Below are 134,452 nucleotides of genomic sequence, written 5' to 3' on the forward strand. Positions count from 1 at the left end.
AAGTTCGACTTGCATAGCAAATGGGTTTGTGTTCCTGTGATAGAACGGCGCCTATAGCGAAGTTGCTAGCATCTGTAGTCAATGAGAATGGTTTCTCGAAATTTGGATAAACTAGTATCGGATCGGACGTTATTAAAACTTTGAATTTTTCAAATGCTGACACATAGGTGGGATCTTTTATGTTTATGGTGGCGTTTTTCTTCAACTTTGTTGTCATGGGTTTTGCAATATTTGCGAAATTGGGTATAAATTTGCGATAAAATCTGCATAAACCTAGGAATGATTTGATTGCTTTTGGTGTCTTTGGTATTGTTGAATTCCCAACAATTGCCTTAATTTTGTTTGGATTTGGTTTTATACCTTGCGTGGTGATTACATGCCCGAGGAAATCAGTTTCCTTTTTCATGAATTCGCATTTGTCTAACTGTAATTTCAAATTTGCTTCCCGAAGTTTTGAGAAGACTTTCGAAATGGATGATATGTGCTCCTCCAATGAAGTGGAGTAGATAATAATATCATCTAAGTAAACTAGACAATCTTTGAAGATCAGATCTTCAAGTAGGTTATTCATACAGCGCTGGAAAGTCGCTGGAGCATTTTAAAGCCCAAAGGGCATACGAGTAAATTCGTAGTGACCATGCTTGGTTGAAAAGGCAGTTTTTGCAATTGAATCGCGATCCATTTGGATTTGATGGAAACCCTTTGCAAGATCGATCGTAGTGAAGTATTGGCATTTGCCTAACTTGTCTAGGATCTCATCCATATTTGGTATGGGGAATTTGTCGTCAATGGTTATTTCATTGAGGTTGCGGTAGTCAATGACTAACCGGAATTTTTGCTTTCCTGAAGCGTCCATTTTCTTTGGAACAATCCAAATGGGTGAACAATAAGGGGATTTTGATTTTTTAATTATGCCCTGCTCTATCATTTCGTTAATTTGTTTATTGACCTCTTGATCGTAAGCCTGTGGATACTTGTAGGGTCTTTTATATATTGGGTCTTCGTGTTTCGTTTGAATTGAATGCTTAATCGTACTGGTGAAAAACAAATTTTCACTTTCCCGGTACTGAATATCGCGAAATTCATGTAAAACTTTTTTTGTTTTTCTACCTCTTCTGTGTTAAGATGTTCAAGTCTGAACTCATTACACTCTTTTAATTCATCTTCGATTGCGAAGTTGAATGGCCTATCTTCGGTTAAAGGTGGATTTGCACAATTTTCTGTGTAAGTTTCTTCAGAATTTTCTTCTTCGTTTTGAAATGTAAATTTATATTCTCCTAATGTAACTGTGCCATTTTCGTAATCAATTTGGGATTTACTGGCTTTTAATTATTCTCTTCCTAATAGCATGTCATAATTTTCAGAGAAATTATGAATGTAAAATTTTTGTTTTATAGAGCAAAGTCTGCTGGGACTAAAAAGTACACTTTCTGATAATTCGGTAGTGCCATTAATTGTTTGAACATTGATTGGATTTTTATAAATTGGAAAACTGAAAATATTTTGTTTTAAAAGGTTTATTGAAGAACCTGTATCAATGATACATTTTAGGTTTACTTCATTCATTTTGATTTTTATGTATGGTGTGTTTGTTCTGCATTTAGTTCCGAGGCACTTTGATGAAAATTTTCACCTTGCTCCATTTTGAACTGGCCACTTTGTCTTTTTACCGGTGGGTTAGGCCCACGGCTTGTTGAGGTGTCCCTCGAATAGTTATAAGGGTTTTGGGTTTGAGCTTCTTTTAGTTTTTTATTGAATTCTTGGTGAAGGTTTTGATTATTCTGATTTGAATTTGAGTAATTGGTTTGTGGTTTTGAATTGGACGAATCATCTGAATGAGAATTGTTTGAATAGTTTGCGTAAGATTTATTTTGATTCCTACGACTATTGTTTTCACTTTTATGGTTATTCTGAGTCTCATAAGACTCATAAATGCCTTCTGTTTGAGCAACGGCTTTTAGCTTGCTTATTGAAGTTATATCATGCCTTGCTAAGGTCATGTATATCTTGTCTGGTAGTTTTCTAGTTATTACATTTTTTGTGGTTATTTTTAATGCATTTTTATAAATTATTGCTGTGCTAGCGTCAGTGTCTAGTGCTAACTTATTGCTAACAATATAGGATTTTCTCTCGAGCTCTTCTACAAACTTACGTAGGCTTCCATTCCAGTTGGTATTGTATAGTCTTCTTAGTAGCTCCTCATAAGGTGTCTGTGTCTTGAATTCCTCGATAAGGGACGATCTCAGCGACATCCAATTGTTGGATTGCGTAATCTGTGCAGTACGCAAGGCTTCTCCATCCAGTTGTCGTTCAATAGCACCGAAGATTACGCTGCTTTGGCGTACATCAGTTGTTGGGTATAGAGACAGAATAAAGTCTATTCTCTTTATAAATGCCGACAAATTTTCTGCTTCGTTATCAAACGCTGGCACGTGTTTGATTTGATTTAGACACTGGTTTAAGTGTGTTTCTGTTAGTTCGGTTGCCATTTTTGATTTGTTGTTAATTTACACACGTGGTTCGGGTTTTTGAGTTTTTTATTATGACGGATTTTTACAAGGTTTTTGTATTACCGTTTTAATAACGCACTCACACACGTAGATGATTTTCGCGGATACGTTTTGTATAGTTCACAACTAGGACGCGATTCACCCAGGACAATGTTAGAGTCCTTCTAGCGGTTCACGATTGCTTTGTTGATTCAGTAACTAGTACGACGTATCCTACCGACTGCGCCAATTATATGTTCGCGGTGCACGAACAGTAAAAAAAAAATAAAACACAAGGATTTATTTTTGTTTACTTAATAGACTACTTTATTTTTATTTATAAGCTCGCGGGCTACGCGTCTTAGGCGAGGAAAGTGTCTTTAAAAACTAAACTCACAATATGCTGAGCTTTAACATGAAAGTTCTTATTACGACTTAAAGCTAACATACGTGTGATGTTTGTGTTTGTGTTAGTGCAATAATGCTGAGTCCTCAGGTTGCAATGGAAATTTTTAATTGACTTTGGACTTTTTGAAAGTGGCATGATCGCCAATGTAATAGGATCTTTTGTTTGTGACAGTTGGTCCCGTCGCGACAAGTGTTTATGTTTATGATATGACTTGTGGGAAAGAATTTGGAAGATAGGGGAATAATTATGAGTACGAGAAATTATTCTGGTGGTGGATATATTACTATATATATATGTCAACTAACACACACTCCCAAACTAAGTTAAATTAAAAACTATACAGAGAACCCCCGCCAAATTCTTTTTTGATTCTAGTACACTGATTACAAATGCACACAATAAAAGATTCACAAAAAAGTTCGTGCTTTATTTAATTTCTCTAGCCAAAATATATATATTTCCGTCTGCTTTCTGTCGGTCTCGTTCACTATCCTGTGGCAAAGCCAAATTTCCACTATTGTTTGTGCTTTGCTCATCGGCTACTTTCTTTGCTGTGAATCTCTGAAGAGATTGCTGAAGAATAGTATGTTCGAAAGCCAAAAGGGTGCTGATAAAGACCTTCAAGCTCTCTTTCAATATACCAACCGCTCCAGCTCGTCGTCTGTCGTCCGTTTCGCCCGCTCCTTCTGGGTCCAAAGACGACAAGAAAAGGGCGACTCATGCAGCTCAGATTCGCATCAAAAGGGATCGTCCGTCTCCCTCTGCTTCTCCGTCTGCAAAAACCCCCATTGCTACGCGCCACAGCGAAGTTTCCGATCCGAAACCTCCAAATGCTGTGCATAATCAGGCAACCACATGGGCTGTCTAAGCAAAAATTACCAGAACCGTTATTATGGCTCTCAACAGTTTCACCGTCTGTGACAGACTAGTTCAAATCGAGAGTCGGGTCAGAGGACCTGCAGCCGAGGACGATAACGTACATACGTACGACATCTGCCGAGACCGCTTGTGCCACATGCGCTGAAGCACTGCAACGAGACGGTGACGATGAAGGCATAGAGGCCAAATACGATCACTGTTATGCAGTGTACGAGCGGTGTCACGCCCATGTGAAGGAGCAAATCACCCAAGTATCCGGGTCAGTCAGGAGTTACGCATCCGCGCCTCTTGTGAATTCCGGTGGCTGCCGGCTCCCTCCAATTAACACTGAAGTTTTCCACGGGGATTACTTGCGTTGGCCGACCTTTCTTGATCTGTTCATCTACATATGTCAACAAACCTGTTGAGAAACTTTTCCACCTGAATTCCAAGACTACAGACACAAACGACGGTTTTGCGTCGGCTTGGAGTGCTCTCTGTGAGCGCTCTGAAAACAAGCGCTTACTGATAACGAGACAGCTCAAAATACTCTTCAATCTGTCTACGGTTTCACAAGAGTCTGGGGCAGCGATTAAGGAGCTTCAGAGCACGATTCAGCGGTGCTTGACCGGTCTCGAGCACTCTAATATCTCCGTCTCCAGTCCATTCGCAGACTGCATCCTTGTGTTTCTGTTCTCGTCCAAGCTTCCCAAACTCACACTCTGGCTATGGGAGCAATCTTTGGTGGACAAGTCCAAGATTCCCGCATGGATTCGAGGCTATGAGAACGTAAATCTTTGTTGACAGCCAGACTGCAATAGGATCAGTGTCCTCAGATGTGGTCAAGTCCAAAGTTATCCTGGATAGCAGAAGAGCAGTAGAGTCGCTTAACGCATCCGCGGTCATACTTATCTACTGACCCCAGCCATCGGTGGCAACGAGATCGCAGATACTCTTGCCAAAGAGTGAGTAAAGCTTGATGTCGGTAATATGTGCAATGTGCCGATATCCCTGAGATTGAAATTGAAGTACGCTTTAGACTTCAGTGGGACGCGAGCTGACGCAATACCAACTCGTGCAAAACTGCAAGGCTGATGTGTGCTTCAATTAATTTAACCAAATTCGTTAAGCAGCTTACAAGGAAAGACTGCAGACCAATGCTCGGTATTTTAACTGCCCACTGTTTGTGGGCTGTCCATGCTCTAAAGATGGGCATCACGAACAGTGACCAGTGCAGGAAATGCAACGAGTCCGGAGTCAAGGAAACACTTGAGCATCTTCTTTGTAGATGTCCAGCGTTATCCTGGCTCCGTATGAAATACCTTGATTGGCCGTGTCATAACGAACTTCGTGATGTTTCTCAGTTACCACCTAGGATGCTGCTGGCTTTTGCCAAAAATACAACTATTCTGTGCGACTTCTGAGACGAAGACAACATCCACCGGTACAGCTACGGACCTCTACTGATCTATGCTTCGCCCCTAGTAGGGGCGGCCGGTCCAACCTAAACTAACCAATCGGATCTCACTTTGCAGATCCTCAAATGGTGATATTTTCGATATGTTTTTAATGCGGACATAACGAAATGTATCGTCAAATCCTTATGGACTCGAAGCACACACCGTTCCAAAGAATTCTGTTTCGCACGTCGGTCGGTGATATCGGCGACTTTGAGTTAAACACTTAGGTTCGGTGTTAACTGCGCTTTTCCTGGCCCATAAAGTCCTCCAGTAACTCGCTGAAGATATACGCTTGCAGTATCCACTCGCTAGACAAGTCATTTCCGACGGCATGTACATACGTGGACAACGTACTGGATCCGGACTCCAAGGTGGGTTCAGTTTCAAACAAGAGTGAAGATCCAGTACCACGGGTTCTATGATGCTTCAGAAAGGGCGTATGGAGCGGCTATCTATGTATGTATATCTATCAGAGTGACCACTTATCTCCTTACTGAGAAGACAAGAGTGGCTTCTGCCAAGTCTCTTTCAGTGCCCCGCTTGAAACTTTGCGGCGCAGTTCTATTGGCCTAGCTATTTTCGGTCCTCCTCCTAAAACTTCCAGCCGAGAAGTGCCAGACCTTCCTTTAGACTGATTCAACAAATCGTGCAAGTGGACATCTTTCGTGGCCAATTGTGTGGCCATATGTACGGCGATCATCCGCTGTCGAACGTCCAACTTCCGTCGAAAGGTACTACTGCAACTTTGATACCGCACCCCCGAACACTTGGAACAGTTCCGCAGCGTTACTCTTGCCGACGAGCGCTGGCTCGAGCCATCGATGGTGTTCCTGGTGCTCGGTACTGTATGTATCCTCACGTCATTCAACCTGGCATCCTGCCGAGCACCAACGGTTTGCCAATGTCCACATGGACCATAAATCCGTTGCAAAGATTTTTGGATTTTGTATGAGTGAAGGTTAGATATCGTTCTGATTAAAACCAATATGTTTTCCGACCCTCAATCTGCACAATTAGGCGAACCATTTAAACTACAAAATTAACGTCTGGTATATGTAGTAACATATTTCTACATCTTGTTAATATTATCGTGTGAATCTAGAAACCCATCTGATTCCATAGTAGCGTAATAACTGTTCGTCTTGGTAATATACGTATGCGTCTACATAACCTTACACTAAAAAATATATCCGGTGATTCTCCTACGCTGATCCCTTGGAAGTAATTCTTTTTATCTTGTAGCAGCAGCGGCAGATTACTCGGGTTCCTTAGAGACACTATATGCGTTATATCCTATGAGAGGATGCACCAAATTCTTAATTGCAGAAATATGTATGTTAAATATTGGGGTTAATTGGAGATCATTTACTTTCAGTATTTTAAAAAATTATTATTTAGCTGTTTATGCAGATAAAGTAGTAGAAGGTGTCCTGTGACAAGTTTGTGCGCAGTTTCTTGCGCCAAATTCTCACCGATGAGGTTGCTAGACAGGCCACTCAAAAGGGCACAAGTATATATATAGTATTCTTGGTCATAGTTGACTCCTGCTCATTACATACATTTTATGCCGTCACTAAATTTTAATATCTGTTGATGCCAGATGACTGCAGGTGTGACCACTCAGGCCAGCTGACAGTGTGGTCGCGATCGTAAGTTATCGATAGCGACAAAGCTGGTATACTGTGCGTGTGACCGTGTCATACGCGCAGACACACTGTTCTTGGTTTCCTCTGGAGATGGTCACCCTGTCCTTTTTAGTGCTTTTTCTATTCCGTTTTCTATCATATGTTTCAAATCGACACAAGCACATGCAATTGTATTCTTTTCAAGTGTAATAAATATAATTACAAAATCAAATCCTACAAATTACAAATCCAAAGTAAAAGTGTTATTAATTATTCTGACGACGCCCCCCTACACAATATCCTTCTATCCAATGGGTAGCGGGTTGAAAAATGCATCAGAGCCTCTCGCGTTACTATTACAGTTATATAATATTTTAGTAAGGCCTTTATTTTGCTTTATTTAATTATTAATTATTGCTTTAAATAATTTTTTAACAAAAGAGAACAGAAAAATCATCGGAAGCTAAACGTCAGAGTCTCGATGAGTCAGTTTAAAATATGCTGATTATGTAAATAATTGATGCTTGCTTGCTTTATTATAATTATTTTTAAACTTAGTATATTTTTATTTGTGATCGCTTTGCCGAAATTTGTTGTTTATTTTTTCGTCTGTGGAATAGCCGGTTTGACATCCACATACATTCCAATATCCAAGTTTAAATTCCCTTTATTTATTTTGTGCTGAAGACTACGAAACGAAATGTCTCCGTTAAAATTGTTGACGGTATGTTCTTTTTTACATATATGGAGTTGTGCGGATAAACACGATTTTGTTTATCTGGAAACAGCGCTTAAAATATTAATCAACGTGCTCCTAAATAAATTACTTTAACTTTTCATTTGAATGGATGTTAAATTAGAGAATAAGAGAGTATGGTATATGGGAACCCGATGTGTGAACTTTAATCAGTCGGCCGATTATATAAGAAAAGTAAATGGTTTAAATTTCTCTTTTCATTTATATTCAACTTTATTATGTAACAAATCCATATGAACTTTAAACTAACATTTCACTTATTAAATATAATGTTAACTTTCTATTTCACATTTTGTATGATAATTTGAAGTATACGACACACATACATACTTAATCATTTAACAACATACGTATGTTAGGAATTTAAGTGGTATATACTTATTTAAACAAGTTTCTTTTCGATTTAGACTACTATTATTAAGAAACGATATTTTTACAAGTAGATTGCCAATATAACTATAAATCAAATAGGCATTGAACCATGAATACTAATTGAATGTTGGTAAACGGCTCATTCACAATGTACGAGAACTTTTAAATAAAATAAGCATAGATAGATAATTTCACAAATTGTTGGTAAACTAATATAATTAACTAATTATCTCATCTATTCACGGTTTTTCGTTTTCCCAACACTGCCTGAACAAAGCGACTGTGTACTATGGTTACTATTATGTGAAATAATCCAAAAATACTTCATGCAGGGAGTCATTAATAGTCCAATTTAATTTTTTGGATATTTGTAGAAAAAGGGACCGCCTTTCCACTTTAGTAAATGGTAGATGGAAATCATCTAACATGTTAACATATTAAATATTTAATTAGGTTGTAATTTTCCAAATTCACCTCTACGAAACTGTTCTTTCTTTTTCTCGAAATACTAATAAAAAACTACTGGACTTACAAATTTAAACACTGCACTTTTAATCGATAACTTTTATTTTGAATAACTTTATTATTTTAAAAGTATGGTTATATAAAAAGAATTTTTGATTTGTTGTGGCGATGCTGAGCGATTAGTAGTACAGTCTTGCTTTAAATTGCCAGGAGTGTTAAAAGCAATATTGAAAATGTTTGATCGGTCTAAAAAAGTGTACTAATTCGCTACTTAAAAAATAATTTTAAAAATCAATTTGAAGTTGTATGTGGCCTTATGATGTCCATACACACATATATCTAAATATATATTCACTTCAAGTCAGTTCTGAAAATAGTGATATTTAGTCCGTTTTCTCAATTTCTTCTTATAAATTTTTAAACAGAAGAACCGAGCGAAAAAGAAAATCAATTCGCTTCATTAACTCTTTACAATCGGTATGCGTCCATTTAAAAATAAATTTGTTAAAAACGAAGCTGAAGAACAAGAGATATCAAGATTATTTTTAAATAACATATTCCTCTATTTGGCCAAAGTGTTATGACCGAATTGGTTTTTGCTACATTTTGTATTGTAAACAAAAGAGAAACTGATGATACGCAGGGTAGCTTTATCGCTTTACAAAATTTTGTTAAAGCTTATCGTTCTTTTAAAACCAAACTGCGTTTTTACTAGAGATTGAGGCCGGCACCAATTTTTTTTTTATTTGTAAAATAAATTTGGGTTGAATAGTAAATTGTTTTTAAAGATTCATAAAGTTAGGCGTTCAAGGTAAAAAATCGAAAAATTTAAGTTCGAAAATCATCAATCTTCGACATTACGACAGTGTGACTCATGGAAATGCTCAGTGTAAGCCATTTTGTGTTTCATTTCAGATAATTTAGTCATCAAATAGATGCAAATTATTTTGGACACACCGGAATTGTGTGAATTGGTAGGATTTACTTTTAAGCTAAGCGCTGAACTTAACGATTGCTTGGTGGACAGCATTTTGGAAAGATTGAAACCAAAACCAACAGTTATATTATAGTCGAGTGAACTCAACTGTGAGGTACCCGCTACACATTTTTAAGCAGAAAACAGCAAATGAGTGCGGTATTATTCTTAAAATGTACCTTATAAATATACCAAAAGAAATTGCAAAAAATACCGAGGGCTGCAATTGGTACATCGATACAGTATTACATTACATGACAACAGTAGCCGTTTTTCCATATATAACTTTTTATTGAATAACATATATGTATATATAACTTTTATATCAGGGATCATTATTGATCATTGTCGAACGTTCAAAAAATCGACTCTAGCTGCAAAACAAAGTTTACTTTCATTTATTTTTTTACTTGTGGTGCCGATCTGGGTGCAAAAATAACAAGTGATGACGAATAATTATCATAGTTCTATTCCTCATAGCTTCTGATATCTGGATATTCATACGGACAGACTGTTGACGCTGATCAAGAATATATATGTATATACTTTATGGGGTTAGAGATGTCTCCTTTTGTTACATACATTTCCCGTCTGGACAAAGTTATAATACCCTTCTACCCTAGGGGTAGACGCTCTAAAGACTTTTTTGGATATTTAAAAAAAAAAACTAATTTAGAAGAAAAATTAAATTGCTTTTAAACAATAACCATAGTTTCGATACTTTTTCCCACAGTAGTAATATACTTAAATGTATGTCATATACATATACACAATCATTGTTATGTGACATGCAGATATATGTACATACATACATATGTATTGAAAATTTTTATTTAATTTTTCGAAATGGTTTTCAGTACGGTTTTGAAAAAAAATATTGCACAGGAAACGATTTTTTTTTTAAACTTTTATACCAGTATAAATACATCTGTTTCATTTAATATTTACTTGAATTTCTTTCTGCTTAACATATTTTTAATATCCAATATATCTCGTACAAAGTGATCATATTTTGTTGAGTCAATTATATAATAATAAAAAATACTTGGTTTTACTGCAATAATAAATAAAATTTAATATGTTGTGCGCTTTTGGTTAAAAATTACATTGTTTCATAAATTCATGTGTATGTGTCTCTAGGCATGTTATTTTTTAATGTACGAAGTGACTTATGTTTTCGACTTTAAATTTAATAGCCATGTTCTGCATTGTGGTCATCTATTTGTATGCAAAATATGCATATTACAGTTTTTTACATAAATATTTGTAAATGTTAAGACATTATCTTGACGCTTGAGGCCGGACTTTTTCGTAAGAGTTTTTCATTTGTAATTTTTTTATTAACGGGTTGTCAAGATAAATCAACTACTTTTAATACCCGGTACCCTTCGAATACGATCAGTATTCTGAACACTAGCTGTTGTATTTATTTCTCAATTCTGATCGTAAAGTTAAGTAAAAATGTAAGTACTTTGAGAAGTTGATAAATACACTGCATAATATTATTATTATGTAATAATAATAGTTAACCTAATTAGAATCCGTTTCTTATCTATTATCTAATTTGGCAACAATTCTCTACAAATGGTCAATTATCTCTTAATTCTCTCTTGCTTTAAGTTTATTTAAGAAATAAAGTAATTATAAACTAATCCTAATAACGAATGAATAGTTAATTGACCTTTTAAGAAGACATATAACATATATATACATATATATGTTAAAATGTCAAATGTTCAAAAAGAATAGTTATTAAGATAAAGTAATCATTAATTATAAGTTAATATGCGAATAATAAATAATATGATTTAGGTAAGATGATCGACATTTAGTCTATGGAAAAATGGAGCTTACTATATTCGTATGAGTTATTTGTTCTCAATCACATCCCATTAAACTCCATTCAATTTTTAAGAGCTCGGTTGAAATATTGACAATAAAAGGCATCGAATGTGGAACACCCATTTTCAGGAAAAGCAAAACAGAGCAAAAGCGGAATTATTTCTGAAATCCATCGAATTATTGTATTTAAAGCAATCAATTTTTAATTTTTTTACATTCATATAGAATGTAATTATAATTTGCAAAAATCTAAAACAATAACAACTGTTAATAGTTTCTCAGCTACTGACGCTAATCAACAAATGTTTATTTTATGGAGTTACCCGCTACCCAGTGTCAAGTATAAACTTTGTGAAAAAGCTGAGAACTTGTATATCTTTTTAAGGACATTTTATTAAAATAGCTGAGTATTTCATATTTATGTGCGATAGAGACTTAGACGATATAGCCACATTCGTCAGTTTGTCCGCCCGTATGAACACCTATATCTTAGATACTATAAAAGATAGAGATATATTTCTCGCACATATGCATGTATAACAAGTGCCACGCCATCTATTATCCCGGCACTACAGTATTTATGATACCTGAAAATTCCGTTGCGATCGAATATAAATTGTAGAAGTTATTTAAGCAATAATTATGTTACGTGCTAATTTTAGGGTCATATTAAATATGTGGAGGTTGCGAAATATATAGAATTTCCACACGACAAAAAGTTTGCTCATTTGGGAAAAGCACATTAAAAAGACGATTTAAATTTGAAAAAAGTGAGTGATCAAATCTGTTATACATAAATTTATACATAAATTTCCGGTTATTAAAATACTACAAACCTAAGAATGTTAGCTTTATAAAAACTTGAATATTTTTCTACCTGATTTCATGCGTTTAATTGGGTACAGGGTATAGAAAGTTCGATTTATCTATAGAGATTTTTCTTTGCTGACGGTAAACTATTTGAATTATATAAATTAAACAGAATATAATTAGAGATTTCATAAACTAAATGGACTATTATTTTTATTATATACAGGATAAAACACAAATTATTTTCATGGAGTGGCTTAACATTTTACCGATATGTTTACATAACACTTCGAAGGGTCGGTCAAAAATGTATAGGTTTCTGTTACATACTATTAAGGGTAATTAATGTAATTTGTAATACTAACGAAGAATATTAAATTTTCATAATCTAAAATTAAACATAATGATTAAAATAATGATTAACTTGAATTGGTTTACAAATTATGTATTATATTTTTTAAGGGGCCAAGCTGAGTAATGCTTCAATACCAATACATCTGGCACTTTCACAATAGATTTTCTTGTTTGAAAAAATAAATTTTGTATGAAAACTGTAATGCTGGCGTTTGTGATTGATTGATTTGACACACAAGTACATTACGGTCAATTCGAAATTATATGCGCGGTTTTGGAATAAAAATGCTATTGGGGGGGTCTACAGCGGCCAGCAGAAGTTCCGGAAAACTCCAAATCCTTTTGTTCAATTATTGGAATTCGATCGTCATAAAGAGTTGGTGCTTGCAATATGATTCCAGCTGTACCAGCTACAACAGCCAACGTGAAAATCCATAGAAATAATCTATCCAACACCATTGCGACATATTTCCAATCTTCTTTAACCTGTAATGCAAATAAGTTGTGTTAAAAGACATAAATTTGTTTGTTCATTAAGTTTAAAATTCACTTTAGTAGAATCCTCTTGCATTTTAGTATGTTCGGCAATAAAGCGAACACAAAAACAGCTGCGATGAACTCGTGGAGGGCATTTTGAATGCGAAAATGCTGGATTATTTAAAATTGGGCTTCTTATTCCAGAATTTCCAATGTCTAAATCGGGAACCGCTGTTAAATCTTCAGAGCTCGAATGAGTAAGTTGCGGTAAAGGACCATGGACTTGACAGCTCCCACCAAAGGGTCCTGTGCTTGTTAGGCTACATTGCAGGATAAATAGATAAAGTTTTGGTTTTGATTTAAAACTTTAAAATGAAATGAATATGGGAGGAAAGTTATAAGAAATTAATAATTGAATAGGTTTATATCAAAATTTGCTGGACAGAAAATTTGTTTTCGAATTAAGTGTTTTATTTAAATTAGTAACACACATTAGTATTAAGAACATATTCATTTTTTTTCAGTATGTACAGCGGTATGACCTTTTTAAAGGAAATAGTTGAAAGAGACAGATATATAATTTTTTGACAGTACTTGTAATGTTTGCACGCAGATAAAGTTTTTCAAGAAAGAGTCGCGAATTTTAGTATAAACAATTAACAATTGAACATAGTATTCTAAATATTTTATTTCGATCGGTTAATTATGGTAGAAGCTATTTGAGAAAAACTTCTATATTGCAAATTAAACCTACAGCGGGTCATACCTGTATTGGCTGATAATCTAATTGTATGTACCAAAATTACACTTGTTATTCGATTTTGTCGATTTGGCGGGGGCGGAAGTGGGCGTGGCGCAAAAATGTTAAGCAAACTTGATCTGCCTGCAAACATAGTTAGTGTTGTCGAAAAATGTATATCTATCTCTTATAGACTCTGACATCTAGACGATGGACATGCCTATATTGCCTCGACTGTTGACCCTGATCAAGAATTGAAATACATTATAAGGTCGGAGTTATAATACACTTCTTACCTATTACCTATAATTTATTATAAATATATACATATTATATATATATATATACATTATATACATATATATATATATAGATCCCTAATATATATATATATATATATATATATGTATATATATATATATATATATATATATATATATATATATAGGGTAGAAGAGTTTAAAAGCTCAGTGACTTCAGGAAACAATAAGCAGAAAATGAGATCTTCAACCCCATAAAGTATACATTTTTTTCATCATCGACAACAGCCGAAAATATATAGCCATGTCTATCTGTCCGACCGTAAGTATGAACACCGTTCCCGATATATGGTATAATTATAACCGCTACCCATGTACCCTACAAGGGTATTATTACATTTTACCGGCAGGACTTCAGGAAACAATAAGCAGAAAATGAGATCTTCAACCCCATAAAGTATACATTTTTTTCATCATCGACAACAGCCGAAAATATATAGCCATGTCTATCTGTCCGACCGTAAGTATGAACACCGTTCCCGATATATGGTATAATTATAACCGCTACCCATGTACCCTACAAGGGTATTATTACATTGTACCGGCAGGAAATGTATGTAACAGGAAGAAGGAGGCATCTCCGACCCTATAAAGTATATATATTCTTGATCAGCATCAACAGCCGAGACGATCTAGCCATGTCCGTCTGCCCGTCCTTGTGTCTTTCCGTCTGTCGGTATGAACACCTAGATCTCAGAGACTATAAGAGATAGAGCTATATTTTATATTTTTTTTCGACAGCATTTGTTGTTTGCACGCAGATCAAGTTTGTTTTAAATTTTTGCCACACCCACTTCCGCAACCGTAAGTCAATAAAATCAAATAACAAGCGTAATTTTCATTGTATACAATAATAACTACAGTATTTATGATTTCTGAAAATTTGATTGCGATCAGGTAAAAATTGTGGAAGTTATTAAAGAAATACTTTTGTATAGGCAAAAACGCCTACTTAGTTGCTTTGGCTGACCATCTGATATATTGCGCCGTCTATGGTATCTTTAGAATGTGGTACTATATCGATACAACAAATATACCGTTTAGTATATTTTGAAAAAATACCGCAATATTTTGCTTTTATTCAAAATATGTAGCGAGTATCTCACAGTCAAGCAGACTCGACACTAGGAGTGAAGCCAAAAATTTTGAGGCCAAAATTTACTACCGCACTACCGCATCCGTTAATCAATAATAAATAAATATGCCTATTTGAGTTCCTTATTAGTATTCGTTTTTATTATTCATGAAAGTGACAAACGAAATGATAAATTAATACCGTCTCCAGACGACGTATATTCAATAATGGTTCTATTAGACTTAGGCGCTACAATCCCATGTGTAGGTAGTCAAACAGCTATTGATCGGAAAAATTGTTCCAAATTTAAAAAATCTTCAGGCGCTATTCAAACAGATTTATTTAATATCTGTGTCAATCTTTGAATATTTATTTCGAAAATTTTGTTATATGATAAGGGATAATAGCGTATACATCTCGTTACTCTTAACGTAGATGCTTGACATGCTATTCCAATGAAACAATGAAATTGCCTTGTTCCACCTGTTGTGGAAAGACAAGAGTCTGTGGAGCAGCAATTGTGTTTTGGTTTATTATTATTAAAATATTATAAATAGTTTGCTGCTGAAAAAAAAATTGTACCGTGTTGCTGATAGTCTCAAGGACGCAAAATACGAAACCCACACTAAAATTAAATGTTCGTTAGCTTTTTATTGAATTTATAAAGTAGCCCGTCTAGAGGCGGTCTTGAGACAATTCGTGAAAAAAATGTATAAGGTAAGTTTGAAAAGGAAACAACCTATACAATATCTAAGTACAAATAATTGCTTCAGTACACATGGAACGACGACAATTGAATAAGCTCAGCTCTTTCCGACGTAGAGATTGAAAAATTATTAAATTCTATTGATTTTGACATTGATATGGATGGAGAAGAATAATTGGAGGACGATTTGACTAATGAAGTGACTTTTTGGCTTTTGCTATAATTTCGAGATATATTGTGGAGCAGGTGACAACGTTGTTCAACTTTTGTTCGTTCCAAAAAAAAGTACGTTGACATAAATTGCCCAAATGTTATCCACGAATGCAACAGCCACATGGGAGGTGTCGGACAAAAGGACCCGGGCGCCCGCGACAAGTTGATGGAAAGGAAAATAAATGCACAGGGAGAAAAACTTTCCTACCGATTAATAATGTACGTTATGATATCGTCGATCATTTTCCAATGTTTTTATCACGCGCTGACAAAAAAACTTGTAAGCTTCGTGGTTGTACTTCCGAAACTCAAATTGTCGGCCGTAAATGTAATATAAACCTGTGCTTTTCCCAGAAAAAGACTTTTTCTATGATTTTCATCACAAATAAGTAAACGAACTTTTTGTACACAAATATTTGAAGCTTTGTGAATTTAAGTAGGTGGTTAGGTTAGGTGGAACCGGCTGCCCCTGTACGGGGCAAAGCATAGACCAGTGGCGGTCCGTAGCTGTACCGGTAGCGTATCTTCGTCTCAGAAGTCGCACAGTATGGATGCGTTTTTGGCAAAAGCCAGAAGCATCCTAGGAGGTAGCCGTGAAACGTCCCGAAGATCGTTGTGGCACGGCGAATTAAAGTATTTCAGCCGGAGTCGGGATAACGCTGGGCATCTACAGAGAAGATGCTCAAGTGTTTCCTTAACCTCGGGTTCGTTGCATTTCCTGCACTGATCACTGTTCGTGATGCCCAGCTTTACAGCATGGACAGCTGACAGACAGTGACCAGTTAAAATGCCTAGCATTAGCCTGCAGTCTTTCCTTGAAAGCTGCATGACGAATTTGGTTAAGTTTTTGTTAGTAGAGGCACACATCAGCCTTGCAGTTTTGCACGAGTTGGCATTACGCCAGCTCGCGTCCCACTGAAGTCTAGAGCGCACCTCAATTTCACTGCCTAGAGTTCGCAGGGATATCGGAACATTGCACATGTTACCGACATCGAGCCCCACTCCCTCTTTGGCGAGAGTGTCTGCGATCTCGTTGCCATCGATGCCCCGGTGGCTTGGGATCCAATAGATACGCACGACCGCAGATGCGTTCAGCGACTCTATTGCTCTTCTGCTGTCCAGGACAACTTTGGATTTGACCACATCAGAGTGCATTGATCTTATTGCTGCTTGGCTGTCAACAAAGATGTTAATAGAGGTGTGATTACGCTGAAAACCCCGAGCCAATTCGGCAGCCTTGCCAATGGCAAAAACTTCCGCCTGGAAGATGCTGCAATGGTCTGGGAGTTTATAGGATTGTTTGGAGACCGGGTCTGGGCAGTATATGGCCGCTCCGACACCATCATCCATCTTCGACCCGTCGGTGAAGAGGTTGAGGGCTTCAAGAATGCATAGCCCTTCCCGCCAGCACTCCGGTTCCAAGAATATTGTGTTAATATGGTCAGTACTGGTAAGGGGGATAGTATAGTCCAAGTCTCTACTAGTCTCCCTACCAATGGCGCTGTGACCATAGCCTAGAAGACCCAGATTGCCAGTTGCGGCAATCCGTAGGGACGATTTTGCGGCTATGGATTGCGCGTATAGGTTTAATGGTTCGACACCAGCTATTACCTCGAGGGCTTTAGTTGGCGTCGACCTGAGAGCGCCTGTGATACACAGTAGCGCTTGACGCTGTGTCTTTTCCATGATGGATAGGTACGTCCTTTTTTCCGTGGCCTGCCACGACACTATAACACCATAGGTGAGGATAGGGCGAACAACTGCGATGTACCGCATTAGATTAGGAGAGAGGCCCCAAGTGCAACTAAGCATCTTTTTCTCCATGTACAAGCCTCCGGTGGCCTTCTTTACCCTTTCTAACACATTGAGCTTCCATGACAGTTTGCTGTCCAGGACCACACCTTGGTATTTTACTGCTAGGCTCGGCTTTAGCATAGTGCAGCCTATTTTTGGGGGAGACCACGCAGGTACCTTATACCTCTTCGTGAAGAGGATAAGGTCCGTTTTGTCCGCGTTAATGCTGAGCCCGGCTGATTCGGCCCATGCTTTAACTTCCCGTAAAGTAAGTTCCATTACGGAACTAAGGGTGGTTGGGCACGTCCCAGTTATTAAAATGCTTATGTCGTCGGCATAGGCAATTAACTTGGGGGCCCGTCTAGTGAATTTTTGAAGTAGGCTATTTACGACCAAATTCCAAAGGAGGACCCCACCCTGGGGAGTGCCACCTCGCACTTCTTTTGTGATGGCCGCATCGCCCCACGTAGCCACCACCCGCCTGTCACAAAGAAGGCAGTTGACCCACCTGTGGATCGCTGGAGCCGTGTGTTAACTGAGGTAAGGCACTTCAAAATAGCGTCCGTAGTGACATTATTGAAGGCGCCTGAAATATCAAGAAATGCTCCCGAAGCATATTCTTTGTAATGGTCTGCTTTTTCGATGGAGGCCACTAGAGCATGGAGAGGTGTCTCAATGAACTTGCCCTTTGTGTACGCATGCTGATTTGGGGACAATAGATGCATTGAGTTGCTTCTGATGTGCAAATCAAGTAGCTTTTCCAACGTTTTTAGCAGGAAAGAGGTTAGGCTGATAGGCCTGAAGTCATTTGGGACCACATGACTGCATTTGCCTGCCTTGGGCAGGAAAATGACTTTCGAGGTCCTCCAAAGAGTGGGGATATGACCCCATGCGAGGCACGCCGAATAGATACCCGATAGCCACGGAACAATCGTGGGCTTGCTGGCTTGCAGCATTGCTGGCGAAAGTCCATCGAGACCGGGCGACCTGACCTTCGCAAAGGAGTCGATAGCCCAAATTATTTTGTTATCTGTAATTAGACCGGCAGGGGGTCTCATAACTGGGAGACTAGGAAAGAGCTGCCAGTCACTGTTCTCTATTCCAATACATCCCGGGAAATGAGTTGAGAGCAGTGCTTCAAGAGTTTCAGCACTACTCTCCGTCCACGCTCCATCGCCCGACTTGAGTAGACTAGGACTGGAAGCCTGCTTGGACAGCAGCTTCCTGAGTCTGGAGGTGTCTTTGATATTATCCAGTTCCGAGCAAAAGGTTCTCCATGAAGACCTTTTGGATGATCGGATCATCTTCTTGTACGACTTCAGGAGAGACCTATACTCGTCCCAGACATATTCGTTATCCGCCTTCTTAGCAAGTTGAAACATGCTAGTAAGCTTCCCACGTAGCGATGAGAGATCTGGGTTCCACCAGGGTGGCTTCGATCTTCTCGTCGGTCTTGAGAGCATACAAGATTCGCGAAACGCTGAAAGTAGTCCTGCTGAGAGGACATTGACAGTAGTTTCTAGGTCCTGTACCGAGTTGATGTTACCCGGCTGACCAAGAGACTTGGAAACAAGGCTAGAGAATTTCGCCCAGTTCGTGTTACGGGGATTTCTGAACGGCTGAACCGCAGGTACCCTGTTAAAAGGAATGGTGAATTGAATGTACTTGTGATCCGAGAAGGAGGGTCTATCCAGGACCCTCCACTCTTCTACATTGGTGCACTCAGTCGCAATCGTTAAGTCCAGCACATTACTAGAGGTGGGACCTACATAGGTAGATACCTCACCTCTGTTGGCTAGTCTAAGCTTATAGTTAAGGATAAAATTAAGAACTGACTCACCCCTGTCGTTAATGTCGGGACTTCCCCAGACGCTATGGTGGGCGTTGGCGTCCGTTCCGATTATAATATGGTTATTGGAGGAGCAGACCATGTCCAGCAGCCTCCGCAGCTCGTCGTGAATTTAAGCTGTGTTCGGTAGCATTCTCCATTGATAGTTTCACCCGATTTGAGCAGCTCATAATACAGCACACCCTTCTGATCCCACCAAATGGCTGTCCAGGACGTTCTGCGTCTTCCAAGTCAAAATCGCACACATAAATCCTGTAAACCACTTTTGGTACGTTAGCTCAGCTAGAGCATGTTCACCATAAACTTTCACTAAAATAAGATGGCTTTCGGCAGCAGTTTTCTTCATATTGAAGTAATGAAGAAGAACTCCCCGCAAAAACACTTTTCAAGGTCCAAACTTCGACATATTAAAGTGTATCAAAAATAATGTTGTTTACATTTGGTTTTTTCTGTTCATTGGCCATTCGACACAGCCACGAGCCCTTCCAGGCATCCGAACAGACTCCCTTGTCAACGGGAGTAGACCATGTCTGATCAACCTTCCGTGACCTTTTACAGCCATCTATGTCACCAATCCGAGATTGCCGGCGTTCGAGAAATTGTTCTCTTGAACTCAAAGACTGCAAGTGAGACCAACGAAATAATCGCGAAATTCCCACTCACGGACAATGGTTTCGCGCCGGCTTGGTGCGCGCTTTCGAGCGATTGAAGTATAAACGCTTGCTTGTCATCAGCCAACTTAAGATTCTGTTCAACCTGGCTACGGTTACTCAGGATTAAAGATTAAAGATATGCAAAACATCATTGAGAGATAATCGCTTTAGAGCACTCTGAATTTTCCACTTCGTCAAAGCTTCCAAAGCTTATCCTTTCCTTATGGGAGCAGTCTTTGGTAGCATTTCAGTTCTTGAGCACTTTTCTCAACGAACGCCATCGGACACTCGAAGCGATTGAACTCACAGAAGTCGATCACTGCTTGAAAAAAGATTAATTCTTTCAAAGCGCAAGTCATTAAGAAGGCAAGTCTTGTTACTTATGCTCAAAAGATAATTATCCTGTCCCTGTGTGTTTTTGATTTCTGCACACGTCGGTCAACGATCGAATGATCTATATCAAACAAAAAAGCCTCTGTTTGCTGCGAACGCGCATTATCCTTCCCGGAACGCCAGTGATTAATGTATGCCATCTACGTGTTGCATATACCACAGCATTAATCAACTCACGGTCTGAGACTACATTAATCTCTGAGTTACCAGATGCTAAGCAAGACACACGTGGACAGCTTTTTTGGCCAATCATGTGGCCAAAATAGTACAAGTCAGCGACTCTAAAAGTTCGACGCATGTGCGATCTGAGCACAATCCAACCGATCTCGCGAGCCGAGGTATCGCCTCACAAGATCTGGTGAGCGTTTAAGAGCGTACCACTCACTTGGCTAGGAAAAAAGCCATCCGTTATCCTTGCATGTTCCTGCATGTTCCGACTATTGGTCCGTTTACCCTACGTACATTCTTACATGGGGGAACGCCTTAAAAATGCCTCTGATTTTCTTCAAATTTTGGATTTCCAAATTAAATTAATTCAAATCCATTATCAACTCATTCACGATCTGCGAGATTAAGAAGATCAGGCTGCACACCCAAATGATGGGGAACCTGCCCACAGAACGAGCACTCTTCTTAACTTCTATTACATTGTGAAAGCCGTATCTTCACTTGATCTTTGTAATGAATATTTTGTACCACCGTGGTCGAATATTATCGGGACCCCAACATTTTTAATGTTTTTGTTAAAAATTTGTCTCATATCTATTAAAGTAGTCTTCCTCATATGCAACCCGCCTGTGGCAGAGACTTATTCAATTTGCGAAATATACATAAAATTCCTGTTCCTATATATGTACATAGGTCTCAATTAATTTTTTCAAGCAATCAAAGGAGACCTTGTACATAATCGCTTATGCAATGTATACTATACTCATACGCTCGTATCACTTTGGTTTCGTAAAAATTCGCCATCACTTTTATAATTTTTATTTTCAATGTCCGAACATTCCAAAAGTATATCTTGTATTTGTAAATTCAAATTGGCTCATTTTGTCCGATGTCCATTTGTAGTTTCTAAGGATACTTTTTTCTTCTTATTTATTACCAACCAGTCCACTTTGAATTCCAATAACAAAATAAATATTTATTTATCATAATAAATATTACTATGATCTAAATTGAACGTAAAAACTGTTTGATTTCAACGCACAACGAACTTTGCTTATACACTAAGCAGAAAAAGTCGGCGTACAAACTTAACGCGCAACTTTGATGTTAAATAAAAATAGTTGTATTGAAGATATTGGCTTCATTTTTTTTTTAAACTAACAACATATCTATTATGAAAAAATATAACCAGTCTTCAATTATTTCCATCAGCAACTTTTAATTAAAATCAAAAAACGAAAAATACACCTGTTTTCGAATCAGAAAAAGTCTGCGTACAAACTTAAATTATTTAAAAAAAAAGCCATTTATTGATAAAACATTACAAAAATTAGTACGGAAAGAATTGAATTAATAGATGCCTTCTTCTACCTGTTACATATATTTCCTGCCGGCACAAAGTTATAATACCCTTCTACCCTATGGATAGCGGGAATAATTAATTTTTGGTTCCAATCTATACAATAATCAAATAGTCACTCAAATTAAGTATTTCTGATCATGTGAGTTAAGTGTCATATTATCAATCGAAGATTTTCGTAATTCGATTGTTTAATCGATTTTTGCCACATCACAATCATAATTACAGTATTTTTCAATACTAAATAAAAATTACATTAGTTTTTGAAGAAATAATTGTATATGGTTGAAAAAGGTAGCTGCAGTCGGGTTTTAGTTGATCTATAGTGTATCTTAAATATAATAGTATATCAATATGCCAAATATATGCTTCGGTATATTTCAGTAGTTTTTTAGTATATAAATTTGGCATACTTTAAGAATACCGCTTTTGCTGAAAAAGAGTAGCGGGTGTCTCACAATCGAGCACACTCGACTGTAGTATGTACATATGTAGCTCAAAGAAAGACTTATGTAAGTCAATTGATGTACGAAAAATGAACTTCAGACAAAATTAATAATTTTTTATTAATAATGTAAGATATTATTTTTGCATTTCCCAAAGTAAAAAATTGTGATGGGATTCTTTAAGGTTATAGAATTCTTTCATTATTTTAAATACGATAACAATGGCTACATTGGATTCAAGTTAATAATAAAATTAACTACATATAAGTGAAAGTAATCAGCGGCATCTGTAAATCCATAAGTTACTCATTTACATACACCAACTAATACTTTGTACCTAATGACAATATTTGAGGTTTTAGTTAAATTAAGTACCTTTGTGTTGTCAATTCCTCTTTTGAAGGTGTGTGACTATATCCAGAACCCACCAGACGATCGATGTTGGTCGAAGAGTAATAAGGATAAAAACAGGCATGAGCATCCTTCAAAAGCAATTTACTGAAAATTAAAAATGGAAGATTTTAATATGCCTTACACAAATACACAAAGTCGGTGTGCGTGTGAGTACAGCACAAATATACCAAATTATTTTTCCTTCCCTACGTCATTAACTTAAGTACATACTCAAATACATATATTAACGCAGATGACAGCAGCAATGAATAGAAAGCTTTAGTTTCCAAATATTTTATATACATATGTAAATTCAATAAGATTTAAAATTCGTTACTATCATGCGTACACCGACATTCACTTTTGTTTTCGTTTTGGGACCAAACCCGAGATTTTCGTTTTGAGTTGCTCCGTTTTTAGTCATCGCTTTTGTATCGAAACGTTTTATTTCTTACTGCTGAAACAGCTGACTTGTGTTTCCTATGTACGTCCAATTTGCTGCGTGCATAGAACTCACATAAGTATAATATTATTCTGCATAGATGTTTTATGCTTTCCCCTGAAAGAAATAGATTTCGTTTTTCTCTTTTTCGCAGAAAAAAAACTTCGACAAATTTAATATCATCCTTTTCATTATATGTTACAAGTATTTGTAACTTGCTTCTTTGTTCCACCAAAATCGGTCGCTCACCAAAATCACGAAAATTGTTACCAACTGCAAAATTAGAATTCCAAATTCGACGTCAAAAAACCAATGTGCCGACTATTTTTTCATTTTCCAAATAATATCTGATTTAATGTAGAAAAAGGCATTTGCTTTTCATTTCGACAAGACAAACTTGCTCGTTTTGCAAATCGAAAGAAACTTGTGAAAATGAAAACGGGAGCACAAATTTTTTCTGTTTGTTTGTTTTGCGAAGTGAACTTGCCTAAGTTTAGTGTTTCTCATGAAAGTATAGGTTTGTAATAAAATGTTATATTTTTATTGTTTTATCAGGTATTTGGTATCATTTGATACCAAAATATGGTAAGTAATGTAATGTAGTCTTATATGATATAGTTATGGGACACGTTAGATTTTTGTTGGCTTTACGAATTTTCCTAGATGTAATTATAAAGCAACCACCAAAAAAAAAAAAGTTTGCCTACTTATGTCTTGACTAACTAGTCTATAGGTATAGATGAGTTTAGATTAATAAAAGAAAGAAATCAAAGATATCGGCTTGAAAGATAAGATTATTGAGAGATAAATTTTTAACTCTAATGAGTTTCGCTCTAATCGGCTCTTATTTGGAGTCAATTCGCGCAAGATGTATTCCAAAGAAGTCATATGCAACTGCTTTTCGTAGTTACGAATAACTTTAACTACATTGATAATAATTATTATTATTGAAAAAACAAAGGTACCAAAAAGTTAACAAAATAATGCTGAATTAAACGAAAGCAAATACATTTATAAAGCTGACCAACTACGTTTTCTTAGACACATATGTATGTATGTATTATCAAGTTATGGTATTGATGCAAATTCAGAGAAAATTTAGATTAATTAAACGTCTTATTACTACAGCTTAGAATTTTAACTGATAACAGATTTTAACATCATACCAGCACGGATTAAAAGGTGGATACTTCGACTTTGAGCTCAGAGCTCAAAGTCAATTATAAGATGGAGCGCATTTGTAACAAACCGTTTGAGGACAGCTTTTGAAAACGTAATCTGCTTACAGGGACCGAATGTTGCTCAGAGCAAATGGGGTGGGCTTTATTTATCAAAGAGGTCAGCAGAGAATTTATCGATATCTAAAACGGCGAAACCTGGGTCGGCTTACGAACAAACCTAAAGGTCGAAGATCATGGATGTTGTGGATCCCTTTCTGTACCCTCACTTCTTGTAAATCCTATTATGGGGTTTACACTTATGTTTATGACACGCAACTAAACTCAGGTGCCCATAAGGGGAATTTTAATACCTACATGTTCGGTAAAATTTTAAATTCAATACTATGTGTAAGATACATTATTTAACTACACAATTCAGATGGGAGATCACGAAACTATAATATCCCTTATTATTTACAGCAAATCACAACTATGTATAACAACTATAAATTGAGATATGTTGGGTATTTATATATGTAGATACTGTTGGCATTTAATAATTCATTGTTTGTTTTATATCGGCCAAGCATATATTTATTTTTAATCTGGTGTTCACAGTTTACTAGTTATGAGGCCTGAAGTCGTTTGATGTGGGTGTGTTTTTTCTGTTTATGCATTTTTATACCCGCTACCCATAGGGTAGAAGGGTATTATAACTTTGTGCCGGCAGGAAATGTATGTAACAGGTAGAAGGAGGCATCTCCGACCCTATAAAGTATATATATTCTTGATCAGCGTCAACAGCCGAGACGATATAGCCATGTCCGTCTGTCCGTCTGTGTGTCTGTCCGTCTGTCCGTATGAAACACTGGATCTCAGAGACTATAAGAGATAGAGCTATAATTTTTTTTCGACAGCATTTGTTATGTTTGCACGCAGATCAAGTTTGTTTCAAATTTTTGCCACGCCCACTTCCGCCCCCGCAAATCAAAAAAATCGAATAACAAGCGTAATTTTAAAGCAATTTTGGTATATACAATAATAACTATAGTATTTATGATTTCTGAAATTTTGGTTGCGATCAGATAAAAATTGTGGAAGTTATTAAAGAAATACTTTTGTATGGGCAGTAACGCCTACTTACTAGGGGTCTTAGTTGCTTTGGCTGACAATCTGGTATATTGTGCTGTCTATGGTATATTTTGAATACGGTACTATGTCGATATACCAAATATACCATTCGGTATATTTTTAGTATTTTTGCAGTATATTTGGTATATTTTGAGAAAATACCTCAAAATATATTTCTTTTATTCAAAATGGGTAGCGGGTATCTCACAGTCGAGTACACTCGACTGTAGCTTTCTTACTTGTTTAATAATGTCAAATGTCTAATGTAACTTAAAATTACTGAGATTGCAAATAGAAGCTACGCTACGTTATTCATTATATATTCAAAATCAAATCAAATCTATACATTAGTTAACTGTACAAGCTTATTAAGGAAACTCAAGACATCTAGAGCAGGCGATGAACACTTTTGTTCTTCGTCCAAAGAGGATCCGCACAATCGGACACTATGGGGCAACACTGGCAAGGGTTAGAGGCGATTCCGATTTTCTCTCCCTCTCTCTGTCGCTAAATCTTCACTACGTTTATGTTTCCATCATTAGCCTGCGGTACCCATTTTGGCGTAGGGGGTGTTGCTGCGATTCTATGCCACTTAGATTCCAAACGATGCAATGTAAGGCGATTCTTTATTCACTAACACATTGAATATAAGGCGTCTGGCAAGTTGTTGAAGCGCATTTACGCGTTTATAAAGCCTACGCTGCGCTAAACGTAGATGCAGACGATATGGATGCAGATGCTTAAGAAAATTCCTATTAAATTATATATAAACTTAACACATAAAGTACTATAAAATTATCAAAATAATTATTCTGGTGGCCGATGGAGTCGTTTTCCTAGATTAAATTTATTTTTCAGCTTTGGATCACTGATATTTTAATATTTATAAATTTTTCCGATCAAGTGATGTACTCGCACTTGGCATTGATATGGAAAAGGAAATTTTTTTTTGCCTTAGCTGTCTTGAACGCATACAGAGTTGATCCTTACAATTCGTTTAATTGGTATAATTTATTCTTATGAATGGTAATTAATGCCAAGGCTGCCAACTCGACTTACTACACTTAGTACACAAAACCAGATGCTTTTGTTTAGATATCAGCAAATAGAGAAAATTTGTAAATTTGAATTGCTGGTTAAATAGCTCCCAAACACATTGTTAATACCTTATCGTGATTTTGTGAAGGATCTCCTTCGATATGATATGTGAACGCATCATTCTTCATGTGGAGCATTTCTGATATGAAAATTATGGACGCCATGCCTTTAGGACAGATGGTGAAACGCGATATCTTCTAATAGATTTTCTCATTCTGGTATGAACTTTCATAACAGGAACACGCACAATCAATCCCACATAAATGCGACAGGCGATACTGAAGTTGGCAAGTCGACAAAGTACAAAATACTGTGGCAGCAGTATAACGGAATGTTAAGAGTTTTGCAAAAGCCTGCCAATGAAAGAGTAAAATCCGTGCAATGGATTTATCTATAAAATATGTTTCAGAGTAAACACGAACTTCACCATATCTCTAACTTTTACTACATTGCGAAAGCCGTATTTTTACTTGATGTATGAAATGAAATAGTACTATTGTGGTCAAATATTATCGGGATCGCAATATTTTTTATGTTGTTGTTAAAAATTTGTCTCATATTTGTTAAAACAACTCAAGAGACTTATTCATTTTACGAAATATGAAAAAAAATCCTGTTTCAAAATATAGTCAGTCAAAAGCATATTTTCCTATTATCACAAATTGCGGAAGGAATTATTTAACAAAAAAATATATTTTTATACCCGCTACCCATAGGGTAGAAGGGTATTACAACTTTGTGCCGACCCAGACGATCTAGCGATGGCAAAAACGCCTTCTTACTGGAGGTCTGAGTTGCTTTATCCGACAATCTAGTATATTGTACCGTCTATGGTATATTTTGAATGTGGTACCATATCGATATACCAAATATACCGCTCGGTATATTTTTAGTGTTTTTGTAGTATTTTCGGTATATTAAAAAAAAAAATGCAACAATATTTTGCCTTTATTCAAAATGGGTAGCGGGTATCTCACAGTCGAACACACTCGACTGTAACTTTCTTACTTGTTGGTATCAATCTTCATTTGATCATTCTAACCCACCGACCCAATAAACTAAATCGCTTAATTTCTGCTCACATAAACGATACTCCGATACTTTAATGTATGTGGATGTCCTTTCGGCTGTCCCACATACAAAGAAATACACCCGGGCTCCGGTTTTCATATTCACATTTCGTTTTTATTTTGAAACCGAAAACTAATAAAATGGTGCTTCCGTTTTCACTTTTAAAAGATTCTTTCGATTTGCAAAACGAGTAAGTTTGTCTTGCCGAAACGAAAAGTAAATGCATTTTTCTACATCAATTCGTATCTTTTTTGCAAAAAAAATAAGTTCACTAATTGGCTCATTGTCATTCTTTTAAGTAAACAACGCGAAAAAAGCCTTTCATGTGTCCAATTTCTTGCGTGGATAGAACTTATATTGCATAGATGATGATGCTTCCCCTGAACGAAATATATTTGCCATTTGTTTTTTTTTTCAAACATACTACTGTGGGCAAAAAATAGTAAAACTTTTTAATTTAAAATTCGCACGGAAATCCATTTGTAGAAATATTTTTTTTCTACGTTGACAAGACTGTCAGTAACATCTATTCCAAATATCACAGCAAAATAATCATTAGTGTTTAGTATATGCTTGTTTTTCTGAAGTGCAACAAGTTCATTCGGCGATTTTTACAATGAGTGAAATTATTCAACAAAGAAGTTCCATTAAATTTTATGTGCGGAATCAAATTTAGGGTGCCGAAACGTTCAGAATGTTGCAAAAGGCCTTCGGTAATTCTATCATGTAACAAAAAATGTTTATAAGTGGTACAAAGACTTCAAGAAGGGTCAAGAGAGAGCACGTCAAAGTCATTCAAAAATCAAGGTCATTGAAAAATCACAAGAGTTTTTATGATATTAAATATTTTCGCTTTATTCGCGAACAAAGAGTAGACCTAATTGTTGTGGTAAGACGACGAAAACGAAACGATAAAGACAAACGGCAAGAGTGATGACGCGCTGATAAGTTCTCAATTTCAACTGTCTTTATAATTCTATGCTAAGTTACATAAAGCCTAACTTAACTAGAGTGGCGAAGCGAGGCGAATTCGCTCAGAGAGCAAAACGAAAACTTTATTGCGCTCTCGCTTCGCCCTAATTCTAATAACTTCATTTGACAACTTCATTATCTTAACTAATTTACATCAAATGCGCCAACAGTCAAGATGACAGTTTTTTTCGATTTTCGTGGTGTTGTGCACTATGAATTCCTTCCATCCGGCCAAACTGTTAATAAGGAATATTATTTGAGCGTTATGCGTCTTTTGCGTGAAGCAATTCATTTAAAAAGACCAGAATTACGGGTCAACAACTGTTGATTTTTGCATCACGATAATGCACCGTCGCATACTGGCATTGATTCTTCGTGAGTTTTTTGGCAAAAATTCAGCCAATATCGTTCCACAACCACCTTATTAGCCTGATTTAGATCCGTGTGACTTCTGGCAAACTCAAACGACCGCTCCGGGAAAACCTTTTTGATTCAATTGAAGACATTAAACGAGAATCGCTATGCGCATTGAAGGCTATTCCGGAAATTGACTTTAACAACTATTTCGAGGATAGGGAAAAATGTTGGCGAAAGTATATTCTGACCAGGGGGGATTACTTTGAGGGGGACGAAATAGATTTGACAGAATAAATAAAAAATTTAAATATTATGAACAAAGTCTTACCATTTTTTGCCCACAGTAGTACATTTGATTTTGTGGGAAACAGCTGATTGTCGTTCCACAGATTTTTTTTTAAGTAAGTTTCAAATCTTTATTTGCAAAAAAAAAGACAAAAGGCAGGCATATTTCATTCAGGGGAAGCATAAATTATCTATTATCCTTATGTGAGTTCTATCCACGCAGGAGATTGGACATACGATGTTGACTTCTAACCAAAACACATGTCAGCTGTTTCAACAACAAAAAACGTTCCGATAGCAAAACGACGACCAAAAACTTGTGAGAACCCAAAACCCAAAAACGTAAATCTCGGTTTTGGTTCCAAAACGAAAACAAAACCGGAGCACGCCTGATTGATATCAGAAAAGCACTGATATCGGAAAAGCAGAATCCTACTATTGCTTGGTTGCAATCAGACATCTTCTATGGTGCCAAATATAAGCACTCAACTCACACCCAAAAATTTTTGTGTGCCGGTGCTACTCACGACTCGCAAGCAGAGTAAGATAAGTAAGATACACACACATTCAAAATCATATGGACATTAACCCTTAGACGACAGGACTACCTTCTATAATTGTATCATGCACTCGAGTGTTTTTCCCCCACCTCCTCTCTATATGCTTGTATGTACATACATATGTCGCTGCAGCTCGCGGATAGATTTAAGGACTATAAATGATTGTTTCAAATTAATACTTTGACAAATGGACAAATAAATAATAGGTGTATTTTCTTGAAATTAATTTATAAAACATATTTTCAGATTCTTTAAAAATTTTGATTCATGCTATTAATTATATAAAAATTACTTTAAAATGTACATTTTTTATTAATTATATACATATGTAATTACGTAAGTCATCATGCATACGCAATAACAAACCAAGCAATAGTTGAATAATTTAAATTGTATCGAAATAAATAGTTCTTAAGCGCACAAGCAAAAGACGTCGGCATTTCTTGCATCCTAACTTACATACACAAACATATACTTATGTATGTATGTACATATATTGTACATACATATGTGCGTGCCTGTCCACTCATAATTTGTCATCGAGTGCCTGTGCCCGAGTGCGTAAAAAGGCACAACGCAAATTGCCGTGTGTCCCTTTCTACCCTTTTTTTGGTACCAAAAAATTCTTGTGCTTTTTTGCACTCGCACATTAAGTATCGTGCCTTTTTTTTGACACTCTTACTTATAAATTCATGTGTTTTTAGATACCCATACTGATGAGTACAAATGTGTCAGAAAAGCACATGAATACCCGGTGCACCGGTTGCGGGCGCAGTTTTCTGGTTGCGATCGGATCAAAATTGTACAATTTATTTAATAAATAATTGTATATAGGAAACAAGTAAGAATGTTTCAGTCGAGTGTGCTCGACTGTGAGATACCCGCTACTCATTTTGAATAAAAGCAAAATATTGCGATATTTTTTCAAAATATACCAAAAATACAAATATACTAAAAATATACCAAACGGTATATTTGTTATATCGATATAGTACCACATTCAAAATGTACCATTGACGGCACGATATACCAGATTGTCGGCCAAAGCAACTAAGACACCTAGTAAGTAGGCGGTTTTGCCCATACAAAAGTATTTCTTTAATAACTTCCACAATTTTTATCTGATCGTAATCAAATTTTTAGAAATCATAATTACTACAATTATTGTACAACATTACAATTATTGTATATATCAGATGTAGCTTGAAAATTACGCTTGTTATTTGATTTTATTGATTTGCGGGGCGGAAGTGGGCGTGGCAAAAATTTGAAACAAAACTGATCTGCGTGCAAACATAACAAATGTTGTAGAAAATAAAACAATAGCTCTATCTCTTAACATATACCATAGTCTCTGAGATCTAGGTGTTCATACGGACAGACGGACATGGCTAGATCGTCTCGGCTGTTGATGCTGATCAAGAATATATATACTTTATAGGGTCGGAGATGCCTCCTTCTACCTGTTACATATATGTATTTCCTGCCAGCACAAAATTATAATACCCTTCTACATTCGAGTCTTCGATTCTTAATTTCTACTCTGTGGTATATTTTGAACGCAGTAATATATAGATATATAAAAAATAAATCTTTTGTTATATTTCAGTATATTAATTAGTTAAATTTTAAGAATAATACCGTATTGTGTTGCTTTTATTATATATGTATGAGTAGCAGGTATCAATCTATATTAAATTGTTGGCGCTAAGAATTCAGTTTTTGAACAGTTAAAAAAGGAATTAGACAAGTCGGCCAATACTTGAAGAATCTCGACACCTGCCAACTCACTGTTTGTGAATATTTAGAGTACGGCTTTTATTATGACAAGGAATATATAAAACGCAACGACTGTAACAATACTTACCTTGTTTCGAAGTTATATGTTGGTCTCTTAATAAATAGAAATTTGGGCAAGAAGTTTATGAAAACTCGTTTAACCCATGGTGCCATACGGTGTGTTTGAGGAGAACGGAAATGAACGTTGAGTACCACAACTGTAACGCAAATGCTAATGAAATGACACTTTAAGCATCCATTTAAATGTATAACGTATTATTATTCTTATATCTTACCTTATGGAAACCAATATCATAGCAAATATTAGATATTTTCCCAACAAGGGTACAACTAATGATGTTGGTGGAATAATTTCGACGACTAACAGAAAAAACACGTGAAGACTAATAAGAATTGAAATGGATAATGTAACCTGAAATGAAAGACAATTTAAGTTGAGATACTAGTTATTGATAAAAAATCTTTTTTCTTTGTACTGTAACATATGTACATATATACAATTCTCTGTCCTGACTGGTAACACACATTCATACATAAATAGTATGAAAAGAGTCGCAGTCGCTAAAAAATGATTTAAGCAGTCAGATGCTTGACTAATGATATCTTACATGAGAAGGAACACCAAAGGGTGCTTTGGCTGTTAACAAGAATGCTAGCGAATGGACTGCTAGAAAATCGCTGCAAAACATCGGATTTATTGCAGGTGCAAAAAAAAAACAAACCTGCATTATCCGACAAAAATGTTAAAGCGCGATTGAAATTTGCAAGGGGCACACAAAAATTGGACTGTTGACGATTGGAATCGAGTTGTCTGGTAAGACGAGTCAATTTTTAATTTAAATTTTTCAGTCTGACGGAAAGCAATACTGCTGGCGTAAGCCCGGAGAACGAATTCAGAGACACAATGTAAACCAAACTCCAAAACATGGTGGTGGAAATATTATGATCTGCGGATGCTTCACATGTTGGAATGTAGCCCTCTACACTTAATAGACGCTATTAATAGCCAAAGAAGCACCCTTTGGTGTTCCTTCTCATCTAAGACATCATTAGTCGAGCGTCTGACTGTTTAAATCAATTTTTAGCGACCTACGACTCTTTTCAACATCCCCCATACCGAAAATTTTTAGGAAATGGATTAGAAAAAATTTTTAAATTAGGGCAGTAGCCAGCACAAAGTCCCGAGAGTCGTATTCCTAAAGAAAAAATTTAAAATTTGAAAGAAAGCATTCCAGAACTAAAAAAGATAAAATAAATCAAAAAGTGCCAAAGTGCAAAATTAAGTTTATGCGGGTTTTTTATACCCGCTACCCATAGGGTAGAAGGGTATTATAACATTGTGCCGACAGGAAATGTATGTAACAGGTAGAAGAAGGCATCCCCGACCCTATAAAGTATATATATTCTTGATCAGCGTCAACAGCCGAGACGATCTAGCCATGTCCGTCTGTCCGTATGAACACCTAGATCTCAGAGACTATAAGAGATAGAGCTATATTTTATATTTTGTTTCGACAGCATTTGTTATGTTTGCACGCAGATCAAGTTTGTTTCAAATATTTGCCACGCCCCCTTTCGCCCCTGCAAATCAAAAAAATCGAATAACAAGCGTGAAGCTAGAGTTACGAATTTTGGTATATACAGTAATAACTATAGTAGTTATGATTCCTGAAAATTTGGTTGCGATCAGATAAAAAAAAGTTAATAAAGAAATACTTTGTATGGGCAAAAACGCCTACTAACTGGGGGTCTTAGTTACTTTGGCTGACAATCTGGTATATCGTGCCATCTATGGTATATTTTGAATGTGGCACTATATCGATATACCACATATACCATTTGGTATATTTTCAGTATTTTGGCAGTATATTCGGTATATTTTGAGAATTATACCGCAAAATATATTGCTTTTATTCAAAATGAGTAGCGGGTATCTCACAGTCGAGTACACTCGACTCTAACTTTCTTACTTGTTTCGTTTTTGATTTAAATCTCTTTGAACTCATCTGTATCATCATTGTTTTTGCTTAGAATTTATAAAGAATTCAATAATCAAAATAAAATAAAACAAAGATTTGGATTTTCTGGCGTGACTATGATTTTGTGGGTGACGAAAGTCTGCGTCGTGAACATACACTCAATTTTGTTCGCCACTGCGTATGTATGTATGTATTCCCGAACGGGACTCGAACTCGCACATCACAACATGTTGGGCTTGCACTCTACCACTAGAGATATCGCAGTGATTATGAAGCCGCTATTTAACTCTAAACATCTAAGACATGAGCAATTGCTGTCGTGTTCATCTTCGTTGCAAAACTACACATGCATGCACATACCAATAGAGGCGAACATGTAGATATGTATGATACATATACGCATAAATACAAAACATATGTATGTATGTTAATTTTTTTTATTTACATTTTTTATAATAAGTATGTATATTTTATGGGGTGTATATAGAAGGTTTTACATTTTTGGGGAATATTTACAAGGGAGTATTTACAGGGGAGTAAGGGTCAGCACTCGCTGGATGGCCTAAAGGCAGGTCAAGAGGGTGGTGTCTTTTTAGGCGTCTGACGTGGAGACTGTTGTCCAGCAGGTTAATTGCGAGCTGATTACAGTGGGTGCCAAGTCTTTGCACGTATTTGGATCTGAATTTGACAATCTCTGCAGATAACTTTGGCATTCGTAAGTCATTGTGAAGTGTGTGATTCCTGACGTAGAATGGGGCACTGGTGATCAGACGCAAGGTTTTGTTGTGGAATCTTTGTATGATGGAGTTCGATGCTGTTCCCCAAAGTTGGATCCCGTAGATCCAGACAGGTATGAGTATGGCCTCGTACAAAAGAACGTTGTTTTCAAGGCTCAGTTGAGATTTGTCTGGTTTTAGGGTGAGCTGCTTCCTCTTGGCTTGGATGTGTGTTGACCAAGTGAACCGTCTGTCCATGGTTAGGACAAGTTATTTGATTGCCTTTTCTGTTGGAAGGGTGTTGCCGTTTAGATGAACCTGAGGACATGTTTTAGGCCTTGTGGCAAACGTAATATGAGTAGATTTTGACTCATTGATCACGCTATTCCACCTTTTTAGCCAGGGTTCTAGTAGAGACAGCTGCGCTTGAAGGATGACTGAGGCTTCAGCATAGTCTTGAGATGTTGCCAAGAAGGCTGTGTCATCAGCGTAGGTGGCAATAGTGACGTCGTCTCTCTGCATGGTCGGAAGGTCAGCTGTGAAGAGCGTGTAGAGGACTGGCCCCAGAACGCTACCCTGAGGTACTCCGGCGTTGATTTGGTGAAGGTAGGACTTTAATGTCAGGTAGTACGGAGAAGGGAGCAGTAGTTTGAGTTTATGCAGGAGTCCTAGGTGCCATACTCTATCAAAAGCTTGTTTGACGTCCAATAAAGCTGCCGAACAGTATTTTCTTGAATCCATAGCTGTGAGTATGGTCTGAACTACTCTGTGGTATTGCTCAGGCGTTCCATGCTCGGGTCTAAATCCAAATTGGTGCTCTGGTACAATTGTCCATTCCTCAAGCACTGGTAAGAGTCTGGCTAAAAGTATTCTCTCGAATATTTTAGACAGGATTGCCAGCAAGCTGATGGGACGGTAGGAGGCAGGATCCTCAGGCTTCCCAGCTTTGGATATCATTATGATTTCCGCACACTTCCACTGAGACGGGAAGTGGTGAAGCCTAATGATACCGTTGTAGATGGCCGTGAGGTATGCAAGTGCGCGTGGTGGGAGGAACTTCAATGTTGCTGCGTCGATGCCATCGTAGCCAGAGAGGACAACATGACTTCCACTTCTGTAAGCCCATCATTTGCGTCATCTGAGCGAACTGAGTTTGCATTACCTGCATCATGGCTTGGATCTGAACTAATAGAGATTGCTCAGAGTCTTTAGTTCCGTGCTTGGGATCACATTTAGTATGGCTGGACGTGGTCTTACTTTGAAGTATGTCAGCATAGCTGACGTTGGCTTGTGTGAGCGAGGCGGTGGTGGTTTTGGTTGAGAGTGGGGGTCTCTGCAGCGTGCTGGGTGCTTGATGACTGGTTTTACCCTGGTCCCGAAGCTGCACTAGTGCTTTGTACATTTTGCATCCCTTGTATGATGCAGTATGGCTATCTCCACAGTGTACACAAGTTGGTGGAGCTTCGCGTGGTTTGACGCAGTCCGACGACTTGTGATTGCCACTACATTTAACACAGCGAATAGGCTTACTGCAATAGCCTTGCGTGTGACCAAATTCCTGGCACCTGCGGCATTGAGTGAGATCATTGAATTTCTTTGGAGGCTCAATTACTACTATTGCGTTGCACAAGCGTTTGATCTCGAAGATAGCTTTGTTGTTAATATCAGGTTCAAGATCTATGAAGAACATCGTTAGAGGGTCTTTAGTGGCTCTATTCTATTCGTTGACTATGTGTCGGACTGTGTGACCTGTCTGGGACAATACGTTCCAGATGTGATCTATGGGAGTGCTGTGGTGGAGGTTCCTTATGACAGCTCTGTAAGATCTTTCCTGTTTCAGTTGGTAAGTATGGAACTCAACATTTTTCTCCGTCAGTAGTTTAACTAAACTTCTGTAGTTCTGTAGCTTCACAATTCGCCATGATTCTAACCTAGCCTTCGCGACCTGCCTTGTATGTGTAGCCGTCACTTTATAGAAGGATGCCTGCATGTCTTCAATGCTTGTGACAGAGGTTATGAAGATAGGTGACGGGTTGAGGGGCTCACAGTAGGTTTGGGAGTGGGCTTGGAGGACGTGGAAGCGGCAGTTTGATCCATATCATCATCATCATTGGTGGCCAACAATGCAAAGCTGTTTGTGGTATTTGCATAAACCGTTGGGATTTTGGCCGATGTGTAGGTGGCTGGTTTTACGCTGGGACGAGCAGCTTAAGAAGTTAAGTCTTCTGAGTCAGATAACCAGATTGTAGATGACGAGTCTCGATGTTGCCTGACGAGTTTGGTTTTCTTGTTGGTGGGAGGAGACATTTCTTTGCGTTTTATTGCCTGCCAAGACACGTTGAGAGAGAATCGCCCTTCTCTGTCACTCATCACGCCGAGTGGTGAGACACTAACAGCTTGACGAGTGTTCGAACACGACTGAATAATTACAATTGATTTTATTTGCAAGTAAATAAGCAATTGTAAACAAACTCCAGATCGTTTGGTGAAACTGTACCAACCTTTCGCTACTGCTAGAGCCTCGCTTATCGTTGTGAAGCACCGCAATAAGCTGCCGCCACCGCAAGCAGTGGCTATAAATAGATTGTGTAAACGAAAGAAACACAACAGAAGGGATTGTAAAAATCACCTGCGGAGATCTGCTTAGCGCACGTCCGAATGCAACGAGCCGAGGGCTGAGTCTGATCATATTAGTTTGCAATTAATTTACCTCAAGCGTGCAGTGGAAGTGAAATGTTAGTTTAAAGTTCATATGGATGTGTTACTTAATAAAGTTTAATATTATATTATTTTTCTTATAAAATCGGCCAAGTAATTAAAGTTCACATCACTGATCAATCTAAGCAACCATATACTCTTTTATTCACTAATTAAACATTCATCCATATTATCAATATATTATTACCATATTAAGTGCTGTTCCCAAATGAGCGAAATCGCGTTTTTCCGCTCAACTCCATTTAAAACAAATAAGAAAGCTACAGTCGAGTGTGAGATACTTGCTACCCATTTTGAGTAAAAGCAAAACATTGCGCTAATATTCTCAAAATATGCCAAAACAATCAGGCATGCTCCGCGTTTCACTTTTGGTTTTCGTTTTGGGACCAAAACCGAGATTTTCGTTTTTAGGTGCTCCGGTTTTCACACGTTTTTGGTCATCGTTTTGTTATCGGAACGTTTCATTTTTTACTGCTGAAACAGCTGACTTGTGTTTTGGTCAAAAGTAAACAACGCGAAAAAATGTCTTTTGTATGTCCAGTTTCTTGCGTGGATAGAACTCTCATAAGGATTTTTGTATCCTGCATAGTTTATTCATGCTTCCCCTGAATGAAATATATTTGCCTTTTGTCTTTTTTGCAAAGATTTGAAACTTTCTTTAAAAAAATCAGTTGAACGGCAATCAGCTGTTTCCCAAAAAAAATGGGGATGCCACCTTTTTAATGGATTTCATTCCGGTTATTCCAACAATTTTTTTTTATACAATTTTAACACATAAGTAATTAAATTAAATAAATTAATTTTTAAAAAACATATTTTACCCAACTTCAAATGTATCGCCATCCGTTTGATTATACAAGTATTTTTAACTTGCTTTTTCATACCATCAAAAGTATGGCAGCTTAGGCGATAACTCATGGTGTCGGACTTATCGGTCGCTCACCAAAACGAAAATTGTTGTTGCCGACGGCAAAATTTTATTTCCAAATTTGAGGTGGGGTCAGAAATTAGTTAATTAATTAAAAATAATTACAAGCCTAAATGATCTTCTAGAAGTCTTAAAAGAACGACAATAAACCAATAAGTCAACTACTTTTTCCTTTTGCAAATATTTTGAAATTTAAAAAGCGTTGATATTTTTTCACAAATCGACAACAGATGCTTTGATTAGATTTGTCAAAGCGTTTTAAAAGCTCTACGATCAACTGATCATCAGTTGTGAACGGTCAAACACACGATATGATTTTGCAAAGAGCTCTAGAAAATTCTTTCTTTTTTCGCGAATTGATTTCGAGTTCCTCGGAAATTTACAATATTTAGTGCATTTGTTAGAAGTTTGGTTTTTTATTATATTCATGGTATGTATTTTCAAAAAAAATCAATGTTTGTGACCGGTCTATAAATAGACCGTAGTGGTAATTCATAAAACGTAGTGGTAATTCAGAGTATTAACAACTTGCCCCGATTAGCGTACACCTGTCTTTCGTGGAGTAGAACTTACCTGAATCAAGTGGATTCAGTCTAACTCTTTTATTAGCCGAAAGTGTGAATCAGTGGCGTCCAAAATGTGTAATATCAACTGCTATTACCTGCTAGCCTTCAAACTATGGTACTTTTTAGACACAGTGTTAGTACCAAAAAGGGATCTTTTTTTAGTATGACACTCAGAAGTCATCCCATCATTTTTTAGATAAAGTTTATATATGAAATATGTTAATTGAAGTTCAAATAAAATAAAAGTACAACAAAATTTTAAATTAAAAAAAAATTTTTTTATATTAAAAAAAAATAAAAAAAAAATTTTTAACTTAAAAAATTCTATGATACTGATCAGAGAAAGATCAGTGAAAAAAAACCGACTGAAGACATCTATTTTAGTTTAGAAGTTATTAATTAAATGCCACTAGCGGAACCAAATCGCCCACTGTGGAATCTTGTAAAAGTGAAAACGGGAGCACCAATTTTTTCGTTTTCGTTTTCAAAACGAAAACCGGAGCATGCGCGAATATATCATAAAATACTACAAAATATATATATATGTATTTGGTATTTGACGTGGTACTACATTCAAGATGTATATATTTTGCACTTTAATATACCGATTGTCAGCCAAGGCATAAACATAGAAAGTTTGCGTTTTTGCCCATACAAAATTATTTCTTTAACAATTATTTCTTCGACAATTTTTATCTGATCGCAATCAACTATGGAATCACATATACATAGTTATTATAGTACCAAAATTAATGACTTTAGCCTTAAAACTACGCTTGTTATTCGATTTCTGTCGATTTGCGAGGCGGAAGTGGGCGTGGCAAAGATTTGAAACAAACTTGATCTGCGTGCAAACATAACATATGCTGTCGAAAAAAGATTATAGCTCTATCTCTTATAGTCTCTGAGATCTAGGTGTTCATACGGACAGGCAGGTGTTCAGACGGACATTGCTAGATCGTCTCGGATGTTGATGCTGATTAAAAATATATATACTGTATAGGGTCGGAGATGCCTCCTTCTACCTGTTACATACATTTCATGCCGGCACAAAGTTACATACCTTCTACCCTATGGGTAGCGGGTATAAGAAAAAACAAAATATGTATGTATGTACTTCTCGATCGGGAATGGAACTCGTACATCACAAGATGTTGGGCTTGCAAACTATCAGCAGAGCTAACTGCAGTCTTTATGCAGGCGCCATTTAACTGCAAACATCTAAGACACGAACAATTGTTGTCGTCTTCATCTTAAAGACTTTCGTTGCGGCAAAACAAAATTGACGTGCACTAGCTACTTGACTGCGAGGCACCTGTATGTTGGAAAACTTAACATGCATACACATAACAATATAGACGATCATGTAGATACACAGAGGCATACATACAAACGAAAGCACAGCGCCACGAGGAGGATCAATGGGTCTGCAGAAGGGGAATAATGGTTCATTTATCAGCAATGGCAAGTGGACTACCGTCCTTCGTTAGTCAGATCAAGTCGACTCATAGGCAACATGTGCCCCACTAAAATTGTGGCCTCCTCGTGGTGTCCTCCGGGTGCTGGAGCGATGTAGTTTCGGCAGCAGCGAATATGAGCGGCGAAAGGGGCCATTGGGTTACCACCCCGATGGTCCTGAAAAACTGATGGTGCAAACTTAAATAACGAGTTCCCAGCGGTCGCGAATTCGCGCAATATGACGAAGGAATGCATAGAAACATTACATTCCTGCTCACCGATGTAGTATCTTTATTGACAGTCCCGGTGAGCACGTACTGGACAGACGAGACCAGGAGGTTTTTAGTGCGTAAGAATCGCACATAGCCATCTACAGGAGATAGATGGAATCTTTTTGAAGATTTTCCTGCCGGGGTGTAAACAAAAAAAAAACGGCGCCACGAAATACGCTCGTGCTCATCGTTCCGCACATGACTCAATTATATAGTATAATTAGACTGCTGGTCTTGGGTTAGACGCACTCAGTTTTCCACACAAATTTGTTTTATATTTATTTTAATGATTATTGAAAAAAGTTAATATGCAAAAACATTGGTTATTTAATAATACTTCAATTATAATATTTAAAATATTATAAAAATATAACATAAATTGTGTTTTCAAACATTTTCTTCAAGAACTTAAAATAAGAGACATTTATCTTTTCAATAGAATAGACGCACTTAGACATAATATTTCTTTTTTTAAGAGAAACTTATTTTTAACTTAAATTTGTAGTTGGTGTTAATATGTGAATTATTCGAATTAAAAAAAATAACATTTCAGTAATGAGTACTGTCTCTTTTGTTAGTAATAACTTCACATATTACTAATCGAGCGTTATGAATAGAAGCATTGCCTTGTTGAAAAATCCAAGGAATTGGTCCAAAGAGATAATTTAATTTTGGAAATACGGAGGACTCCAACAATGTTTTGAAGCGATCGCCATTCATCTTCTGATCGATACAAATCAAGTCAATTGTTCCATAAAACGTGATGGCTCCCCACACTATTACTCCACCTTCTCGGCTGTGGTGGCGACTTAAGTATAGCACATCTTTTCGCAAATCGTGATAAACCATCGGGGCCATCTAAATTAAAATGTTTTCCATCAGTAAAAACAACAGAACGCCAATCATAAAGCCCCGAGTGTCAGATTGAACATTCCATGTCAACTACTCTTTCGCGAATCGAAGCCGTTTTTCTTTGCGTATTGCATTCAGAGGAGGTTTTTTTTTTATTTTTAGACGCTTTAGGTGTTCTGCATTTCTGATTGAACAGTTGAAAAGCTTGCTTTTACTCCGGCTAATTCCTTAATCTTAGCTGCGGACTTAGTCGAATTTGATGCAATTCTAACAATTTTGCGTACTGCTCGTTCAGATAGTGTTCTTTTTTTCTTTTGAAGTTTTTTCCATATTACTCTGGATCTTTAAATAACTATCAACAGTCTTGGAGCTGCGATTTAACTTTTTGCCATTGTTTTGATTGGACAGTCCTTGCGAGTGAAAAGTCTTCCTTTTGACGTTCTAATAAGCTCATAACACCAGCTTTTCCCATTTTTACTTTAAATATAGCTCTAAAATAATTTATTTGTTTATTTTTAATATTTTCTCAATACAAAAAACTGCACTTGTTTACGCAAAACAAAAAATCTTAAGTGCGTCTGTTTCAATAACCAACCGAAAACACGCGTGATTGCCATAGACATTTCTGGAATTTTTTCGCAAATCAACCAGCTGTGAGCACATATTTTTCGAACAAGATTCGAACTCGAATAAGAAAAGTTTTTTGGACACTTAGAATAACCATTATTATAAATATAGCATTTTATTTAAAATAAAAGTTGGCGCGTCTAACCTAAGACCAGCAGTGTATATCTACAAATGTAATAATACATTGTATTATTGTATCATGGTGTGAAGTACGCTGCGCGCTGCTATTCGAACATCGAATTTCGAAATAAGCCGAAGAGGCTCTGGAGCTCAAATCGCAACGCTCGGCTCTTCTGGGGTCGCCATCATGCTGTTGCGAATGATACATCCATGTATTATAAGGTTAGTGCTAATATATTTATTAAAGTTCTGTTTATTTATGTTAGAAATAAATTTTTTGTGAAATAAATGTTAGATGTGTAATAATTGTTTAGTGTTAGTATAAACTTTTAGGTTACTTGTATTTTGTAAGGCGGAAATTTATTAGCACCATCTTTGTGTGGTGTAGCAACAACGCTAAAAGATTTTTAGCGATAGATGCATTGTAGTGAATGTCAAAGACAAGCCATTTTTTCATTCGTCATTTTTCGCTAGACACTGCACTATGGGGAAAAAGTCCCAAATTGCGGCATTTTTACAATTTTTGAAGATAGAAACATGAAACTTTGTACATATACCTAAAAAATAAAGATAGAATTTCGGATTTTTGTTTTTGTTTAATTGGACCACGACCTCCTTCCCACCTTACCATGAGGTTACAATTTTCGATTTTTTTTTCTAAAAACTTGTTTTAAATAATAATAATAAAATTGCACTAAATTTATTAAATTAATATATTTTTTAGCAAATTCGCATTTTGAATTTGGTTTGGATCCATGCAAATTTAAATAAAAAATTAGTTAGAGCCCAATAATATGTTTTGTGACTCCATACCTTGATGCCCAGTTAATAATTTATTTTTCACAAAGCTCTTCCTCCAACTCCAGGGAACTCTGGCCGAAAATTTCGAGTTCATTATCTTCGCCTTCTTCTACATGATTATCATTATTGTCTACACATGCCCATGTTATTGGAGGCTCAATATCAGGAGATTCCAAAAGAGCTATAACATCTCTTGGTTGACTTTTTTAATCTTTGACGTTCCTTTAGATTTATAGTTGAAAGCAGTGGATCAGAAGAATACAATGCTCTATTAAACACATCTGATATAGTATTCAGGTGGCTGTTTTTCCTTGCATAAGAAAACACATCGAGTTTGTACAATTTTTTGCGCTCTTCTGACGCATTTTCACGGAGAGCTCCTAGAGGAAGCACGGAGGTTTCCATAATTTGGTGCCAGTGTACCAGTACTTTAGGCAAACATTGGAGACATTGGATGCCACTTATAAGTATTAACGTATAAGTACATCAAGTACCTACTTTAAGTTTTGATAGACTAACCTCAAACTCACATTATGTAGCAATTAAAATTATATAAACACTTTTCAAAACGTAAGCTTCACAGCAGTTTGTTGGCGGTTGCTTTTGCTCCAAAAATCAAGCAACGTTGAAAAACATGACGTAAATACAACTGCAACATTGAGTTTTGCCGTAAATCGGGCAAAAATGTTAATCACTATTTGATTGTTAACAGTTTGGTTAATAAAATTCAGCTTTAATATTGCCTCAACCGGCCTAGACGCACTAGTTACACTCCACAGAAACACAAATACATTTGTTACCAGGGACCTAAAAACATACCAACAACACATTGCATGATTGCGACTTTTTGCCCATAGTGCATTGGTATTTTTATGTTTGTAAACAAATAGAGCATCTGACATAAAAGCTAAGATCTCCACATAGCTTAGAGCTTTTGTTAGGTCTCTCTCTATAAAGAACAGAATTTGATGTCCGATAAAAATTTTTTTTTACTGGCAGCATAATATTACTGCAAACTAGAAAACTTAAGTTTTGTGTGGGGATCCATTTACCTTTATATGGAGATAGTATACTGGCGTGCTAAGGTATTCAATTTTCGTTTTCGTTTTGGGACCAAAACCGAGATTTTCGTTTTTAGGTGCTCCGGTTTTCACAAGATTTTGGTCATCGTTTTGCTATCGTTTCATTTCATAAACCACGCACATAAATGATTTTCGTATGTCCAATTTCCTGCCCTTAAGTAATTAAAATAAACAAATTAATTTAAAAAAAAACATATTTTATCCAACTTCAACAAATTTAATGCCATCCGTTTAATTTTAGTATAAGTATTTTTAGCTTGCTTTTTCATTCCATAATTTTGTATAGGCAAAAACCTCTTCTTACTAGGGGTCTTAGTGGCTTTGGCTGACAATCTGGTATATTGTGCCGTCTATGGTATATTTTAAATGCGGTACTATATCGATATACCAAATATAACATTTGGTATATTTTTTTAATATTTTTGATATATTCTGAAAATAATACCGCAAAACTTTGGTTTTATTCAAAATGGGTAGTGGGTATCTTACAGTCGAGCACACTCGACTATAGCTTTCTTGTTTATGTGTATTATGTGATAGTTGCTCTTCTAATGTGGAACCCTGGAGCGTTTAGATGAGGAGGGTTAAGTGACGTGGAGCTTCTCTGAGGGATCCTGTGTTTTTAATTAAGTTGAACTTGCCTTTGCAGGATCATGGTAAGGTGGGCAACTGCACAAACAAGTGCACTGCAAAGGAGAAGTGCTAAGAGTCGAAGGTCCTTCCTCTAGTTTTTTTCTAACTCTCATGTTTATTTTTCTTGTATGTCCCTTCACCCTTTTCCCCATCGAAATTAGGTACACGCAAATAATAATAATGTAATTACTCTTTGAAAGCACGTAATGGAAATGATTTCTTATTGCCCACACACGACCAGGCAACAACATAGTATTACAAGTACACCAGCTTCTTTCAACGAACAAGCTTCGTTACCCATTCCAATGGGTTCAATTTGGGGAGACGATCAAAACTCAATAATAAGATGATGAGATTAATTTTGGTTGTTTGCGGAACAGTAAGGCGAATCCTTTGCCATCTTTCATGATGACATCACCACGTATGTATCTATGATTTGCATTCCAAAGGACGACTTTTGTCTCATTTGACAGTAGCATCATAATCGCTTACCCACATACTTCTTTTATTGCCCAGAATATAACCCATTTGCGTCAGTAATGAACATTCAACTTCAGAGAATAGAAGTGGAGGGCACTCAGCAGGTTTATTGATTGCTAGAACTGGGACGTTCAAGAGACGGACCTTTACAATGTCCGATAGAACCGATTTTTTTAATATACCGATATACCAAATACACTTTTTAGCCTATTTTTAGTGTATGAGCTAGTCAGGACAAAGAGATTTGTATTAAAGTTGAATACTTACCTTTTCTCCACTATCCGAAGGCAAGTAAAAAGTAAGAACTGTTAAAAATGAGATACCCATACATGGTATAATGATGTTCACGGTGTAGAAAAGTGTTTTTCTTCGCATGGTTATGTTAAAAGTTATGTCCAAGTAAGGCTCATCGCAACAAGTGTAAAACTTTTCATTCCTAGGAATATACCAAAAAAAAACTTTGTAAATTAGTATTCCTGAGAAAAAGTTAAAAGTTCGATAGAAATTTAAACTACTTCTGTACGCCAGTTCAAATACAAGAAGTTTTTAAAATGTTAAATACAATAGTTCAATCTGAGAAATGTATATTAAATATATTTTAAGGTCAGAAGATTACAGATATCTACGATTCGTATTTCTTAAGATTATTCTTGGAATATATCGTTTTATTCATCATCATTTCGCAAAAGAGTAACCTGGTTTGTGTATATAACTTTATAAAGCCTTAGAGAATAGCACAATTCTGATTCCGAACAATGTATGCATTTCCTTTATACCGCACTGTTTTGCTTTTATTCAAATACTTATGATAATAAATTTAAACAAAAATGTATATGAGAGATTTAAAATTTTTTATTTTATAACAAGTAAGAAAGCTACAGTCGAGTGTGCTCGACTCTGAGATACCCACTACCTATTTTGAGTAAAATCAAAATATTGCGGTAATATTCTCAAAATTTACCACAAAATATTAAAAAAATAATAACAATATAAATCGCATTAAAATAAAGATACAAAATGTGTATGTATTTCCGACCGGGACTCGAAACGGCACACCACAACATATAGGGCTTGGCTTGCACACTACCAGCAGAGCCATCGTGTCGTGCAGCCTCTATTAAACTCTAAACATCTAAGACACGAGCTATTGTTTCGTTGCAAAACTACACAAGCATACACACATAAATATAGGCGAGCATGTAGATACATAGACGCAAACATACAAACGAAAGCATCGCAGGCGTTTTTGCCCATACAAAAGTATTTCTTTAATAACTTCGAAAATTTTTGTCTAATCGCAACCAAATTTTCCGGATTCACAATTACTATAGTTGTTATTGTATATGCCAAAATACGCAGCTCTAACTTCTTACGCTTGTTATTCGTTTTGTATTGATTTGCGGGGACGGGAGTGGGCGTGGCGAAAAATTGAAACAAACTTGATCTGCGTGCAAACATAAAAAATGCTGTCGAATTATAGATCTATCCCTTATTGTCTCTGAGATCCAGTGTTTCATACGGACGGACGGACAGACGGACATGGCTAGATCGTCTCAGCTGTTGACGCTGATCAATAATATACACTTGGCCCTCGCTTAACACGGACTCTTTTAGCACGAACTCGGTCTTACACGGTTACAAATTTGCTCCTATCCCCCTTTTAACACGCTAAAAACCTCTTTTTTTCACGATTATACTTTACGATTATACTTTATTTATATACTTTACAGGGTTGGAGATGCTTCCTTCCACCTGTTACATACATTTCCTGCCGGCACAAAGTTATAATACCCTTCTCCCCTATGGGTAGCGGGTATAAAAATACAAAATGACTGCTTCTTAAAACATTTAATTTTACCCGATGAAGTGTATCCCTGCAACTGTAAAGTAATTGTGGACACATTTCTTTTAGATAAGGCAGTAACGCGATCCCTTGCAATGATTCGCAATCATTACGATTTCTATCTCTATGAAAAATATCAGTAACTCGTTATTGCTAAGGCTCTCCTATGCGGAAATTGGAACTAAATAGTAATAGTTTGGGATCTCTCTTCTTGCTGCTTATAAACAATCAGCTCGATTTCTACGATTATGTTTGTGGATCTTAAATTGTGGGTTGTATTGGACATTTTAGTTGATTTCAACAACATCCAAAACAACCGCAAGTAGCCAATCAGCTAGTATTCCAAAAATCTTCTACTGAACCCTCCCCGAGGGTGCTGGCTGGGTAGGACCTGTATTACCTCATTGTCATCGGCTATGCGCCGACGTTTCACGTACTGCCGATCCTAGCTGAGGGCTCTGCTCTTTATCTTTCGGGAATCTGTCTGTAGATAAGAAGCAGAATGAATGGTACGAGGTGTCTGGTGGTCAGACTGAAAATACTTTGGGGGGCTCCCAAGAATAAAATTAGCCAAAAAATTGTCTCGGAATGGACACAACTAAACATTCAACCCGGGCTAGGATGTCAGCCCAAACGTCGGTGGAACACGACCAGTGATCAGTTACCTCGGAAAACCAACTGAGCCCCCCTCCCAAAAGGCAATAAGGTCCAGACCGGTTCTACCAGTTCTGCCAACCGGAAGGTGGAGTCCACGGCAAGCAAGCGCCAACGGTCTGCTGAGAGTCCGAAGCAAGAGGCTCCAGTGAGAAAGAGGTTGCGAGCACCAACAAAAACACAGACAGTAACAGCAGAAGACATCGACAGAGAGTAACGGCATCTCACCGTTGCTTTTATTGACAGAGGGGACCCTAACGGGAGAATGTCTGCAGAGCGGTGGCGGTTGAGCCATAGCAAGCTGGTCGACGCATTGTTTGTTAAGATGGAGAGTGCCCCAGACAGCCCAATGCCTACTTTTGAAGGCATGGGCTGGATGAATGATCCTAACATGCAAGGACGACCCAAAGTTGCTTTGGTTGAAGACGGCCGTCCCTAAACTGGACGGCTTGTGGGAGGGGACCAAGCTGGACGTGGTGGATAGGAACAACATTCCGTCTATACCGAAGGTTAAGGTCCTGTTCCCTATAGTCGTGCAGGGCGAGCGAGCGCTTCAATTGCTTAGGAAGCAGAACCCGACCATTCCGACGAGTGATTGGTTCGAGCTAAAGATTGATCTACCTTTACCCAGTGGTGGGCAGCATGTGATCATTCGGATCTATAAGGAGGCCGAGGATCTCCTTTATAAGCCCAACGGCAACATATCGTGGGGCTTAGGGAGCGTGTACCTTCGCCTCAAAAAACGCCGTCCTAATGACAATGACACACACACATTGAGGTTTGGGGAGGTTGAGGCGGATCTCGGTCTTGAGAGCATGACCGACGCCACCCTGCTTGACTGACGAGACGGAGGAGGTGGGGGAGGAACTGTCCATGCACACGGGCCCCCCCCGCAAGTTTGCAACCCTCTAATGAGTGTGCTGCAACTCAACCTCCATAAGTATAAAACAGCTTCGGCGGAGCTACTTCTCGCCCTGGAGGAAGAGTTCTTGGTCCAAGAACCGTGGATATCATCGGGCAACACGGTAGCTGGGGTGAAGTCGACTAATTACAATTTATACGTCCCGACATTGGTAAGTAGATCGAAAACTGCCATCCTTGTAAGGAAGAGGCTAAAAGCTCATCTACTACCTAATTACAGCAATGACGATCTTACCGTGGTGGTGCTGGAGAGCCGTGAGGGATGTTTGCTGCTGGCATCCTGCTACATGGCCCATGACGTACCGGCTCCACCTGAAGAGCTGCGAAGATTGGTGGACAGGTCTGCTGCTCCAACAAACAATTAATAATCGGAACGGAAACCAACGCCCACCATAGCGTTTGGGGAAGTCCCGACATAAACGAAAGGGGCTAGTCACTTCTTGATTTAATCCTAAATTATAAGCTTAGATTAGCCAACGGAGGTGTGGAATCTATGTAGGTCCCAGCTCTCGTAACGTGCTGGACTTAACCATTGCAACTGACTGTACTAATGTAGGAGAGTGGAGAGTCCTGGATAGATCCTCCTTCTCCGATCATAGGTACATCCAGTTTACGATTCCATTAAACAGGGTATCTACGGCTGAGCCGATCAGAAATAACCGTAACACGAACTGGGTGAAATTCTCCAGTTTCGTTTCCAATTCTCTTGGTCCACCGAGCACTATCAACTCGGTACAGGACCTAGAAACATCTGTTAATGTCTTCTCAGAAGGGCTACATTCCGCGTTTCGCCAATCTTGTAGGCTCTCAAGACCGACGACAAGATCGAAGCCCCCCACGTGGAACCCAGATCTCTCATCGCTGCGGGGCACAGTAGGCGATTTGGTCCCGCTAGCGGCATTTAATTCAAATTTTCAAATTTAAAAATCCGTTAATATTTTTTCACATATCGATAGCAGATGCTTTGATTAGATTTTTAAAAGCTTTTTGAAAGCTCTACGATCAGCTGATCATCAGCTGTGATCGGTCAAACACACCATATGATTTCGCAAAGAGCTTTACAAAATTTTGCTTCCTTCCACCTGTTACATACATTTCCTGCCGGCACAAAGTTATAATACCCTTCTCCCCTATGGGTATAAAAATACAAAATGACTGCTTCTTAAAACATTTAATTTTACCCGATGAAGTGTATCCCTGCAACTGTAAAGTAATTGTGGACACATTTCTTTTAGATAAGGCAGTAACGCGATCCCTTGCAATGATTCGCAATCATTACGATTTCTATCTCTATGAAAAATATCAGTAACTCGTTATTGCTAAGGCTCTCCTATGCGGAAATTGGAACTAAATAGTAATAGTTTGGGATCTCTCTTCTTGCTGCTTATAAACAAGCAGCTCGATTTCTACGATTATGTTTGTGGATCTTAAATTGTGGGTTGTATTGGACATTTTAGTTGATTTCAACAACATCCAAAACAACCGCAAGTAGCCAATCAGCTAGTATTCCAAAAATCTTCTACTGAACCCTCCCCGAGGGTGCTGGCTGGGTAGGACCTGTATTACCTCATTGTCATCGGGTAGCAGATCTCCACTATGCGCCGACGTTTCACGTACTGCCGATCCTAGCTGAGGGCTCTGCTCTTTATCTTTAGGGAATCTGTCTGTAGATAAGAAGCAGAATGAATGGTACGAGGTGTCTGGTGGTCAGACTGAAAATACTTTGGGGGGCTCCCAAGAATAAAATTAGCCAAAAAATTGTCTCGGAATGGACACAACTAAACATTCAACCCGGGCTAGGATGTCAGCCCAAACGTCGGTGGAACACGACCAGTGATCAGTTACCTCGGAAAACCAACTGAGCCCCCTCCCAAAAGGCAATAAGGTCCAGACCGGTTCTACCAGTTCTGCCAACCCGAAGGTGGAGTCCACGGCAAGCAAGCGCCAACGGACTGCTGAGAGTCCCAAGCAAGAGGCTCCACTGAGAAAGAGGTTGCGAGCACCAACAAAAACACAGACAGTAACAGCAGAAGACATCGACAGAGAGTAACGGCATCTCACCGTTGCTTTTATTGACAGAGGGGACCCTAACGGGAAAATGTCTGCAGAGCGGTGGCGGTTGAGCCATAGCAAGCTGGTCGACGCATTGTTTGTTAAGATGGAGAGTGCCCCAGACAGCCCAATGCCTACTTTTGAAGGCATGGGCTGGATGAATGATCCTAACATGCAAGGACGACCCAAAGTTGCTTTGGTTGAAGACGGCCGTCCCTAAACTGGACGGCTTGTGGGAGGGGACCAAGCTGGACGTGGTGGATAGGAACAACATTCCGTCTATACCGAAGGTTAAGGTCCTGTTCCCTATAGTCGTGCAGGGCGAGCGAGCGCTTCAATTGCTTAGGAAGCAGAACCCGACCATTCCGACGAGTGATTGGTTCGAGCTAAAGATTGATCTACCTTTACCCAGTGGTGGGCAGCATGTGATCATTCGGATCTATAAGGAGGCCGAGGATCTCCTTTATAAGCCCAACGGCAACATATCGTGGGGCTTAGGGAGCGTGTACCTTCGCCTCAAAAAACGCCGCCCTAATGACAATGACACACACACATTGAGGTTTGGGGAGGTTGAGGCGGATCTCGGTCTTGAGAGCATGACCGACGCCACCCTGCTTGACTGAGACGGAGGAGGTGGGGGAGGAACTGTCCATGCACACGGGCCCCCCGCAAGTTTGCAACCCTCTAATGAGTGTGCTGCAACTCAACCTCCATAAGTCTAAAACAGCTTCGGCGGAGCTACTTCTCGCCCTGGAGGAAGAGTTCTTGGTCCAAGAACCGTGGATATCATCGGGCAACACGGTAGCTGGGGTGAAGTCGACTAATTACAATTTATACGTCCCGACATTGGTAAGTAGATCGAAAACTGCCATCCTTGTAAGGAAGAGGCTAAAAGCTCATCTACTACCTAATTACAGCAATGACGATCTTACCGTAGTGGTGCTGGAGAGCCGTGAGGGATGTTTGCTGCTGGCATCCTGCTACATGGCCCATGACGTACCGGCTCCACCTGAAGAGCTGCGAAGATTGGTGGACAGGTCTGCTGCTCCAACAAACAATTAATAATCGGAACGGAAACCAACGCCCACCATAGCGTTTGGGGAAGTCCCGACATAAACGAAAGGGGCTAGTCACTTCTTGATTTAATCCTAAATTATAAGCTTAGATTAGCCAACGGAGGTGTGGAATCTATGTAGGTCCCAGCTCTCGTAACGTGCTGGACTTAACCATTGCAACTGACTGTACTAATGTAGGAGAGTGGAGAGTCCTGGATAGATCCTCCTTCTCCGATCATAGGTACATCCAGTTTACGATTCCTTAAACAGGGTATCTACGGCTGAGCCGATCAGAAATAACCGTAAGACGAACTGGGTGAAATTCTCCAGTTTCGTTTCCAATTCTCTTGGTCCACCGAGCACTATCAACTCGGTACAGGACCTAGAAACATCTGTTAATGTCTTCTCAGAAGGGCTACATTCCGCGTTTCGCCAATCTTGTAGGCTCTCAAGACCGACGACAAGATCGAAGCCCCCCACGTGGAACCCATATCTCTCATCGCTGCGGGGCACAGTAGGCGATTTGGTCCCGCTAGCGGCATTTAATTCAAATTTTCAAATTTAAAAATCCGTTAATATTTTTTCACATATCGATAGCAGATGCTTTGATTAGATTTTTAAAAGCTTTTTGAAAGCTCTACGATCAGCTGATCATCAGCTGTGATCGGTCAAACATACCATATGATTTCGCAAAGAGCTTTACAAAATTTTTCTCTTTGCGCGCATGGAATTTGAGTTCCTCGGAAATTTACAATTTTTGGTGAATTTGTTAGAAGTTTGGTTTTTAATTATATTCAAGGTATGTATTTTCAAAAAAATCAATCAATCGGTCTATAAATGTGTAGCTCATAAAACGTAGTGGTAATTCAGTGTATTAACAACTAGCCCGGATTAGCGTACACCTGTCTTTCGTGGAGTAGAACTTAATTTATTCAACTTAATTCAGTCTAACTCCTTTATTAGCCGAAAGTGTGAATCAGTGGCGTCCAAAATGTGTAATATCAACTGCTATTAGCCTTGAAACTATGGTACTTTTTAGAAACAGTGTTAGTACCAAAAAGGGATCTTTTTTTAGTATTGCACTCAGAACTCATCCCATTTTTTTCCATCATCCCATCATTTTTTAGATAAAGTTTATATATGAAATATGTTAATTGAAGTTCAAATAAAATAAAAGTACAACAAAATTTTAAATTAAAAAAAAAAATTTTTTAAATTAAAAAAAAAAATTTTTTTAAAAAATTAAAAAAAAATTTTTTAACTTAAAAAATTCTATGATTTTTTTCTGATCAGTGAAAAAAAACCGACTGAAGATATCTATTTTAGTTTAGAAGTTATTAATTAAATGCCGCTAGCGGGACCAAATCGCCCACTGTGCGGGGTGAGCTTACTAGCATGTTTCAACTTGCTTAGAAGGCGCACAACGTCTATGGCTTGAACGAGTACAAAACTCTCCTGAAGTCCTACAAGAAGATGATCCGCTCATCTAAAAAGTCCTCATGGAGAACTTTTTGCTAGAACCTGGACAACATTAAAGACACCTCCAAACTGAGAAACGTGCTGTCCAAGCAGGCTTCTAGCCCCAGTCTGCTCAAGTCGGGAGATGGAGTGTGGACAGAGAGCAGTGCGGAAACTCTTGAAGCAATTCAATGCATCCGTTGTCCCCAAATCAACATGCGTACACAAAGGGGAAGTCCATTGAGACGGCTCACCATGCTCTAGTAGCCTGCATTGAAAAAGCAGACCACTTTAAAGCATATGCCTTGGGTGCTTTTCTAGATATTTCAGGTTTCAATAACGTCCCCACTGACGCTATTATGAAGGGCCTTACCTCAGTGAACACTTCTCCAGCATTCCACAGGTGGGACAACCGCCTTTTCAGTGACAGGGTGTGGTTCACTCGCCTCTCCATTGGAATCTGGTTGCGAACAGCCTACTTCAAAAATTCAATCCAAGTTAATTGCCTATGCCGATGACCTATGCATTTTGATAACTAGGAGATGCCCAACCACCCTCAGTTCTGTTGTGGAACGGGAAGTTAAAGCATGGGCCGAATCAGCCGGGCTCAGCATTTACGCGGACAAAACGGACCTTATCCTTTTCACGAAGAGATATGAGGTACCCTTATGTTCCCCCCTCCCGAAATTGGTTGTCCTACGCTAATGCCGAGTCAAGCTCAACGCGTTAGAAATGGTTAAGAAGGCCACCGGAACCTTGTATATGGCGAAAAAGGTGCTTAGTCGCAGCTCGGCCTCTCCCCTCATCTCATGCGGTGGATTTACATCTCTGTTGTTCGCCCTATCCTCACCTAAGGCATTTTAGTCAAGCGCTTCTGTGGATTACAGACGCCATCAGGTCGACGCCTACTAAAGCCCTCGAGGTAATAGCTGGTGTCGAACTCTTAAACCTATACGCGCAATCCGTAGCATCGAAATTGGTCCTTAGGATATCTGCTACAGACAATCTGGGTCTTTTGGGCTACGGCCACAGCGCCATTTGTAGGGAGACTAGCATAGACTTGGCCTATACTATCCCTCTTACCTGTACTGACCATATTAATACGATATATATGGAACCGGGCTGCTGTCGGGAAGGGTTATGCATTCCTGACGCCCTCAACCTCTTCACCGACGGGTCTAAGATGGACGATGGAGTCGGCGCGGTCGCATACTGACCGCGGCCGACTCCCTGACCACTGCAGCATCTTCCAGGCGGAGGACTTCAGTGGGACGCGAGCTGGCGCAATACCAACTCGTGCAAGACTGCAAGGCTAATGTGTGCTTCAATTAATACCAATTTAAACAATTTCGTCGTGCAGCTTTCAAGGAAAGACTACAGACTACTGCGCTGCATTTTAACTGGCCTCTGTCTGTCCGCTGTCCATGCTGTAAAGATGGGCATCACGAACAGTGACCAGTGCAGGAAATGCAACGAGTCCGGAGTCAAGGAAACTCTTGAGCATCTTCTTTGTAGCTGTCCAGCGTTATCCCGGCTCCGGATGAAATACCTTGATTCGCCGTGTCATAACGAACTTCGTGATGTTTCTCGGCTACCACCTAGGATGCTGCAGGCTTTTGCCAAAAATGCATCCATACTGTGCGACTTCTAAGCGAAGACTCCAACCACCGGTACAGCTAAGGACCTTTACTGCAGCCTAATCGTGGTCGATTTCGAGGCGTCACTGACGATAATATTGATGACGATGTTCTATATATGTATATATACATATATATTTGATAGGTGCCTGGGATGGATTTGGCAGTGACAAACTCCGTCATCATAGCAACAGGACTTTTAGGTCGGCGTGATTAAAAATATTTGGGTTGGAGCAGACGAAGAGCGATGCTAATGCATCAGTAACACTCTTTTTCTGTCTATTATATAAATGATAGAGGTTAATTCATTAATATGATAGCGGATTCCAGAATTTTTATCGCAAATTCATTTTCACGCATTAGATATGGTAGCTACTATGAAAGAATTATGAACCTGTGTTTCATCGGTGTCTGCAGAATTATTTCTTATTATCAATTTATTTGAACGCATTTATGCATCTCTATAGTTGTATTTCCGTTTCATATCCAAATTTCTACTAGCTACTGTTGAGATGAAATTGCAGTCGGATATAGGTTAACAGGGGTGATATTTTGGTAGCGTCATGAATTCAGCAAGGCGTTAATGGTGTATAAGTCGGAAAGACCTTAGTTGCGTGTTCTTTTTCGCTTGTGTGTCGAAAAAAACTTCATCTGATTCAACAGTAGACGGCGGCAATTTCATACATTTTAGATACAACTTCATAAGAGTTAATGGTTTATTTTTTTTCGACTCCGACATATTGATCGGTTAAAATTATTTGTTAGTTTATAAGCTTGGGGTTATTAAAGTTGTCTTATATTTTGTTATTTGTTAAAATAGTTGTTTTTGTTGCAAAACTTTATTTTGTTTATTACCTTTTTCACATATTCGAATTCATAGTATAACATGATAGAAGCAAAGACAGGTAGTATTGTTCTTAAATATTCGGCTCCAAATAAATATCTCACATCATCAGCATCAGATAATTAACTGCTAACATTATATTGCTGTGCAGTTTATTAGCTGCAGTCAGCTGCTAATCATATGTCAATTGAAGGACAATCTTGGAAGAGGAACGAACATACATGCACAGATATTGAATGTAAATAGATATTTGTTGCAGAGATAACAGAAAAGACGCAGAAAACTATTAAGGATCAAAAGAGAAATAGAATGTGTTTTGCGTGCGATTAAAGTACACATATCAGAGCGTAATATGTACATAATTCTGAAGTATCAAAGCAAACATTGCAATCAGTGCTTACAATACGCAAATTGGAGGATATTGACAGTTGGATATTGACTAGCGGACTCGATGTAAAAATCAAATCACTGTGTAAGAGTGATATTTTAATACGAACTACAGTGAACTACAATAATATGTTTTGTATATTATTTCAGTGAAATTTACAAATTAAATTGCGGAATTGTTGAACGAACAAATTCACAATGTTATTGAAACATTAGATGATAACGTTTCGTATAAAAAACAATCAGAAATTATTTAGATAATGATTTCAATCTAAGAGACCAACGAGAACTTACGTACAATTGCTTAGTTCGTGTTATCAAATTACATAATACCAATGCATTCAAGCGTAACGTAATCGAATTTAAATACACTATTTGGAGTTAAATATATGTACTACCGAAAGGAGTACTAAAACCACAAGGCCAGACTTGTTGCACATAGACAGTTGTTTGACCTTACACAGATACTCGACTTTACGATTGATATTGAAGTACGATGGAAAAAGTGCGATATCAGTGGATATCAGCTTATAATTTCACTTACATAACATATGATAACGTTTTGAAATAATTAAAAATTTCTGTGCAATTCTTTAAAAGAAAGTAAAACAAGTAAGAAAGCTACATTCGAGTGTGTTCGACAGTGAGATACCAGCTACCCATTTTTAATAAAAGCAATATATTTGCGGCATTAATTTCAACATATACCAAAAATACTACAAAAATACTAAAAATATACCAAATGGTATATTGTTATATCGATATAGTACCACATTCAAAATATACCATAGACGGCACAATATACCAGATTGTCGGCCAAAGCAACTAAGACCCCTAGTAAGTACGCGTTTTTGCCTATACAAAACTATTTCTTTAATAGCTTCGAACTCATAAATACTATAGTTATTATTGTATATACCAAAATTAGCAGCTGTAGCTTGAAAATTACGCTTGTTATTAGATTTTTTTAATTTTCGGGGGAGGAAGTGGGCGTGGCAAAATTTGAATCAAACTTGGTCTGCGTGCAAACATAACAAATGCTGTTGAAGAAAATTAGAGCTCTATATTTTATGGTCTCTGAGATCCAGTGTTTCATACGGACAGACACACAGACAGACAGACGGACATGGCTAGATCGTCTCGGCTGTTGACGCTGATCAAGAATATATATATGTACTTTATGAAGTCGGAGATGCCTCCGTCTACCTGTTACATACATTTCCTGCCGGCACAAAGTTATAATACCCTTCTACCCTATGGGTAGCGGGTATAAAAACTCATAGACTCACCTTACAGCTGGCACTTCTAGTATATCCCACTCAACTGACATGTAAAATTCAGATAAGTCTACGCCAACGTCGACAATATTGCTGCCTTGTTGCTCATCCATATGCCTTAAGTCCACCTAATAGGCCGAAGAAAAAGGAAACATTTTTTATATTTAAATGGATACAAATTTTTATAGACATAATATTGTAAAAAATACACATGGGTTTCACTGGTGCACAGCCATATGGTTGGTTAATTAAAAGGCCAATTATTTTTTGCAAGATAAACAGTGTGACACATAGCGAACTCGTGACTAATGCATGCACATAGCACATTCCATTAATATTTTTTATCACGTAGTATGGGTAGTACCACTGGTTAAGTATGCATAAACATATATGTATGTAACAAAAAATTAAAAGTAAATTGGCCAATAAGAAATGTTTTCATGAGTGGCAAAATAGTAATCAATAATAATAATAAAGAATCATCTATACAAAATACATTTTATAAACAGTGAATTGACATGCAAATATTTTTGTATTCGCGAAAGTATATATTAAATTTATGTAACTGATTGTAAACATTAAAAATTCAAACAGTCACATTGCCATCCCCATAACATTGCCATCTTATTCTTGTGTAATTGCAAATTAAATAAAATTTGACTACCTACACTTATTACATTACATTATTACCTATTATTCTTTATCGTATGTATTTATGTGACACAAAAATTAAACTTCCGCTAATGTCAATTGGATTTATTTTTTTTTTTTTTAATAATTTTGATTTAATTTCTTTGAAGCTCTTTCTTTGTGTATTTACATTAATATTATAAATTTATTTTAATATATTTTTAAAATTGAATAAAAATATAACATCTCATACATAAAGATCACTTATTTTTAAAATTTAAAAATATTAAAACAAGATTCTGTTTCATAAATTTAAAAGCTAATTGATTTACAAATTGTTGATAATTTTCGCTTCTCTTTCAAAAAATAAATACAGACAAAATAATTTTATGTATAATTGGGATTTAAAATGATTTTCCTTGACAACTATTAATACACAGTCCAAAAGATAAATGCTAGCAAACTTTAACATTTACACAATATATATTATATTTTTCAACATTTGATCGCGCAAACAAGCCTTTAAAATTACTATTCTAACTAACTTAAAATTTAAATAAGCTATAAATTTATAAAAAAAAAAAACAAATGAAAATATAATTATACTGACACGAAATTTATATTATGAATTTAAATGTCGGAGCAGTTCCGAGATTATTTCGCAACTGTCTTTTTTTTAATATACATACATACATATGTATGTATGTAAACAAGTCTTCATTCAGTCGTGCTCCAGTTTTCACTTTTCGTTTTTGTTTTGGGATCAAAACCGACATTTTCACTTTTAGTTTTCATAAGTTTCGTCATCGTTTTGCTATTGGATCATTTCATTTCTTAATGCTGAAACAGCTGACTTGTGTTTAGGTCAGAAGTAAACGATGCGAAAAAATGACTTTCGTATTTTGAATTTTTGGCGTGATTAGAATTTACATAAGTATATTTCATCTTGGATAGATAATTTGTACTTTCCCTTGAAAGCAATATATTAGCCTTTTTCTTTTTCTAAATAAAGTCTTGTAACTTACATTTAAAATAAATAGTGGGACGACTATCAGCTATTTCCCACAAAAAAGGGGATGCCGCCCTCTTAACCGATTTCATTCCGATGATTTCAACTACTTTTTTATGCACTTTAATCATGTAAGTAATTTAATTAACAAGATTAAAGATTTTCGTTTTCAAAACGGAGCCCGCTGATTATTTAGTTTCTTTTTTTTCCCAAAATTAGTATTTATAATTTAGTGATAATAAAATGAAAAAAAAACTACATGCTTTTAAAAAGAACTTACAATTATGTTAAGTATTTAAATGCAAAATGCAACACGGTCGAAACTGCAGATTCTTTAACACATTTTTTTCAAAACCCTAAGTAAAGCTCAATAATATATTTATTGTAATTTTTACAGAAAGATTCTAGAAACTCAAACATCGAACCCAACTCGAGATTCTAAAAAAACATAAACAAAAGCCAATACTCAGAATATCAGATTCTAATCTGTTACTCAAATAATATTATTTCCTGCCTCTCTCTCTGATATCAAATGCGACACTCGTATGCATTTTGTTGCAATTTTGTTTTGACAAAGACAAAACTTATGGCTTTTGGTAAGGTCAAAAATGTATGCTAAGATAATCACAAAAAAGGTATACGTATACCACAACAACAAAAGTTGCTTGCCAAGAAACCTAGAAACCTGTGTAATTGATTAAAATATATTTTTTCAGCTTATAGCCCTGGATTACCAACAATTTTAATTTTTTAAATCTGCACATCACAGATAAATAAATAAAATAAAAAATGTATATGTCTATAAATGTAAACATATTAAAATTACATTGTTTGTTGTTATCGCCAATTTTTTGTTTTGTTAAAAAAAATTTCAAAAATACAAATAATACGTCCCTTTCGTTGTTTGCAGAAGAATATTTGAAATTACAAAGACTACATTATTATGAGCAATAAAATATATTTTGTGTTTTTGGGTATTGGTATTTGATTTTCCGTATGTATGTTACATAGGTAGGCTTTAGGCACCCCTGCTTAATGGTTTATTGGTTATCGTTTTGTGGAAGCAGAACAAACACATTTAGGTAGAATAGTAAAATGTGTACATAAAACTTCACTTAATATCGCATATATGTATGTACGTACATATATTTTTAAATGTGCAAACCTAACATCATGAGAACATAGGAATTTACAAAAAAAAAATCTTCATAATTGACATATTTTTATTAAAAAAAGCATGCCGTCACTAATTTATGGCAAAGCATACCAATGCCGCATGCTAAATTAACTAGCCTAAGGGCATAACAATGAGATGTGTTATTCTGATTTCCATAAATTGATGAAAGAGCAGATAAATGACTTCAACATTTCATCTCAATAAATTGTCCATCTTTTGTCTTTGTTTTTTAATCGCGATTATATGATATTGTAAAAATCCATGCAATATCCAAATTTGTTGACATGCTTATAAAAATGTTTAGTACGTATTAAACTACATATTCCATATTTATACTATATTATCATACTCCAATGTTGTAGACTCGTAAGAAACAAAATAATTTTTTTCGTTAGAAAATAATACAAAAGTAATGGATAAAGCGCTCGTAAATATTGGAGAGCTTATAATTACAAATCATTTATTAATAATATGTATTTCAAATTTATCCCTTTTACATATGTAAATAAAATAAAAAAAAAGCCTAATGTCTAATGTTTAACAATGCAGAAATCCTAGCCTAGTGTCATTGTTAGTAGTTGCTTATAAGAATACTAGATCATTTTTGATTGGATTTAGTATTTTATTGTTTTTTCTTAACATTAAATTTAAATTTAAATGCTCTCCATTTCTCGACTTCAATCGGTTAATCCACGCAAATTGCAGTTTATAGTCTTTATCTATTTCATACCATTAAATTACGATCGCGCCTCCTTAGGATTGTATTAAAATCATTAATTAAACAATTTCCATAGTAGAGTATATCATTTTACAATATACATTAAAAAATTATATATACTACAATTTTATCTAAGTTTATTGTTTGTGATTACCATTTTCAAAAAAATTTAATCTTTTCGTATTACGTTCCGTTATTATTAGCTAATCGCGGTCGCAGTTGCTTGAAGGGTTCTAAGGGTAAGCGATTTCTGTATCACCTCTCATGCAGACAGACCGAAAGGCAGACAGATGGTCATGCCTTGTGAAGAATGTATGAACTTTATATGATGGATGATAGATATAGCCTGAAACGGAACTGCATTCTTTTAGTTGTCAAAAACTCGCATTCCGATCATTTGATCACACCATGGGGTGAACCGCTAAAATGCTTTATAAATTTTTCAATTGCATTTCGTTAATATATTTAAATTTAACAACTTTTTAGAATGGGAAGTGTGATCGAAAATGCTCTTCTAAATTTTGAATTCAAGGTTTATCACATTGTTATCTGTTGCAGATGCAGATTATCAATTCCTACAAAATTATTTCATTAACAATACACGTGATTAAATCGATCGGCGGTGTGTTATTAATAACAATATCAGAGCAATGAATTGATTTATTTATTTAAAACTGCGATAGATATAATGTTAACACATGATTATAGGATTGTGATTCGAGTTGACAAAACACCATTTGGCTATGTTTTGATGCTTACACAATCGACAAAATAGCAATAGTAAAAGTTGTCGAAGAATTCCATGTACGTGACATTATACTTCATCGCAGGAATGAAGTAATTAATCGAGTATCAGAAAATCATGGATGTTATAATGCTTTGCAGTATCCAATATTATTTTGGCAAGAGAAAAACGGGTACAACTTTAAGGTACAAGGGATTAATCCACAATGGAAATATATTATTTAAGCGAAACCAATCGGTGAGTATTATTTTTTGTTGAAAAATGAATCAGTGCAATGAATTATTTTTCATGCAGATTAATGAAACAACAAAATAAAGAGAATCACATGTAATATGCCGAAGATTCTTCAGTCGGTACGCAGTATGTGGGCAGAATAATCATAATGCCGTTCATCACATACTGGTAGCCCATGCCATATATATGTTCAAATACGGTTAGCCGTAATGGCATTTGATAATTTGGCTTATAGTCGTCCCGATTTGTTCATTACTGTTACGTGTAACCCACAATGAAATGAAATTAAAGACTGTTTCTTGCCCGGCGCGAATCCAAAGAAAATTAAAATCATTAATGGAATAAATGGTGAAAGATGATTGCTTCATGCCCTAATCGCACATTAGACGAAAAACATCCTGATCATACAATCGATTCTGAATTGTTTGATATTGTAACATATAACATGACATACGGTCTGCAAAGCGTTATATGCGAGACTTAGTTGCAGAAACAGTAAAAGACAACGACTGTTTTCCGACTCAAGATAATGACAGGTCGACAATTGTAACAATTCAAAATCAACCATATGAAGTCGACAATCTTTGTATTATGCAGTCCAAAATGTATAAAGCTCATATAAGTGCTGAGTTTTGCAATTCGATTAAATCAATTAAATATATTTCCAAATACATCAACCAGGGACAACAAATAGCCAACACGTCTATTTCTCTCCTGAAAAAAGACCAAAGAGTACGGCGACCACCACATTATCTACTTTACTTGATTTGAGCCGATCTGATGATTTCGCAAAAGTAGTGTAATATTATACATGCGCCATCAAAGGCATTTCAATGATGGCGACAAGGAGCGAGAGTTCCAGGTTGAGATGATTATACCCGCTACCCATAGGGTAGAAGTGTATTATAACTTTGTGCCGGCAGGAAATGTATGTAACAGATAGAAGGAGGCATCTCCGACTATAAAAGATAGAGCTCTAATTTTTCTTCGACAGCATACAATAATAAGTATAGTATTTATGAGTTCAGATTTTCAGGAATCACAATTACTTTATCTATTGTAGATGTTATTGTAAATGCCAAAATTCACTCTAGCTCTAAAATTACGGTTGGTTTTTGATTTTTATTTATTTGCGGGTGCGGGCGTGGGCGTGACAAAAATTTAAAACAAACTTGATCTGTGTGCAAATATAAAAACTGCTGTCGAAAATTATGGCTCTATCTTTTATAGTCTCTGAGATTTAGGTGTTCATACGGACATGGATAGATCGTCTCGGATGTTGACGCTGATCAAGAATATATATACTTTATAAGGTCGGAGATGCCTCCTACTTGTTACATACATTTCCTGCCGGCACATAGGTACCCTTCACCTGTAGGGGTGTGCCATTTGGATCGTTTGGGTAGCTCTTTTAGGTATTCGTCTTTCCAACGGAAACATAATTGTTGGTAAAGAGCCTTCAGTCGCTGCCAGCGATTCAGAATGGAGGTGGCTGCTTTCGACACAGAAATAAGCGGACCACCTATCAGGAAATGACTGGGAGTCACGGATAGTATGCCCTCGGACATTGAAGTGATCGTCCTCGAATTATGGCAGGCTTTGGATTGCACATTGGAGAGTAGCCAGGAGTTTCTCTGTTGGGAGGTCCGACGTCGCCTCAAAGTAGATCGCCTTCGTTCTGAAACACGCGAAGACGCAGACGTATCCCTTGATGATGAGGCAAGCTCGGCCGGTGTAGTTTTTGACATCAAATGGTCCAGCGAAATCGACACCTGTGTACGTGAAGAGTCTTAAAAGGGATGCCCGTTCTGCGGCAGGTCCCCCATCTGGCTCTGCATACTCTTTTTATAAATCACGAAGATCTTGCATGAATTGACGAGAACCTTCAACTTCGTAATCCAAAACTTGGAGCGATGCAGACGCATGATTAATTGGTTCCCCCATGTAAGAATATATGATGGTTGGATACAAAAGCCGAGTAAAGGAAGAGGAATATACGAGGATAATCGGAGGGCTTTCATCGTAGTAAGTAGTACTTTCTTAAACGCCCACAAGCGCGTAAAATCCCCTTACCATTCAGGAAGGGATTCTAATTTCGGAGGGAACTTGAAGGAAGATCCTGTTGCTTGGACTGCAAACAATGGTATTCCTTTGGAAAGGTTTTGCGTCGCGATATGATGTCGTCTTTCTTGGACCCGTGATAGCTCATCAGCGCTGACTACAGTTGAGCATGGACATTCGTCAATAAAACAACATAAGCGGAGATGCGAAGTGCTTTGGGAAAGTCAGAGAACTTTAGAAAATCACAAGTGAAAGGAGTACTGGTGAGCAACTTCTAGTGACATAGAGAAAACCTCATTATGAGCCTACCATCTGTTCCCAAGATATTTCGTCGTACTCGAGTCCTCGAGTTTCAGAGTCTTCTCGGAGACGGTGGACCTTTGAAATATCCTTCGACATGATTTTACCATTTGCCGCACATATCTCCACAATGGTCCGAATAACACCTGCTTTGGTTTGAGTGCCTGATAGTACTTCGTCCACGTACATGCTGTTGGATGACCCGGCTTGCGAGTGGATACTGCAAGCGTATACGCATATTTCGAGCAAGAAGTCTCCTGCAAGACGGTATTGTACTGCTCCCTTATAGTATCGTTTCTGGACAATCGATTTTTATTATTGACAAATTGAGCTAGCGCTATGGATCTGGAATGAGCCAAATAGATTCTGTCGGGTTACCGGAATGGATAGGTCATCCGATATCTGTCACGAAATCAGCTTTGCTGGAATATCCACCAATTTTCATAACTTGGAAATAAGGTTAAGCTTACTGTTTGCTTGAATGAAGACTCTTGTCGAAAACGCAGAGACAGATGTGGGATGACTGACGAAAGAATATCCCTGCCGATTAGAATGTGATTCTGTGCACTCTTGTAGAAAGATGGGTCTACCTGGTGGATCTCTGGTAAGAAACCTTGCGGCACATGGAAAGAAGGTAGCTTTTCTGCCAAATGTAGGATGACGAAAGCTGAGGTTTCGATATGGGTAATTCTCTGGTAAATGTCGCGTGCGACCATCTTTTCAGTGAACAAAAAAAACATAACCTGAAACAATTTTAAAAATAAGAAAATGGTTTTTTTATAGCTCTAGATAAGTCCTTTAATTAGAGCCAAGAATGGTTTTGGAATTTTCTTTCTGTTTTGTTTTCTATTCTGATAATTGCAAAATTAACAAATTCGTACCAAAAAATTAATTTATATATTTTATCGTAAAATAGAACAAGTTCCTAAAATCAACCTTAGCTCTAAAAATATTGCTAATCCAAAGCTTTAAGAATAACCTTGACTTATTTTTAAAGTTGTTTTAGTTTATGTGTTTTTTTAACTAAAAAAACTAAAACTAACTTTAAGATGGTGGACATTTACCAGAGAATTACCCATATAAAGTTTCGGCTTCGTTGGAGAACCAAGGCTGAAGTAACATAATTTCTGCACTTGGTTCGCAATTGCTTGATTAATCCCCGAAACTTGGGCCTGTACGGACTGAAATAGCAACTTTATGCGTTGGAATAAATGCTCAGAGATGAAAGTCGCTAATGCATCTTTACTATAGGAGTAATCTTTGGCGGGCATTCCCCCGGAATACACAGATACTTGGGTTATTTTTCCCTTCACCCGGGCGATGCACCGCTCGTCCACTGAATAACAGTGGTTGTATTTGGCCTCCGTGGCCTCTTCGCACTCACTGTCGCCGTCCCGTTGGAGTGCATCAGCGCACGTGGCGTAAGCGGGCTCAACATTGTCCCAGAGAACTTGAAACCGGTCACGACCGATTTCGTACGTATGTACATACGTTGTCGTCCTCGGATGCAAGTTCTATGACCCGACTCTCAAATTGGACTAATCTGTCCGAAACGGTGATGGAACTGTTGAACGCTATAGTCCGGATTCTGGTCAATTTCGTTTGAATAGCTTGTGTGGTTGACTGACTATGTTGACAACTTGCAGCCTCGCAAGTCGTCTCAGCAAAGGAGTTTTTGCTAACAAGGTAGCAGACGGAGACGGACGATCTCTTTTGGCGGGAGCTTAAGCTGTAGAAGATGCCTTTTTCTGTCGTCTTAAAACCCAGAAGGAGCGGGCGATGCGAACGAGAGACGACGAGCTTGAGAGGTAGGAATTTTCACAAGAGTCTGGGCTCTTGATCAGCACCTTGTTCTTGTCGCTAACGGTTCTAAGAAGGAGCATCAGCCGAAGAAATACGATAAAAAATAGAATTTGCATCCCAAGTGCATTGACATACGCGCCACCGAAACGGACAGAACTTGCTGTGCCATTAATATGGAAAATCTAAATAAACCACCAACATATTTGTGCAGCGTGAAACTCTATTGTAATGCACTTACGCACGTAATGTAATATTCTAGATTGTGTGTGTTAGTTACATTCATAACATATATATAACTCGAAGAGGAGTACTGTACATAGGACAATATGTATATTTATGCACGTATGAGTAATTATTGCACACTGTATTTAGGATAAAATAACGATACGAAACCAATCCTGGAACATCAAGTAAAGTAAAAAAAATTCGGTTGGAAAGTTGATTATTTCATCTGCATTTATAACGGTGTTAAATTAAACAATTTCTCCTTCATCTCCTTTCTACTTAAAAAATCAGGGTACCACCAATTAACAAGAGACAAGGTCAGTCTTTATCTCTCTATTTAGCCTGATGTCGAGTAGAAAACTGTCGACAATATATACATAAAATACATACATATATTTTACTGATGGAAAAACAAATAAGTAAGAAAGCTACAGTCGAGTGTGCTCGACTGTGACATATCCGCTACCCATTTTGGATAAAAGCAAAATATTGCGGTATTACTCTCAAATATACCACAAAAAGACTAAAAAGAAGTAAGAAAGCTACTAAGAGATAACCGCTACCCATTTTGAACAAAAGCAAGACAATGCGATATTAATTTTAAAATACATCTAATTAATATAAAGTCAATGTTCTAATAATATAACAAAAGCCATATTTGGTATATCGCTCAATAAGTTCCCGGCCCGACATATAGGGGGGCAGTAGTAAGCAAACATCGATATCTTTTATGGGTAGTGTCAATTATCATAAGCTCTGTGTAAAAATTTTACAACTCTGCGACCACGTGCTTTTAAGTTACAATTTTTAAAGTGAAACAACCTTTGAGTTTTTCTACAATATGGAAAAAAGGGAATTTCGTGTCCTCATTAAACACTATATTTTGATGGGAAAGAATGCGGTAGAAGCCAAAATTTGGCTTGATAAGCATTACCAGGATTCTTCTCCAGGAAAATCAACCATTAAGGATTGGTATAATGAATTTAAACGTGGTCGTGTGGTCACCGAAGACGCTGAGCGTAGCGGACGCCCAAAAACAGCAGTTACGCCAGAAAATTTCGCAAAAATATGAAAAATGGTATTGGCCGATCGCAAATTAAAATTAAAGGAGATATCTGATGCCTCAAAGATATCAGAAGGCTGTTTGTTTACGATTTTGCATGAACGAAAAAACTCTACTCAAAGTGGGTGCCGCGATTGCTAGCACCGGACCAATAGCAACAACGCATCGATGCATTCGAGGCGTGTTTAAGCATGTTGAAGCGCAAAAGGACCGATTTTTTTCGCCGTTACGTAACCATGGACGAAACATGGATACACCACTATACTCCAGAATCCAGTCGTCAATCTTCTGAGTGGGTGGTAGCCGGTGAAAGCCGTCCGAAGCGTCCCAAAACACAAATATCGTCGGGTAAGGTTATGGTTATTTTGGGATGCATACTGGATTTTGATTATAGACTACCTGGAGAAAGGTAAAACAATCAACAACGAATATTATATAAAGCTGCCAGATCGACTGGGCCAAACGATTTAGAAAAAACGTCCACATATGGCAAAGAAGAAACCGCTGTTTCATCAGGATAATGCAGCGTGTGACAAGTCTATGGCAACAATGCTGTAATTAAGCGAATTGAGGTTCGAACTAGTGCCACACCCACCCTACTCTCCAGATTTGGCCCCCAGCGACTACTGGCTTTTTGCAGATCTCAAAAAGCACCTCCAAGGCGAGAGATATCGATCAAATGAGGAGGTGATTGCCGATACTGAGGGCTATTTTGAGGGCAAAAGTTCATCCTTCTACAAAAATGTCATCGAAAGGTTGGAGAAGCGCTGGACTGACTGTATAGCCTTAGATGGAAACTATATTGATGAATAAAAGTAAATTTTTAGAAAAAATTGTGTTTTTCCTTCTTAGGCCGGGAACTTATTGAGTGGTGTGTTAATAAGGTACCACATACACATGTTAATAAGGTACCACATACAAAATATACCACATTGTCAGATAATGCAGAAGAAAGAATTTCATATATAATTTCTACGATTTTATCCGATCCCAACCAACTTTTCTGGAAATTTCCGAGTCCGATTTCTAGATTCAAAATTACGCTTATTATTCGATATTATTGATTTGCGGGGGCGGAAGTGGGCGTAGCAAAAATAACAAGTGCTATCGAAAAATATTACATTTCTATCTCTTAAAGTCTCTGACAAACAGATATCGTGTCGGCTGTTGACGCAAAGTTATAATACCCTTCAACCCTATGGGTAGCAGGTATATGTAAATATAAAGGGGCCTTCACTCATGTACAATTGTACAATTAAAGCCAAAAACAATGAACCAATGAGGTAATTATTCACAATATATGATCATGATGATAAAAAATTGTAAGTCCTTGCAATTACAATATCGTGTGCTTGCAAAATGCTCGTGCATCAACAAATACAGAATTAATAAGCTGAATACTGTGATATTTACAATGGACAATTAATAATTTGTTCAAGAAAAATAAATAATCATATATGCGTATACTACTAATGATGTTCTGAAACACTCACATAGAATATGCAAACCAAACAAGACTATTCGAAAATGTGTTAACATATATATGTATATTTGCTTCATTCATATGTAGAAGAAATGATTTGAAAAATTAATTTATATGATGGTTGCCTTAAACGGATATGTTTAACATAATATGTGATTTGTTTCTAACATATTGTTTTACAAATTTTGCATCAATTAGTATAAATAGGCATGCAATAATTTAACATAACAATACATAAAACAACTACAGTGTAATACCCGCTACCTCCTCTAATTAAACAATAAATCGTATTTGTAGGAAAGCGTCTTTATCTGAAATAATGCTATTCTGAACTAATTCTTTTCAGGTATAACACCGTAAATAAATACACTTTTGAGAACCTACACTATTATTATTTTAATATTTCACTTTAAAATTACACCTTGTTTTCTATTTGCAATATCAAAAACACATTTATTGTGTTGACAAGAACAACAGATATTATAAAAAAATCTCTTATATTGATATGTAGTTTATATAGCCAAACGGACAAAGAGACAAACATATAAGCGTCTCTAATATTGACAATGATCAAGAAAATATATAATACTGTCTGTTTCACACATTTTCTCTGATATCTTTCCATTTGGTATACTAGAATTGTAAATTACGTCGATGAATCAATGATGTTTTACATTGTTATCCGGTATCTATATACCTTGTAAAAAAGTAATTTACAATTCAAAACCACTTGTATATTTACGATATCATTTACGATATTAGAACAACATAATTTCATCGACATAGTAAAGCCTCAACATTTTAGTAAAATAAATATACGTACATAAAACCTGTACATTAATGGAACTTGTTTTTTTTTTCTTGCATGCCTCTTATAATAAGAATATCACTCATGCATATACCATGCACTTCACTTTCACGATAATTGGTTATATGTATCTTCCAATTCGAAAGTATTTTAAATTATGCGCATACAATTTCATAATGTTCTTTTATTGGAATTATAAACAAGAAATTCATTCAATTAATATAAAGCCATGCCCTGAAATATTAAATTTGATGGACTTTCCGAAAAAAATGTTATAAAGTTTCAAAAAAAAAAAATTTAATATTAATAAAATTTTTCCTTAGAAAAATTGAATTGCTGAAACATGCGATATCATTAAAATAATAATGTGAATTAAAGAACATATCACAAGCTAATATATGAGAGGATATTTTATTGCAACCAGTTTTAAATATACTTCCCGCATATTTATACTTGTATGAATATTCTATAGAACGACCACTAAACAACAATTCTACATCAAATCTAAAATGGCTTGAACTGGAAGGTTACACATAAAAATAAATACAATTTACAAATAAACGGATAATCAAACTCGTGTCATTCCAATTCATTAACAATAACATGTATACTTAGACGTCATTTTACTCAGTGATTACATATTGACGTACAAGTGATGTAAAATGATCAAATATTTTGTTTTTTCAAATGATTCTGAGGTAAAAAAGATTTTAATAGCACCTTAAAACCATCATAGGTCCAACTTCCTAATTTTAAGATGCACGTCTGAACGTCATATGGAAAATATTCCACATCGATTGAACAAGAGGACTTATAGACGGCAGGTGGTTGCCAAATCACCAATCCATTACTATAGACTATTGCTTTTGTCATAAGTGTTACTTCATAATGACCATCAGCACTGAAAAATATACATTTTGAACACAACTCCTGTTACCAATAAATTGTTTTTCACATTCCGTTTAAATGGTATATATATATATATATATATATATATATTTATATATGTACCAATAAAATGTTTTCCACATTCCGTTTAAATGGTATATGTATATATATATACATACATACATATGCATATGTTTGTGTGTATCATAAATATACTTAAAGAATTTGATATATGTATGTATAGTTTTACTATTTAACTTCCTCTCTTGTATGTTGTGTAAATAATTATTGTTGAACTCCATTTTTGCAATTCTGAACATTAGCACATTTTTGTATTCGACTTTAATACTTTTCGAAAAATCTATATATATATTTTATTATATTATATATACATCATATAAGTATAATACACGATGTAAATGTTTTGAGGCAGAGAGAGAGAGAGAGAGAGAGAGATTAAGCAAAATGGTTGAGAGACACGGAAGGGACACACTCTTTTAATAAATAGTAACATATGTATTGTATTTAATACGCTTAATTAACTAAATAAATAACCACATCCATTAAATGTATCAACTAGGCGATAATATAGTAATATATAAAGTATTGTTTTTATTCTAAATATCAAAAAATATATTATTTTTAATAATAATAACTTTACTGCATTTTGATCGAACGGTTTTACTTTTTCGTTCTTTTTTTCGTCTTAGTCTCATATCGCTTTTACTAATTCTTCATTCTTAGTGTTTCTTAATCTGATAACCCAATAAAAAACATAACTCTTTAATGAAAAGTATTTCATGATGCATTGAGCTTTGAAAATTTTATCATCATATAAAAGACAAAAAAAAACCAGCGAAACTTCAATTTTTTCTTTATATAAATATATATATTCAACAATAAAAAATGTAGATTAGTGACCGTAAAATCAATTAATTTACCGAAATAAATAAAAGAAAACATGATTTTTAAATAATCTCTTTTTGTTGTTATGTATATATATAAATACTGTTATAATGTATGCATATATATTCAAGAAAGCAAATGTTATGAAGAAAACTGTATAAAATAACGACATAAAATATTCAAATATTTGTAGTGTTTTTACATTCAATAAAATAATTATATGTACAATTTTGAGCTTTGCTTACATAAAAAAAATGTATGTATGTGTACTATGCATATGTATAACAATAATAATGTTATACAGTATACCCTTGAATAACACAGTTTTAGATATTCAACAAGATATCAAAAACTATAATATTAACCTTTTACTATTTGACAGTAAAACACTAATACAATTCAGGCCTTCAAATAACTAACTCCAATAATTTCAAATAAAATAAAACAATTTCTTCACAAGAATATCTATTAGCCTTTATATTTTTTTTAGCATTAATTGATAAATTTCTTAATAAAAAAGTTAGCTTAATACTAAAATTGTGATTATTTGTAAAAGTGCACAATAGATACCGTGTTATTTAAGGGTTTATTGTGCTGGAATATTTAGATGCCACAAATACTAATTTAATAAAGTCTTTAATAGTGTTTGTGAAACGCAAATTAAACTTATATAATACATATGAGTTTTGCGATAGAAAACTTAAAATTCTTTAAAAAATCGTGCGAGAGTTTTGTAAAAACCTACCTTAAACCCGTCATAGGTCCAACTGCCAAATTTAAGAACACATGTTTGTTCATCAAATGGGAAATACTCTACATCTATTTCACAGGATGATTTGTATATAGCTGGTGGCTTCCATTCAACTAATCCTTCAGAGTAAATTGTAGCTTTTGTTGCAAGAGTCACTTCGAAGTTACCATCGGCACTACACAATATCATTTGTTTTGTTTTTTCAATAGTTTTTTGCATAAATAGAATACATTTCTTGTATATTTTTGAGCGTGCATTGTCTTGTTTTCATAATTTAAAAATTCATTTTTGCTTTTCATTAGTTCAAAATACACACGCATTTATAAATTAGGAAATATATATTTAATGCATATACATACTTCCTATCTCCACATCTTTAAAATAGTAAATAAATATCTAGTTTAAACTTAAGCCAGTTTAACAACAAATATATATAGATGTTATTGTCTACTCTTTATTTTGTTTCTTAAATTTTAAGTGCTGCCCTTGCGTACTTTGATTAATAACACAAAAAATTGGATAAAGTTAAATAGCATCGTGCAAACAATATACATACATAGGAGGTCATTTTATTAGGTTGTAACCAATTTCAAGTACTTATTTATTCCTTATATTTACACATATGTATATTAGGTAAGAATTGTATTGCCCACGTATATATAATATGTTAAACACTGCGATAATTTGTATAGTGAAGAGGATGATAGTGTCCCTTGAGTAATTTACTTTGTGTAGCTTAAGGTTTACATTAACGAATACAAAAAAATGTTATTCCTGGTATTAATACTAAATTTTCCTTTATATTATGTAAACCATAAATAAATCTAAATCAAGAATGTTCTGGTCAAATTAAACTTCATTTTTCATTTAACATTTATAAAACTAACGGTTCTCATATTTTGGTATCACTTTATGGCAATTTAATTAGGTTGTCAACACATCTATCGCAAATTTAAATTATACAACAAAATAGGTAGTGTTTTGATTTTAAAAGTAGTATAAGTGAGCGGACAGACAATAAAGGTACATATGTATGAACATAGTATAAGACTAAAACCTATTGGTTTTTGGTTCGCATTCCATTAATTTCCCTTTTAAGACGGGATATAGAGAACTATGGTCAGAGGGAACTCAATTTAATTAAAAAATTTACACCAGTATGTATTTATTAATTTATTTATTTTTTCCAAACTTGTCTTTCATTCACTTTGTCGCAAGCTTTGAGTTACTTACTTATTATAAAGCACGATGTCGGGTCTCCAAATATGATCAGAGGGAACATGCAACATATGAACGCCACCGTATTCCTTAGGCTCCCATCTCAACTTGTAGTCATACCAAGACTATAATGATATAAAGCAAAAATAAACATGTTAGTTAGCAAATATAACTGAGCTTTGTCTGATTATACGCTAACAATTTTTATATTCAAAGGGTATAATGATATTAAAAAATTGCTAAAGGAAATATATGGAAAAACTAGAAGGAGGCATTTCCGACCACATTAAGTATATAAATTCATGATCAGTTTTAACTATTATGACAATAAAGCCATGTCAGTCTGAACGCTACGCTATTCATAAATAGTACAAGGACACCTGTTAATCAATCTTAATCATGATATTAAACTACAAAAAAAAGTATATCTATATATGTAAAAACAAGTTAGAAAGCTACAGTCGAGTGTGCTCGACTGTGAGATACCCGCTACCCATTTTCAATAAAATAAAAATATTGCATTATTATTTTTAAAACTTACCGAAAATACTACAACATTACTAAAAATATACCAAATGGTATATTTGGTATATCGATATAGTGCCACATTAAAAAAATACCATAGACGGCACCATATACCAGATTGTCGGCCAGAGCAACTAAGACCCCCAGTAAGTAGGCGTTTTTACCCATAAAAAAGTATTTCTTTAATAACTTCCACAATTTATATCTGATCGCAACCAAATTTTCAGGAATCGTAAATACTATTGTTATTACTGTATACACCAAAATTAAGATTACATTTGCTTTTGTTTTTTTGATTTGCGGGGGCGGAAGTGTGCGTAGCAAAAATTGGAAACAAACTTGATCTGCGTGCAAACATAACAAATGCTGTCGAAAAATTATAGCTCTATCTTTTATAGTCTCTGAGATCCAGTGTTTCATACGGACGGACGGAAAGACACACAGACGGACATGTCCAGATCGTCTCGGCTGTTGATGCTGATAAAGAATATATATAATTTATAGTGTCGGAGATCCTTCTACCTGTTACATACATTTCCTTTCGGCACAAAGTTATAATACCCTTCTACCCTATGGGTAGCGTGTATAAAAAGTTGTGTTAGTTTCACTGTTAATAACTCAAAAATATTTATTGAACACATGCATCGATTTTTCCGTATTATTCAAACTTTATTTTTATTTGAGAAGCATATGTTGAGTGTGGATTGATTTCCAAAGAATTTAGCACTTAAGGATGTTAATGATGGACATTCTAATAGTAAGTCTGTAAGAGTTATTGGTATAGTAAGTCGATATCATAAGAATGTATCAGGGAGTCTATTAAGTTTATCGATAAGAAGATTTTTTTAGGAGCTTGTTTATGTCCGTTATATTATAATTGTGAGTGAGGATAAGGGGAAATTTGGGTGCGTATTTGGCGGTTTTGTCTGCAAATTCATTTCCTTTTATGTTTTTGTGGCCTGGAATCCAGAGAAGTCTAAATTTTGGGTAGTATATCATAAGAAATGACCAATCGATAATGGGTAGAAGAAAGAGTTATCAGTGTTGCAGATGGCATGGAGGGAGGATAGGGAGTCGGAGCAAACAACATATTTTCCACTTTTAGGTTTAACGATTTGGATAGCTTCAAAAATCGTAATAATTTCGCCGGAGAAAATTGAGGAGTGGTTTTGGACTAATCCCATTTTTATTATTGTGTCTTCTGTAGTAAAAGCAAAATAAGTTGAGTCTAAAGTTTTGGAACCGTCTGTGCATAAGAACGTATGCTTGGGTAGACTTGCTTTGAAATTGAGAAACTGTTTTTTAAAGATAAGTTCGTTGGTTTATGGATCATGAGGAGAGATAAATCTGTGTTAATTATGCTAGGGCTTATGTGCCAAGGAGGATGTTTCGAAGTGATTGTGGGAGGCTGGAGTGTACTGATGTTTAAGGAGGTTGTTATTATAATACCAATCTTTAGTGGTGACGAAGACGTTGTTAATTTTAGTGTTTTTTGTTTAATTTCTTTGCTATTGTGAATAGAGGAGAGTCGTTAGCTGAGTATTTTATCGATAAGTTTAGCTTGCAAAAAGTTACGGCGTTCTATTATATTGTTTAACATGGATTCCATGAAGAGATTGGAAATTGGAGTGGAGCGCAAAACGCCAAGGGCTGATTTAATTGAGTTATTAAGGGTGGTTTGAATTTTTTTCCAATTAGTGTTTGATGTATTGGCATAAATGCAGAGACTGTAGGCAATTCTAGAATTGATCAAAGATTTTATAGTTGAAATTAGAGTGTGAGTATGAAAATTGAGTTTGTGGTTTGATAAGCATTTTGTTATGTTGAGTCTCTTGTTAAATGATATACAAAATTTGTTAATGTGTTTGGAGTCAAAAATTAAGCCCAGAATTTTCATTGAAGAGACTGTTGGTATGTCGAGATCGTTTGACGTTATTTTATATTCACATTTAAGTTATCTACAAATATGTAAGAGGAAACTTATTTTTTTGAACTTATTAACTTGATGCACCGTTACAACTACGAAGTAATGCTCTAATCAAAGCATACGTGTATTATAAAAAAATGTATTTCCTAAAACATGCTCTAATCAAAGCATACGTGTATTATAAAAAAATGTATTTCCTAAAACAGTCGCTTGTTGATATTCGCTGTGTAAAGACGTACGCGCGTGACGAATAAATCATCTTGAAAGAAAGAGATCGAACACAAATCTTTCTCACTTGTGTTTATCTTGCACACAATTCTATTTTTAGTCACTGCTTTGCGGTGACGGCAGCATATTAGGGTAGTTTACCAAAGATAAAGAAGTCTTAAGCTGTGCTGCGTTTGCCCCTCGCCCAGCGCTCAGCGCAAGCGAGAGGTGGAGGATAGACAGAAACAATATTTTAACTGTAAACAAATATTGTAATCTGCCAAAATATGGAAGAACACGTGTCAGCTCACTCACAGCTTAGTAATAATCTGTATGACTGTGAGAGGATGAAAAAATTAGCTAGTACACCTGCTGAACTGCGTGCTAGTTTGGCCAAAGACATTCAAAATTCAATTGGAATTGCTAACAGCGTTAGCCACATACATTCAGTTACAACTACAAATACTTGCACAACGATTACTTTAACATTTACTAGTACAAACTTTCAATCAAGATATGCAATGGCAATGTCGAAGGCTGAAGTCATATGCTCAACGCAAAGTGCTACGAGCGCATCAAGCTCTGCTGTTAAACTACTTTCGGTAAAAGATTGCTCATTTCAAGCTCCGATGATGTCTCTTTGCAAGAAGCAAAAAAAATCTGACAAGGCAACAAAAACAATACAAAAGTCGAAGCCAACTAACAATATTATTAAAGGACGTTCATCGGCCACCATACACCATACTGCATACCAGCAAGATCAAGAAGAAGCCAACCAGCATAGTAAATCTGAACATGAACTGCAGAAAAACACAACATCTAAGCCGCCGGCCATCTGTGTGCCGCATGTTAACAAAATGGCAAAACTGGAGTAGGCCCTTAACACTGTGGCTTTCGTTGGTTTGGAATTTCGCGCATAAATACAACAAACTCCCGTACATTCCGAGCTGTTGTCAACATGCTATCCACACAAAACTGCGAGTTCTGGCATCATCAGCTGAGGGAAAACAAACCCTGCAGACTGGTGATAAGTGATATTCATCCTAACGTGCCAAAAGAACTAATTGAGCGCACCTTTGCCGATCAGGGCTTTACAGTTCTTAACATATATTGCCCCAGAAAGCCAGACTGGCGCAGCATCCCAGCCTGTCTGTGGTAAATGCTCAGGCGATCACTAAACCAATTCCAAATTGTGTGAAGCCAACAAAAAACTTAAGCCAGCGGCAAGACTACCAGTAAATGGACTGCGGACCAGGAATAACCAAAGACAAGGTCCAACAGCACAATTTATCCCACACGCTGCCGTCCGAAGTGGATTCTTATATGCTGTTTTGTTAAAATCAAAGGGTGAGGAACATATACCAATAAAACCTGGCTTCTCTCGATCTCGCAATGCTGATGAAAATCCCAGACAAGATGACAGATTCAGCATTCTGGAGAAAGCGGTTCATGACATTAGCTCCAGATTAGATCAAATGTTGAAACTTATTCAGGAAACGATGGAAGCAAACAGAGCCTTTCGTGACCTGGTTCAAAACTTACATCAAAATGATTAATACACGTTTAAAAATCGGATTGTAGAACGCACGAGGATTGATCAACAACGTTGAAGAGCTTCGTCTTTTCCTTTGTGCCAAAAAAATCGACATAATGCTAATAACTGAAACGCACATGCGTGCTGGAAAAAAAATATACCTACCTGGCTACGACCAATATTACGCAAATCATCCCAGTGGTACCTCTAAGAGTGGCGCTGCTGTGACTGAGCCTATTACATGGATGAAGTTACAAGCAGCTGGTGTAAATATCCTAACGAATGGTGGATGCATCAAAGTTTCCTCTCTTTACCTTCCACCCAATGAACCTTGGAGTAAGGCTGACTTTGATCAGCTGTTTGCGACCTTAGGTAATAGGTTTATTGCCGGCGGAGATTTCAATGCCAAACATCAATTGTGGGGCAACCTAAGATCATGCACTCGAGGAAGGAGATTGCATGACGCCATAACAAGCAGCACATGCCAAATTCTTGCTACAGGAGACCCAACCTTCTACTCATACAACACACAGCTTACTCCCTCTGCACTTGATTTCTTTATATATAATGGAATCGCGACCAACAAGTTATCTGTTCAACTTTCACATGAGCTCTCTTCGGACCACTTACCAGTTATAGCAGATCTACATCAAACACCACAGGTCAAGCAAAGGAAGCAATATATTCTCCCACGTGGCTGTCGAACTGATGACTTTAGAACAGATCTAGAGAACAGAATAAACCTGAACATGGAAATAAACAGCCCAGAAGATATAGACGATGCAATCTCTACTTTTATGCGTAACATATCCCTGGCTGCATCTTTTTTCGGCACCACCAATCTCATGGTCTCAAAGTTAGCATCGCCAAGCTATGCTATCCCCAAATGTTGCCGCGCTCCTGAGCATGAACGTAAGAACGAGAGATTTACGCGTCTACCAAATCTACAAAAGACTGTCTAATCGAGTTCAAAAAGCACTTGCCAGAGTTAAGCAAGACAAGATAGATGGGATACTAGAGGAAGCCAGTCCGGATGTATCCCCAAACTATTCTCTTTGGAGACTTACAAGTCGCCTGAAGAGGCAGGCAATCCCAAAAGCCCCAATTAAGAATCCCATGGATGGTGCTTCTCCAGCCAAGAAAAGGCTGAGATATTTCAGACAGCCTCGAAAATAGATTTATGCCTTTTAATTTTACAAACGAGGTCACACGAAAGACGGTTGAGCTGCAATTGGAGACCCCATTCCAAATGACGTTGCCTGAAAAACCGGTTACGCTGCAAGAAGTAGAGCAAGGATCTTCTTGATAACAGGACGTTGAAGCTTCTACCAAAAAAAAAGCACTGTTATTTATAGTGCTACTTTTAAACAGCATACTTAGGCTGGGTTATTTCCCCAACATTAGGAAGAATGCGCTAATTACTATGATTCCGAAACCAGAGAAACAGATTACTGAAGTCGATGGATACCGGCCAATCAGTCTTCTTCCAACACTGGGAAAGATGACAGAAAGGGTTATTTTGAACCGCATCTTGAAACTTGAATCGGTGGCACGGCGAATTCCAAAGTGGCAGTTTGGTTTCCGAAGAAAGCACGGCACTCCGGAACAACTTAACCGTGTTGTCAACTTCGCCCTGGATGCCATGGAGCGCAAGATGTACGCAGTTTTGGTATTTATGGACATCAAACAGGCGTTTGATAGAGTGTGGCATGAAGCTCGTCAGAAGTTTTATCCTGGACAGAAGTTTCAGTGTCGTCATTGATGGAATAAAATCAACAAGACGTCCTATCAACGCAGGCGTACCCCAGGGCAGCGTACTAGGTCCTACACTGTATACGCTCTACACAGCGGACATGCCTAACCACAGTATCATCACCGGCTTAGACGAGGACAACGTACTAATAGCAACGTATGCCGATGATACTGCAGTGCTAACAAGAAGCGTAAGCATTGACACTGCTACTGAAGCACTGCAGCAGTACGTAAGCTCCTTTGAAGTCTGGGCCCAGAAATGGAACATAGCACTATAGGAAAAAAGTCAATTTTTTTGGCATAAAATCAAATTATTTTACAAATTATTTTTAAAAATAAAATATATTTTTTGAATTTACATACCCTAATTAGCCAAGAACCGTTATCTAAGATTTTTTACTAACAACACCATAGTGTTGATAAACGAACAAAGTCAGCTGTTCGATTGACTTTGTAGTGTGCTTAAATTAGTGAAAAATCTTTGCAAACTTTCACTGTTTATTTTGTGGTGCAACAAATTGATTTATTATTTCTGATTATGGCAAATCGTAGCAAAGGTATTTATAAATGTATCTTAGATTACATGTTTTGATTATTATGACTTGTTGTCCAACTGTGAACTGTTTTATATGTATATCTTTTTAGCTTAAAACTAACAAGTTTGTTTGTGTTCCGTGGTGTATAACTTATAAATGGCACAACGTTGCAAAAAGGTAAAAACGCAAAGTTATTACCAAATGTATCCTTAATATCATAAAACTAATCATTTTTGCAACTTTTTGCACGTTTCTTCAAAAAAATGACTTATGTCCAGCAACTTATGAGCTCTTGTGAAGGCAATGGTCCGATTCAAAAAGCAACAAAATCCGAAATTACACATTAATCTTAATAGTATATATAACAAATTTCAAGTTTTTATCTTTAAAACTAGAGTTTATGCCAAAAAAATCGACTTTTACCCATAGTGCATAGGCATCAATAGCAGTAAGTGTGCGAATGTTACATTTGCCACAAGACCATTTTCATGCGGAAATATAACTTTGCAAGGCTCCACATTGACGCACAAGCGAAGTCAAAAGTACCTTGGTGTCATATTAGACAGAAGACTAAACTTTAAAATGCATACCACAATGATCAAGAAAGCGGTCATGACAAAAGCAGAGAAAATGGCGTGGTTACTTGCACCATCCAGTAAGCTCTCCCTAGGCAGCAAAGTTCATATATACAAAGCCATTCTTAGCCCGATATGGAGATATGCTGTACAAAATTTATGGTATTGCAGCCAAAACAAACCTAAACAAAATAAGAGTAGCGCAAGCAAAAATATTACGAAAACTATGTAATGCTCCCTGGTACATGCGTACGAGAGATATAGAGAAGGATCTCAAGGTCCCCAAGGTTGGCGATGCTATTCGAAAGCATTCGAATAACTTTCTTTTGAGAATGAATTTTCATCCCAACCCATTAGCGAGAAGTCTAAGATATGCTCCAAAAAAGAGAAGACTGAAGAGGTGATATCCACAGGACCTTCCTACAAGGTTCCTTGTATAACATAATATATATATATATATATATATATATATATATAGTATATTAATATATAATACATAGTATTGTAAGAATTTACAAAAAAAAAAAATTTCCTAAAACGGTCATGGATATCGCAAATGGGTATCACAGGATTCCGCACTCATTTCATTGTTGCCACACGATCTTTGATTGCTCAGATCATGGCTCGATTGAATGGCAAAGCTCAAGAATTGGAAGTGAGTTCCCCTGTTAACAAATTTGGAGAGGATATTCCTTCTCAACACTTCATTACCATTTCCTAGTACCGCTGATACGATGTAATAAAAGTATTCTGGCAAGGCTGAAAAACCAGAGCAACACTAAAACAAGTAAGAAAGCTACAGTCGAGTGTACTCGACTGAGAGATACCCGCTACCCATTTTAAATAAAAGAAATATATTTTGCGGTATTTTTCTCAAAATATACTGAATATACTGCAAAAATACTAAAAAATAAACGAAATGGTATATTTGGTATATCGATATAGTACCGCATTCAAAATATACCATAGACGGCACAATATACCAGATTGTCAGCCAAAGCAACTAAGTAGTAAGTAGGCGATTTTGCCCATACAAAAGTATTTCTTTAATAACTTCGACAATTTTTATCTGATCGCAACCAAATTTCAGGAATCATAACTACTATTGGTATTATTGTATATACCAAAATTCGTAACTCTAGCTTTAAAATGACGCTTGCTATTCGATTTTCTTGATTTGCGGGGCGGAAGTGGGCGTGGCAAAAATTTGAAACAAACTTGATCTGCGTGCAAACATAACAAATGCTGTCGAAACAAAATTATAGCTCTACCTCATATACTTTATAGGGTCGGAGATGCCTCCTTCTACCTGTTACATACATTTCCTGCCGGCACAAAGTTATAATACCCTTCTACCCAATGGGTAGTGGGTATAAAAATTTTTTTTCTGCCAATATTGAATTTTGCGAACGTAACCCCTTATTTTGTACTAAATCCATGTTTCGCTTAACACGAGGATTTCTAGGAACGTAATCTCCGTGTAAAGCAAGGTCCAAGTGTATTGTATACTACATATATATATATATATATATATGAACAAATAACTCCGATCCAAGCTGTGTAGTGTGCAAGCAGTTCTTATTTCTTTTCGTTTGTTCGATTCGCATACATAATTGTGTGTCACAATAATCGCCTGGCTTGAAACATACACATACACACACACACACTTTTTGCATTCTCTCTTCTTCGCAAGCGCACCGACTTACATCAGCACTTGCTCTCTCCCAAAATAGATACATATGTACATACGTGCACTTCGCCTGCTCAAACGTTTGGCAGCGCAGTGCAGACATACATACATACATATGTACATACTGCTTTGCAGTATGCGTGTATGGCAAAGTTTCTGACTGGCTTTAACATGGCAAAGCCCAGCGCGATCCATACATAGCAACTCTCAAGCATCTCATCGCCTCCACGCGGCGTCCCTGGTAACAGCTCCCTTGGTATCCGACAGGGAGGCTGGCTAAGATAAGAAGGCGGGCCAGCGGGGTTAAAACCCACTGACTGGCTTTTAAAAATCCAGTAAGCGTCTGCTACCCAGAGTTGGGCGGCATACTGGTTAACGTCTGTCCCATATTGCGCGGATATACTAGCGTAGCAACAGTATCCCACTAATGTGGGTGTGCCCCTAGCATAAGGGCTAAAATGCAAGGATGGGAGAAATTTAACTACATGAAATTACGGTGCAGGGAGTAGGAAACCCAGTGCCGGCGGTTGTGAGGGATGAGCAAGCGGCCCCCGGCCGTCAATATCCAGCGACCGCAGTGCTAAAGAGGTGGCAAACTTGGCCTCCCCAGCATCTAACGATACAAGCAACGTGGCCATCGATCATATCAGCGTGCCGTCTCTAAAGATAGGATCGAAGTCGTCCCCGGATCGCCTTTGCGCCCCCTGGATCTTTCTACGGCATGCGAGGATGAGGACTTAGGCAGTGTACTAGCCAAAACGCAGAGTAGGATCATCCCACTGGTGACGGCTTTCGAGACACAAAGACACGTCACGAAAGGATCGAAGGACGCAATAGCAGAGCTTGCTGCACTTAATAAAAGAGCACTAGCGCTGCAGGAGTGCAAGGCGAAAGACGCCGCTCCCAAGAGTACCGGTACCCAAACGGAGGGGCATCAAAAGCTAAACTCAACTACCAATATCAAGGAAGCCCCAAGGACCAAGGTAATTCCAAGGACCAAGGGAATCCTTATCGAAAGCAGTGGGCAGGAGGTCGATGGGAAGATGGGGAAAAAGGCTCCTAGGGCAGCAAAATATGCAGAGGTTCTGAAGAAGCCAACCCCGGAAAACTCAACCCATAACGTCAAGGAGTGGAAAAAAAGTAAGGCCTAAACGATTGCGCAAGAAACCGGAGGCACTTATACTAAAAAAGACAGGAGAGATGTCGTACGAAGACATCCTTCGAAAAATGAAGGAGGATTCAAACCTGAAAGAGGTGGGTAAGCTTGTCCGCAAAATCAGGAGGGCTCAAAAAGTAGAATTAATATTAGAAATGGAGGGAAAGAACACTGGAGACCGGAACATCAAAGAAGCGATCGAGAACTTCCTCAGCAATATTGCCACCGTGCGCTCAGGATCACAAAGAACGGCCCTGAAGTGCACTGGAATGGACGAGACAACGAATGCTGAAGATTTTGCTCAAAGCATGATGACCCAATTTAGGGGGAATCGGGAGACCGGAAGTGCAAAGCCTTCGAAGGATGAGATATGGAACACAGACAGCAACCTTTATGCTAGATGCTAGCGGGTGACTTCAATGCCTGGGCGTTAGAGTGGGGTAGCAGAGCATCAAATCGTAGAGCACTAGTGGACGCGATGAACATGCTGGACCTGGTTTTGTTGAACGACGGACTCAGGCTGACTTTTGACAATGACAGAGGCTTATCATATATCGACGTTTCCTTTGTTAGCAGATCTATAGCAGCGAATGCCAAATGGAAGGTCCTGGACGTCACGATGAGTGACCATGCGTTAATTATCTTTAAGGTACAATTAACGAGGGGGACGAATAGACTGCTGAGGAGGCAAATGGGACGTGCTTGGGACACGAAAAGAATTGGCAATGCAATGCTAAAATACATTATTGACGATCTGAAGAATCCAGTAGGACAAGCGGAGACAATGGTGGTGAATCTGAACTTACTACTGGAAAAAACATGCGATGCAACAATGCCGCGAAGAAAAAACAGCCGCAAGAATAAGCCCCCGGTGTACTGGTGGTGTGACACACTGAGGAATATGAGCATGAATGGCAGAGTGCCACTCAGCGAGAAGAAGGGTGCAGCGGGCAAGAGGGCGCGACAACCATCCACAGCTGATCGAGCAGTACAAACTAGTCCGAGCTGCACTACAAAAAGAAATAGCAAAAGCTAAGACAAGAGCAACCAGCACAGATAACGACTGGTGAGCAGTTCCCGAGGATAACACCGGAGGAAGTAGTCTCGGCCGCTAAGAGGATCAAGCCCTCCAAGGCCCCTTGGCTGGACGGAATTCCAGGAGGGGTGATTAAAGCCATAGCTGAGGCCAAGCCCGAGATCTTTTGCAATACATTCCAACAATGCATTGCTGAGGGAATATCGCCCACTGTGCTTACTGGACATAGTGGGGAAGCTTTTTGAACGCATCCTGTACTGCCGCTTGGAAACGTACACAGAGGGACCACGGGGGCTGGCGCATCAGCAATACGGCTTCCGGAAAGGGAGGAGTACCCTTGATGCACTGGAAGAGGTGCGTGAGATAGTCTCAAAGGCGTTAGCGGGGGAAAGATGGCTGGGAGGGGTCAAAAAGTACAGCGCTATAATAACTCTTGACGTTAAAAATGCCTTCAATACAGCAACATGGGCCAGCATACTCAGTGGCATGACTAAGATCGGTATCCCTGAGTATTTAAAGGCGGTGATCGGTAGTTATTTTAAAGACCGAGTACTCTGGTACGATACGGAAGACGGTCCCAAAAGCTACGAAGTTACAGCAGGCGTTCCTCAAGGGTCGGTCCTTGGCCCGATCCTGTGGAACATAATGTACAATGGGATAAATAAAATAACAAAACTAAGAGACACAGAGCTACACTGCTTCGCAGACGACGTGGCAATCACTGCAGTTGCAAAAACTCTCCCTAAATTGCAAACAAGCTGTAATGACACCATAAGGGCAGCTACAGGATGGCTTGAGAGCGTAGGCCTCAAAATTGCAGCACAAAAGACGGAGGTGGTACTGCTAAGCAGTAGGAAAGCGGTTGAGAAGCTGCAGATAACAGTAGACGGGGTCCACTTGGAGTCGGCAAACTCACTAAAATACCTGGGAGTCCTAATCGACCATAGGCTTAGCTTTAGCGAGCATATGAAATATGCCAGCAGGAAAGCGGCTACGGCAACCACGGTTCTGGCTAGGCTAATGCCAAATACGGGTGGTCCCAAGATGCCGGCGAGGAGACTACTGGTATCAGTAGCGAAGGCGACACTGTTATACGCAGCTCTAATCTGGAACAGCGTAACGGAGAGAACATCCTACCTCAAAGAGGCACGAGCAGTATACCGGACAATGGTCCTAAGACTCATCAGAGGGTTCTAGACCATATCGGAAGATGCGGCACTTGTTCTCGCTAGCATTCAGTAGAACTAGCGCCAATGAACGACTGTTGGTGGAATGGAACACAACACCAAAACCCCGACGTCGTAGCCTGGATTAGATGTAAGCATAAGGAACTGGTCTACCACCTAATCCAGTTTCTTACGAACCACGGCTGCTTCCGTGGATATCTAGCGAGGTCCCAACACGTCGATACCCCCCAATGCGTGTACTGCGAGGACGAGGTGAAGACTGCAGAACACATACTCTGCAAGTGCCACAGATTCTCAGACGAGCGATAGGAACTGACTAGAATGACAGGCTCCCAAATGAGACCGAGGGAACTGATTAAGACTATGATGGCGGATGGAGACTCCTGGAAGGCGGGCCATGCCACTATTATTAAGATAATGAGACAAGTCCGTGCGGACGAGATGACAAACAGAGGCAGACAATAAAAAAAAAATAACGCGTGATGTCCGTGAGGTTGGCGGGAAAGAATACCACCCCAGCTAAATCAGCTTGTCGTAAAAGTCGTAAAAGGCGTAAAAGGTGCATAGGAGCACTTATCTTGCTCACCGAAGTACTACCGTTATTGACACGTCCCGGTGAGCCAACACAAAGGACAGAGGAGCAGACTGAGGTTTTTAGTGCATGAGAATCGCACATACCCTTTCACTGGAGTAGAAGGGATCTTTCAGAAGATTTTCCTACCGTGGTGCATACCAAAAAAAAAACATGCTGTAACGGCGTGCACATTGTGCACTGCATAAGCACTTCTGCAAGGAAAGGAATAGATTGGCAGGGCAGCGGTACCCTACCTTTTTCAAGTTACATATATATTCTGAAATCTTTGAAATCATGACCGGCTACCCCTACCTCAAAAAGTTCATTTCTGCAATCAGCATACCAAGATCTGAACATGGCTCAGCATCATCAATCGCCGGAGCAGCCAAAAAGCAACTTCGAAGCTATGATATGGAGCCTATAACAAAGCCTTACGGAATTTATGTCATTTATGCACACAACTGTGCAAGATTTAATGCGAATCCAAAATATATTGATTCAAATGCTGGTTTGACAACAATCCAAATAATGACTTCCCTACGGATATCTACGTGGAACGCTAACGACATTTCACAGGATAAACTTGAGTTAGCTCAATTCCTACTCGACAATCAAATCGACGTAATGCTACTTTCAGAAACACACCTTACAAACAAATACAACTACGAGGATATTCGTTCTACGGAACAAATCATTCAGATGGTAAAGCACATGGTGGGACTAGAAGCCGTACAAAGCACCACTATCAAAACAAATTTGGTAAAAACTGCCTACAGGCCACATCTATAAATATACAATTAAGTACTGACAACCAACTTACACTAGCCGCCGTATACTGCCCCCCTCGCTTCACTGTAGCTGAAGATGAGTTTATGCAGTTTTTCAACTCACTAGGAGAACACTTCACAGCAGCAGAAGACTACAATGCCAAGCACACTCACTGGGGATCTCGTCTTGTGACTCCAAAAGGAAAGCAGCTCTATAATGCAATTATCAACGCCAAGAACAATCTCGACTCTGTTTCTTCTGGCACACCAACATACTAGCCGGCAGACCCAAAGAAACTAACCGATTTAATAGACTTTGCGATTACCAAAAGCATTCCAAAAAATCTGATAAGCGCCGAATGCCTTTCGGATCTTTCATCTGATCACTCGCCTATCCTGTTCATTCCACTCCGTTATCCAGGAATATTGGAACAATCACTAAAATTGACCTCACAGAAAACCAATTGGGTTAAGTACAGAAAGTACAACAATGAAGCCGACGTAGACAAAGCAAAGTTTAAAACATGCCTCACGTGAACTTACTAAAGCTCTACATCAAGAAGAAGCATATGTCCACCGCCGCTACATAGAGCAATTGTGTACTTCTAGTACAAAACACTCACTATGGAGAGCTCACCCGAGCTCACCGAAAGAAACCGTGATGCCTATTAGAAATCGCACAGGTTGCTGGGCGCGCAGCGATGCAGACAGAGCCAGCACGTTTGCCAACCACCTTAAAGATGTCTTCCAACCAAATCCTGCCACGAGTGCCTTTACATTGCCGACTTTCCCATATGAGCCTCAGCTTCAACATGAGCCAATTGAATTTCGCCCAAATAAAATCGTTAGCATCATCAAAAATCAACTTAATCCGAAAAAATCCCCGGGCTGTGACCACATAACTCCCAAAATGATCATCGAGCTCCCGTATTGCGCCGTTTGCACTATCACCCAGCTTTTCAATGCCATCGCAAAACTTGGCCACTATCCAATGAGATGGAAAAAGTCAATTATAATAATGAATGCAAAGCCGGGAAAAGACCACACAATCCCCACATCGTATAGACCTATAAGCCTACTTTCATGCTTATCTAAACTCTTTGAAAAATGCGTTTTGACTCGGATATGATTCCAGAAAGGAATCCCGTCACACCAATTTGAGTTTCGTGAAAAGCACGGAACAATTGAGCAGGTCAACCGGATAACATCAGAAGTTCTGAACGCGTTCGAAGAACGAGAGTACTGTACTGCCATATTCTTAGATGTCTCTCAAGCATTTGATAGAGTCTGGCTAGACGGTCTAATGTACAAGATCAACACCCACAAGCTTTTAGAGTCTTACCGTTACGACAGAAAATTTGTTGTGAGATGCAACACTGCTATATCTGAAGATTTCACTGTTGGAGCTGGAGTTCCCCAAGGTAGCGTGCTAGGGCCAACACTATACGTCCTCTACACAGCACACATCCCGACAAGCACACAAATAACAAAATCTACGTTTACTGATGATACAGCTATTCTCAGCTGATCAAAATCCCCGAGGCAAGCAACTGCGCAGATAGCTCATCATAAGGTCGATGTTGAAAAACGGCTACCAGATTGGCGAATTAGAGTGAACGAATAAAAATGCAAGCACGTTACATTCACCCTAAACAGGCAGAACTGCCCGCCGCTAACGTTAAACAACACTCTACTCCCACAAGCAAACGAAGTGACATCTAGGAGTACACCTCGACAGAAGACTCACATGGCGCCGGAACATTGAAGCCAAAAGAATACACCTAAAGTTAAAAGCCAGCAGCCTTCATTGATCAACGCTCGGTCTCCCCTTAGCCTTGAATACAAAGTCTTGCCTAAAACCTATATGGATGTACGGCTCCCAGTTATGGGGGAATGCCAGCAATAGCAATATTGACTTAGTCCAGCGAGCTCAGTTGAAGATCTTGAGAACCATCACCGGGGCACCGGTGTACGTTCGCAACGAAAACATACATCGCGACTTAAACGCAGAACAGAAGGAAAAGTACCTTACCAAACTATTGTTGCACCCTAACCACCTGGCGAGAGGTCTAACAAGGTTGAGCAACCAATCACGTCTTCGACGCAATGACTTATCCACCCAGCGACCGACTTGAGGGACGCGCAACCAGAATGCAGTCTTAGCACACTGTTAGTTAAATTTTAATGTTAAGATTTGTAAACTTATTGTTAGTCTCAAAATTAAGAAGAAGATTGAATAAATAAAAACAAAGTTTAAAAACAAATATATATATGTATATATATATATACATATATATTCTGTGTGTTTACCTTAGAGCTGGGATAATATCGATGGCACTATCGATATATCGAATTTTTGCCTTTCTGAGCCACCATCGATAGTTTTTTGACACTATCGATGGTGCTGGGCATTTTTCTTATCACTGACATTTCAATAAAACTCGAGGTTTGGTTGCGGAATTTGGGTAAGAGAAATTAAAAAATTGGATATTATATCTTTTCTAATAAAAGCGCATTTTAGCTTAACTTAAATTGAAAGGAGGTGGTGGCTCTAAACATGGACAAGTTTTGTGAATCTCAAGAGAAAAGGTAATTATAATAATTTTTGGTCATATATACGACATAATTGTTATTTATCTATGTATACAGGCGTAGATATCAATAAATCAGCCGAAAACAGCTCTGACGAACGGGCCGAAAAAATCCAGAGTTGGGAAATCAAAAGTGTGGAAGTTTTTTACTAGATCAAATGATGGTAAGTCGGCAAAGTGCGTATTTTGTCATAAGGTGTACAAGACAAGCGGGAACACATCGAATCTTTTCGACCACATTACCACGGATCTATGGACATCACAAGCTAATGAAGCCTATATGACAGTGACATGCACATTCGTCTCAAACGAGTTTAAGCAGCAAACTGCCGTTTTGTCTACAAATAAATTGCTCTCGGAAACAAACCACACAACAGATAAGGACAGTTTGCAAGCCGTTTTTGACAAGTGGGACATATCATTCAAAATTGTGGCAATAGTTACAGACAATGCGAGCACCATGATCAAGGCGTGTGAATTGCTCCAAAAAAGAAATTTACCATGTTTTGCCCATACATTAAATTTAGTGGTGCAAGGATGTCTCAAGCTAGACTGTTTGGCCCCTATCCTAAACAAATGCAAAACTACAGTTACATATTTTAAATCCAGTTCCATAGCGTATAAAAAGCTGAAAGACTACCAGGATGGGAACATGAAATATAGTCTGAAGCAGGAAGTTCCTACTCAATGGAACAGTGCTTACCTTATAATAGAAAGGATTTTAAAAACCCATGAGGCAATCGGCAAAGTTTTTTTGAGTACATCACAAGCTCCACAACCGTTCACTGTAGACGAATTCGACATCCTAACGGACCTGGTACAGTTACTTGCTCCATTGGATACTGCAACAAAGCAAGTATCTTCCAATTATACAGTGACGGTTTCGTTATGTATTCCCATAACATGTGGTCTGTTACATACTTTGGACACTTTAAAGCCGAGCCTTAAGTCTAGTGAGGGATTAGCAGCCTGTACATTTTTGATGGACAGCATTGTCACCAGGCTGACAAAGTATGAAGAACGTTCTTTGCCGCGAATGGGAACATTGCTAGACCCAAGATTCAAAAAACAAGGCTTCCGTTCTCCTTTTAACGTTGTAGAGGCCGAAAAGTTTTTGGAAAATGAGGTCACCGTCATTAACAACTCCTGTGATTCCGTACCCCATGCAGCAGAGCCACCACCACCTTCTCAAAACCGCCAAACCCAAAGCACTGTGAAGAAAATGTAGATCCCCTAGAATTCTGGAAGGTAAGTGTTCCAGTTTTCATTAAACATAAGGAAAACATAAATAACATTTCTTTTATTTCAGCATAACGAATCTAATTTAAAAAAATGAGTGCCGAAATTTCTATGTGTTCCCGCAACCTCGACTGAGTCGGAACGTATGTTCAGCAAGGCTGGACTCGTTATAAATAACCGCAGAGCTTCGCTTAAGGCGAATAATGTAATGTAATGTAATAATGTAATGTAGTTATTTTTGCAGAAAAATTTCTGGATTCAATAATTTTTTTGGTTTTTAATTTTATATCAAAAATGACCTGAATTTTTTATGATCACTGTTGAAGTTACCTTATAATTTATGTTAATGATAAGACAGAATAATTTTGATCTTTTTTTTCCCTTTTTATTATGTATATAGCTTAAAAAAAAAAACCTATGAAATGAAAAATGAAATAAATATGACTATACTATCGATAGTATCGATTTTTTGTTTTGAAAACATCGAAACTATCGAATGGCGCGACCATCGATAGTATCCCAGCTGTAGTTTACCTTAAGAGCAAATCTCAGCTCAAATGTCTGTATGGGCTTTACTCCAGTCAGTGCTTAAACATACACAGACACACACACACACATCTCTACATATTTTAATCCAAGTTGTGTGTGTGCAAGTAAAGCGTGGTGGTCGTTATGATTTCCTTGTACTCTGTTTCCAGTGCAAGTAAATTTCGGCAGAGACACACGTACATACATACTTACAGTGCATAATTAGTATACATTGTTGTTTTTTCCAGCTTCTTGTTTTTTTTTGTATTTTTGAACGCTTCTTGTTTTTTGTTCGTTTTTTTCGGCGAACATTTCTTAATTTTCGTTACGAGAAAAATTCCCGTCCTCTTATTTTTGCGTTCTTCGTCTGTGTCCGCTACAGTATTTTTCTAGTATTTTTTGGTATTTTTAATTTTATGTTTGACACGCTCTTACTCTATCATTATCACTATCTGGATCGATTTCAGGCAAAAAAAACCAATTTTCCATTTGGTATTTTTTGGTATATTTTATTGTTTTTGTCGGACTGTAAGAGCGCCCATTCAGTTTTCATCCTCCTTGCGTGAGCCCGTAGCATGTCATCGGGCAACCCCGATAAAATCCGTGCCCTCTACTAGCGCCGCTAGAACTTCTGTCATCCCCCCTTTACACAAGTCCAAGAAGCAGTCGGCTCTTCGTGCATCTAGCACATCGCCAATTCTTTCGCAATCTAAAAGGGAGGTCTCCACACGGTCAGCTAGCGCTTTGCCCGCTTCTGGCACCAGGCTTGCAGTCCAATCCAAGCCGCTGATCTTGGTCACACAGCATCCGTCCGATCCTAAGACCAAGGTTCCTTCCGTCCTGATCCCTCGACTCCAAATTATCACTCGCTCTCAGGGAAGGATGACACAAAATTTAGTAGAGACAGCGTTGACGAAATTCATCGCCGCGACTAATCGTATCAGTCATTTTGCGGCGAGAGTCAACAATCCTTCGGCTGATTGCTGTGCCAAGCCCGACGGGACCAGATGCGTGCCTTGTGGGAAAAGGTCGAGAAAGAGTATGAAGCTTGCTTTTGCCTCATGTCTGAAGAGATGACGACAGACGAGCTCCCAACGATTCAGACCAAATATGAACTGAAAGCACTGCTATGCTGTCTATGAGCAGTGTGCAGCTCAGTTAGATGAGCAAATAGCGAAGGCATCCCAAGCGCTCACCCTCCGTACACCCGTACACTTTAGATGGCGCAGCCAGTACAGCCGATGATGGCACCTCTGCCCGATAATCTTTTAAGTATACTGAATTGGTCTACTTTGGACCTCTATTCGGTCGTAAGAAAGAGAAGTGGATTGCCTTGTTTACATGCCTGACAACAAGAGCGATTCGTCTGGAGATGGCAAACGACCTGTCGATGGATGCCTGCATAATTGCAATGTGCAATTTCATGCGTTATACTGACTGAGGAGACTGAGGACTGAGGAGCGACAATGGAAAGAATTTCATTGTAGCCAACCGAGAGGCTAAGATATTCGACTAAGTCTTCGAGCTGGAGAAGATTCAAGAAGAATTGGACCGCGGCGAGCGGCTGTTTCGGGGTAAAAAATAAATAAAAAAACTGAAGCAGAAAAAAGAATATCAAAAGCAATAGGAAACAAATCATCCAAAAATTGGCAATTTAATAAATTATGCACCTGAGGGCATTTAATATATATAAATTTCATTTATTATTCATCAAATGCCTGTACTTATATCCGTTTTACGTCATAATAAGCAACTCGATCTGCATTGCAGAGTCTGCAACTATCATACATTTTCATTTCTATACAAGGTGGCATTTTGCTTAAACATTTTTTATGCCTCTGTCTATTTCTTTCGGCATTGTTTTTTTTTTGCAAGAATAGCAGAAAAATTAGAATTTATTTTATGGCGCCAAAATTTGCAAGAAAAATAACCAGCCGATTTCCATCGATATCGCACTTTTTTCAATGAATATATCAAAATATTAGCTAGTATTATGTCCACCTTTTCAGAATCATTGCCGCATTACCAATGATGCACCTCCATTAGACGACTCTCTCTTACACACAGCCGCTTATGGAATGATGCGGTAGAAGGTTCTTCTAAACGCAAATTACTTCCAACAATACAACGAAAAATGTTTAGGCTGTTGAAACTGATCACGCATATTTATACTTTATGAGATCGGACTTGCCTGCTTCTGCCTGGTCCATATATTTCCTGAATACCCTTATACCCTAACGGTAACAGTATCTTTTTTTTTTAATTTTAAAACTTTAAAACAAAAATACAATTTTTATTGACTAATAACTACGGCAGATTGTTAGAGTATTGATCTCACGCATTTCTGCACACTCAGCGTCTTCATCGAATTTAAGTTCGGGGAGGGGGGATAGTTTTGCTCTTAATGCGTAATATCAATTGATGATATATCAAAACGTTAATTAAATCTATTATGTCACTCTTAGTAGCAAACAGTCGTGCTCTGATTGTACATCAAATCAACAATTTTGTTTTATTTTTGACCAACTGGTATTGTTCTTAAACTTTCTTAATCCTAATCCTAAACTTTTATAGTGCATTTGTATTATTAATGTTGACGCAGTTTGTATATGTTAAGAGAGCGCAATAATGCATTCGTGTCTCTGAGTGGATTCGCCTTGCTTCACCACATTAGTTAAGTTAGGCTTACAAAGTAAATTAACATTTAAAGTAAAATCAGTTCGAAATCGGATGTTACTTCGCGTCGTCATCTCGTCTTGTTTTTTGGACGTAACACCAACAATTAGGTTCAACTCTCGTTGGCGAAATAAAGCGAGCAAGCAAGCACAAAAACACATTCATTAGTACTTTTTCAATAAGTGCATTTTCGATTTTGTTTGCAACGGTTCTGTTTATGTTTACATATGTCTCTTTGTTCATTATCGCGAAGCGCGTTCCGATGCTTTTACTGCCTACGCTGTAGCCATCGAACCACATTCGGCGACAGCGACGAGACGCTATCGCCCCGTAATAACTGTACTTGTCAAAGCAGACAACCAAATAATAATAAAGGATAATAAAGGATAATGCAATCTAACATGCACACTCTCAATTATGCAGTATCAATGTGCCGATACGCACTTGCAACTACGCAGTGTTAATATGACGACACGAGAAGCTGCATTACTCCCACTCCGACACGGCCACTCTGACATATACACGTTCTAGTGTCTATAATGACTTTCTTAGTTTATTCGAACTTTCTATTTTTATTTAATACTTAAGAAAAACATAGCCAAATAATCTCAAATTCATATAATCTTTCATAACATAACTTTACTTCTATTTTTAACATGTCGTAAGTTATTTTAAAATATTGTAGTAATATTATACATTAGATACATAACTAAACTTGTATTAGCCAACATTTCAATCTAATGCCAAACACATCTTCAAACAAATTAAATTTTTCCCTGTTCGTCCATCGCCCAACACTTGGCTTCACGAATTCATCAACTACATTGCTCGTACATCCCCCTTAACTTGGCTTCACGAATTCATCAACCACATTGCTCGTACATCGCCCAACTCTTGGCTTCTCGAATTCATTAACCACATTTCTCGTACATCGCCCAACTCTTGGCTTCACGAATTCATCAACCACATTTCTCGTACATCGCCCAACTCTTGGCTTAACGAATTCATCAACCACATTTCTCGTACATCACCCAACTCTTGGCTTCACGAATTCATCAACTATATTTCTAAAGCAACCCTCGTCCATCGCCATTCACATGCCTTCACCAACACTCTTGTGTTTCAACAGACTTTGTTCTTTATAATTTACATCAAGATCATCTGAAATTTGCACATATTATAACATTCGCAAACTTTCATGTGGATAATTGTAACATCTATTGTTCTGTGTAGACTTTAAAACGTATCTGGCTCCGTCCATTATCTCGACACCCAAAATAGGTCCTTTGAACCTTCGATTGCTATCTCTCGCTGTTTTTAAGCAATACAAAATCTTCCACACAGAACCTAACTCTCGTAGCCATATTTTTATACCCGCTACCCATAGGGTAGAAGGATATTATAACTTTGTGCCGGCAGGAAATGTATGTAACAGGTAGAAGGAGGCATCTCCGACCCTATAAAGTATATATATTCTTGATCAGCATCAACAGCCGAGACGATATAGCCATGTCCGTCTGTCCGTCTGTGTGTCTGTCCGTACGAAACACTGGATCTCAGAGACTATAAGAGATAGAGCTATAATTTTTTCGACAGCATTTGTTATGTTTGCATGCAGATCAAGTTTGTTTCAAATTTTTGCCACGCCCACTTCCGCCCCGCAAATAAAAAAATCGAATAACAAGCCTAATTTTAAAGCTAGAGTTGCGAATTTTGGTATATACAATAATTACTATATAGTAGTTATGATTCCTGAAAATTTGGTTGCGATCAGATAAAAATTGTGGAAGTTATTAGAGAAATACTTTTGTATGGGCAAAAACGCCTACTTACTAGGGGTCTTAGTTGCTTTGGCCGACAATCTGGTACATTGTGCCGTTTATGGCATATTTTGAATGGTGTACTATATCGATATACCAAACATACCATTTGGTATATTTTTAGTATTTTTTAAATATTTTCGGTATATTTTGAAAATGATACCGCAATATTTTGCCTTTATTAAAAGTGGGTAGCGGGTATCTCACAGTCGAGCACACTCGACTGTAACTTTTTTACTTGTTTTTATCAGATTTTGTCTTCTCATGTCTAGCGACCTCTTCCATGTTCTTAGTAACACATTAGAAATTCTATTTTCTTTAAATTTTGATGTATCTCCACTGTTTTTTTTTCATAACCAAGTTAATCTCAAGAAAAGCACTTTGATATGTTTTATGAGAATCCTGCCTTCACGACAACGTCTAATACAAGTTGCAACGGCTCATAAGCTTCTACCTTCGATAAAAAGATTTTGAGTATTGCTTTAGTAATGTTCAAATATTCAAACTTCTTTTTATTTTTTTAATTTCCGAGCATTTTAGTTTCAATCTTATCAGAATTAGTAGGTGGGACGGTTTCGTAAGAAACTTCCAAAATTGTTCTGCCAAATACAATATTATTTTTCATATTTTCGTGTGGTACTATAAGAAACAAAACAACCAAAGAATTACCATCACTAATGATAGTGATTCAGCTTGTGCGGTACTGTAAGTAATGGCATTACCTATTCCCTTTAAATGGATTACGTCTCTTACCAACTAACTTATTAGAAACGCTTTCTTTAAATAATGAGCACTCAGCTCCAAATCAAATGTAATTGGAAATCTCTCACCCGATTACAGGATTGACCCTCTACCATAGCTCACAGCTCCACTCTTTTTTTCACTCATACTCCATTTCCGGTATTCTGCACTTTTTTTGACAATTAGTGGCAATGTGTCCTGGCTCCTGACATCTGTAGCTAGTAACATTTGCCCTTCCATGTCGAGCCTGCTCTGATCGCCACTCTTTTCCAGTTGCCGGAACTTGGACACTCATGTCAGTTTTAGAGTCTTGCTTTTTATGACCAAGTTTTCCACACTGATTTTTTGTTTAACATTTTTGTTCAGAATTCTGATTTTGCCATTTTTTGCACAGTGATGTCACTGAGCGACTCGCAAGAACAGGCAAACAATTGCCGGAACTGTTGCCAGGTTATTTCAGGGTAACATATTTAGGATAACCACCGTAGCGGACCACTGCGTGGCATCCACCCCAGCAATGTCTGGATTATATTTCGGGAAACAGATCTTGCTATTGTGTTACAACTTACAATTTAGATTTTGTTGCTCTATCAACGCGAAGACATCCCTTGAAGTAGTTTGTCCGTCGACTTGTATGCCAAAATATAAACGGAAGTTAAGTTAAGAAGTTTAATTACTATTGTCGCTACCAATACGATCGAGTCTTTCCCGACAAAGCCGTAATGCAAGAGGGATACGAAGAAGACCCAGAAATTACAAGTGAACAGCGCCGCGTTAGTATGGCTCGACTTCGTGCTTCTCAGTCACAAGAGCAACGCACAGTGGGCGATTTGGTCTCGCTAGCGGCATTTAATTAATAACTTCTAAACTAAAATAGATGTCTTCAGTCGGTTTTTTTTTCACTGATCAGAGAAAAATCATAGAATTTTTTAAGTTACAAAATTTTTATTTTAATTTTTTTTTTTTAATTTAAAAGATTTTTTTTTTAAATTTATACTTTTGTTGTACTTTTATTTTATTTGAATTTCAATTAACATATTTCATATATAAACTTTATCTAAAAAATGATGGGATGATGGAAAAAAATGGGATGACTTCTGAGTGCAATACTAAAAAAAGATCCCTTTTTGGTACTAACACTGTGTCTAAAAAGTACCACAGTTTGAAGGCTAGCAGGTACTAGCAGTTAATATTACACATTTTGGAATCCACTTGAATAAAGTAAGTTCGACTCCACGAAAGACAGGTGTACGCTAATCCGGACTCGTTGTTAATACACTGAATTACCACTACGTTTTATGAGCTACACAGTTACACACCAGTCACAAACATTGATTTTTTTTTTAAATATAATAAAAAACCAAACTTCTAACAAATTCACTAAAAATTGTAAATTTCCGAGGAATTTGAAATCAATGCGCGAAAAAAGAAAGAATTTTCTAGAGCTCTTTGCAAAATCATATCGTGTGTTTGATCGTTCTCAGCTGATGATCAGTTGATCGTAGAGCTTTTAAAACGCTTTTGAAAATCTAATCAAAGCATCTGCTATCGATATGTGAAAAAATATTAACGGTTTTTTAAATTTGAAAATTTGAATTAAATGCCGCTAGCGAGACCAAATCGCCCACTGTGCAACGTGAGGAAGCCCGTGGAACAGCTCGATCGACAATGCAAAATCGTCGAGCAAACAACAGGGAAAACACAAATAGATAATTTTCGACGCAAAACAAGATATTTATCTAGTGCTGATTTAAATCGAGCAGCGTTTCCATATGATGAGACCACTGATTACAGCTCGCATTCTAGCGTTTGAATTGAACAAATTTGATGTTTGCATGTATTGGGGTGCACAAAAGTTTTCCAGAGAAACGCCAGGATTATGCTGCCTTAGTGGTAAAGTGAAATTGCCATTGTTGATTCCGCCACCTGAGCAATTGTATGCCACTTTCTTGCAAACACTCAAAAATATAATGGTGGTTTGTTAGTAAGCCATAAATCATAACATGACAATCATAAATGTGATTAGTCAACAATTCATAGAGCAATTGACTTAATGTCTACTCTAAACAAAAATAACGAGACAATCAATCTTTGGGCACCAAAAAAAGATTTTATATACGATATAATATAAATTTAATTGCTAATTACCAATAAACCATTTCATGAAAGCAACGTCTACGTTTTTTTATAAGTTCACTGCTCTTTCTTCGCTCAGAATCTTTATTATTTAATTTATTTTAATGTATTCAAAATTTTCTTACTTGTTCCACCCATAGATTCGTCGTCATGATCTGATTTTTGAGATTCTGAAAAAAAAAATGTGTTGAGTTAGACAAATACTTTATAGTTATTTAAAAAGAAAATAAAAAAGAAACAAAAATGAAGTAAAAGCTTCCTTTAAGATAATAAAAACATTTGTAACCTAGCATTTCAACACATGGATCTCATCCAGAAAGTAAAAAAAAAAACTGGCTTTTTGTGGCGTAGATGTTTTTCTCGCTGATTTATTAGTTTGAGTTTAATAATTCGTGAAGTTCAATAGGATCTTTATCGGAAAAATATACAGATGTGGGGTTGTGATTATTTTCCTTTCCGGTTGGTTAATATTGCCTCCGCACATGTCCTTTGAATCTCATCGGCCACCTACTTAGCGAAAAGCAATGAATATAATTCATCTCATATATGGAAGTCACCGCAATGAACCATTTATTTTGCGATAGCCGGCCTTTACTGCAATTAAGTAGGTTGCTTGCCACACCACCAGTATAATTTGGCCCAAATCAATCGATACGAAAATTCAAGAAAAATAAAAAAAATCTTTCTCGTTTTTAAATTAATAAAAATAAACAAATTTTAATTAATTAAAAAAACTTACAACATCGATTAGTTGCGAGAGCTTCAACTTTATGCAGACTTTGAGTACATCTGTGGTATTAACAACCGGCCGGACCAATTTGTTATAATTACTGAGAAGATCGTCGTAAAGTCGTTTGGCATCAGGATTTCCAGCAACTGCTCCATGGACCATAAGAGCTGATAATATCCAAGCTCTTATGCTTTCTTGAGATGTTAACTTCATAACAAACGCTCGTATATAAATTGTTACTAATTGCATAAGTGACGTTATATATTTATTTGGTTTTCAAGTTATCTGCAAATTATAAAATTATTAAAAGTTTCGGATGTTATTATTTTTGAATGACAATTAATGACTTTAATTATAATAATAATAATAATTATGATCGATATAATCAATTCATTTTGTTTTATTTTTCGATTATTTTTATTCAAAAAAATTAAGAAACGAGTAATTAGTGTTATTAAAAACCGGCTCTTAATTATAAACTATTATTCTCATTTTATTATCTTTCAAATCTTTAATCATAAAGTCTTCCATTCGCCACATGAAATTGCCACATAATATAAATTTGCAACTAAAAAAATAAAAAAAAAAATTATGAAAACAAATCTATCAATTTTTATTTGTATCAAATTTAGCAATTTATTAGTTTTCTCTAACATACCCATAATATTCGTACATATTTTTATACCCGCTACCCATAGGGTAGAAGGGTATTATAACTTTGTGCCGGCAGAAAATGTATGTAACAGGTAGAAGGAGGCATCTCCGACCCTATAAAGTATATATATTCTTGATCAGCGTCAACAGGCGAGACGATATAGCCATGTCCGTCTGTCTGTCTGTGTGTCTGTCCGTATGAAACACTGGATCTCAGAGACTATAAAAGATAGAACTATCATTTTTTTTTCGATAGCATTTGTTACGCTGCACGCAGATCAAGTTTGTTTCCAAATTTGCCACGCCCAAATTTGTTGGTGTCTACGATAACAACAATAGTATTTATGATTCCTGAAAATTTGGTTGCGATCAGATAAAAAAGGTAGAAGTTATTAAAGAAAACCCTTTTTTATGGGCAAAAACGCCTACTTACTAGGGGTCTTAGTTGCTTTGGCCGACAATCTGGTATATTGTGCCGTCTATGGTATATTTTGAATGTGGTACTATATCGATATACCAAATATACCATTCGGTATATTTTCAGTGTTTTGTAGTATTTTCGGTAAATTTTGAAAATAATACCGCAATATTTTGTTTTTATTCAAAATGGTTAGCGGGTATCTCACAGTCGAGCATACTCGACTGTAACTTTCTTACTTGTTTCATTTGAACATTGAACGAATTGAGAACTCTATTCCAACGTACGAATCTTCATTGGACTCGATAACATTAAGAGAACTATTCTTCTGGAGTTCCATGAAAGTGAAGACGACAACGTCATTGCAATGCCTTGCAGATTTGGCTGGGCGGTCGCTCAGCAAAGGAATTCCATCTATTTCACGCCTGTTACATATTTGCCAATGCTGTGAGATTAGCAGTTTGGATTTTGAATTAAAAAAGTACTTTTCTTTGGAATCACTGGGAATTGTCGCTACGATCAATCCAATACGATCCAAAGACCCGAGGCCTTAAAAGTGATTTGCGGCAACTGTTTCGTCAATAACTGACTTCAGTCTGTGGACTCAAAGATGACAAATCTGGCCCAGGCTGTATAACTAATTCATGCTGATGGTGGATTTGACATGCAACACTGGGCCTCAAAATCTCAAAAAGTGGTCTGTTCTCTTGAAAATAGATATGACATATTGGACAAGTCAATTTGTTACACAGTCGTTGGTCCGGAAAAGGTTCTGGGCAAGTGGTGGCAACCTAGAGAAAATTGTCTAACGGATATGGTGAAGCCAGATACGATCTCAAAGGCTTTGGATGGTCGGCCATCTAAACGCCGCGTCTTGAGCACGATTGACTATTTTCAACCCGATTGTGAGATTTTTTAACATACGCGCCAAAATTCTTCTGCAAAATATATGGAGGAGTGAAGTCGAATGGAATGAGCCGATTTAATAAGAAGACGTGACAGACTGTCGTCATTGGTTGTATTTGGTGCCAATGTTAAACAATCTGCGTATAGTCAGATGTTTGATAGGATTTAGTGCAGCTAGATATCTAGAAATCCATACGTTTGTGGGCGCAAGTTTTAATGTATACGCTGCGGACGTATTTATCAGAGCTGAAGTAGACGATCAAAGCATGAGTTGCTCGATTGAAACCTATTTCGAGACCTCGCTTGGAACGCGTGGCTGCTGTTATGGCTGATGTTGGCCAGGTGAACGAGTCTGAAATATCAATATACGTTGACAAAAAAGTATTCTGGACAGATTCAAGGGACGTTGTATGCTGTATACGTTCAGATGCTAGTTAATTTCAACAATTAGGTGCACTCCGAATTGGTGAAATCTTAGAAGGATCAGACGTGAGCAATTGAGAATGGGTTCCGTCAGCTCAAAATATCCCAAGTACATTTTATTGCTTACAGCAATATATTTTATTGCTTTACAGCTTTTATTCTTTTCTCTAAAAAATGCCTCCTTCCAATTTCTTTTCAATGTTTCAAAATTCATATTTTTGCATGTAATCGCTTTGCCAGTGCTACAAAATAAATTGTATATTTTTTTGTCTGCGGAACAGCTGATTTGAGATCCACATACATTTAAGTATCGGAGCACCGATACGAGGGGTGCTATTTAAGTTTCGGGCCTAGGTCACTTGTAGCCATATTAGGACCAATTGACTAACTCTCAAAAAAAAAGATTCGACTTTTATCAATAAAAGCTCCATACAACGTTTTCATGTGTTACCATGTTTGATATCGATAACCGATTAATCAAAAACTTAGCTCGGCAGAAAAATCGAATCAACTCGTGACCACTTTCAAGCAATAATTTTTCACAACTTTCGACTTAGATTATTACTACAAGAGCGCATCGATGAACTTAAATCATTGTAAGGCGATGAAGTGCCATCCTATAGCCCTGTGAAAAACTGGTTTAATGGATTAATGAAGGCCGTCCAAAAACAGACGTTGTGCCAGAAAACATTGATGCCGTGGGTGAACTGATAATGCAAGATCATCATGTGACATATCGTGAGATAGAGGCATCCTTTGACATTTCTTCCACCAGAATACATTCGATATTGCATGAACACCTGGTCGTAAAAAGTTTGTTCTCGTTGGATCCCGCACAATTTGACAATTGCTCAAAAGAAGACTTGTGTGGATTGGTTCAAAGAAATTTTGAAAAAATACATTCGCAGTGCTTTAAAAAACATTTATAAGTTCGTCACAGGTGACGAATTATGGATCTATGCTTATAAGCCCGAAAAAAAAAAAACAGCAATAGACCGTGTGGGTGTTTGAAGACGCACTTCGAAGCAAATGGCCGCCTGTTTCTTCAGTAAAACTGGTACACCACAATTTGTTAGCCTAAAGTCCTTGTAGAAATTCGAAAAACGAACAAGAAAAGATGGATCATTCTACACCATGACAACGCGAACCCTCACACACCAGCTCAAACCTGCGGCTTTTTTTCAAACGTGGAGTTTATGGGTCATCCGCCGTACAGCCCTGACTTGGCACCCAATGCCTTCTTTTTATTCCCGCATATCAAGGAAAAAATGCGTGGTCAACGATTTTCGATGCCAGAAGATACTGTTAAAGCGTTCAAAAACCATGTTTTGCAGGTGTCTCAATCAGAGTGGAAATGTGCTTCGACAGTATAAAAATCTTGCTAGAGAATACTTCATTTTTTATGATAAATATTCGCATTTTCATTATTAGGCAATAAATATAAATAGCAACCCTCGTACCCTTTATTTATGTTATGCCTGAAAAAACGAAATGCCACCACTAATTTTTATACCCGCTACCCATAGGGTAGAAGGGTATTATAACTTTGTGCCGGCAGGAAATGTATGTAACAGGTAGAAGGAGGAATCTCCGACCCTATGAAGTATATGTCGGAGAATAAGGATTAGGCACATGAGTGATTGACTCTTCATCTCCTTGCATAATCTCTTTTTAATGGCACTTCGCACAGCACAGAAAACTACAGTCGAGTGTACTCGACTGTGAGATACACGCTACCCATTTTGAATAAAAGCAGTATATTTTGCGGTATTATTCTCAAAAATATACCAAATATAGTGCAAAAATACTAAAAATATACTAAATGGTATATGTGGTATATCGATATAGTACCGCATTCAAAATATACCATAGATGGCACAATATACCAGATTGTCAGCCAAAGCAACTAAGACCCCTAGTAAGTAGGCGTTTTTGCCCATACAAAAGTATTTCTTTAATAGCTTCCACAATTTTTGATCGCAACCAAATTTTCAGGGATCATAACTACTATAGTTATTACTGTATATACCAAAATTCGTAACTCTAGCTTTAAAATTACGCTTGTTATTCGATTTTTTTGATTTACAGGGGCGGAAGTGGGCGTGGCAAAAATTTGAAACAAACTTGATATGCGTGCAAACATAACAAATGCTGTCGAAAAAAAATTATAGCTCTATCTCTTATAGTCTCTGAGATCTAGGTGTTCATACGGACAGACGGACGGACGGACTGTCTCGGCTGTTGACGCTGATCAAGAATATATATACTTTATAGGGTCGAAGATGCCTCCTTCTACCTGTTACATACATTTCCTGCCGGCACAAAGTTATAATACCCTTCTACCCTATGGGTAGCGGGTATAAAAATCTCATTAATTGCCTATTTCTAAGCGATAATCTCCTGAGCAACTTGGTTGCAATATTTTTTTGATTTTAAATTTCATATATGTATAGTCTTACTCTTGACTCTATAATATAAATTAAAGCTTTTTCTCTTTACGAGAAAATACTTCAAACGCTTTTTTTATACCCGCTACCCATAGGGTAGAAGGGTATTATAACTTTGTGCCGACAGGAAATGTATGTAACAGGTAGAAGGAGGCATCTCCGACCCTATAAAGTATATATATTCTTGATCAGCGTCAACAGCCGAGACGATATAGCCATGTCCGTCTGTCCGTCTGTGTGTCTGTGTGTCTGTCCGTCCGTCCGTATGAACACCTAGATCTCAGAGACTATAAGAGATAGAGCTATAATTTTTTTCGACAGCATTTGTTATGTTTGCACGCAGATCAAGTTTGTTTCAAATGTTTGCCACGCCCACTTCCGCCCCCGCAAATCAAAAAAATCGAATAACAAGCGTAATTTTAAAGCTAAAGCTGCGAATTATAGTATATACAATAATTACTATAGTAGTTATGATTCCTGAAAATTTGGTTGCGATTAGATACAAATTGTGGAAGTTATTAAAGAAATACTTTTGTATGGGCAAAAACGCCTACTTACTAGGGGTCTTAGTTGCTTTGGCTAACAATCTGGTATATTGTGCCGTCTATGGTATATTTTGAATGCGGCACTATATCGATATACCAAATATACCATTTGATATATTTTTAGTATTTTTACAGTAGAGAATAATACCGCAAAATATATTGCTTTTCTTCAAAATGGGTAGCGGGTATTTCACAGCCGAGTACACTCGACTGTAGCTTTCTTACTTGTTTAAATTTTTTTTATTTATGTATCTATCTTAATGCTTCTCTTCACTTTGCCGATATGAGTGCGAAATAATGGGTTGTCTATTTTTCCGCATGTGGAAATGCTGATTTGACATCCACATGCATTCCAGTAAAATGATACATCAGAAGTTACAGAAGTCACAAGAGTTTTTGTAATATATATTTTTCGGCTTTACTCACAAACGAAGTGAAATGGATCTAATTGTCTCGTCAAAAACGACGAGAGTGACAACGATGATTTTCAATGATCTCCGACTCTTTAAAGTATATATATTCTTTATCAGCATCAACAGCTTAGACGATCTAGCCATGTCCGTTTGTCATATAAATATTACAAATATATTTTATAAATATTGGCCATATCGTGCGTCTATATGATATAGCTGCTATAGGAATGATCGGTTAAAAATACAAATTTAGTATGCACATTTTTTTATTTTTAAAGATGTGTTATCTAAACTCTCAGACTATTAGTTTGGTATAGTTTTACATATGCTTAGCAAATTTTATTAAAATCGGATAACTAAATCATATGGCTGTCATAGGAAAGATTAACTATTTTGTGTTTTATTATACTTCAGTTAAATCTTATCAAGTTAAACACCTACTAAAATATTATCATATCAATAAATACTAAATTAAACCATCCTAAACAAATTCGCTAAATTGATATTTACACAGCCATCAACGAATCAATATAATTATAACATAAATATATACTGCTAGTTATACTGTTACAAAAAGCGTTGCATACTTTTACATCTAAGATAGTCAGTAGTAAACTATGCTCAACAATTATCTTTTTATTATAAAAATAAAACATTCTGTAGGCTTGAGTTGATGTATTTTTTTCCTAAAGTATTTTTCCTCTTCGATTGACTCAACTGAGTTGTCTCTTTTTTGAACTGACAAAGGAAACTGGCCTGCAGTAACGTCTTGATCAAAAAATTAGAAGTCGTGCAACCATATTAACGATTACAAATATATCCGCAACTTTCCCCACCTAACTTTAACGATTTTAAAATCTTAAAACTATAACAAAGATAAAAAATAATTATTCTAATGTGGCATCGTGTGGCAACACAACTAAAACTTTAGGTAAACACATTTAAGACTCACAAAAAAGGTACAAACAAAAGGGTTTCACATATCAAGTTAGTTTTAATTAATTTTATATCAAGTTAGTATCAATTAATTTCATAAATTGAAATAAATACCATGGGCTTTAAAATCCATTTTAAATAATATAAATTTATAAACTTTAATAGTTACCAGCCCGATTTGAAGTGCGCTTTTGCTTGCGAAATATTGCACCACAGCTGCGATGCGCTGTTGAAATGAACACGTGTTCATGCTTTTGGTTCTTTTTTTTAGAAAGTACCGTTAGGTTTCCAGCGAAAACCGGTTTGCAAATTGAAAGTTTTTAACATTTTAGAGACAAACTGTGTAAATTGAGTTTAAATATTTCCTGATCGGTTTTTTGATTTTTGGCCTCTAGCGGAACCACTGTGCACTGCACCCAAATCTCCGAGGGAATAATTACTTTATTGGAAAATCACATTTTTTTTTTTTATGTATAATCGAAACAACTTCTTATGTCCATTATTAAAATTGCAAAGTTTTTTAATAGTTAACAGATTTGTCAACTAAATTTATAAAGTTACAGCGCTTATTGCACTTATTGCGCTTATTGAACTTTACTTAGTGCGATAGTTTTGGTTAACATTTTGTTCTACATTGCTCTACTACAAATTCTAAGAAACTTTCACCAGGCTATTGTTTATTTAAAATCAACCGCAAGCTTAAATATTGCAATTTTCTTAAACTCTTGATTTAAGCTTTTCAGACGCATTCTTTGCACGAATATAAATATGAAACAAAATAAATCAGCATGTTCCCAATTTTCACCATTTAATATGCAAAGGTAACTAATAGGCAAAAATAAATTATTAAGTCATATAAAAGAAATAATATAATATTCAATATTAAAGAAGGCAAGACCTGTACAAATAAAAATACTGAGCTATTAGGTGAAATTTTTCTAATAATAATATTATGTAATTTGAATAGTTACTTTTCTTGTATGTATTCAATAAGCTAATATACAAATATCCTTATAAGAAATGCGAATAAAAGGCACACATACAACAACACCCGGAGACAGAAAATGAAATAGGGCGTCGGCATGCTTTTGGGGCCTTAAATGATGAGGCGAAAGGGTTAAAAACAATTAAATAATATATTCAAATGTAAATTTTAGTAATAAGTTCGACCATACTCACTAACATTGTAACATAAATTATTGATTATAAAAAAAAATAAACTTGATACATGAACATCCGATTTTAGATATACAACATACCATAATGTCAACATACATACATATGTATATGTTGACATTTTAATTTAATCATATGTAAATTTTTATGTACATACACATGTATAAACGGTTATTATATATGTATAAGCTGTTATTTTTGAATAAATCTTCAAAGGAACCAAGTTTGTGGATACATAATGACTGAATAAAGAATATGTTTTGACGGATTTTGTGATCCACAAATACTAGGTGATTTCAATCACACTTTTTATTTGTTTTCCAACCCATTGAGAAAACGGCACTTTAGATAATAAAATTTGATTTTTCAAGTGTCAAATTATTATACATACATATGTACATACTTATTAAGAAAATAGCACGCGAGATATTCACAACAGCATTTTGTTTACCAATTTTTTCCCCATTGAATTGATTGTAAATCACTTTTAACTCCACAACTGATTATAACACCCAAAATACCATCAACGCCGAAATAAACAAACTTTGCTGAACGAATTATCTCAGAGAACTGTGGTTCATAAGTAATCTGAAAGTGTTCTGTCATTCTTCCAAAAAATGGAATAAGGTGTCTTGGAATTCAACCCTAAAACATCAGCTGTTTAATACTTAGGGATGACAATAGTGTCTTCTCAAAGGAATGACAATTATTAAGATATCCTCACAAAATAAAAATCTCCATGGAAGGAACGAATACGTAAATAAACTAAAATAATGAATTTTGGCAGATTTCAGTGGAACTAACTGATAGTGAAAGTTCATACATACATACATAAAAATATATAAGTATGTATGTTAAAGAGAAAGATTCTGGAGCAAAATAACGATTAGAGATGGAAGCTATCTCAAATATATATATATATATATATAAATATATAGGAGATTAAATTAACTTTCAACCTATTATTTTAATGGGAGTTAAAAATTGATATTAATTATATCATTTGCAAGCTTTGCCGATTTCTATGCGAAAATATCACAATCAAATTTTATTGCAACTAGGATGCAATTTTTTTATTTATATTTATGAACAGCTGATTTAACATCCACATATATTCCAGTATCGGAACAAAATGCCACCCCATAAATTTATGGCAGGTGTTTTTTGTCATATTGCGTGGTAAAAACGCGATTTCGCTCCCAGATGAGTGAAAATCAGAGCTTTAATAGGCGAATGTTTGAGTGGCGTGGTAATGAATTTTTATTTATTTATTTACATATTTCAATGCCAAGGGTAAGCAGACAATAGTTGCGAAAAAAGCTCTCTAAAATTTATGGAACTTGCGAAAAATATAGCTCTTTCGCAGGTCTTTATTATTATTTTTATTTTTTAATAAACAAAAATAAAAAAATATGGTATACTTAATTCTGTAACTGTATATATATATTTAAAAATATGTAAAAGCTAATCACTTCAACTCGTAACCAGCGCAACTCCATATTAAAAAAAATCGTCCGTCCAAAATTTTCGCGGCGGTATTTCCTTTCGCAGCTCAATATAAATAAAGGGTATCGATACTCTGATACTGCAATGTATGAGGATATAAAATTAGATGTTTCACAGGAGAAAAAATTTACAACTTGTAGCACTAATATCGACAAAGCTATCACATGCAAAAATATGAATAATTTAAAAAACATTAAAAAGAAAGTGGGGGAGGCATTTTTTTGTGAAGGGAAAATATCATTAATTAAAATTGTGGAGTCGCAGAACTGCAAATGATATAACTTTGTGCCAACAGGAAATGTATGTAACAGGTAGAAGGAGGCACCTCCGACCCTATAAAGTATATATATTCTTGATCAGCGTCAACAGCCGAGACGATCTAGCCATGTCCGTCTGTGTGTCTGTCCGTCTGTCCATATGAACACCTAGATCTCAGAGACTATAAGATATAGAGCTATAATTTCGACAGCATTTGTTATGTTTGCACGCAGATCAAGTTTGTTTCAAATTTTTGCCATGCCCACTTCCGCCCCCGCAAATCAAAAAAAATCGAATAACAAGCGTAATTTTAAAGCTAGAGTTGCGTTATGCGTTAGTTATGATTCCTGAAAATTTGGTTGCGATCAGATAAAAATTTTGGAAGTTATTAAAGAAATATATTTGTATGGGCAAAAACGCCTACTTACTAAGGGTCTTAGTTGCTTTGGCTGACAATCTGGTATATTGTGCCGTCTAAGGTATATTTTAAATGCGGTACTATATCGATATACCATTTGATATATTTTAGTATTTTTGCAGTATGAAAGTATGTAGTATGTGTTGAAACAAACTTGATCTGCGTGCAAACAACAAATTCTGTCGAAAAAAAAATATAGCTCTATCTCCTATAGTCTCTGCGATCTAGGTGTTCATACGGACAGACGGACATGGCTAGATCGTCTCGGCTGTTGATGCTGATCAAGAATATATATACTTTATAGGGTCGGCGATGCCTCCTTCTACCTGTTACATACATTTCCTGCCGGCACAAAGCTATAATGCCCTTCTACCCTATAGGTAGCGTGTATAAAAAGTTTAATGAACGATATTTAGACAACAATTTACAATAAACGCAAACAATAGTTTCAATTAAATGCTTATGAATTACAGTCAACGAAAAATACACAACCATCATTCAAATAATAAATGTGACCATTTATTTAATAATACCGATGGCATATGGATTCCACTGAAAAGTTTCACAATTAGAACAAGTAACAAAGCTACAGTCGAGGAAAGCTACCGTCGACCGTTAAATACCCGTAGCTTATTTAATAGTATTATTCTTAAGCTGTATTCTCTTCTGCAGGTTGCTTACTTGTTCATTTCTTAGTTCTTCAGGATATCATAAAATGATTACCATTTGCTGTTCTAAATGTATTTACATTAAGATTGATCAAAACAAAATGGATAACACCGGTTATCAGAATTTATTATTCATTTAAATTTGACAAAAATGTACATCATATATTTCTATCATTATTAACTTCAAATCAATGAGAAACAAAAGAAAATTTGTATCACAAAATATATTACAAAATAGAGTTAAAATACCAAAGGTTAAGAAAAGGTAATAATGTGGTATACCGAATTTATTATAGTGGTTTGAAAATATTTATTTATGGTATTATGATATACTAAAAATAATTAAAAAAAAAAAAAAAAAACTACAGTCGAATGTACTTAAATATTCAACAGCCCGCTACCTAACGTCAATCGTTAACTTACCAGTTTATTTTCTCCGTATTTTTTATGTCCTGCGCGCGACTATGAGATTTATTAACTTTCTTCACAAATCAAAATATATATTATATATTATTATATTATTTTTCACATTTCTTCTATTTAGAAAAACAAGAACGAGATCCTTGAGAGACAGAAAGCATACTCAGAAAAGAAAAAAAAATGCATTTGACATAACAAATATTAATGCGGGATCGAAACTAATTCCCGCCGCGTAAATTATATCCAAAGTGGTATGTAGTAATATCTCTAATTGTATCTAAGCATACGCAGTTATACAGTCAGACATATTATTATTATTATTCAAACTTAATCAAAATTTGTATACATTTCATTTTATTTCAGAAATGACTGTAGATATTATTGTATGAACCCAAATGATGAGCGGACGGATCATCTCGGCTGTTGACGCGGATCAAGAAAATATATACTTTATATGGCCTTCTTCTGCCTGTTAGATACATTTCGTGCCGGCACAAAATTTAAAAAAATAAAATATTGAAGAGTATACAAGACAGCGAGTCACCTTGTCTGAGGGCACACTTGGTAGTAAACGTTTCGGATTCGCCACATCCTACCTTGACAGAGCTGATGGTGTTGCTCAATGTCATTCTGCAAAGTCTAGTCAGCTTTGCTGGTATACCAAGCTCAGACATGGCGGCATATAGGCGATCTCGCCGCGGGCTATCAAATGCGGCTTTGTAGTCGACGAAGAGATGGTACGTGTCGATCTGGTTTTCGTAAGACTTCTCCAGGATTTGGCGCAAGGTGAAAATCTGGTCAACAGTGGACTTGCCAGGCCTGAACCCGCACTGAAAAGGTCCAATCAGTGCTTCAGCATGGGTTTTAGTCTTTCACACAATACGCTCGTTAGGACCTTGTATGCAATTGGAAGAAGACTAATTCCGCGGTAGTTGGTGAGCACCGTGGCATCACCCTTCTTCAGGATGGGACAGATCATGCTGAGGTTCCAATCTTCGGGCATGCTCTCCGTGAGCCATATCTTACTGATTAGTTGGTGCATGCTTTTTTTTTTTTTTAATAGTAATTGCATTTATTTAATAGGCAAACGTGTGCCACTAATTTTTGTTTTTTTTTACCATTTCCGTGCCAAATTTAGGGTCCTAATATATTGCTTTTCCGCACACTTAAAATTTTGCTCATCTGGGACAGCCCTTAACCCGAAAACGACAACTCTTCGACTTGACTTCGGTTTCGTCGCATTTTGAGCGCCAGCTCAAGTCCCACCAAAGCTTAGAGTGTACTTCAATTTTACTGCCAAGAGATCTCATGTATATCAGAACATTACTAGAGTTACTAATATCAAACCTTACTCCTTCTTTTGGAATGGTATCTGCGATCTCATTGACTTCGATGCCCTGGTGGCTTGGGATTCAATAGATACGCACGACTATAGATGCGGTCAGCCACTCTATTACATTTCTGCTCTCCAGGACAACCTAGGATTTAAACACATTAGGGTGCATTAATCTTATTTCAGCTTGGCTGAATTGTTAATTGAAATGAAAGAATCAAAATGTAATACAACTATTTTAATTATAACCTTAACATTTTGTGTAAGTGTCGCCATAAATTATTATATCCATTAACGGTCAATAATTACGTCCAGTGAACAAAGATGCGGTCACAATTGCAAATTGCGTTTTGGAGGAATTAAAAGAAAATACATCCAAGTCAAAAGCCTAATTATACCCGCTACCCACAGGGTAGAAGGGTAGTATAACTTTGTGCCGGCAGGAAATGTATGTAACAGGTAGAAGGAGGCATCTCCGACTCCATAAAGTATATATATTCTTGATCAGTGTCAACAGCCGAGACGATATAGCCATGTCCATCTGTCCGTATGAACACCTAGATCTCAGAGACTATAAGAGATAGAGTTATCTTTTTTTCCGACAGCATTTGTTATGTTTGCACGCAGATCAAGTTTGTTTCAAATTTTTGCCACGCCCACTTCAGCCCCCGCAAATCAAAAAAATCGAATAACAAGCTTAACTTTAGAGCTAGAGCTGAGAATTTTGGTATGTACAGTAATAACTATGGTAATTGTGATTCCTTAAAATTTGGTTTTGGTTTGATCAAGAATATACATATGTACATACTTTATACGGTCGGAGATGCCACCTTCTTCCATTTCCTGCCGGCACAAAATATAACTTTTCTACCCTATGGGTAGCGGGTATAAAAACACTATCCGAATTTTTAAGGTATTATATAATTTTCAGAAGCAGATGCAGATTGTAGAATTTTCTGTGCTATTTCCGACGACCAAACGATTAGTACATGAGTTCCACAAGGCAGCTAGGCTGAAAATTCAGATGGCTCATTGAAACCAAAAGAACGCCACTAAAACAAAGAGCAAACCGCCTCAATCTCAATTAGGCTCTTCAATTCTAAACTAACAACAGCAAAAAACCTCTCATCCAAAAAGCCCATTCAAAGAACCATTTTTAGTCGAAATGATCAACCTGTTTAATAGCCAAGCACAAAAAGATACACCTTAGCTTCTGCGCATCTAGTTCGAAAAACACAAGCCATTCTAACCCAACAATGGTCATTACGGTCGCCCAATGATAAAAAGTACAAGAAAACTGGTAATTGTAAGATTTCATCATTCATTGTTAATCTCACCCAAAGGTTCATCATCAAAATTCAATAATAACAAGAATATATACAAAAAAATCTAGTATTTTATATATTTGACAAAACTTTTTTATTTGACTCAGATGTTTCGTTTACCTAACCAAAATGCTAAAAAATAATTAATAATTCAATTAAAGAATTGAGACAACCTCAAAACTTCATTTCAAATCTATAACTTTGGATCAGTTGTGGTGATTTCCACAAAATTAATTTAATAGTGATGCTGCAATGCTACATATAATATATATAAATGAAACTATATTCAGGCAACAGTTGATTTATTTTTTTTTAGCATTTGTCGTAGCGTACCGCCAGTTTGGAAATGCTCATTTTATAAAATTAATAATTTTGCTGTGAACTTAGCTGAACAGACGACGTTATGGTTGCATGTACAATTTGCCATCATCAAATTGGTATTGTTTTGTCAAACCGTCCATTTTTCAGAAAGATTTTGAAAAGATTATCTATGTTCAATCACAAATCGATAAAGAGCGAAAAGTGAGCGTCTTTTTAATTCGAGAATAAAGTTAGTGCCATTAAACGAAAATGTTAGAAGTTATTTACGAAATAGCTTTATATAACTTTGGTTGATACCAGATGGTAATTTTTTAATTTATGATATAATATATTTTGAAAATAGTAGTAGTAATACATCGGTATACAAAATATTGCCGTTAGTAGATTTTCATATATGTATTTTCAGAATACACTGTTCTTCATATATTAAAAATGAGTAGCGGTTATTTTACAGTCGTCAGTGCACTTCTTACCTGTTTATTTTAGATATAATGGGAATGCAGACGAAACATCTTGAGTTTTGGCAAACGTGTCTTGCTAACAAACTATCAACTACCTAAGACAGTCCTTGGAATTGCGCTTGTAATTTGCAAAACATCTACGACACGAGCAAATACAGTTGACTTTATTCGGTGTACATATGTACATATTAAACGTACAAATTCAAACCCGCTTAGCGGGTGTCATGCTTTGGGATGAGGTGCTAATAATGCAGGTTTCAGTGAAACCACTTTTTTTCGTTGTTTGACATATCTACATATGTATGTATTCGTTGGTTAGTGATATAACGATGTTGACTTGACACTGTTTATATAAACTAAATGTTGATTTCATTGTTAAATTACGCCAAAAATTCTAAATTAAAAATGTTAAAAAATAAAATTAGAAAACTACGACCATATAAGTATTTATGCCCTAAATACACAAAAAATATATAGGAACGAACACGGAAACATGATAAGCATTTAACGTTATTTAGTTATTTTTTTTAAATTTTTCCATTAATTGTAAAGGATTCCGTTCCGTATATAATACAATTTTAGACATCTGGAAGTCGTAAAAAAAATTGAATGCATTCCTTTATTTCTATCCTCTTTTATCTATTTTGATGGGCTGAATGTACGTTACTATATGATTAATATCTGAAAATTTATTATTAATAGGTTCTAAGGATTTGTTAGAAATTGGAGATTTATTGGATTATATATTTATAATTATTGATATAAATATACTTTAATTATAATGTAGCTTGAAATTCTGTTTTAAGCATGTTGTGTGTATGAATTTGTAATCATAATTTTAAAATATAATTACTTTTGCAGTTTGAAACTTGTTAAACTTTGTAACAGAAATGACTTTCATTCATTGTATCATATGTGTTGTGGTAGGTTTATGGGAAATCAATCAGTATAAGTTGATTAAATTTTGGACTCAGTAATTATGTTGCATGTTATCTTCTTATTATAAACTTTAGCACAGAAATTCTTCATTTAACTTAATCATGCGGCTTGTTTTTTCTGTTTACTTTACAATAGGGGAATCATCCTTTTTTTTATTTATTGCTGGTTGTTTGGATTAACCTGTCCATTGACAATTGGCAAAAAGTATGGATGCGCCATAGCTTCGCGAGCAGTGAGACGGTCAACATGATCATAACGTAAAAGTTTATCCAGAAAATCTAATGCTTCCGGCGATACCAAGTGTTGGTTATCAGAATGAACGAAGCGCTCCCAGCGTTTGCGTGAATGACGTTGTAGGATATCATGAAATCGCGGATCAAGATCAATATTGTACTTATCAAGATAGGCATACAGTTCTTCGGTGCCCAGCACCTTGGCAATTCGCACTAGTTGATCGTAATTGTCATGACCATGGAAGAATGGCTCTTTGCGAAATATCATCGACGCTAGCATGCAACCCAATGACCACATATCCAGTGAATAATCGTACATCTGATAATCGACCAGAAGTTCGGGACCCTTAAAGTATCGCGATGCCACACGCACATTATACTCTTGACCGGGATGATAGAATTCAGCGAGACCCCAATCAATGAGACGCAATTTTCGATTCTCATGGTCGATCATCACATTATGTGGCTTGACATCGCGATGCATAATGCCCATGCTGTGGCAGTAATCAAGGGCCTTTAATAGCTCAAACAAATAGTAGCGTATCTCGTAGTCTGTTAGTGTTTGATAGAGTTGCTTAAAGTCTGTATTGTTCACGTGTTCAAAGATCAAGGCAGGGGTGCGGGACACGGGATCCTTGACGACAGCTAAAAGCGTTATAATATTGGTGCCACCCCTTAAATTCTCCAAAATCTTGATTTCGCGCTTGATCTTCTTTTTTTTTACGGGTTTCAGTATTTTGACCACACACTTCTCGGTTGTCGTTATGTTGATAGCCTCAAATACCTCAGAGTACTTGCCGCGTCCCAATTTGCGTACCAATTGGTAATCGTCCTGATTGCCCCAATCGACCACATAGTTTTCATAGTCCCAATATTCATCTGGCTTGTGAGCGTTCACGTCTGTATAAACGCGAGCAGCGCTTGGCAATGTCATATCTGCTGCTAGTGAATTATTGTCTACTTTATGTTTTTTGTGAATATACTTCCGATTCTTCAGGAGATGATGATTCTGTTGTTGGATGAGTCCACGCAGCAAGATTGGTGTTATAGAATTGACTGTAGAAGATGAAAATGTATCTTAAATTAACAACTAGAAATTAAAAAAAATATATATATTCAAATTTCATGTACTGTCAAGCTGAACATACCCGAGTCGAACAGGGTGACTACGAATGAAATGTGGCCCCCCTGTGGGAGGACCTAAGTATTGTTGTTGCAAATGAAAGCCGTTCTCCCGTGCGTTTGTTGTTGTAACTGCAGTAGATTACGCTAGATAGCAAACGGAATTTGCAGAACTGAGCAGCAAATCGACGGTGGGCGGCGACGGCGAAGGACACGTTACTTCCAATGTTGGTCTATTTTATGTAATATAAAGCAATATTAATCAAAGTGTTTTTGTTTAAAAACGAGAATATCTACGATTATTAAAATATACTTGCACGATTTACTGTATTTAACACATTTCTTTTAAATATATATGTACATACCCAAAAATTTACAAATCTATATATATACAAATGTGTGTGTTTGCATATGTATGCCATGCATATGTACAATGTACATACATATACGCAATGTACATACATATGTATTATGCATATTAAAACACTCACTTCAATTCAAATAAAACTATGATAAATTAATGCCAAATTGAAGTTAAAGTGCACTTGACGCACACACAAATTCAAGAAAAAAATAAAACTAAACTCGGTAAATGTAATTTTACTCATATAAATGAATTTGGACTTCCACCGCACTGTTTTTTTTATTGAAATCATGTATAGATTTCACAATACTAAGTTATATACAATCAATAAAATTATTTAAAACTTTAGCAAAATACTTACATCCTTATGTCAGACAGCGTGGATGACGTGAAAATTTCTTTATTTTCTTTGCTAAACCGATATCATGAATATGGTAGCTCACTGAACTAGCTCATATGAACAGATAATATCGTGTCTTTGTGGAATTCTTTTGGGATGCAAGTTTTAACATCCAAATCAGGCATATCCCAAGCCCTTTGCTCTCGCTTCTTCTTTGTCGTTGCGCTTGCTCATTGATATAGGATTCACCTTTAGCCGCACCAGATAGAAGGCACTTAGCCTCTCTCGGCAAGCTAAGCAACAACACTTGCATTGGATTTGACGTATGCTGAAATATTCCGAAAGCATTACGTTGTTGGATTCTCGAAAACTTCTTACAGAAAGAATTCACATTGTTTTCGTGTCTAGCCGACAAGTTGACTTCGCAGCGCTGAATTTATTCTTAGAAGAAAATTTTTTTGGGGAGCGGGAATGCATTATTTGCATTGTTAGTCACTGTATATATGCATAATTAAGCGCTGTACCCACATACATACACTATATACATAATGTTTCATAGTGCCTAAATATCGCAAGCTCAACAAAATTTGATTTGATCGTTTTTAGTAGCCGTTGTGTTCCTAAATTTAATACCGAAATGGTAATAAACGTTATTATCATGGCACCACACCAAGAATTGCTAGGTTTCATGCATAAATAATAATAATAACTACAAAAATAATGTTGGGTCAACCAATATTTCCCGATATCAGTGCCAAAAATAGGTTGGGGGTTTTTCGTTTTTAAAACAGCTGATTTGAGAAAACCATGCATTCCAGTAATAGAATATCGATACCTGTCGCGAAAAGAAGTAAATTTGTTAAAATTTCGATTATTAGTTGTTGTTTTTGGTATTTTGTAATCGATAGTTGAAAGAATGATATGAGTATTTTAATGACCATTGTGACGATCACATCGTATAGTATTTAAACAGCTGTTCAGAATTAGAAAAAGTCACTGCGGTAAGAAATTAGACAATTACAATGAATTCTCGTACAGAATAAAATCCTGTCAATCTTGGTAAAACGGATACGGAAACGAATTGTCGGGGACAATACCCTCTTTTATATTGACGGACATACATATGTATACGAAATTATTAGTTTCCAGAAAATTCAAAAATACATTAACATATTTCGTTTATAGTCCATTTACACTTTGTTGGGAAATGCGCGCATTGCCGTAATATATGCACACAAAAAAAAAATTTTTACAGCGCTTTATGAAATTATTTGTAGAAACTCTAGAATTCAACATATTTTATATGAATCATAAGTTCACATCAAGTCGCATTAATCAAACAGCGGTTTTAGGATGCGTATCTAAAAAAAAAAGTGTTCGTTTTAATCAATACAAATTGTTTGCATTTTATTTCTACAAGACTATTCAAACACACGCATATTTCGTTGTTCGTTGCAAAAGCAAAGTTTATACATATACGAAAACAAGTTCTATAACGCTGACACACCAAAATCTCAACAACATTTATGTTGCTGGTGCGTGAGCAGAGGCGAATGATTGCGAAGGCTATGTACATATGTATTATTCTCACACGTTCACCAGCTTGTGTAAAGTGTGATATCGGTGAAAACAACTTGCACTTGCAAATTTTGACGCTTTCAAATTATTTCAAATTGCTTTGCTCTTGATAATGTTCTTCCTTTCTGAGTGTGCTTATTTTTACACCCCTTAGCAGCTGTTCGCGTGATGAGGGTTTGGTATAAACACTTGCATCATTAAAGTAGATGCAAATCGTCTAAATAGGGTATTACAGGATCATTTTCTATTTTATACTCTATTTAGACAAAGTGCATTTTCTTCAATGATGCAGTTCTCTGATGTGTTGACACCAAAACAAACTTATGATTATATAACGCATCAATCCAAATTCAAATTTCTATATAAATATGCTTCTTAATAATTCAAAAATAAAAATCTCGAAAAGCTAAATGAAAAGGATGCAATTCAGAACCTATCTTGGATATCAAGTAATTTTTATGGTTTATAAATAACCACAACCTTGGTGATTTTTGTATTTATTTTGTCTTAGCCTCGGTGAATGATGGCATTTTCATCTTTATGTTTGAAGATTAATACATAATAAATTGCAGTAATTTTGTTCATCGTTAAATTGCGCTTGCAAAACAAATGTAATATCATTGTGCATTTTTTTATATAAAAAAAAACCAACCAAGTGGTCATGTTTGAGTGACGCGATTGTAAGATGCAATCAATCAATTAATTACATCAATTAAACAGCGGTTTGGGCAAACGGAAACAACCTCAGACAGAAAAAAGAAGAATATCAAAAGCATTAGATGCGAATCAACCAAAAATGAGCAATTTAATAAATTATGCGACATTGAGGGCATTTAAAAAATATAAGGCTTTAAATTTTATTTATTATTTATGAATTGACACTACGTATTTACGTTTTGCGTCATATTAAGCAATTTGTACAGTAACGATCATATTCCTGTATAAGTAGTCAATTTGATCGTCTTGATGTATTTCCTTATACATTTTCTTATTCCTCTATTTATTTTCTTGTTTTTTTTTTTGATTTGTTTTTTTTTTTAAGAATTCCAAAGAGTATCAAAAAAATTTCAAGCGTCGAAATTTGTAAGTGGAATAATTATCTGATTCCATCAAGACCACACATTTTCGATAAATACGCAAAAATTTTAGCCAAAATTCGACCAATTTTCAGAATTATTGTCGCATCTTTGATGATGCGGCTATATTAGTTATCTCTCTCTTACAAACAGCCGTCTATTCAATGATGCAGCCTAATCTAAACAGGGTATAAGACCCGACAGTAGATGCCGTTCATTACCATATTATGATTTCTTAAATAATTTCTAAATTTGTATCTGATCTTACCCAAATGTTTGTACTTAACAAAGTGCTGTTAAAAAAACTTATATTTCGAACTCTTAGATACTAGATGTAGGTGTTTATACTGACGATAGACAGACATGGCTATGTCGCCTCGGCTGTTGCTGCAAGCACTATTTAATGTCACTCAAGCTGAATATTGTAGGAATTACAATCAGTTGTTATAGCATACATATGTATGTATGGCACAAGCCCCTAAATTCCACCCTATCTTTGTTGCTGAGCCAACAGACCGGTAATCCCTTATCTAATTACTTTTACCATGACAAACTATTTAAAATTTTAGAGCCTAACGAAGAGGAATAATTAAATGAATTCAGTAAGTTATTCCTGTAAATTAAGGGATTCCTGTAAATTAATAAATTATAATTATAATAGTTAATATTAAAAGCGAGAGTGCAATAAAGCTTTCGTGTCGCTCTCTGAGCGAATTTCCTCCTTTCGCCACTTTAGCTAAGTTAGACTTAGAATGTAACTTAACATTGTGAAGTAAATCAGTTGAGGAATAAAAGCAGATTTGGCTCTTTTTTTTCTCGTTGGCGCTTTGGCCCATTTTTATTGAATTTGGATATTTTTTGCTAATAGCTATATAAATTATTTTACATTTGAAAAAACGAATTCATTTTTATACCCGCTACAGTTAGGGTAGAAGGGTATTATAACTTTGTGCCGGCAGGAAATGTATCTAATAGGTAGAAGGAGGCATCTCCGACCCTATAAAGTATATATATTCTGGATCAGCATCAACAGCCGAGGCGATCTAGCCATGTCCGTCTGTCCGTATGAACACCTAGATCTCAGAGACTATAAGAGATAGAGTTATCATTTTTTTTCCAACAGCATTTGTTATGTTTGCACGCAGATCATGTTTGTTTTTGCCACGCCCACTTCCGCCCCCGAAAATCAATTAAATCGAATAACAAGCTTAACAGGCATGCTCCGGTTTTCACTTTCGGTTTTCGTTTTCGTTTTGAAATCGAAAACGACAAAATTGGTGCTCCCGTTTTCACTTTCACAAGATTTTTTCGAATTGCAATTCGAGAAAATTTGACTTGCCGAAATGAAAAGTAAATGCCTTTTTCTATATTAAATTGGATCTTATTTGCAAAAGGAAAAAAAGTAGTTGACTCATTGGTTTATTGTCGTTCTTTTAAGACCGCCAGCAGATCAATTAGGCTTGTAATTATTTTTAAAACGACTAATTTCTGACCCCACCTCAAATTTGAATATCAAATTTTGCCGTCGGCAACAACAATTTTCGTTTTGGTGAGCGACCGATAGGTCCGACACCATGAGTTATCGCCTAAGCTGCCATACTTTCGATAGAATGAAAAAGCAAGTTAAAAATACTTGTATAATCAAACGGATGGCGATAAATTTGTTGAAGTTGGGTAAAATATGTTTTTTAAAAATTAATTAATTTAATTTAATTAGTTATGTGCTAAAAGTGTATAAAAAAAGTTGTTGGAATAACCGGAATGAAATGCATTAAAAAGGTGGCATCCCCATTTTTTGTGGGAAACAGCTGATTGCCGTTCAACTGATTTTTTTAAAGAAAGTATCAAATCTTTCTTTGCAAAAAAGACAAAAGGCAAATATATTTTATTTAGGGGAACCATAAATAAACAAGGCAGAATAAAAATATCCTTATGTGAGCTCAATCCACGCACGAAATTGGACATACAAAAGACATTTTTTCGCGTTGTTTACTTTTAACCAAAACACAAGTCAGCTGTTTTAGCAATAAAAAATGAAACATTCCGATAGCAAAACGATGACCAAAAACGAGTGAAAACCGGAGCACCTAAAAACGAAAATCTCGGTTTTGGTCCCAAATCGAAAACGAAAACGAAAAGTGAAAACCGGAGCATGCCTGTAAATTTCAAGCTACAGCTGGTGTATACAATAATACCTATTGTATTTATGATTTCTGAAAATTTTATTGCGATCAGATAAAAATTGTGGAAGTTATTAAAGAAATACTTTTGTATGGGCAAAACCGCCTACTTACTAGGGGTCTTAGTTGCTTTGGCCGACAATGTGGTATATTGTGCCGTCCATGGTATATTTTGAATGTGGTACTATAACGATATAACAAATATACCGTTTATATTATATTATATTTTGAAAATAAAATACCGCAATATTTTGCTTTTATTCAAAATATGTAGCGGGTATCTCACAGTCGAGCACACTCGACTGTAACTTTCTTGCTTGTTTATTAATGCTTTTTTTTTGCAATTCTTAAAGTGATTAATGTCTGAAACCTAAAAGTGCCAGATCGAAACTACATTGTTCCGCTGGTATTGAAGCTTTAAACAAGGTATGGTATTGGTATGCTAACTTTCACATGTGTTTCTAAATTTGGCGGAGATTGTGGTGTCTCAAATGTGCGAAAATAAATTGTGCAAAATGGACAAGTAAGTAAAGAAATCATGTACATTTGTGTATGTGTGGTTTACTAGAAGAACAATCTAACAGCATTAAAGTAATAATAAATTTGGTTTTAATAACTCCTGGCAAAGTTCTTTCCGCTGAGAAGTGGAACATTGTTTCACTGGTAAAAAATTTTGAATACCTTTGCGAATCAGAGTTCGACAAAATAATAAATCAGTGGAAAATGCTGAAATTATGAAACGATGCATTAAAAAGATTAAAGTGTGTTTAAAGATCTCATTACTTTTGTACACAACTTGTTATCACTCCCACACAGCTCTGCTGCAGCAGAGCCAAAAATGTTTTCAATTAACAGCATAATGCTATGCAAGAAATTAATTTGAAATAAAGAAACGCACTATATTCGATCGCACAAAGATTTAAATTATGATAAGATACTCATGATATGTCTGTGTGGTCTCAGAATTACTTAAGCCCTAGCTGTTAATCTGTTTCATTGCAGAAAAATTGTTTTTTTTCTGTTTTTATATTACTTTCGTATGATAAAAGTAAAAAAATTCAAAATAAATAATAAATAAAAATTTGGCTCTTTTTTATTAAAATTGATTCATTTTTAATCTTTTTTTGGCTCATTAAAAATTTTTGAAGTGGCAACCGTAAATAAAAGTTACAGCGCGTCGTCATTTTCGTTTTTGGCAACAATAACAGTTAGGTCCAGTTCAATTCATTCGCGAAATAAAGCGGAATATAATATTATAAAAGCTCTTGTGATTTTTCATGGCGTCACCGGGTGGACACCAATTGTTGTTGCTTCGCGAGTGAATCTCTAAAAAAAAAAACTAAAACCAATTTACGCCGGCGCTGTAGTTTAAAGCAAACAATCAGACTAACAGTGAACAGCTTAGTTAAAAAATTTATTTTGGGTATAAGTGACGAAGAGAAATTTTCATTTCCAGTGCATCGAACTTGTTGTTCTCTTAGTTGAGTTGCAAGTTGATTAACTAAAGTGGAAAAGCGAGGCGAGGAAGTGGAGAGCGACACGAAAGCTTTATTGCGCTCTCGCTTCGGCCTAATTAGTATAGTAACTTTATTCGAAACTTTCTTAACGTTTAACGTTTCTTAACGTTTAACTTCGCCAACGTCGGCCACAATGAAGGGTTGGCGCCAGTTTGTGGATTGGCCTCTTGTAGAGCCTTCCAGCGCTAGATAGCACGTCTGCGACGCACATCGCTCCGTTTTACCCTGGGTACATTGCCACGACTCGATCCACCATCTACTGCATTGGTGGCTGGTTATCATATGCGACAACGAAGATTTGTTGATCTGGCTATACTGGATATACTTGGCCAGTGATCTAATAAAAGTACTAATCTATGTAGGGGGGCGTCGAATAGATAAAATAAACACTTTCACTTTTTACAATTATTTTTATTGCACTTGAAAATACACTTGTTGTGCCGCTCAGAAAATGTAGAACATATGATATGTAGGAAAAACGCACTAAAAGTGTACAGTATACTAACATTGTCACTATCGATATCAATCGATCGCGACCACACTGTCAGCTGTTTTGAGTGGTCACACCTGCCATCATCTGGCATCAACATCCCCCCCCCCCTGCAATGAGTTGCAAAATGTTTTATTGTCCACATGGACCGGACAGAATCCAACCCAATGTGACCATTCTGGACCATTGGCAAACCGTTGGTGCTCGGCAGGATGCCAGGATGAATGATGTGCGGCGAGCGTAATGCTGCGGAACTGCTCCAAGTTCTCACCATCGACAGGTCGGAGCGTGAGCGGATGATCGCCGTGCATACGCCTTCCATACCAACGCGGGTGGCGGAAAGCCGATAGGCTGTTGCCAAGGATGCGCTGATACGGCTGGTCGATCAGAGCTCGCATCTCGAAGGTATAACACCCGGTGTCGATCAGGATGTTGGCCGCCGGGAGGATGCTCACAGCCTTATCCTGTAGCAAGGATGTGAGCGAAGTTGGAAACGTCCTCGGGCGGAGGTGAGGTCGGTCTATGGGGGGACGTCGAGCGGGAACGTGGCCGTGCTAGAGTTCAAGATCAAGTCGGTTCCGGTTGGTCGTCGCGTCGTCACTGACGACTGGGCATTCACGTATTTGGCTTGTAGAAATCGTAGAAAGATGGTCACGGAACTTCTGGTACTTGGGTTCCATGGCAGCAATCATGTAATAGAAGTACATCACAATGTGTACAAAGAATGTGGGCAAAGAAGGTGCTGTGGCCGCCTGGTGCAAACTTGAGGCCCATCCACATGGAGAAGGGCATGCAACATGAAATGAAACAAGAACAAATGATTATTCAGTCGATTCTTTACATTGTCAATGACACATGGAACAGGACAGTATAGGACAGCACAGGACGACGAATAGAAAAACGAAGTAGGAGGTTATACGTCCGTCAGTCCTTCCATCCTTCAGTTTGGCGACGGGTCTTCAGACCTATGTGTCGGTGCCTATCTGATTTGAATGAATGATGAGGCAGATAAAAATTAGGAGTGGTGACCACCGCCTGCGACGAGATGGGTGTCATGTGACCCAATCCAATGCAAACAGGCTTCCGGAATGGAAGAGTCACCCGATATCTGCCACATCTGCTACGTAAAGTTGTGTTTTCGCAGCTAACCAGCTTCGACGGAGTATCCTCCGCCTCACAAAATTTGGAACTTAATCTGTCGAGTTGATCGTCTGCTTGGATGGCGGCTCTCGTCGAAAACGCAGAGACAGTTATCGACACATTCTGGGAGACGGGGCCGGTGAGAATCCAACCAAACACGGATATCCGCGCCAATTAAAATGTCAATCTGAGCACTTTTGTAGAAGTATGGATCTGCCAGTTCAATCGCACATGGAATGAAGGCAGCTTATCTGCCAACTGTGGAATGACGAACGCTGAGGTCTTGATATGGAGCCTCGGCTTCGTTGGAGAACCAATGCTGAAGTTGCATAACTTCTGCGGTTGGGCCGCAATTGCATGATTCAGCCCAGATACTTGGGCTTGCACGGATTGGAATGGCAACTTTATGCGCTGGAATAAACGCTCAGAAATGAAAGTCGCTTCGGACCCCGAGTCGATTAGTGCTCGTGCGGTGTATGTAGTACCTAGATGGCATACATTGACAACCGCCGTGCCGAGAAGGATGTTCTGAGCGTTAATGGCAAAGTAATTTTGCACATTTGTTGCCGATTGATTCGGAGTGAACTGTATCGGAGAAGAGGAAGAGGCACCATTATGGGCACTATCGCCCCGTTGAAGAAGAGTGTGGTGCCGCCCCTTGCATGTGAAGCAATTGTGCGCACTCGTACACTCTCGGAGTTGGTGACCTCTTGCAAAACAATTCAAACAGAGGCTCTTCTGTTTGATGTAGGTCATCCGATCATTGACCGACATTTCAAGGAAGCCTTGACAGACCCGGACAGGGTGATTCTCTTTTGAGCACAAGTCACACGATTTGCCTCTCTGAGTGACTCGGGCCTTGAAAGAGTTAACTCGCTTTGAACTCTGCTGTGAACGGGATGGTCCAGCGGTAGAGTTCTGCGAGTTGAAAGTTTGCTTCACGTCCTCAACAGCCTCGAGTGTACGATAACGCTCGTTGAGGAACGTGCTCATGTCCTGCCATGCGGGAATCTTGGACTTGTCCACCAATAATTGCTCCCATAATGAGATTGTAAGTTTGGGGAGCTTGGATAAGCAAAGAAAGACCAGGATGAAATCGGCGAAAGGAGTAGACACTCAAATGTCTGAGTGGTCAAGAGCGGTCAAGCACCGCTGAATTGTGCCATGCAGCTCCTTAATCGCTGCCCCATCGCAATCGCTGCACTCTTGCAAAACCGTGGACAGGTTGAAGAGTACTTTGAGTACACAGGAGGAGCGGATGCTTCACTCCTGGTTGACCCGGAAACTTGGGTAATTTGCCGTTTCACACGGGCGAGACACCGCTCATACGCTGCATAGCAGTTGTCATATTTCGCCTCTATGACCTCTATGCCTTCGTTGTCGCCGTCTCGATGCAGTGCATGAGCGCACGTGGCATAACCGTCTCGACACTGTCCCAGAGGATTTGCAGCCAGTCACGACGGTTCTCGTACATGTGTACATTGTCGTCTTCGGCTGCAGGCCCTCTGACCCGACTCTCGAAGTGCACCAGTCTGTCAGAGACGGCGACGAAGTTGCTGAGAGCCATCGTACGGGTTTGGCTAAGTTTAGCCTGGACGGATCGTGTAGTTGCCTGACTACGTGCAGCAGTTGGAGGTTTAGGCAACGACGGAGTCTTTGCCGACGAAGAAGCAGATGGCGACGGACGATCAACTTTAACTCGGAGTTGAGCGGCAGGAGTGACCTTTTCCTTAACGGATTTGGACCCCGAAGCGACGAGCTGTGGTCGGAAGCTTGAGTGAGTGCTTGGAATCTTTCTCACCCTTTTGGCTTTCGGACATACTATGCTTCGGCAGTCACTTTAGAGTCTTTTCCTCGACAAAGACTGAAAGTAACGCAGACAGCCGACAGCAAGCACAAATTGTAGAAGAAATTCGGCCGACAGAAAACAGACGAAAATATCGATGTTGGAAAAATGTTAAATAAAACACAAACAGCAGCGTAAATCTTTATTACAATTGATTACGAGTTGCTGCTGCTTAATATATAAGCAAATATATATGTGTGCTATGGATGGATGTAATTGTGTGAATGTATGTATGTAAGTGTCGTGTATATATGGATAAGTGTGTGTATGTGTGTCGTATGTATATGTATAGTGGATCTACGCACGTTTGTTCTTATGAACGTGCAAACTTCCTTGTTATTTAGAAAAAAACACGAAGAATTTACATACACTGGAGTGTATTAGTAGCAGACAAACGCGGAACGACAGAAATGTAACAAAGTACATACAACAACGGCCAAAACGGAAAATATAAACTGTATAGATACTTACACATACAAAATACGAACGATGGTTCTTTGAATTTATAAAAAAATACAAATGCGAGACGAGCTCGACTTATTTTACTGATTCCAAATTATAAACTAAACATTAATTATTATTTGATAAAGAATGAACCCACCTCTGCTCGTTGTTCTGCCGGCGGCGCTGCTCTGTCGTCCCCAATGCTACTTTGTTGTTGTTCTCGTTTCCGTTGTAATTGCAGTCATTGCAATTACCATTGCTGGCTCGTGGCTGTTGTTGTTGTCGTACCGCTGCAACTGCTGAATCTGTAGTTGACGGTATTGCGTCTTCGCTGGTGTGGTAGTTGTTTACGTTTCCGTTAACTTTTCGAGGATCGGGTTACCGTCTGGTTCCCGGACGTTAGTGATCGAAATATAGCTGACGCTGCGCACGTGTCGTTGGTTATGCGCTGCGGTGTGTTTCGTAGCTTGCAGTTCGGTGCAAACAACTCTGGTGTTAACTTACATACATATAAATATATGGATATACATATACATATATACTGTGCAACGTATACACAAAGTAGAAAAGATAGCGGAAATTGCCGGTGGAACGCTTATGTACTTATATATATGCTGTGTCACATATATATAAGGTATGAGGAAAAAGTGGCGCGAACACGACACTTGGAAAAAATGTATGGAAAAAAAGTGTATTACTTAACTTGAAACCAATGCTGTTACTGGGGTCGAGCGATCCGGCTCGAAGGACCAAAATGTTCAGGGGGGCGTCGAATAGATAAGATAAACACTTTCACTTTTTACAATTACTTTTATTGCACTTGAAAATACACTTGTTTTGTCGCTCAGAGAATGTAGAACATATGATAAAGGATATAGGAAAAAACACTAAAAGTGGGCAGGGTGACCAACATAAGGAGAAACTAGATCAGTGTGACTGCATGACAGTATACTAGTAGTATACTAACTTTGTCACTATCGGTATCAATCGATCGCGACCACACTGTCAGCTGTTTTGAGTGGTCACACCTGCCATCATCTGGCATCATCAAAATTGTTTCAGGTTATGTTTTTTTGTCACTGCAAAGATGGTCGCACGCGACATCCCTCAGCGAATTACCCTTAGCATGATCGGACTGTGTGACGACAGAGCTCTTGAGCATTGACCAACCAAAGTCGTTTTCTAAGAATGCTCACGTGCGCTCTTGGGCCAGCATAACAGTTGGCCAAGCGACGTTACCTCACATTGCTATTCACATTGATGTCTAAACTTTGGCATACTGGATTTTACTGGAAATCTAACGGTACTTTCTAAAAATAGTGCGCAGCTGCGCTCAGGAAGTTATTTTTCTAGTTCAAATCGCCTTTTAAAGAGATCACACGTTAGCTGGAGTGCTCCAAATTGAATTATTTAACATGAATTTTGAAATTGAAGCTATTTACCTTATTAATAGATAACTTTCCTGTCAAAGTTTTTTCGTAAAAATAATTTGATCAAATAAAAACAAATAAAACAAACACAATGACAACAAACCAAGTTCTGGATTTTCTTGGAACACAACTAAAAGTTTAACTAAACATAAAATATACTTTCACAAAATACACAAAAAAGGGGTATTTTGTGAAAGTATATTTTATGTTTAGTTAAACTTTTAGTTGTGTTCCAAGAAAATCCAGAACTTGGTTTGTTGTCATTGTGTTTGTCTTACTTTTAATATGTGAAATGTTTACTAGTGTTTACTAGTAAAAAGATCAAAGCAGTTAAAAGAGAGTCTTTGCCTATTGTGCTGTTGGCTTGTCTTCGACTGTTGTGGTTTATGTTTTTGCAAAACTATTAATTTGTAAATTCCTATTTAAATTTTGTTTATTTTTCCCTTTCGAATCATATTTGATTTTGGTAGGTACTTGGCAAAAGTGTGTGTTTCCACGTCTCTATATTTTTAATATGGGGTCCGCAGATAATGAAACCAACGCACAGTGGGCAATTTGGTCTCGCTAGCGGCATTTAATTCAAATTTTGATATTTAAATAGCGTTGTACAAAACTCTTTCTTTTCGAGTTCCTCTGAAATTTACAATTTTTATTGAATTTGTTAAAAGTTTGGCTTTTTATTATCTTCAAGGTATATATTACAAAAAAATCAACGGTCTATAAATGTGTAGCTCATAAAACGTAATAGTAATTCAGTGTATTAACAACGAGCCCGGATTAGCGCACACCTGTATTTCGTGGAGTCGAACTTACCGGATTCAAGTGGATTCATTCTAACTTTTTTATTAGCCGAAAGTGTGAATCAGTGGCGCCCAAAGTGTGTAATATGAACTGCTATTACCTGCTAGCCTTCAAACTATGGTACTTTTTAGGCACAGTGTCAGTACCAACAAGTAAGAAAGTTACAGTCGAGTGTGCTCGACTGTGAGATACCCGCTACATATTTTGAATAAAAGCTAAATATTGCGGTATTTTTAAATATACCAAATTACAAATATACTAAAAATATACCGAACGGTGTATTTGTTACATCGATATAGTATCACATTCCAAAGGGTATTATAACTTTGTGCCGGCAGGAAATGTATGTAACAGGTAGAACGAGGCATCTCCGACCCTATAAAGTATATATATTTTTCATCAGCGTCAACAGCCGAGACGATCTAGCCATGTCCGTCTGTCCGTATGAAACACTGGATCTCAGAGACTATAAGAGATAGAGCTATAATTTTTTTTCGACAGCATTTGTTATGTCATATCAGTGCATCTTCCTCTTCCATATTCAAAGCACAGCGATGTTCTCTGTTGCAGCTTCTTGTTTATTGCATAATCTCTGCTCAGCACTGAATGCACTGAGTCCACCTCAAATGATGCTCCGTCAGTTTAACAGAATATTCTTTATTCACTTTTGGTCTATTATTGACTAACATAATTTTAGTTACATTATAATCTTAAAATATTTATTTCAACATATAGCGACATCATATATGGGCATTTCTCCGGGTCGCGAACGTACGTTCGTACGAGTTAAATTAAAAAATAAAATCGAAAACAAACGTTTCCTGAAACTTTTTTTTTACTCTTCGATAGCATTTGTTTAGCTCTTTGGTTAGTGTAAATTATGGGGCTTATCGATTTTTAATTTTCATAATATTGTCAAAAAACATGCGGTCGCGAACGTACGCAAAACGGAAGTCGACTTTGGCTTAATACAGTTTTTTTTTTTGAGAACTTTGCTTTTATTTATTGAATCTTCTTCTTAATTTTGAGACTAACAATAAGTTTACGAATCTTAACATTAAAATTTAACTAACAGTGTGCTAAGACTGCATTCTGGTTGCGCGTTCCTCAAGTCGGTCGCTGGGTATGTAAGGCATTGCGACGAAGACGTGATTGGTTGCTCAACCTTGTTAGACCTCTCGCCAAGTGGTTAGGGTGCAACAGTAGCTTGGTAAAGTACTTTTTCTTCTGTTCTGCGATCATTTCTTTGACTGGTAGAATGTTTAAGTCGCGTTGTATGTTTTCGTTTCGAACGTACCACGGTGCCCCGGTGATGGTTCTTCGACTGAGCTCGCTGGACTATGTCAATATTACTGTTGCTGGCATTCCCCCATAACTGGGAGTCGTACATCCATATAGGTTTTAGTACCGAGTTATACAGCAGGACTTTATATTCAAGGCTAAGGAGAGACCGAGCGTTGATAAGCCAATGGAGGCTGCTGGCTTTTAGCTTTAGGTGTGTTCTTTTGGCTTCAATGTGCCGGCGCCAAGTGAGTCTTCTGTCGAGGTGTACTCCTAGATGTCACTTCGTTTGCTTGCGGGAGTAGAGTGTTGTTTAACGTTAGCGGCGGGCAGTTCTGCCTATTTAGGGTGAATGTAACGTGCTTGCATTTTTGTTCGTTCACTCTAATTCGCCAATCTGATAGCCATTTTTCAACATCGACCATGTGAAGAGCTAGCTGCGCAGTTGCTTGCCTCGGGCATTTTGAGCGGCTAAGAATAGCTGTATCATCAGCAAACGTAGATGTTGTTATTCGTGTGCTTGTCGGGAGGTCTGCTGTGTAGAGGACGTATAGTGTTAGCCCTAGCACACTACCTTGAGGAACTCCAGCTCCAACAGTGAAATCTTCAGATATAGCACTGTTGCATCTCACAACAAATTTTCTGTCGTAAAGGTAAGACTCTAAAAGCTTATGGGTGTTGCTGGGGAGCATTGTCTTGTACATCTTGTACATTAGACCTTCTAGCCAGACTCTATCAAATGCATGAGAGACATCTAAAAATACGGCAGTACAGTACTCTCGTTTTTCGAACGCGTTCCGAATTTCTGATGTTATCCGGTTGACCTGCTCAATTGTTCCGTGCTTTTCGCGAAACCCAAATTGGTGTGACGGGATTCCTTCCTGGAGTCTTAGATATGTGTTTATCCGAGTCAAAACGCATTTTTCAAAGAGTTTAGATAAGCATGAAAGTAGGCTAATAGGTCTATACGACGTGGGGATTGTGTGGTCTTTTCCCGGCTTTGCTATCATTATTATAATTGACTTTTTCCATCTCACTGGATAGTAGCCAAGTTTGATAGTGCAAACGGCGCAATATGGGAGTTCGATAATCGTTTTGGGAGTTATGTGATCGCAGCCCGGAGATTTTTTCGGATTCAGCTGATTTTTGATGATGCTAACGATTTCATTTGGGCGAAATTCGATTGGCTCATGTTGAAGCTGAGGCTCATATGGGATAGTCGGCAAAGTAAACTCACTTGTGGCAGGATTTGGTTGGAATACATTTTTGAGGTGGTTGGCAAACGTGCTGGCTCTGTCTGCATCACTGCGCGCCCAGCCTCCTGTGGGATTTCTAATAGGCATCACGGTTTCTTTCGGTGAACTCAGAGTTGGGTGAGCTCTCCATAGTGAGTTTTTTGTACTAGAAGTACACAGTGGCTCTATGTAGTGGCTTTGGACATATGCTTCTTCTTGTTGTAGAGCTTTAGTAAGTTCACGTGAGGCATGTCTTAAACTTTGCTTAGCAGATGGCGATCTGTGGAATTGCCACTCTCGACGTAAGCGTCGCTTTTCGAGGTCGAGCTGCTCGATTTGTAGATTTGTCTTCTTTCGATTGCTTTGTGTATTTATGGTTTGAGGTGTTGAAGCTTGGGCTGCAGAGACAAGTACAGACTCCAGTGAATTAACAAAGCTGTCTACGTCGGCTTCATTGTTGAGATGGGGACTTAGCTCAATGTGTGAGCCAGACATCGTCACGGGTGGCAAATTTCGACACTCGACTCACACCCGTACTTTTAAGAGTGCGAGTGCTACTCGTGCACTCGCAAACCGAGTGAGAGATACACACTCATTCAAAATCATGCGAGTGCTGCGAGTATGAGTCATTGTCATACTCGAGCCTTTCTTGCACTCGCCTATTCGGCACCCGATCATTTTAGGCACTCGGCTTGTACACACTTGTGTCTCGCGGGGTGTTGTTCTTCGTGCAACCGATCATTTTAGACACTCTTGACGAAATGCTCTGACACTCGCGAGTGTTTTGCTCAGACACTCGCGAGTGTTTGATCAGACACTCGCGAGTGTCTGAGCAAATACTCGGGTGTTTTTCCCCCACCCCTATTGATGCTTGTGTGTCGCGGCTCGCGGGTAGATTTTATGACTTTTGACTTCTTTGAATGATTTTTGGGTGTTTTTTTACTTTGACAAATGGTCAAATAAAATATCAGGTGGTTTTTCCTGAAATTTATTTTTTACATTCTTATTATAAGCATAAAAATAAAACAGATTAGTTGTATTTTTACTTGTTTTGTTCCTTATCAATATATAAAAATTCTTTAAAATTAAAATTTAATTTTTATTTATTATATAAGACATCAAATAAATACACTACACAAAGCCAAAAAATAGTTTTCGAATTTAAATTTTCAAGAAATAAAATGAGTGCAAGAACAGCGCACCAGCAATAACAAGAACAATACAAAAAGCCGACGGCATTTCTTGCATCTCAATATACATACACACAAACGTACATATGTATGTACATACATACAATCGTGCCGGTCCACCCATAACCACCGGCACCGGCCTTACCCGAGTGCATAGAATCACCGATCGCAAATTGCCGAGTATGCCTCGGCACTCGCACTCGCGAGTGTAAGGCTCGCGAGTGTAAGGCTCGCGAGTGGCGAGTATGCCTCGGCACTCGCACTCGCGAGTGTAAGGCTCGCGATACACTTATTGCTCATGAGTATAAGGCTCGCGAGTGTGTGTATTTTTGGCCACTCGCACTCGCGAGTGTAAGGCTACCGAAAAGGCACATGAGTAACGGGTGCACCCGTTGAGTGTGTATACCCGTGCCGTTCTCTGGTGTGAGCTAATACTGTACTTCTGTACTTAATCCAATTGGTTTTCTGTGAGGTCAATTTTAATGATTGTTCCAATGTTCCTGGATGTCGGAGTAGAATAAACAGTATAGGCGAGTGATCAGATGAAAGATCCGAAAGGCATTCGGCGCTTATCAGATTTTTTTGAATGTTTTTGGTAATCGCAAAGTCTATTAAATCGGGCAGTTTCTTTGGGTCTGCCGGCCAGTATGTAGGTGTGCCAAGAGAAACATAGTCGAGCTTGTTCTTGGCGTTGATAATGGCATTGTAGAGCTGCTTTTCTTTTGGAGTCACGAGACGAGATCCCCAGTGTGTGTGCTTGGCATTGTAGTCTCCTGCTGCTATGAAGTGGTCTCCTAGTGAATTGAAAAACTGCATAAACTCATCTTCAGCTATAGTGAAGCGAGGGGGCAGTATACGGCGGCTAGTGTAAGTTGGTTGCCAGTATTTAATTTTATATTTATAGATGTAGGTAGTTTTTAGCAAATTTGTTATTATGGTGGTGCTTAATACGGCTTCTGATTAGAATTCCAGTCCCACCATGTGCTTTACCGTCTGGATGATTTGTTCCGTAGAAAGTATATCCTCGTAGTTGAAAATTGTATTTGTTTGTAAGGTGTGTTTCTGAAAGCAGCATTACGTCGATTTGATTGTCGAGTAGGAATTGAGCTAACTCAAGTTTATGCTGCGAAACGCCGTTAGCGTTCCACGTAGAGGTCCGTAGGGGAGTCATTATTTGGATTGTTGTGTAACCAGCATTTGAATCAATAGATTTTGGTTTCGCATTAAATCTTGCATAGTTGTGCGCATAAATGACATAAATTCTGTTAGGCTTTGTTGTAAGCTGCATATCATAGCTTCGAAGTTGCTTTTTGGCTGCTCCAGCGATTGATGCTGCTGAGCCATGTTCGGTTCTTGGTATGCTGATTGCAGAAATGAACTTTTTGGGGCAGGGATAGCCGGTCCTGATTTTAAAGCGCTTGCATATGTCACAC

General features: G+C 37.2%; 2 protein-coding genes and 1 long non-coding RNA gene across 9 annotated transcripts; 1 reads left to right on the top strand and 2 right to left on the bottom strand.

Moving 5' to 3' along the window:
- Window positions 1-7,795: 7,795 nt before the first annotated feature.
- LOC132784364 (acetylcholine receptor subunit alpha-like) lies at window positions 7,796-107,701 on the bottom strand. 7 transcript variants are annotated; one of them, XM_060789929.1, is made up of 12 exons: window positions 107,507-107,701; window positions 99,195-99,470; window positions 98,581-98,625; window positions 73,274-73,383; window positions 70,216-70,396; window positions 57,252-57,367; window positions 45,379-45,547; window positions 32,155-32,291; window positions 31,947-32,090; window positions 22,986-23,108; window positions 12,968-13,214; window positions 7,796-12,903 (listed from the first exon to the last, which is right to left on the bottom strand). In XM_060789929.1, exons 2-12 carry the CDS (start codon window positions 99,432-99,434, stop codon window positions 12,706-12,708), a joined length of 1,710 nt encoding a protein of 569 aa, XP_060645912.1. In that variant the 5' UTR covers window positions 99,435-99,470; window positions 107,507-107,701; the 3' UTR covers window positions 7,796-12,705. The 7 variants fall into 7 exon arrangements, 6 of the variants coding, with proteins under 6 accessions (XP_060645912.1, XP_060645913.1, XP_060645911.1 ...); XM_060789930.1 differs by lacking the exon at window positions 70,216-70,396 and adding an exon at window positions 72,035-72,215 and having other exon boundaries at window positions 107,555-107,700; XM_060789928.1 differs by lacking the exon at window positions 70,216-70,396 and adding an exon at window positions 72,035-72,215 and having other exon boundaries at window positions 107,507-107,700.
- A 2,456-nt stretch (window positions 107,702-110,157) lies between these two features.
- On the top strand, window positions 110,158-111,411 carry LOC132784366 (uncharacterized). The gene is made up of 3 exons (XR_009632244.1): window positions 110,158-110,218; window positions 110,498-110,624; window positions 110,737-111,411. It is a non-coding gene; the product is annotated as an uncharacterized LOC132784366 (long non-coding RNA).
- A 3,110-nt stretch (window positions 111,412-114,521) lies between these two features.
- LOC132785735 (casein kinase II subunit alpha) lies at window positions 114,522-116,939 on the bottom strand. Its single transcript, XM_060791963.1, has 3 exons — window positions 116,833-116,939; window positions 116,134-116,340; window positions 114,522-116,041 (listed from the first exon to the last, which is right to left on the bottom strand). Exon 3 carries the CDS (start codon window positions 115,917-115,919, stop codon window positions 114,909-114,911), a length of 1,011 nt encoding a protein of 336 aa, XP_060647946.1. The 5' UTR covers window positions 115,920-116,041; window positions 116,134-116,340; window positions 116,833-116,939; the 3' UTR covers window positions 114,522-114,908.
- Between the last annotated feature and the right edge of the window lie 17,513 nt (window positions 116,940-134,452).

This window comes from Drosophila nasuta, chromosome 2R (genome assembly GCF_023558535.2).
Source record: "Drosophila nasuta strain 15112-1781.00 chromosome 2R, ASM2355853v1, whole genome shotgun sequence".
Classification (NCBI taxonomy): domain Eukaryota; kingdom Metazoa; phylum Arthropoda; class Insecta; order Diptera; family Drosophilidae; genus Drosophila; species Drosophila nasuta.

What these genes read in the sequence shown, in the direction of transcription:
- LOC132784364 (XM_060789929.1), bottom strand. Translation starts at nt 99,434, where the DNA reads ATGCAATTAGTAACAATTTATATACGAGCGTTTGTTATGAAGTTAACA. An exon ending in GGACCTATGATGGTTTTAAG is followed by an intron (nt 57,368 to 70,215) that starts GTGCTATTAAAA and finishes TCGGCCTATTAG; the next exon opens with GTGGACTTAAGGCATATGGA. An exon ending in GAGGAATTGACAACACAAAG is followed by an intron (nt 13,215 to 22,985) that starts GTACTTAATTTA and finishes CCTGCAATGTAG; the next exon opens with CCTAACAAGCACAGGACCCT.
- LOC132785735 (XM_060791963.1), bottom strand. Translation starts at nt 115,919, where the DNA reads ATGACATTGCCAAGCGCTGCTCGCGTTTATACAGACGTGAACGCTCAC.